Genomic DNA, 144,179 nt, shown 5'->3' with positions numbered 1-144,179 from the left:
ATTATATCATCAAACATATCTTATGCATTCTTACTGTATGTGCATGTACACACAACCCATTACTATAAATCCACATGGCACCAAACACCTTGAGTATTATTTTTTGATAGTCATCAATAGGCTACTGCGGATAGTTTAGTTCCTTTCCTTTTTCTCCTGCCTAGAAGTCTGTCATTGAAGGTAGTATTTGTATTGTTCTGCTCTCTCGATGTCTAGTTATTCAGGCTGTAGCTTGATTGATTATGTCTTCTTGGCTGTATAGTAACAGGTGGCACCTTCACTGTTTCTGTCCAACCTGCTTTAAAGTAAAAGGAGATGTCTGTCTTCCTGATGTTTTGGTCCAACTGGCTATTCAGTAGCATACCTGTACATCAGCTTTCCCATTTTGGTTGCTCATTCAGCAAAAGGCAGTGGCCATCTTGTTGATTTTCAGTTCATAAAGCAATTTTTTTTCTGTGTAACCTGTGTGGAATATAAAGAAAAAAGAAGCTCGACAAAAAACGAACTTTTGGGGACCGTACCCGTATATTGTCCAACGGACAAAAATAAAGCAGCAAAAAATGGTTGAAATAATCAAAAGTACTGTAATGGTAGCAATTGACAAAGTACATGAAACAAAATGGCATTGAAAACAGGAAGTGGTTGGCAGGAAATGACATCGAATTCAGGAGCTGGAAGCAACGTCATTCTGAACGGAACTGGAAGTGAAGTCATCCATAGTAGCTGGAAGTGACATCTTGGTGGCCATTTTGGAACCCGGAAATGGAAGGACTTATATTTCCTCGGTTTTCCTATTGGGAGATTAAGAGATTTGGGTAAATACTACGTGACAACCCTTTGTCTCACGATGTTTCACTCGACTTTAGGCTTTTTGACTGCCTCCTAAATGCACGTGTGTGACACCTGCCATCCTACCAGTCGCAGAACTGAAGTACATATAAGGGTCAGTGTTATAGAGTAAGCAGTCTTATGTATTCACATAACTATTGTTTGTTTTCTTCAAGTCACGGTTTGGTGAAGCCTAATGGAGCCAGGGATTGGTGAGGCGAATGGACCAGCAGGAGAAGACAGAGAGAAGGTCAGCTGCAGGTAGGGTGGCTCCCCTGGAGCATAGCCTGGACGGGAGAAGCAGGGGGAGTCACCAATAGCAGAAAGGCACCGGGCTGATTTGTTTAAAGGGACAGCTTCCAGCCATTGTTATAACCTTGTTGTTTTTCAAAGGATTTTTTTTTTCTAATGGATTTTAACCTCCACTAATTCACTCATTTTAATGGATTATTTATTTAATGACTTCTATGTAAAGCACCGCAGTATTTATTTGAACACTGTTTTGTTTTGTTGGTTTTAAATAAAAGCAGTTTGCATTTTTGCACCATCCCCTTGCTTTGTTGTGCCTCACTGTCTAGCTCATCGGTGACATTACCAATGGTGTCGGGTTCAAGGGCTCCCAGAAGCAAGGTGGAAGCATGGAGCGAACCCGCATTGTCATACTGCTGCCTCTTTGGTAGAAGTGGTTTAACTGGGTGGCAGCTCCCATGATGAAGTGGTTGGATTTCCCTTTGAAGTCTGGTGGCTATAGGTTGTAAAGGATTCACTGTCACAAACCTCTGCTTTGAAATGACTAAGTATTTTTACATGCAAAAAGTAAAATTAGAGCTTGAGTGTGATCATGACAGCAAGAAGGTATAAACAGAAAAGGCAAAGTAAACTAATTACACTAACTTTTGAAAAATTGTATTAAAATCCTGTTCATTAGCTGTTCTTCTCTCAGGTCAATCCAAAACCACACCTCACTTGTGTCTGGGACCAGGTGAGTACAATGAGCAAACATCACAAAAGAAACATCAAACAATGCAAGTTATTTATTTCAGGAAGGGATTATCTTTAGGCCAAGATAATTCAATTTAAAACAGATAAAAGAAAGTTCTTAGTTATGCCATAAATCCAATTAAAATAATTTCTAAAGAGGCTTTAACAACAATCCAAATTTTGAGTTAATAAGTTATTAAAAATAAAGACATTGTATACTTGGAGAAGAACAAAACAACTCAAATTATGCGTTAAATCACAAAGGTAAATCTAAACAATTTACTGCTGCTCAGCCAGTAGAGAAATTTTCTTTCTTCATCAAACTATAACCTCCTAGTCCACATTTATATGGTGTGAAGGTCGCTGTCCAGGAATCTTGCCCAGCTCACCAGGTTGCCCTCAGCCTCAAAGGGCAAGAGGAGACAGCATGCACAAGGCATTGTCTCCCCGGAGTGCTAAATGGCAGCCACCCAGATTCCCACAGGACATCATGGGAACTGGAGTTCTTCAGCTCAGCCTTTGAGTCCTGTAGGCACCGCCAGGGTGTGCAGAGTGAACGGGTGAGCCCTACTTCGTCGAGCTCCAGTTTTACCTGGAAGTGCTCCAGGGCCAAACCTTTGGGACACCAGAAGGACTCCCAGGTTTTATATAAAAGGAGCTGCCTGACACAACTCCAGAAGCCAGAGTCAGGACGAGGATGACGAAACTTGCTGGGTGGAGCAGAGGAGGCAGTGACAGAAAAAGAGTAGGAGACAAAGAATATTGTTAGGTGTTTGTACTTGTGACTGTATGTGAGCCTGTGCTGTGCTGGGTGTCTGGGGAGCTGGACTGCTCCCTGGTGGCCACAATACTATCATGCAGATATGCAGATCCACAGATGGATGGTACTTTATTTCTTCCAAGGGTAGTAGGATGTTGTACCGTGTTAGACTGAAGTTGCCTAAAGAAGGGGCCTAGAAGATGTGAAGGGTGTCACTGTGCCACTGTGTAATGGTCCATGCAGTACTTCCATGTAAATTTCACTTAATAATACTGGAAAATCACTCAGCAGACATTTATACAATACAACTGATTATACTGTGCAATAATATATATAATCACATACGTTAACTTAATATTTATTATACACACAAATAAATATAGTTTAAAATGAACAGGAAATTGAATCAAGAGAACACCTACAGTAATATTTATTTAAAACTAAACACATTGTGTCAAATAAAGTAAACAAGCTGCATAGACAGATTAATAGAGGGGTGGCTTAATGCCATTTTAAAGATTTATTGTGGCCACAAGTACCAACCTTTCATGTTAACTGGCGGTGTGAATCCCACAGACATATGTTGTCTATAATATCTTACATAAGTGTATATATAATTGAGCCTATACCATATTCTTTCTCCCTTATTTTCAAGCCTTATTGCAGTAAAGAGCACTTTGGCAGACTGCCTCTGCACTTATATTATTTTTACTTGAATCTGTATTTTCTGTAGTATTATCTGAGTTGTGCTGATGAAAATGCAATTTAGTTTCATGAAAGTCACAGTGAGGCCTTATGCAGGCATATTGGCTTTAGGTATAAATGAGCCCCAGTAGCGTTTTTTTAACATAATTCCGCTAAATAATTTGGTAGCTGAAAGTACTCAGTCTTAGTGTGTCAGAGAGAGGATGTGCAGCATTGTTCATAATGGCAGTCAGTTTTGTTTTCATTCTCACTTTCACAATTAGCTCCTGGGCGTCCAGAGTGAATCCCATAACTGAACCTTCATCAAAGCATTTGTTACCATAAGCTCTCACTAACTAAATGTCACAACCTGTGCTCATGTCTCAGAGTGTAGTTTATTTTTTTAAGTGTGACCACATGATGAATCTAATACAAAATTATAATTTATTCTGAAAAATACTATGCAGAATTTAATGGCAGTGTTTTTCATTATTTCCTCATATTTTACAGCATTGTGTAGGATCCACAGGAAAAATAAATGTGTGCCTACATGACATAAAGGTACCTGCATTACTCATGTATTGCACTGCACCGTTCTCAAAGATTTTAAACACTTTGTCAGACAGGTTTCATCCCAAAAAAGTGTGCCATGAAACAGGTATGAATAAAGGCCTGCTTTTCAAAATCCTACCACGATTTTACTCCTGTCCCTATCATTCATATTCTATCTGCATTGTACCCAGGTGTAATTTTGTTGGAATAATTATATTCATGCATTTAAATGCGTTTCCAAGGTCAACAAAACGACTGGAGGGAGAGATCACACTGGGATCTCATTGATGGGCTGACCTGCGTGACCTGTGTAAGTTGAAGGATTGTCTGTTGCATTGATTGCTTGGTATAGAGTGCTGCTGTTGTTTCTAACTACCTTGTTTTGTTTTGGTATAGTAAAATTTATTTATATATACAGTACAATTAATTGTCAATTGTCCCTGAAGTTCATCTTTTCAACTGAAATGTTTTGTACTGTGCCTATTTTCCAGTTCATTCATAAACCCATATATAAGTCCAGATAAGGAGTTTTGTGCATTGATACAGAATCAATCAAGAAAGGGAATGATGATACCTCTTCAAGTTGGTTTTCCCCAGACCTCATACAGAAGACTGAACAGGTGGGTTAACAATGCATAATACTAACCCAAAGTGCCCTGCCTGGTAGTGGAAAAGTTTTGATTTGGACACAGGAATTTTCCATGGGTTTTATATCAAAATGCATGAAATGAAAATGGTGAATAAGTCATGAAGATGAAGGCCAATGTCTGAAATAACAGCTAGGAGTTGAAAAAAGATATACAGAAGCTGAAAGAATCAAGGTTAGGGAAGACACTTGGGTCAGAACTAAAGAGTTAGGCAAACATCTAAGTCAAAAAACACAATCCTAACCCCATCTTCCCTATCCAATCACTAAGCAAAAGTTTACATTTTCAAGAATTTTTGCTCAAAGCTTGGACATAAGGGAATAGCACACATCCATCTTAAATAACATTTGTATTTTAATATAAAGTGTAGTGAGACTGGTGATCAGAAACAATGCCATTGCTAAAAAATTAAAATGTTGGTGGAAACATTTCACAAACAAAACAATTAATATTAAGAATAACAAGAAAGCCCCAGTAAGACTGATCAAATTCCAAAACCAAAATTAATAACACATTCAAGGTAATGCCTGCTGCTGCCATCATCAGCAAACATTTTCAAAGTGTATGTTGCCATAATGTGGACATTGTTGCCCTCCATGTTTTCCACTGCTTTATTTGAATATAACTATTGTCTGCAAATGGCTGCAGAGAGGTGGTACAAAGTGAAAAGCACAACATGTTTTTTTTTTTTTAAAGAAACTTTTTAAGTAAACAGTAAAAAAAAAACAAATTTAGTTTTAGTAATTTATTGTCAAACCCAGTACTCTGGACTGTGTAGCAACATCAAGAAACATATTTTAGGAATTTTTAGTTGCATTAGTTCTACCCAAATCCATCTCAGAGTGGTAGCAATATTTGTAAATCCCATCAACTGGCAAGTGACCTCAAACAGCTGTAGCCTGTTTTCAACTTATTGCTCAACAGCTGTCCAGATAATAGCTAATGTTTCCATAGTTGGACATGATTTGGAAAGGCACACACCTGTCTATATAAGGTTTCACCAGTTGACAGTTCATGTCAGAGCACAAACCAAGCATAAAGTCAAAGGAATTGTCTGTAGACCTCCGAGACAGGATTGTCTCGAGGCACAAATCTGGGGAAGGTTACAGAAAAATTTCTGCTGCTTTGAAGGTCCCAATGAGCACAGTGGCCTCCATCATCCGTAAGTGGAAGAAGTTCGAAACCACCAGGACCCTTCCTAGAGCTGGCCGGCCATCTAAACTGAGCGATCGGGGGAGAAGGGCCTTAGTCAGGGAGGTGACCAAGAACCTGATGGTCACTCTGTCATAGCTCCAGAGGTCCTCTGTGGAGAGAGGAGAACCTTCCAGAAGGATAACCATCTCTGCAGCAATCCACCAATCAGGCCTGTATGGTAGAGTGGCCAGACGGAAGCCACTCCTTAGTAAAAGGCACATGGCAGCCTGCCTGGAGTTTGCCAAAAGGCACCTGAAGGACTCTCAGACCATGAGAAAGAAAATTCTCTGCTCTGATGAGACAAAGATTGAACTCTTTGGTGTGAATGCCAGGCGTCACATTTGGAGGAAACCAGGCACCGCTCATCACCAGGCCAATACCATCCCTACAGTGAAGCATGGTGGTGGCAGCATCATGCTGTAGGGATGTTTTTCAGCGGCAGGAACTGGGAGACTAGTCAGGATAAAGGGAAAGATGACTGCAGCAATGTACAAAGACATCCTGGATGAAAACCTGCTCCAGAGCGCTCTTGACCTCAGACTGGAGCGACGGTTCATCTTTCAGCAGGACAACGACCCTAAGCACACAGCCAAGATATCAAAGGAGTGGCTTCAGGACAACTCTGTGAATGTCCTTGAGTGGCCCAGCCAGAGCCCAGACTTGAATCCGATTGAACATCTCTGGAGAGATCTTAAAATGGCTGTGCACTGACGCTTCTCATCCAACCTGATGGAGCTTGAGAGGTGCTGCAAAGAGGAATGGGCGAAACTGGCCAAGGATAGGTGTGCCAAGCTTGTGGCATCATATTCAAAAAGACTTGAGGCTGTAATTGCTGCCAAAGGTGCATCGACAAAGTATTCAGCAAAGGCTGTGAATACTTATGTACATGAGATTTCTCAGTTTTTTTATTTTTAATAAATTTGCAAAATCCTCAAGTAAACTTTTTTCACGTTGTCATTATGGGGTGTTGTGTGTAGAATTCTGAGGAAAAAATTAATTTAATCCATTCTGGAATAAGGCTGTAACATAACAAAATGTGGAAAAAGTGATGCGCTGTGAATACTTTCCGGATGCACTGTATCTCTGTTCATGCAATAGGCGTGACATTTTGACAGAAATAACAGCCACATGTTGTTTTTGTGAAGTTTTGAGATTTGTTTTATTTTTTATTTTTTTTGCTTTTGATGATCTTCTGGATGGCTACAAAGTAGCAAAGTCATGGTGACTATTACTCTATTAAAGTGAACAGGACAAAATTGAATTGTCAGCTTTGGTAGATTTTGTTAGAAGGCAGTTAAATCTCAGTTTGACCTTCTCTTCTGTTTCCATTCATCACTATTAATCATTGTTTACTTGTGAAATGAGCCAAGTCTACCTAAATTGTGTGCTTTCCAGCCTTCATATTTCCTGTTGGTGTAGGCAGGCAGTGACTGTGGGCCATACAAAGCCAGATGAGTGAAGTATCACATACTGTCTTTTAGTTTGTTCTTCCAGTTATTAGCAACACCAAGATATTGTGCCTCTAAAGAGATTTTTTTGTTTTTGTTTTGTAACAAGACAGCTAGGCCATGACACATTGTTTCTATCTGCTTGCTCTTCTTTTTGGGCAACCACTGTTTGTTTAGCCTACAGCAATGATCAATGCACTGCATATAGAGCATTTTTTTAATTCCTGGTTTGACCGTAGTTTTGCCTGACACTGAATTATGCTTTTTTGTTAAACATAAAATGAGTGTGGGGCTGAGGAGAGGTGGATTCTCTGGCTTGACAAGCCCCTTCATTTCTTAATTCTTCACAGTTTTGGAAGGTACATAGGCATCTAAAATCAGTGATATAAAAGCAGCATCATTACCAGGATGGCAAATATGAAAAATAAAATTTACTTTCATATATCCGAGTTTCAGATTAAAACAAAGAATAACTAACAAACAAATAAATAAATAAGCTTCATTTTGGCTTACACAAAAATTTATTATAATAATATCACATTTGTTGTAAAGCCAACAAATGAGACTTAATATTTACAATATTTAGTATGGTGCCTCTCCTAGTAGCTGAAATAGATGACACTATTCTTATCTTTCTTTGAAATGTACAATGCATTATGAAACTAAATACAGATTTTGCAGACCCACTGTCATTATAACATATTCCTTGAGGTACATTCACATATAAAGGTTAATTGCAAGAACCATAAAACCCACACAAATTTGAAATGTTCATTATAGGACATTTAAAAGTGTCAGATGCATCAGCACAGACACACACTTGAATTGTACAGCCAAACTGAGCAATTCTGTGCTAATAAATTTGGTGATAGCATAATTATGCTTAACGGGATAAACATAAATTAAAAGACACAGTGTAATGTTCGGAATGAACACTATGGCAAGAAAGGCAACTTGAATGTGCACTACAAGATAAAACAAAACTGATGTTATGACATGGGATCTTCTTTTGAAATTTACTTTAACATAAAGCTGTCCTCTTAGCCAATTCCTAAAGAAAAGGCTCTCCTCTCAGTCTGGAATTATAACCTTTTTTGACAGGAAAGGTTAAACAGATTTATTTTGCGCTTCACTGACTGATTGACAGATAAATCATTTTTTTGCAAAAATGTTGAACAAGGTTATGAAACATAATAGGTAAGCAAATAATCATTCAAAGCAAAATGAGTCATAACCTGAATCACAAAAAAATGACAATTACCAATACTGCATTAATATACTGTACCTGCTGACACACACCTCTGAAATGCTTCCTTCCTTACTTGCCAAATATAAATTAATATAATTAAAAATGAAAATAGAAATATGCATACAAAATGTATATATTGAATTAAGTTAATATTTGCAAATTCATTAAAATGACAGTTCTGAGGGCGGCACGGTGGCACAGTGGGTAGCGCTGCTGCCTCGCAGTTGGGAGACCTGGGGACCTGGGAAGCGAAGTGTGCATGTGAACTAGGCAATGTTTTTTAACCTGCGGGGAAGTTAAAAGCTGTGATACAGTTGTAACATTTCTTCCCTCCTTACCTATAGAGTGGAAAAAGATGTCACAATGTAACTGGGGGTCTAAGTTAAAATTATATATACAGTATATATACAGTATGGGTGGGTACTCCCTGCGTGGAGTTTGCATGTTCTCCCCGTGTCTGCGTGGGTTTTCTCCGGGCGCTCCGGTTTCCTCCCACAGTCCAAAGACATGCTGGTTAGGTGGATTGGCGATTCTAAATTGGCCCTAGTGTGTGCTTGGTGTGTGGGTGTGTTTGTGTGTGTACCGGGGTGGGTTGGCACCCTGCCTGGGATTGATTCCTGCCTTGTGCCCTGTGTTGGCTGGGATTGGCTCCAGCAGACCCCCGTGACCCTGTGTTCAGATTCAGTGGGTTGGAAAATGGATGGATGGATGGATGACAGTTCTGATTGTGTATGGTAATAAAAAATATGCAGCAAAATGCTTCATGGTCTGAAATTCTCTAAGAAGAAATTGATGAACAGCAATATATTAAAAAATAAATTCTTAAATACCTTAATATTCTCCAACCTACTAAATTTATTTTAAGAATACAAATAGCAAAAGCCTATCTCTTCTGCAGGAGTCATTGGTTGATGGGTCACCCTTACATTACATGGCCCGCTACGTCACACGGCTACAGGTAGATGTACTTGGGTCCAAATGGGAGCCATCTGTCAACTTAACACACACATTTTGAAATGTGAGAGTAACACTGGTGTGCTTATGTTATTGTTCTATGTGCTTTTGTTAAAAATATGAATATAGATTTGTTGGCTGTCAACTTATAGGCTGTATAAGCATTACTGTCAAAAAATTATTTTTAAAAGCTGTTTAAAATGAGGTCATTTTAAAAGTTCAAGTCCAGTGCTCTTTGTGATTATTTTAAAGGGATATAACATTCCTGGCCCCTTGATTGATTGCAACACAAACCTGACAGGTCAAATGTACTAATTTGGCTCAAAAGACTTGACGCTCTGTTTGATCTTGACTAAGAAGATGTGAACATGAAAGGGATAAAGGGATGCTGATAAAGGGAAATGTTTTGCACTCTTTGCTCTTCACATTAATACAGCAGTGTAACACATAGGCTACTGGCACTTATGTAAATACACCTCAAGCACTGTTTTACATTGTCATGCATGTGTGCACTGGGGACAGGTTAAGGGCTCTGGTGATGGTAATCTCCCGCTGTGATATGGGATGGCGCTCGCTACTAACCCCTTTTCTCTTCCTCAATCTGCAGACCTGAAGATTGACGGCTTTACCAACTTTGATGTAATTTCCGGTGTCCATCCGCCTGGACCCATCTGTTCCTGCTGGAAGTCCTCATTACAGGAAGATCCACCATACTGAAGCAGTCAATAATTTTAAAATGTTTTTGTGAAACCACATTTTCTTTTCTGCATGTGCCCCAACACTTAATGCCATGCCTGTGATCTTTCTTACAACATATACTGTACATTCACATTTGCAGACTTTGAAGGGTGACTATGTACAACTGATGAAAAACACAAAAGGAAATACTGTACTTGAGTGAACAATGTAAACAAATGAAAATCGTGAACATCTAATAATGATACTAATGTATACTCAGATTTCACAGCACTTCTACTGATTACCCTGTTTCAATTCAAATGAATACACTTTTCTGTAAAACAGTGTTGTGCAATGACCACCAGCAAATGTCAAGTCACTAGGAAAACCATGCAGGAATAGAACTCATGGAAAAAATGCAGGAATTGGCCTCATGCAGAATGTTTTATTCATGGACTAATGAATAGCATTAGCAGTGTATAGCATTTTCAAGAGTAAGCAGCTCCAGTAACTTAACACTATTATTACTTATTATTTGACTGATGCCTTTATCCACGATGACTCATACCATTTGAGAAACAATTGGTTACATTTCTTTTGTTTTTCCAATTAAATGACAGGCAGGTAAATCAACTTCCTCATGGTCTGACAACTACGATTTGAACCCACAACCTAGGTACAAAGACTTCACCAATACGTCACACTGCCAGCTAACTATATTTAGCCTTTGGTATAAAAAAAAAAAAAAGTATGCAGAAAAGCACTTAATTATTTACATAGTACTTCTGATACACCCGTATAACCTATGGCACTTCTAATGACACCCACTGTGTTATGAAAGTTACATACCTAGTCTTCATATAAAAGTGCAGCTTCCTTATTAGAATATTTTTAATCAGTATGAAAGCACCACCATGTAGAGAAGTGCATAGTAGAAGGCCCGATCAGCATCTGCTACAGGACCAAGTGGAGTATCTTTTAAAGAGATGCCCAAAGCTCCTCCACAGGCTTTGAGAGCTTTTGATGAAGGTGTGGGTAAAAGGTACAATTCCATCATCTGGAAAAGGGCAGAGGGCTGTTTTGTACCAAAGGAAGCTGACTCTTCGGAGATCAGCCTGTTCTGTATCATTTCTGTCCTGAGTGTTGAAGGTAAGATCCTTTTCTGTCCAGGTCAAAAGGTTAACTACGTATGTATATGGGAAAGAACCAGTACATCAACACGTCAATCTAGAACAGTGGCATTCCAGGCTGCGTTGGGCACATGGAACATGTCGGTGTCTTTAACCAGCTTATCTGTGAAGCAAAGGAAAGCAAAGGTAATCTAGCAATAGTCTGGCTTGATTTGGCCAATGCATTTGGATCAGTACCACACAACCTTACTAAAATGGCTATAGAACACTACCATATTCTCAATCATATCAGGGTTATAATCACTAGATACACTGAGAGATTCAAGGTATAATTCAAGACAGCCAACCACATAACCCGGTGTGAGAATCTGGAAAAGGGCATCATAACAGGCTGTACTGTCTCCCTCACCTTATTTATCATGGGAATGAGTTTGCTTATAACAGTGGCAGGGAGGGAATCCAGGGGGCCGATAATGAAATTTGGCACTTGCCAGCCTTTGATAAGAGGCTTTATGGATGGCCTAACTAAAACAACTTCAGCCCATGTACAAGCAAGATAGGTCCTGGATGCACTTGATGACTTGGTGATGTGGGTAAGAATGAAGTTTAAACCCAAGAAGTCAAGAAGCATGGTGATTAGAAATGGGAAACTGACCAGCAAGTTCCAGCTCCATGTCCAGGGGGAGGTTATACCATCAGTCAAGGAGAATCCAAAAAAATGCCCAGGGAAGTGTTATGACACCTTTCTGACAGAACCAATATAACCAGGACTGAGAAACAGGCAGATGAATGGCTATTCCAGAATGATCTGCTACCAATACTGGTTTGGCTCCTGACAATTTATGAAATGCCAATGACAACAGTCAAAAGATTCAAGAGGCAAATGAACAAACATCTTCACAGAACGCTCAGAATTTCATCAAGCTTCAAGTCAGCATGGATATGTATTAGGTCTGGCCAGTTGCAACTACCCCTATCATAAGTGGTCAAGGAGTTAAATGTAGCAAAGTTTAGGGCTGTGTTGATGTATATGCAATCTAATGACAGAAAAGTCAGAGATGAAGGCATCACCACAAGATCTGGATGTAAATGGGCTGCAGACACGACTGTTGCACAGGCTCAAAGTATGCTAAAGCTAAAGGACGTCATTAGAAACCTGTGCTTGGGGAGACTTGGCTTGGAACCACTCATTATCAGCAATGGAGAAAAGCACACCGAAAGCAAATTAGAGGTATGATCCAAGCCAAGGTCTGTTGCCTTGATGAGGAAGGGCAAGGGCTGCAGAACTTGGATCACAAGTAGTCTGGACGAAGTAGGACCTACCAAAACGGAAGATCACATGGACAGAACTTTGGAGGATGGAGCATTTCCATATTTCTTTCCTGCTCCGATCAGTGTATGATACACTGCCAACACTAACTAACATGCACACAGAAGCATGATGATTATGAGCATTATCAAGAATTGGCTGGAGTGTTGAAAAGCATGTCACCATTAGACCCCAGTTTTATTTGAGGAAATATATTATCTGGAGTGATGAATCATGCTTTACTATATGGCAGTCTGATGGACAAATCTGGAATTCGCAGATGACAGGAGTTTGCTACCTGCATAGTGCCTCCTGTAAAGGTTGGTGGAGGAGGGGTAATGGTCTAGTGCTGTTTTTCAGAGTTTGGGCTTGGTCCCTTTGGCTTTATTGAAGAATACTGTTAATGCTGCAGCATGCAATGAAATTTAAGTAACTGTGAACTTCTAAGTTTGAGGCAACATTTTGGGGGAGACCCTTTGCTGATCAAGCATGTCTGTGGCACTGTGAACAAAGCCAGGTTCATAAAGACGTGGCTTGACAAACTTGGTGAATAGGAACTTGAATGTCAGCACAGAACCCTGACCTCAACCCAACTGAACACTTTTGGGATCAATTGGAATGCTGATTATAAGCCAAGTCTTCTCATCCAGCATGACTTCACAAAAGCTCTCTTGCTTGTATGGGCACTAAGTCCCATAGATATACTCCAAACTCTTGTGAAAAACTTTCCCAGAATAGTGAAAGCTGTTATAACCTGAAAGGGTTTTAGCTCCATATTAATACTCATGGTTTTGGAATGGAATGTCCAGCAAGCTCATATGTTTGATGGTCAGGTGTTCATAAACGTCTGGCCATATAGTGTAAAACAGATGTTATGCCTTGCTCACTAATAAAGCTTCCATATATCCCTCAATTCTTAATTTCGTACCTTCTGCATCTCTCTCTCTCTTTCTGCCTCAGTCTCACAACCTTGACCTCTCTTTTACTTCAAGCTTGATTAGTTTTCACTTCAGTTGCCAAACTGACTGTAGACCCAAAAAATTAATCCTCCTTCAGACGTTCTGAAGGAAAAACCTTACTGCATAAATTTGTGCATGTAACTGCCTGCCTCTTAAATTAGGTCATCCTTGTCACAAGCCACCTACAGGGTTAGGTGTCCTGTTAGTAGTTCAGTACCGATTGGAACCAGGAGTTGATGCAGGCAGAGTCAAAAACAAAACATTATGGTAGTGGAAGGTTAAAAGAAAAAAATCAGATGTTTTATTACAACAGTCTGTTGAAAAAAAATAAATTTCTAGCACAAGAATATATTGTATAAAGTACACTAAAAATTAAAAAAAAAATAACACCAAATAGTTCAAGCAAACCAATCGTTCTATATACCAAAATAATGTGAAGAAAACCTAACAAAAGCAAAATACCCAAAAATATGGCTTTATCCCCAAATGAACTAGTCCTAGGGAAATACTGCCTTAGCACTATTTAAAAAATAAACCTCTGATGCATTTTTGAATAATCAAGCTCCTCTAAATCTGGAAAAGTTAGGAGTCTTCACCAATTATTAGGAGTCAATTACACTCCACTGAAGCGGCCAGCCACTGAGCCACTCTCTCACTACTGAGTGCTTAGCACCTCCCTACAGTAAACATTATAAGCCAGGTTAACTGACTTTTAGTGGACGATGTCTTGACCCTTTTAAAGACGATGCCATATCCCTCTTGGACTACCCTACAGCTGGACAAAACTAACTGCATGCCTAAAGGGGAAAACAACCTGTGCAATTCAAAACCAAACTAAACCCAACTCTAGCTAATAGAAACAATAATAGCAAAAACAACCTCTCTTTTGTACATTTATGGACACAATAAAGCAAACTCCAACAAAACGTTAAACCAAAAATAAACTCAATATCCATAAAAAGGCATCTAGCTCCCCTGACTCTTTTTTTCCCCCAGCTGCCTGTACACTGCTTGTGCACCCGCAGTGCCCTTTTAAAAATTATATCTGCACTTGTGCCGGCACCTTTATTTGCAATAAGACAGGAAAAAAATAGGGAACTGTGAACGATCATGCGCAGACGAAATCAGCAATATAAACCTCCCAGTGACAATATTAACACTAGAATTACCAAAGCCTATGAAAAAACTTATAAATCCAGCACACCTTAAATCCCTTTGCACCTTTCCATCAGTGTCTTTTGTCTTGTAAATGTGCCAATCAAGGCAAGCAACAAGCAGCCTACTATTCCATCCCCCCACCGCTGCAGAACGTGCACAAAGTTTTCCCATTTCCAGCCTTGATTATCTGGGAGCGAAGTGCTGGAGTTTTAGAGTGGAAATAATAGATTTTTATTTGGAATACATGCATTTCATGTGTGTTCCCTTCTTACTAAAATAGGCAATGGAAAAAGAAAAGGAGGATGCAACATCGACAAGCTTCTGTTCCAAAACAGCCATTTTCTCCAGGAAGTAAACTGAGTCAGTGTCAGGTCCCCTTTCAATGTAATAGAAACCACAGCATAGAGAGAAGTGTGTACATGCAACAGCTACACATGTCGTAAATGTAGGAAGGTGGTCCTTGCGTGTGTGTGAACTGTTAACATTTGAATTTGATGATTGCATATAGCGCGGAACCGACCTCTCTGTACTATTCTTTCCTCTGCATGTCCTGGAGTACAAAACAAACACCCCATGCACCCAAAAGTGCAGACTTGGAAGATCAAAAAAAAAAAAAACAAAACACGGTCATTAATTACAACCGCAAGATGTTATGCAAATGTATATGAATAAAATGAATAATGTTGCATCCGTGCCACAATGTTTTCCGAAATGTACTATACAGGTCATAAAATGAATAATTCCAAATATCATATATAGCTATGTCTCTGTTTTTTGTTTTTTTTTTTTGTCAGTGCAGCTTTGACATCATGGACTATAAAGTGCATACTACTAATTCAGTGTGAGCAGAAACACTCAATAAAACTGAATGGAAAAAAAAAATCAAGTGACAGTGAGATATGAATAAGGCACATCACCAGCATTTGTGTGTCAGCATTTATCCATCCAGATCAGAAAATGTCCAGTTCCATTGTCTCAAAACACCACTCACATCTACAGTTATTCACAGTTTCAAATAAAAATTAACAGCGTCAGATCCCTGGGGGGGCGGTAGTATGTATCGTGAGCATGACTGAGAGAATAAAAGTGAAAAAAAAATGCTAACTTTTACAAGTACAATAAATGTACATCGGCTGTTACAGACGCAAACCAAATGTATGTATTTATTGTATAATATTAACAATAAGAGCAGCTCACTATTTAAAACAGTAAATATACGAGGCAGTCAGGATCGAACCAGTGGACTCTTGATTACAAGTCAGCAATTCTTACCGCTGCATCACGGAAACTGTTGTATCATCCTTGAACATTTTCTGAAAGTGTTTATTTGATCTTTAGACTTCAGGCTTCACACATTATATAGTTAATGCCTACATTTTGTCATTTATTACTAAAATATGAAAAACGTTTCTGTTTTAACAATGTGTTTACACAGATTATTGTAGAAACAGAACACACATGAAATGCATATACAGTAATCCCTCCTTCACTGCGGGGGTTGCGTTCCAGAACCCCCCGCGAAAGGTGAAAATCCGCGAAGTAGAAACCATATGTTTATATGGTTATTTGTATATTGTCATGCTTGGGTCACAGATATGCACAGAAACACAGGAGGTTGTAGAGAGACAGGAACGTTATTCAAACACTGCAAACAAACATTTGTCTCTTTTTCAAAAGTTTAAACTGTGCTCCATGACAGAGATGACAGTTCCGTCTCACAATTAAAAGAATGCAAACATATCTTCCTCTTCAAAGGAGTGCGCGTCAGGAGCACAGAATGTCAGAAAGAGAGAGAAAAGCAAACAAATCAATAGGGCTGTTTGGCTTTTAAGTATGCGAAGCACCGCCATGGCACAAAGCTGTTGAAGGCGGCAGCTCACACCCCCTCCGTCAGGAGCAGAGAAAGAGAGAGACAGAGAGAGACAGAGAAAAACAAACAATAAAAAATAAATACGTGCCCTTCGAGCTTTTAAGTATGCGAAGCACCGTGCAGCATGTCGCTTCACGAAGCAGCTGCACAGAAGGGAGTAACATGAAGATAATCTTTCAGCATTTTTAGATGAGCGTCTGTATCATCTAGGTGTGTGAACAGCCCCCCTGCTCAATCCCCCTATGTCAGGATCAGAGAATGTCAGCGCAAGACAGAGAGAGAGAAAAGTATGTTGGGTAGCTTCTCAGCCATCTGCCAATAGCGTCCCTTGTATGAAATCAACTGGGCAAACCAACTGAGGAAGCATGTACCAGAAATTAAAAGACCCAACCAGCAAAAAATCCGCGATATATATTTAAATATGCTTACATATAAAATCCGCGATAGAGTGAAGCCGCGAAAGGCGAAGCACAATATAACAAGGGATTACTGTATTCCAAATAACAATCTATTATTTCCACTCTAAAACTCCAGCATTTCACCCCCAGATAATCAAGGCATGAGCTGGTAGAACTTTGTGTACGTTCTGCGGCGGTGGGGGGATAGAATAGTAGGCTGCTTGCCTTGATCAGCACATTTACAAAACAAAAGACACTGACAGAGAGGTGCGAAGGGATTTAAGGTGGGACAGAATTACGAGTTTTTTCGTAAGTTTTGGTAATTCTAGTGTTAACAGTCAGACAGAGACACTGCCTTTAACACTAGAATTACCAGAGTCTACGAAAAAACTCGTAGATCCGGCCCACCTTAAAACCATTCTCACCTCTCTTTTATCTTCTAAATGTGCCGATTAAGACGAGCAGCAAGTAATCGGCTATTCCATCCCCCACCATCGCAGAACGTTCACTAAGTTTTCCCAGCTCATGCCTTGTTTGATTATCTGGGAGTGACTGAAGTGCTGGAGTTTTAGAATGGAAATAATAGATCATTATTTGGAATACACGCATTTCATGCTTGTTCCGTTTCTACAGTAATCTGTGTAAACACATTGTTAAAACAGAAACATTTTCCTATTTTAGTAATAAATGTTACAAAATATAGGCATAAACTGTAGAATGTGTGAAGCCTGAAGTCCAAACATCAAATAAACACTTTCACAAAAGGTTTAAGGATGATACTGATCTTCCGTGGCTTAACGCTAAGATTAGCTGACTTGGAGCACAGCAGCCCTGCCGTGCTACAGAGACCCGAGTTCGAATCCCAGCTTTGGAGAAAGTGTTTTTTTTTCCTCAAACGGACATAAAATTTATAAATTGGTATGCACTGTAAATCGTTAAGTTTAAAATGTCGATCGCGGTTATTTCTGTTGATTAATTCATGCTTTTTTACTTTGAGTCAGAACAGGAGCTTGTTCAGCTTATTCAGCTTCTGATCTGACTCAAACAGCGCCAGTATAACTTCACACCCGATCTGACGCTGTTCGTTTTCAAATAATATTGCATTACTTCGACGATGTTTTCTGATTGGTACTATTCGTGTCATAAAATGATTTCTTCAGAACGTCACATACATTTGTCTCTTTCTTTTTTAAAATGTGCATTGTAGCACAGAGCAACTGGCCTCCTGCATGTTCTTGCGCACACTGAATAAAAAAGTGCTATATGCAATCATCAGATTCAAATGTTAACAGTTATATAGCACGGAATGGAAATCAGCATTTCTTAGCATTGCACCACGCAAACTGTCATATCAACCGCCTACTGTTACTTGCTTTCTTTTGTCTTCGGTTATAGTCTTGAATAAAAGTGCACTTGTTTTGTTATACTTTTACATCAACATATGTTCCTGTGTTTGAGCGACATGGGCATGCTCAAGAAATACACGCGTAATGCCATGAAAAGTGCATGAAGACACTACAGTTCGCAAGCATTGGTACACCAATGCAGTCACAAGTATACTGCAGAGCTTTAGCACGTCTTTGTGTGAAAACAGTAGTGTCAGATGTGGGGATGGGGGGTGGTAGGGAAGGATCCTGAACGCGACAGAGAATGAAAAGTGAATAAAAAAAAAAAAAAAGCTAACCTTTACAAATATCATAAATAACACCGGATGTTACAGACTGAAATTAAATGTATCTTTTTATTCTAAAATAGTAAAAATAAGAACACTTCACTTCTCAAAAGGGAGTCATGCAGGATCAAACTCGTGACCTTCTGATTCCCATTCAGCAACTGACACTGTTGCGCCATGGCGGCAGTCATAGTAAATGAGTGTCAATGTCGCACACTAAGGCGGCTTTTTTTTTTTTTTTTACCTTTTGTGAAAGTGTTTCTTTGATATTTGGACTTCAGGCTTCATACATTATATAGTTTATGCCTACATTTTGTCATTTGCTACTAGAATATAAAAAATATTACTGTTTTAAAAATGTGTTTACACAGATTACTGTAGAAATGCAACACACATGAAATGCATGTGTTCCAAATAATGATTTATTATTTCCACTCTAAAACTCCACTTCACTCCCAGATAATCAATCAAGGCATGAGCTGAGAGAAGTTCGTGCACGTTCTAAGTCGGTGGGGGGATGGAATAGCCGGCTGCTTGCAGCATGTCTTTATCAGTACATTTAGATGACAAAAGACGCTGGCGGAGAGGTGAGAATGGTTTTAAGAAGCGATTTAAGGTGGGCCGGATCTACGAGTTTTTTCGTAGGCTCTGGTAATTCTAGTGTTAAGCTTTCACTTAAAATTTATATTTATTTACATCAAAACCAATAGCAGCAAATAGAGCCATGCACCCTTTATGCAGTTGCATTTGCAACAGGTTGAAAATTCCCAAATGGCCTTAATCTTAAGTTACAGATTTTATATATTCAATTGAAAAATGAAAAGATTTGTTGCTGGAGAGTGATCTCTTTGCAATGTGTCCTGCAGCTGAGAGACAGCTCCATGAAAGTGCCTGTTTCAGTGCTTAGAACCAGCAGGAGATGGGGAGCGGCTCTTTGCAAATGTGTCAGAAAAGCAGCAACTGAAAGAGAGCTCTTTTTGAAAAGTCAGAGGCAGATGCAGTCCCCCTCCTGTTTCCCCAAAATGAGCACATACATGAAATACCTGGCTTACTTGTTTCCATGTCCTTTTGCAGAGGTGCCATGACATTTATGCAGTTTCCTGAAAGCACAGAAAATGTTACAGAATCATTATCACAAGTTCAAGGTTTTTTTCCTATGGGAATCACAAGCAGCAGAATCAAGATGTGAATCCTGCATCAACCTTCAGTGTTCCTCACAATACACAGCACTCCTGTTCAAAAATAAATCAGCAGCAGTGGAAAGGTTCACCTGTGGGAAACCGCATAATGCAAACTTTAAAACATTGAGGGAAAAATACAGCTGCACTAGTGTTATCTGTATGTCTGCCGCATACAAAAAAATAAATGGGACACAGCTGTACGTTCACTAGAAAGTTTTGAAGTGAAAAAATAACATATCATTTGCTGAAAGAAGTGAATACTACCCACTGCTCGTAAGTGCATGTGAAGGACATGAAAACACTTAATGATGGCTAACAGTTTTTAAAAATCATCTAACTTTGATTTGATATGAATTAATTGGATAGGATAATTCAGAGAGGAGCCAAAACCTTTAATGCTGGGTTTCGCTTTAAGAAAAGTTAATTCCAACTGAAAACATTTTGAATGAGAGCTTTTTTAAAATTGATATACTTAAAATTGTAGCATGAACCCAAAGGGAAGAAACAGTAAGAGGCATTTACCAGACAGTGTAAGCTATATGAAATGTCAACAATGATACACTTCCTTGCAAAAGTATTCAGTTACTTGTATAATTTTGTGATTGTATTGAATAACAAATCCTACACAGAAATGTTGTTCTCTGCAATCTTTTTATTTCAGTAAACGTAAAAGTATTTTTCCAATGTAACATAGTTTTATGTTAGAAAAAGAAAGTGTAAGAAGAAAAAAGGAAATATGAAGGAACCATGAAACTAACTGTAAAAGCCAGCTTGGTCATTTTGTGTGTGTGTGTGTGTTATGGATATAACCTGTGGGAAACTGAGTAGGTAACCTCTGGCAATGAGGCATACTTCTACATCACAAATGCAAGTATTTTGGGTTAATCAGTGACTCTGAATTGGACTAGTATTAAAGTGAGCATAAGTATGATAGTTTGGGTACCCTGTAATTATCTAGCATTCCATACATGATCCAATTCTTGATTTGTTCTTGATGCTACCAAGATAGGCTGTAGGTCACTATAACAATTTAATGGGAAATGAAGGTACAGTATATGGATAGATGGATTTTACAAATTTAATTTTTAAGAAAATTGAAAAACAAAATAAAGATGAGAAATGAGTAAATTGGAAAGTATAAAAACCACATCCTCCCCAATTGAATTAGTTTTACATTGTTAAAAGAAGGAAATAGCCTAAATTAAATAATTGTTCTATAAAAACAAATGGCCTTTAGTACCATAAACATATTTTAGAAAGTGTACATGTTAAGAAATTAATAAATGTTATCCACAACTGCAGTCTCTGGTTATGCTACTGAAGAAGAGGATATTTTAAATGGGCATGAATGAATATTTACAATAATAGGCAAATAATATTTTATAATAGAGCAGAACCTTTGAGTTTATTATTGATAACAGAAAACAGCAAAAATCATAATCTTACACATGTGGTATTGTCAGTCTCATTTAAACTGGCAATTCCTGCTGATGTAAAACTATATTTAGCTACAGTAAATGTTTTGGAGATAATGAGCAAGCAGTCGCAGCTTTAACAATAACTGCCTGTATATTCAATATAAAAGTGCTGCATTAGTGGAGGAAAAAATAACTCAATTCATTGTTCTGCCTTCCAACAAGTTTACGTGGATCAAATTGTGATTATTAGTGGATGTATGATATTTCGATTTAAAAAGCAGAACCTTAAAAGTAAATATGTAAAAGGAGAGGTAAAAACTGGTTGACCAAATACCACATTATTCAATTGAGAATAAGATTGTATTTGTGGGGTTCATGAAACTGGGTTTTGTGTCCTATTTTTACCAGATAAAAATCTGCTTCAAAGCTTGATGGTTTTGAACTTTTCATTTTAAAAGGTCACATTTTACTTTGTAAAGCTGCCATTCTATTCCTGTCCAAAATAATGTGTGACAGTACTATAGATCTGCCCAAAGCTTGGAAAGATGGGAATTCTCGAATCTTAATTTTCATATGAATTTGCCTAATATCTCTTTGGGATTTAAGTACAACTATTTAAATATTACCAGCTTAGCTTTAATTAAAGTAATAAGCAGTTAAAATTTAATAGTAATAACTTCTGCCAATAACTTCAATAGCTTTTAACAATGCATTTAGACTCTGAAAAGATTTCAAGAGAGATCAGAAAGAAACATTCAGGTTGTGAAGATACAAAGGTTAGAGCTGCAATATTACAGTGCTTTTAGATACAACGGTTCGATTCCTGACTGCATTGCTTTCTAAGTTGCATTGTGTGATCTCTCTCTGTTTCAGCTGGTTTCATCTTAGTCCAATATGAGAGACTGAACACTATTGTATGTACAGTATAAATGTGCTCTGCTATATATAGCATTGTTGTCAGAGAGGGTTTTGGTTGTTTTTATCCAGGACTGCTAGGGCTTGGTTCAGGCTGCCTGATTCTATCAACAGTTAAAACAGGTTAAAAATGAATGGATGTATTTAGTCGGTTTGCAACATTTTCTGCATTTACAGTGTACACATGCATACAATATATCTTGAAAGTAATGTTGATGCCTCGAAAATGGTGAGCCTCGGTTTGACTGTCAGCAGGGGTATGTACTACCAGAGCTGGAAATTGGAAGGCGTCAAGGTCAAGAATTAAAGAAAGATAAGTAGATTGAATTAAAAATCATTGTTCGCTAAATGGCCAGTGGTTATAAGGCTACAGTATCACTTTCATACCATTTAATCATAGCAAAACAGGAATACCAAAAATCAAAGTCAAAAATCATGCAAATGTTCTACATCCCTAAATAATTAAATCAGTAGCTACTGAGCTTTCTAGCTGCTGAAGTTATCTATTAAAATTCCAAAAGCTGGGACAATGCCATTCCTAAATATTGTTAGGTTGATGATGTCAAATGCATTGACTTCTGGCCATCATTTGATAGCAGTGGGAAGTCATTATCTGCATCATGGCTGTGAATTCTCAAAAATATGCAAAATAGTATGACCATGACAAGAAACAAGACACAAATTAGTGACTCAAAAATAATAAAAAATAACAAAGAATAATCACATGGTCAAAATGAAAATAAAGCTACAAAATATATACAGAGATCCATTCAGCTCACTCCAAAAACAGAGAAACATAGCAGGATACCTTTGATGTAGAGTTTGCCTGACCTCCCATATTTCTATGAGTTTGTTTCCCAAGCCCAAAACAGTTTTTACAACATCACTAGGATGTAAATGAGTGAGTAAGTCAGTGATTTCATGAAAACCTCTGTACAACTCTGACCAGAGAACAGCATGCATCAGAAATGGAAAGATCAAATGGGGTTAGCGTATTTATTACACTTTCAGGTGACCTACTCTGTCCATCTGTTTCTTTTCTTCTCTTAGGTTTTTCAGATGTCTTTGTTACAACCACCGTAAAAGCCAGCTTCTTCTGCTGCCTAAATAAATAGGCTTTAAACCTCACTTTGGTATAAACTGCCTATTAGTAACAGTGCCAAATGACAATTTTACTCTGTGCAGAACATAACAGAAGAGAAACATTAACTGTTATTGATAGGATCATTTACTTTCCTGTAACATCTAACTACTGTCAATGTCTTCACCTCACCTTATGCTTCTTCACTCAAGAAAGAAGCTGCCAGCAATCCGTTTACATGGTCTAACAGATGAGTTTAGTTAAACTAATAACTATTTTGGTCTACCTTTAGGCTTTAAAAAACAATGTATATATCTTTAGAAATGGTCTCTGTGGTTCACCTTTTTAACCTTCAGAGGAGCCAATCAATAAATCATTATTTTATATAGTGCTCTTCATAGAGTAAACCTTCACAAGTTGGTTTATGAAGTAAAGAAGAGCATCTTTTAAAGAAACATGACACATTCTAATTGTACATACATTCAGTAAAAGACAAACTGTAAGTAAACATGAACTGACTAGCAGCATGACAGAATCTTCATCAATACAGTAGGTATAAAAAAGTTAGCATGGCTGATAAAATTTAAGAAAAAAGTGATTTGGTTGTGACCAGTGACATAAATACACAGATTGTCCAAAAGCTGTAAAAACTGGTGAGGAAGATGGTATTAGAAGGTCACAAGTGTCTTTAAGGTTTATATGAAGCACATAAGAAGTACAAGTACAGTAATCTTTTGGAATGATCAATTTTGTAAGTCAGTTAGGAGCAAAGTGGTAAAATTCATATAATTTGTAGGTCAATATGTCAGGACAAGCTGGTGTGTAAAATAAAAAATCTTCTTAAGCAGAAAACATGACACTGACTCACCAAGAGATCTCACAGTGAGACATAGGCAGACAAAGGAATCATTATGTAGTTGTGAGACTTCACAGCTGGCAGTGTTTCCAGGGTTCTTTATTTTATTATTATTATTTTATTGCTTATGCTACACTGCCAGTGCATACCTGCTGAATTCTCCACTTCCTTATTTGGAACAATGTCATTATAATGAATTTTGGGTTTGTGCCTACATCCATAAACATTCTCTTGGGCCTTCCTCTTTTCATTTTGCCTGGCAGCTCTATCCTTAAAATCCTTCTCACAATATACTCAGCATCTCTCCTCTGCACATGTCCAAACCAATGCAATCTCACCTCTCTGACTTTGTCTCCAAATCGTCCAACCTGAGCTGACCCTCTAATGTACTCTTTTCTAATCCTATCCATTCTCGTCACACTGAATGCAAATCTTAGCATCTTTAACTCTGCCACCTTCAGCTCTGTCTCCTGTTTTTTCCTCAGTGCCACCATCTCCAACCCCTATAACATAGCTGGTCTCACTACCGTCCTGTAGACCTTCCCTTTCACTCTTGCTGATACCCATCTGTCACAAATTACTCCTACACTCTTCTCCACCCATTCCACTCTGCCTGTACTCTCTTTTTCACCACTCTCCCACAATCCCTGTTACTCTGTACTGTTGATCACAAGTATTTAAATTCATCCACCTTCACCAACTCTACTCCCTGCATCCTCAGCAAAAAAAAGAAGGTCTGCTATGATGGATGCATGGTCAGGTGTTCCACCTTAGCTTGGAATGTGACTTTTCTGCAATGAGTTTTGAAATGGGGCTGAGCTGAAGAAAGTCAGCTGGTTTTTCCCAGATATTTTCTTGGAAGTGCTAGGTTATTCTTTCATGATGTACTTTGCTGTTTGCTCCTCCTGCTAGTCTTTTATTTACTACAAGCAGAACACACATACCTCCTGTCTTCAAATAAAAGGGAACTGAAAGGGGTTAAGTTCACCAATATAATGATCAACTTGATTATAAATTCTGAATATGTAGGCACCATGTACTGGGGGATTAACCAGTGAGGGTGTCATGGATGAGAAAGAGAAAGAGCCTGTGCTACTATGTACGTGTTCTTCCAATCCTAAAAGAAAAGGAAATGAAAACTGCAAGCAGATGTGGTTCAAAGCAAAAGAAATGTTTATTTGAAAAAATGAAAACAGCATGGAAAACACCAAAATGAACCAATGCAAATACATTGCCAGTGCATTGGTCCTGTGTAAATGTGGTGAGGAAGTACTTTGTAAATTGTTGAAGGAGAATGACATTTGTCTGTATTGGGAGATTTTGATATATGTTATACAAAGGGAAATTGTTGTTGTTTATCTTACAATCTGTTTGAAAAGGATTGGGTGTAAGCAATGGTAGCATTAACACTACAAATCCCTGAAACCTACGAAAAAACTCATAATCCCACGCCACCTTAAATTCCTTTGCACCGCTCCTTCAGTATCTTTTGTTTTGCAAATGTGTCAATCAGCACAAGCAGCAAGTAGCCTGCTATCCCATCCACCACCCACACAGCTGAAGTTCTGCCAGCTCAAGTCTCTTTATCTGGGTGTGAGGTGCATGGAGTTGTATAGGGTGAATAATATATCATTATTTGGAATACATACATTTCGTATGTGTTCCGTGTCTACAGCGATCTGGGTAAATGTAGGATGACAGGAACGCATACCTATAACAGAAACTTTTTCCATGTTATAGTAATAATGATGTGAAGTGTATAATGTGTGAAGACTTTAGTCCAAATATCAAATAAACATGTGCGCTTTAATTCTAGAATATAACCCAAAAAAATTTTACATGTTGCTGTCAATGAGTTAAAAACCCAAGCTCAAATGTTAATCCACAGAAAGTTAACATGTCTTCTTGGATGGTGCAGAGGTAAGAACTGCTGCCTTATAACCAAAAGATTGCGGGTTTGAGTCTGCGTCCTCCTCATTTTGAGTATTGAGCTGCTATTATTATTACTATAATAATAATAATTACTAAAAGAGAAGAAGCCTTTGAATTGAATCAGACTTGGACATAAGGGCTGTTTGCATTAATGAAATCCTGTACTTCTGTAAGGAAATGATGGCAGAAGTGTTTAGTTAGGCATTTCATGTGAATGGGTATGTACATGATAAGTTAAGTATCTTTGGGTGGTGGTCAATTTTTTTCATCCTCAACCTATTTGATAACATTTGCACCTCATGGAGGTAAAACATATGGAGCTGGTGATACTGTTTATGTGTTGTAATTTCCTTGCACTTCCAGTGTAGGTTCAGCCTGAACGTTCGATCTGGTATGTGGGGCAAAGTTTTGCAGTGTCTCCATGGATAATGCTGAGTTGAAGTTATTTTAGCAAGTGGAGTGTAATGTTTATGCAAATAGCCATTTTTTTTTCTTTTTTGTGCCTGCATTTTTTGCCCTGAAGTTGATATGCATGTTATTGCCAAGTGTAATGTGCTTCACTATCAGTGGTGATCATGAGTATAGTTTATCTTGAACTTGAGCCATGTCTCCATACATTTCCAAAAGAGGGTTATTAAATGTCTTTCTTGTGCTTGTGTTCAAATATATGGCGCCCTGATAGTTTCTGAATCAGCTATGCCGCAGGCATGCCTATAAATTTCCTGTAAGGGAATGTGTGTTTCAGCACTAGAAGTTACATTTCTGAACTGACATGATTCAAATCATTGGTTGTGTTGTGCATGTCACAGTATAAGCTGTTGATTGACACCAAGAACAAGCTTCAAGGCCAGTAATATGCATGTTTTTGCGTGACAGACAGACAACCCTTACAATTTTAAATATATATATTAGGGCTGTCAAGCGGTCAAAAAGTTTAATTGTGATTAATCGCATGACTTTGTGTAATTAATCGTGATTAATCTCAAATGTATATTTTTTTAATGTTTAAATTTTACCACAAACATTTATAAGCGCAATCAGACCATATTAAGAAGAATGGACACAACATAATGGCATATAAATGTACTTCACGCGTTCAGGTAACTGGAACAAGAGGAAATAAAGACAAAACTTCAACTGTGAGGAGGCTTTATTCACTCAAACTCTAGGGCTGTGCAATGCTGAACATAGAAAACAAACAATTGGACTTATATTGTAAAACAGATGACATATATTTAAGACATGTAGTCTCATACTGCGGTCTCCATGCATTTCTCAATAATGCTTAATAAATCTCACTCAAAAGCAATACAAAAACTCCAGAAACAGGATTTTATGAACAGAATACAATTCAAAATTGTTAAACTAGCTAGCCAAGTTAATTTCTCAGCAGAGACAGTAGGTTGGCCTTTTGGATTATTATGAATAATACACTATTTCTATTTTACTAAACCAAGCCAGTTGCTTAAACATAAAAGTTTGGTCACATTTCCAGAGGACAAGGCAACTCGCTTTTTCTGCACAATATGCCCAGAGAGTGAAAACAACCTCTCGCAAGGCATTGTTGTGGCAGGTGTTGCCAAGTGCTTGCGAGCAAGGCAAGCTAGCTCTTTGTATACCAGAGCATGTGTGGACCACCACTTTAGGGGCAAACCTCCATGCTGATGACAGGCTCTGCTTTATAGCGCTCCAGACATTTTTGAATACAGTCCTCCACCTCATCAGATTCGACTCTGAAGCCACTAAGGGAGATGCTTTCTTATTTGAGGGTTCTGATGTTGCGGCTTGCACTGGTTGCTGTCTCTCTTCTTTGAGGATGCCAGCAAACAATTACCATACCTCAGCTCTGTTTGTTTATGTTTTATCGAATTTGCAATTAAAAACATTCTTTGTGGATGTACTGTAATGTAATATCACAACATTCACAGGAGAGAATAGGCAACGAGTAGAGAATGGCAAGCCCCCCTCCCAGTCCAACTTAAACTCAGCGCTACTACTGTTGCGTCATGTGAGGAGGCAGCCCCTGCCACTAAATGTTTCATTATCTGACACAAAAAACATACCAGTTTAATGCACGTGGCTGAAAGATTTCCCAGTCTTTTTTATGATCAATGTTTTGCAGGTACTGATAAGCATTGGGAGAAATGTTGGCAGGCACAATGCCGTACATTACTGGAAACCTGATTTTAAAACGGAATAACATATAAGCATAGCTTTTCAGAAAACTAACTAAATTAAAATAAAACACATGGCATGTAGTCATCTGTGACCGCTGCTAATGACACACAAAAATATAAAAGTTAATGAGGAGGTTCTTAAAATCAAAGTGAACATTGTGTACTGTATCGCAAAAGACGAACATCCCTTCGCAAAATTTGGCCCACTCATATTTACTACATAAAAAATGGTATAAACATCAATCCGACTTATGACAACCATATGCTAAAGGACTGGCCAAATAGCCGACAGTATTAAAAAAGAACTTGCCGCTAAAGTAAGAGACTCCACACTCCCACTATGTGTATTTAATGATCGATGGAGGCGCAGATATTTCAATAACAATTGCGAGATTGCTAGAAGATAAAAAAATGTGCGTATTACCTTCAGGGCTCCAGCAAAGCCTCCAGCTTCTGAAGTTTCTCCAGCTCTGAATTTGTTGGCATGACCACGTTAGTTTTATGTAGGGCTAGTGAATCTCTTAGTGGTTGTTCGTTTCTTCGCACATGCTTCACCATCTCCAGAGTGGAGCTCCATCTAGTCGGCACTTCATGTACGAGTGTCTCAGTATTCAGGCCATGCGCGACTTGCTGTTTCTTAAGTTCTGTAGTATTTGATGGACTGTGCTTGAAGTGCCCCACCACCTTTCGGCATCTGGAAAGTGCACCGTCAAATGCACTATTCTGCAGAGACACTGTGATAGAATGTTGAATGCTGTGCACGATGCATGGCAAGTGTTCGAAAGGCAGCTGTTTTGCCACTGAAATTAAATTTCGTGCACTATCTGTAGTGAGTGTGCTTACTTTATTCTCAACGTTCCAATGCTTTGCTACATCCATAAAATGTTCGGCGCATGTCTCAGCATGATGTCTCTCTGATGTTTTCATGACCGTCAAAGCATGTGAATGCAGTTTCCACTGTTCATCGACATAGCTGGTTGTAACCCCGAGGTAGCTATGAGTTCCAAGTGATGTCCAGTAGTCACCAGTAAGGGTGACCATCTCCGTGAACTCCAACTCCTTAGCTAGTTTTACCCTCTCTGAATCATACAGCTCGTGTATGCTAGTTACAACTGTGGCTCTCGAGGGTAACTCATAAGTTGGGTCGTTGGACGCGATCCGAATTATGTCGTGCAGACCTTCATCCACCACTATGGAAATCGGCCTGCATGTTGTGGCTATCCATTTAGCAATTGCTACCGTTAATTTACTGGAGGTTGATGCATCCATTGGTTTCTGCCAAACACTGTCAAGCATGGTCTGTTGCATATTACCCGGACTAATGCTATTAGTGTAAAATGGATGCTTGGATTGCATATGATATTGTAGGCTGCTTGTACTTCAGTGATAACTAAATTCGGCTTTACAGTAACTACACACAACCTTATTTTTATCAAGTGAGCCATCAGGCAAAGTTTTGAAACTGAACTTCCCATTTAATGGACCTTTTTCCATTGTTCAACAATTAGGAATATGGAGTGACTTCTACGAGAAATAACTTGAAGGCTAGAGTGGCAAGCATTCACTTTGCAGGCTCAGCTTGGTCTATGGGAATGTCATAGGGTCAAAAAGAACCTGCGTTAACGGCACTAATTTTTTTAACAGCGTTAAAGTTAGAGTGTGTTAACGCGTTATTAATGCGTTAACATTGACAGCCCTAATAGATAGATAGATAGATAGATAGATAGATAGATAGATAGATAGATAGATAGATAGATAGATAGATAGATAGATAGATAGATAGATAGATTTACCCTGCATTTACTTTTTCTTTCTTGATTTTTATTGGTATTTTTTCTCTTCCTTAGAGCAAGTTATTGTTAGGCATCAGTATAGCTTTCATTGCTAGAGGAATGAAGAAGATCCTTACTGGTCACCTTGAAGGGCCCCTCTTAGCTTTTCTCTGATAAGGGTTAGAGTCAGAGCTTTCTATGATAAAACTATGATTACCATTTGACTCTACCTCTCATTTAAACAAACAAGCTGCAGCAGCATACAACTTGTTGGCGCATAGCATTAAGCAGTTAATATTTAAAATCACTGAGGATCACTCATGGTTCCTCAACATGATCTATATCTTGTTAAAATGGCTCTGCAGTGCATTCAGCTTTTAAAGAGGTTAAGGAAAAATTTCCTTGGATCCTCACTAATTTCTACAAATGCACAATGTAGAGCATAATGATTAGCTGTTCACAATCTGGTATGGCAACTGTGCTGTGCCAAATGCCATATATTGCAGTACATATTTGAAATCAGTTAGTTCAACTTCTAAATCCATATAGAATATTATCATGAGAGATGTCTGAAGAAAGCACTTTCTATGATATCAAGGTGTGACAGCATATTTTCTGAAACAGAGAAAGGAGTGGTTGAGTACTGCCAAAATGTCATAAAATTAAATTCTACTGTAGCGAAGATATGATTTTCAAAATTCAGAGATGTTTTAGTATACTTTCAGGGTTGATGACAGTAGAAAAGGAAAATTGTCTGTGGAAACCTAGGTTTAACTAGAAGGAGTACAGGGGCTGATCATTTTGGATGCACGCCCAGGGTCTTGTGATGGTAAAGGGCCTTTTCACCAATGAACTGATCGAGTCTCATACCGAAATCAAGAGTGAGGAATACTGTGCTGCATTGTCTGTGCACTGCATTGTTAAAAGTATGATCAACTGACTGTCAAGAAGCTAAGTCAACCGAGGGTTCTGTGGGTGCCTAAATTGGGCCTTGAAGGAGTCGATCAGGTTCAGTAGATAACTGAATGCACTTTGCACTTTTTTGTGAATGTTTAACACTAGAATCCCTGAAGATAACGATTTCTTTTGATGTCCCTGACCTCCTTAAACTTACAGACATACACCAAGAAGCTCATAGCTCCTTATCACTGAGCTAATAGCCAGCTTTTGTTTTGCAAATGTGTGTTTTAGCAAAACACAGCCTGCTAAGCCCCCCCCCCCCCCACACATTTAGTCAAATGAAGGGATCACCGTGCTGCAATCCTCACAGTTCAAGTCTGTGATAAAGTATTTATCTTGCGATGCATTTGTAAGGATTTATATAGGTAATGAAATATCATAATTTGAAATACATACATTTCATGTGTGTTCCATATCTGAAAAGATCTGTGTAAATACAGAATGACAGAGGAAATGCGAGGCAGGAAATGTTAAACACATGGCTAAAACAGAAGATATTTTCATATGTTATAGTAATAACGACATAATTTTGACGAGAAGTGTATGATGTGTGAAGCCCAAATACCCAAGAAACACTTTCACAAAAGGTATAACTAAACAAGTATGCTTTTATTCAAGAATAAAACCGAAAAAAAAGTAATTGCTCAATTGACATGTTGCTGAAGCCCAACTATTAGACGGTACACAATAAAAGATGTTCACATATATGTGTATTTCCGCATTTCTTTTTCAACCAGTTGTCACAGTGGTAACGCCTCTCCATCATGGATCTGCGCAGATGACACAGTGGATAAGCTACCGTTTAGCAGTGGTGAGGTAAAAGTTTCAAATCCTGTGTCTTCTCTGTATTTAGTGCTTTGAGTAATGAGCAGCTATTATTATTATTATCATATAACAAAAACATACTTGTAAAAGATGTCACTTTCCCTTTGTCATGAACATCCATATTAACATGTCATTTGAATGATTTTTGTTAATTCAGTTTTAGTCTTGAATAAAACTTAATTTGAATGATTTTTTATTCAGTTTTATTTTTGAATTATTGAATAAAAAAATCATTCAAATAACATGTTGATGTGAATGTCTGTGTGGAAGGAAAAGTGACATCCACCATAGACACTGCTGTGTCTGTTTGCTCAACAAGACACCAAGAAGAAATGATTGAGCTAAGTTTGTGTGTCTGCTTTTACCCCTTCAGTGCTTTTACAAGTACCATAAATTTGCACCAGCTGTTACAGACTCAAATCAAATGTATGTTTTTATTATATACTGTGTGCACTGTCTAATCCCCTCGCGGTTACTAATACAGGAGTGGTGTTATTGAATGGACAGTCGGTGGTGGCGATGTTTGACTCCGGGAGTAACATTACCATTGTTGCTTGCCGTTATCTTTTACCGCAACAGTGGCTAGCCCAACATTTGGGGGTCGGAAATTTTTAGTTGTTGAAACTATTTTTTTGACCAAGTATTTACTTTACAGTATACGGGGCGTCAAAAACCCCAAACCCTTAATCTGTATTTTGTCCTTATTTCACAACTGTAAAAGTAGCAATAATAGCAGCTCACTACTCAAAATGGTAAATGCGAGGAGGACCTGAATTCGAACTTGCAACATCTTCATTATGAGTCAACAGTCCTTACCTCTGCTCCAGCCAAGCGGACAGATCTATGTCGTATCGATTGATAGTTGGACTTTAGTTTTTACACACTGCCAGTACCATGTAAATTGAACACTTGATTTTTTGCAGTTATATTCTTGAATAAAAGCCCACTTGTTTTGTTATACCTTTTGTGAAAGTGTTTATTTGATATTTGGACTTCAGTCTTCACACACTATATACTTCACGTCAATAATTATTACTATAACATGAAAAAAGTTTCTGTAAACAAAAGATCGTTGTAAACACACATGAGATGTATGTATTCCAAATAATAAACAGATCTTTATTGTCATTGTCACTTTTACAAGTGACTTTGTAAAAGTAACAATGACAATAAAGATCTATCTATCTATCTACCTATAATGATATATTATTTACCCTGTGTGATTCCAGACACCTTACTCCCAGATAAACAGACTTTAGCTCTGAGAATTATGCGTCTGACTTCAGCTGCTTTAGTGGGTTTGATGAGTGAGCAGGCTGCTTGCTGCTTATGCTGTTCGACACATTTGCAAAGCAAAGACGGTGATGACGAGTTGAAAGGGAATTTAAGGTGGCCCGGCATTATGGATATTTTACTGTTAACACGTATTTCTTGTTGGCTTGTTTGGCTGGTGATCTACAGTAGAATTGTTTTCAAATTCAGCATGCTGTTGCTTTGTCCTATAAAAGGTGTGTTGACTTTTATCAAGAGGAATTGCTACATGCACCTGGTATGTGATTTCAATGAGGCCTTGGAAGAACTTGGAAGTTGGGTGAAGTGATTTTGACAAAAAGGCAAACCTCTGTAATTTTGATGTTTCAGTTTGTTTTTAAACTAATGTTATAATCTTTTTTCTGCACATTAGCGTGTTGTGTTTCTGAATTTGTAGAGGTTTTCTTTTGAACTTTACTTTGATTCCCTTTTATGGCACTGTTTTAATAGAAACTAGTTAATGTAAATAGGTACACATTATAGCCAATAGTCTGTGGACATCTGATATGAGCTTGTTTGACATCTCATTCCTAAACTATTGACATTAATATGAAGTTTGCCTCTCCTGTGGCCGTGACAGCCTCCATTCTTCTCGGAAGACTTTATGTAAGATTTTGGAGGTTGTCTGTGGGAATTTGTGCTCTTTCAGTCAAAACAGAATTTGTCAGGTCAGCTACTGATGTTGGGTGTGAGTACACGTTGGACCTGGCATGCAATCGGCATTTCAACTCATCCCAATGGCCATCAGTAAGGTTGAGGACAAGGCTTTGTACAGTTGTCAAACAATGTCAGTATGGACCTGTCATTGTGCAAAAAGGCACAGTGATGCTGAAACAGAAAAGTGCTTTCCCCAAACTGTTGCCACATAGTTGGAAGCACACAGTTGTTTAAAATGTCTTTGTATGCTATAGCATTTATACTCCCCTTCATTGGACCCAAGGGGCCTAGCCTAAACACTCAAAAAACAACCCCAGATCATTATTCATCCTCTAACAAACTTTACAGTAGGCACTATGTAGGTAGTGATCTCCCGGCATATGCCAATCCCAGGTTTGTCCATTATTTTGTCAGATAGTGAAGTGAGATTTATCATTTCAGAGAACACTTTTTTAACTGCTGCAGAGTCCAATGGCGGTGTGCTTTACACCACTCCAGCTGACACCTAGCATTATACATAGTGATCTTAGGCTTGTGTTCAGCTGCTCAGCCATTTTATGAAGCTCATGGCTCACTGTTCTACAATTGATGCGCTTCAGTCCTCATTGAACTGGCTGAGCTGTTGTCACTCCACTTCACAACAATAGCACTTACAGATGATCACAGCAGAATTAACAGAGTGCAAATTTCATATATTGGTTGTGGCAAAGGTGGTATCCTATGACAGGGCCACATTTAAAGTAACTGCACTCTTCAATATGACCGATTCTCATGCCAATGTTTGTAAATGGAGATTACATGCCTGTGTACTTGATTTTATGCACGTATTAACAACGGATGTGGCTCAGACACATGAACTCAATGAATTGGAGAGGCATCCACATAATTTAGGCCATATTGTGTATTTCTGTTTAGCCACTTATAGATAGGTAAGGTAAGACCCTGCAGACTCTACCCTAAGACCTCCATTTTATTTGGTTAGTAGGATGGTTAGTGTTATATCTTTCAGTGCCTGAGTCAGATTTACTTTTTTGCCTCCCTGTTGTAATTAAAACAAAGGTGCCTTGTTTATTTGATTTTTATGTCCATTGAGTCTTTGCAGAGTGAATCTTTCTTAATTGAGAAGGGAATACTACAAGAAACATTTCATTTTTGGTGATGCACAGTTTTATGTTAAAACATATTTCAAAAATTGTCATCTCTATTAACAGAAAACATTTTTAAGCAATTAGCTTTTAAATTTGTTATTCTCCTTCCAGTTCTCTGAATGCTGCTGGTTTTAAATAGTCATACACATTTTTTTCATTGCAATTTTTTCATTAATTCCCCCCCCCGAGTATTATAAAATTACATAAAATCACTTTCATCAATTATTGCCTATGGCAATCTAATGGTAGTGTCTTTGATCACTGCACCTGACAAACAGGTGCTTCAATTTTTTATTTATTTATTTTTTGTTAAAACCACTGGGAATAGTGTATTGTGAACCTCAGGAATTATTCTGTCATGTATTGAGAAGATGATTTACCATTACCAGACTGTCAGAAACATGGATTTTTTTTCAGTAGCTGGCAGCCAGTAGTCTATCTAAGGTAAAAGTAAACTGATTTGTTGGTTTTTGACTCAAAAAACACTGCTCAGTGGCAGAAACTATCCAGATTTTTATGTTTAACTATACTATGTTTGTGCTTTGGTTTTATGACATAAAATATCTATGTAAATTCACACTATTAACACTATTATCTAAGTCAGTGTAACTGCAAGCAATATACAAAGAATATTTTCAGGTTCACAACTCAATCATTTAATTGTGATCATACAACCTGAAGCAGCTTATCAGTTTGAACAAATAGTTCAATATAGTAGAGAAATATGATAACTGTTGTCAGAACAGCTGTCCTGAAACAAAAAAAAAAAACATGGGTGATTTTTAAGGATCAGATAACTAAATACTAGACTAACTTACACATACCCCCACAGGTCAGTGCACTTTGATTAGCTATACCATGCACTCTCGGCAAGAACACCCTCATGGTGCTCACATTTTTCAGTGGATGTGTGTTTTTGAGTCTGGCAACACCTCACAGGCTCTCAACAAACACTCTTTTCTTTTATGCCAGCTGGATTAATGATGTTGTATTTTAGGTTAGTTATTCAAGTGTAGATATGTTATTGCTTCAATAACGGAATCACAATTCATGGCCAATACTTGTAATTGTTTCAGAAACAGCATTAATTGGCGAACAAGCAGAATATAGAGTCAGCAAAAATATTGTTTAAAATCATCACTGATTCATTTAAGGGAAGGCAGAGTCAGACTTGGAGAAAACCAGAATATAATATACGGGGAATGTGCTTGGGTTAAAACCAATAATTCAGCATTTCAATGTCCTCCTTGCTAGAATATTGGCTTAAAAGAAGAACTAATGCTGCTGATCCTTAGGTAAACGTAGTAGCACATTGGAAATCTTTCAGTTTTGATTAGACAATATTCTGGAAATAGGCAAATAGAAAATGATGAATTCTCTAGGGGCTTTACACTTAAAAACTTTTTTTCCGGGCTCCAACATAAACCTTACATCCTTGGCTTACTGGATAATGTTTTGTGATTTTTAATCTTGCACAAGTAAATTGTAATTAAAACCCTAATACTATAATATATGTTCTACTATTTTTCTATACTATTTTATTATTATGCTCACCAGTTTCTACAGGTGCAAAGTTGGATTGTGTTATAGCACTATTGTGATTGACATTTTTTAAACATTTTTTCTTGAATTCACGGTGTGTTTGTAAATTATGTTATAAATGTTTTGGGGCATATGTCAGAGGAAGAACATTTTTTGTACAATAGGTGGTTTTCTTTTTCTCCAAATAGTGAATGTAAAAATGAAAGACAGTAGATAAAGAGGCAATAGGCACCCTTTTTGAGACTAGGGTGATAAGTGAAAGGGCAAATTTCCTGTATAATCCTGTTACTGGTTATTGTTGATGTCAGTCTATAGAACGTAGATATGTACTTGTCTTGCAAAAGTGTCACTTGCTTTGATTGGTATTTCATTAACATATAATATTGTGATACATGACTTCCAGTTTCCTTTCAAAATTCTAATGACATTGGTTTCTCAACAGCATACAGTGGTATACATACATCCTGATAGCTGAAAACAATACTCTTTTTTTAACCAATGAAAATGTGTTGACACTATTGATAACATAAGGAAACTGTTATGTATTTCTGGGCAGTGGGTGATGCAGGGGGAGATGGTCCACCAAGAAGTTAAGATAACTTGCGCTAAGCACAGGGACTCGCAGGCAGATGAGGGTACGTGGCTGACAGGCCGCAAGGCACATGGATGGTGACAGCTACCTCCAGGAAGAAAGAGACAGTTTCACCAGAGAGGTGCCAGGTCCAGCGAAAGAGGGAAGACTCACGAGAGGACCATGTGAAACTGGTGGACACGAAACAAGACTTCTGTTGGAAAACAAGCATTCAACAAACAGAGTGCTCCTTTGAAATAGTTTGAAGATTAATTGTTCTGGTAACACAGTACCCAACTTGGACTTTGTATCCTCTATTGTTCTGTTTTAATTGACTTTTAGAGTGTAGAGGTTTTTGATCCTGATTTTTTTTTGATTAAACCTACTTTTATCTTCTTGGTGTATTTTATATTGTCTTGTGTAATACAAGTTACTATTGTTTCTCTTGAAATTGCTGCCATGTCTTTCATTGTGTATTTACTCACTGCCCAATTTAAAGGAACTTGTGAACTATTTCTTTAAAATTCAAGAGTTCCCACACTGCTTAATAAAACTGGGTGGCGTAGTCAAATATTTATCTGTGTTTAGGCTGGAATACCTATAAGTGTGACCAGACACCAGTCACGCATATGCCTACACATAGAGTTAATTTCTATTGTTAGTATCTTGATTGTAAATGTTACTGATTATGAGGAAATGTTACAGTTTATGATCTTTTTAGCATCAGTCTCCATATTGTTTTGTTTTATCATTTGTTGCTGTTGTTTTGGGGTATTTGATTTTAGGCATATTCATACACAGAAAATTGTATCACTGTAAACAATATGACTTCATTTGATTGTAAAAGTAAAATCTACTTTTGTCTTTTAGTGAAACACCAACAAAGAATAATGTAGATTTCAAATATAGCATTTCTTGTAAAAACACACAAAAGAAACGAGAAAACAATCTTTAAATAATTAATTTTAATTATGTTAATATAGTGTACAGTCTGCGGTGGGCTGGCGCCCTGCCCGGGGTTTGTTTCCTGCCTTGCGCCCTGTGTTGGCTAGGACTGGCTCCAGCAGACCCCCGTGACCCTGTAGTTAGGATGTAGCGGAATGGATAATGGATGGATGGATAGTGTACAGTAATAAGAACACTAAACTGTTTTTTAGGAAATCTTGCCTGCAAACTTATATTGACAGGTTCTATTGCCAAGTGAACAAGTGTTTACTGCTATTGGCTCCTGAGTACACACACCTGACTTAACCTGACTGAAACAAAAAGGTCAATCAATCACTGACTTCTTTAAACTTAATAGGACACACTTAACATTATTTAGCAAGAGCTAAATTATCTAAATGAACACAACCCCAGCAGAAAATTAACCAACAAAATTAAACTACACTTTAAAAATATAAAGAATGATAATAATAAAAAATTGTATTTTGCACACTTAAACACAACAGTAAACACAACATTGACTAGAACTCATACAAGAATTGAATAACTCACAAAAGATAAAGAACACAAGAAACTAAGAGGGAAGAAGATAAGGAAGGAAGTTTCAACTGAACAAAACTAAAATTAACCAAAACAGAAAACAAAAGAACCCATGAAAGAATTAAAGTTTTAGACTAAAAACCCAAAAACATTACTAAAAAATAAACTAATAATGATATTGTTAAATCCAAAACATCAAAGATAACCTCAAACCTAGAATAGTATCTGAACATGTAAAAGCATTGTTTGAAAATCACTTGATAACCAAATAATAAATAGCAAAAGTTAAAAATCAGGGGCCTCATGCATAATGCTGTGCATAGAATTCACACTAAAACATGGTGTAACCACAAAAGTGGAAATGTTCATATGCACAAAAAAATCCCGATGCATAAATCTGTGTGAACGTCAACTTCTACATTCTTCCGCTACATAAATCACGCTCAGCGTGGAAATAAATGCACGTGCATGTGCCTGCTGTCCTGCCCCAATTCCTCCCAGAGTTACGCCTCTTTGAATATGCAAATCAATATAAATAGCCCTTAAGCCCAGCCTTCTGTGAAAAGACAATGGGAAAAGCACGAGGGAAAATAGAAGAATCTCAGCGAATACCAAGTGGAGGCAAGGAAAACATACTATTTGTTGGTTTAAACAGTGGTATAAACAACAAAAGGAAACTGATCGAGTAATATAGCATGTCGGAGAAACTCGAAAGCTCAAGTTCACAAAGTCGCACAGTGCCCGAAATAAAAAAAAGTTGTCACATATCAAAGTTGCCGTGAAAGGTGAGTCGTAGCCCAATGTCTGAATGTCATATGAAAACTTATTAGGGTACAGAGAAAAAAAAAGCACACAGTGGGGAAAAAGGACGAAATGTCAACTTTAATCTCAAAATTTCCACTTTAATCATGTAGATTACTTTGTCATTAAAGTAGAACATCACAAACTTCATCCTAAATCGTTTAATGTTTAGTTTCTCTAATTCCATTGTAACTAAAGTAACACGTTAAATACAGAGATGTATACGTGATATCATTTTCATGATGATGGGAGTTAAAGCATGTTATTAAACATGGGAACACGCTGACGTAGTGATTGTTCATGTCTCACACAAGATGCTTGCTGCGCCATGCTTGACCTTCGATGAAATACTTTATTGTAGCACTACTGTCTTTTTCAAACGTACTAACTCCCAATTCCTGTCCTTACTTTTCTTTCTCCAAATACCCAATCGCCACACAATCAGCTCTGTAATAAACATTAAACCATCTATAAGCTTAGAATGCCGATTCTTCAAAACTTTTAAGGAACATTGAAATATCTTCATAGTACGTGTTTAATTATTCTATCCATCTATCCTTCCAGTGTCGTGCCAGCACCAGCAAGAATACAGTACGAGGCAGGAACAATCCGTGAACGGAGCACCAGCTCCTCAATAGCGCTGCGGCACTGTGTCCTCACATGTTTAATTATTAACAATATAGATTATTTAAATGAAGTTAAAGTTTTATCTGTATAGTAAATATATTTTGCTGCATTTCATCTCCGTGCTTTATAAAGTGCCTCGGGTTGTGCAATATTATACTGTAACTGTAGTGCAAGTTTACAGTGAGGTAATTGTACTTATAAGTACAAACAGTTCTACAAGGAGCACTTGATGGACTGATTGAGTGTGTTTATAGTTCTTGGGATGAAACTGTTTCTGAACCGTGAGGTCCGTACAGGAAAGGCTTTGAAGCATTTGCTGTGTGAGAGCAGTTCAATAGACAACATGGCTGAAGCAGCGTGTGCTTGATGTTGTATACCAATAATTCTCTTTCCAATCAGCTGCTGTAGATCTGTGATTCCTCACTCAGATACAGTGATATAAATACATCGAGTGGTGCATTGAGAGTAATATGGAAAAAGATGATATGCTGTGGCAGCCTCTAATGGAAGCAACTGAAAGAAGAAGAAGGTGCAGTGAGAGTAATAACACTAAAGCAGTTATGGTATTTGGAATACTTTGGCTATTCCCTGGACCATTATATTGTTACAGGTTAATTACAATCAGATGCCTTAAACTAATAAACAATATGCAGTTAGTTTCAGTGTATATGATAAAGTCATGTCAGGGATGTGGATCTAAAAAGGAAAGGGTAACCACACAGGAACAGTAGCACTGCTTTGACGCTGGGTGCTGCCAGTTTGCAAAACAGAGCAGAGAACTTGCGTATGCCAGGGTTGGAGCTACCATGAAAATGTGTTTGGCTTTACGCCAAGTTTAGGTTTTATACATTGTGATTTGAACGTGGAAGTGTTTGTATGCAACATTTTTGTGCGTACGCACCATTTATACATGATGCCCCAGATCCTTCACTTCTTCAAAAACATCTTTGCAGTTTAAAAATGCTGTTTGCTAAACATTCATTCACTAGAAATAAAACTGCTTTGGTAAATGAAATTAGGTTTAATCAAAAATTTCATTTGTATCTTCTTACTGAAACCTGACATAGTAAATCTGACTATACCATATGTTGAGGCAGCACCTCATCTATAAATATGGTATAAACCAAATGATTATACTTTCCTTCATAAATCAGTAGATACTAGTCAAGGAAGCTGCCTTGGGATAATTCTGTATAATGAACTGTAAACTGGTTATAAAAATTTAGGCAAATTTATATACTTTGAAACACTCATTTTAGATATAAAAACAGATACCAGCACAAGAGTAGTACTAGTAAACAATTTTTGTGCCCTTACATTGCAATATCTGGATTGCATCTCTGGAACAAAATTTGAAGATTTTTCAGAAACATAAACATTATTATGGGAAACAATATAGATTAACTAACATCTAATTATAATGTTACTTAGAAAGAGAATACAGTGGCTTCTTCTCTTAAAGCAAAAGTGATTAAAATACATAGAAGCTCTCCCCGGTTAAAGAGCATACACTGTTAAACTAGAGTGCAGAAAACTTAACCAGACGAAACCAGATACTTCACACCCAGATAAACAGACTTGAGCTGGGAGAACTTTGTGTCCGACTTCAGCTGCGTAGGTGGAGGATGGGATAGCAGGCTGTTTGCTGCTTGTGCTGATTTGCACATTTGCAAAACAAAGACACTGATGAAGACGTGCAAAGAAATTTAAGGTGGCCTGGAATTACAACTTTTTTCTTAGGCTTCAGGGATTCTAGTGTTAATTAGGTACTTAAATGGATGGCATAGGAGCAGGTGATGAGGGTTATTACAAAACATTTCACATTAGGAATCAGCATAGATTCCTGTCATTCTTTTTGTTGTACATACACTGTCTCACCTGGCACTGCAACTGCACTTTCTCGTGTTGATTCATGGCAGTAGGCAACTCCCTTCTTGTAGATTTCAGGTATTCTAGTGTTAAGCAGATCTGAACATCTCCTCCCAGCTTGTTCACACTTTATGCGCTTGCTCGCGCTTACTTGTTCTCCTTTTCTCTCACCTTTACTGGGAACCTGTGTCAAGCTCTAGTCATCCTTCTCAGCTCTTGCCTTTCTGAAACTCAGCCTCACTCACTCACTTCTCAATCCCAATTTATTTTTCTCCTTTCTCACCTGCCCTTCTCCCATTCATCAGAATGGTTAACCTGAGCTGATGATGTGAATTTTAAGATGGGTGCACATGCAAGCCAGCACAAAAAAAAAAAAAAAAAAACAATTACTAAAATCAACCACAAAAATGTCCCGCTGTCCTTTGCCCCAGCACAATTACAGAAGTCCAAATATTATTAGTGAATTTTCACGCCAGCGGCTCTACTTCCTGAGGAGGCTGAGGAAGTTTGGCATGAATGCCAACATCACCTCAAACTTTTACAGGAGTGTGGTCGAGAGTCTGCTGACGGGCTGCATTACCGTCTGGTATGGGAGCTGCTCTGCCAGCAGCCGGAAATCACTACAGAGAGTGGTGAAGGCAGCAGAGCACATCACGGGCAAGAGTCTTCCTGCCATTGAAGACATTTACCTCCATCGGTGCTTGCGTAAGACAAGCAGCATCATAAAGGACCACAGCCATCCAGCACGCCAGCTATTCTCCTTGTTACCGTCTGGCAGACGATACAGGAGTCTGGCTGCTCGGACTACAAGACTTAAGAACAGCTTTTACCACCAGGCCATTCGACTCCTCAACAGCAACACCTGAACACTTACATACACTTACATTACATCTACATTGCACTACATCTACATTGCACTACTCACACACAAACTGTACCTGCACACACTCAGAATACTGACTGGAACATGCATCTGCACTTTATGGAATATGCATCTGTACTTATAAAACATCTGTGCAATAACTGTCATTTGTACTTGCTGCTCATTCAACTCATATTGCTCTATAACTTCTTTTAAAACATACACATTTTATTTTATATGGCTTGTCTGTTTTTAACTTGTAATCTTTTTTTAAGCTTTATTGGATCTAGGCTGAGTGACTTGTTTTTCTCGTCATACACATTTCATTGTATGTTGACCCTGTGTTAACCTATATATGACAAATTAACCTAAACCTAAACATGAGTAGGCGTCTAGTGCCCCTAACTCTCATGAATGTGAAGGGGTGGCTGTAATTGCTTTTCAGCACCCTATGGTGTTTTTCTTCTTTCTTTGCTGCACTCGGTTTGCTGTCTTATTGTTTAGTAAATGGTAAGTATAAATCAGAAAAAAACATTTTTCATAACAGGACATACCAAGAAGCTGTTTGATGCATTAACTTAAACACCTCAATCTTAAGAGCTCTTAGCTCTTAATTTGTTCAATAGATTGCAGTGTGTTTTTGTCAATTTTTTGTTTGGATGCTGCTTGGCAATGGTGTTTACAATTTTTCTTATGTGTGTTTATACTTCTACTTAATGTCGGTTAAATATTCATTAAATGTATTTAAAAAGAAAAAGAGTTTTCAATGCATTCTTAATTGATTTATTTATTTATTGAAAGGGACATCTTTGTGCATTATTAAATCACTGTTAAAATAAATCTTTTTTCCGAAGGCCATGTAGGCCATTGTAGAGTTGGGTGCTTAAATAGTTGACTTCTTTTAGAATCATCAACTATATTATAAACCACTTCAATGCATTCATATCTAAATTGCTTTTGCCTTCTTTTAAAACATAAAATTTTAAATCTGCTTTATTCTGAGGCCTATTGTTGGTTGTCCTGTATGTGCGGCTAAGCTGCATATTAGTATGCAAATGTTTTGTATTACCATGGAGTTGCAGAAAGTTACAAAGTGAGAGTGTCATTTTAAGTCATCTATTAAGACATACTTAATTTAAACTGAACAAAACAGATTGAATTCCAAATAGAATTTTGAAAACACATTGTCAGCACATATGTGCAAGAACCAGAGAAATGACCATTATGAAAATGAGTATACTACAATACCTGTTTTGTTTTTTTTGTATCTCTATAGTGCGGTCTTCCTTTGTTTTCTGTATATGCGATTTAACATTTTCAACAAAGTTAGTCTTTTTTGGAAAGAAATTAAAACAAAATCTCATTTATACAGAGGAAATAAAGGCCCAGTAAGGCAGTCAAGGGAATTCTTTGTTTTTAGATTTAAAAGAGGTAGAAAGGGCACAAAAGTAATTTGAAAGGGAAAAGGAACAATGGACCTTATAGTTTGCTGTGTGGAACTACAGTGCATGTAATATATAGCATGATTAATGCACTTAGAAGACTGCTTAGAATATTGGATCTGGGTTTGGACTGCTTATTGCAAAGAAAAATTAAGAACCATGTTTCAAAGACCAGATTAAAGCTACAAAGTTTATGAGCTATAAGAAAAGACCAATTTAGCTGAATGAAAGAAAAGGGAAGATATTATAGGAATATTCAAAGTTACTGAATATAGGACATAATTAAAGTTAATAGCAACTGTTAATTTAAAATATGTTTTTAAACTCTGATCCAGAAGTTAGATTTGAATTTATATTTAAATTATAAACCAAGGAAATGTACATTTATGAACCATAAATCCAGTTTCCTAACAGTCATTTTGCATGCACCACTTCAAGGACCATCAATTTTCAAATACATACTAAAGGAGTTAATAAGCATAGGCTAATGGATAAAAATGGCTTATGAAAAGACACATATTGGCAAACATATGCCTTTATATTCAGAACAATATTTATTTGACTATTTTCTTTTCCTAATGAGATGCATGATGTTTCACAAACTGATGAACTATAATGCATGGGCTGAATACCCTGTCTGTGTCAAAAACTATTCATGTATCCATTTACCAAATCAATTTTATGGCAACAGTTGCATACCAGGGTAATTTTGAATAGCAAATTAGCAAAGATCACATTGTGAATTTGAAAACACATGGTGATACGAATTTACACCAAATTTTCTGGAGCTTTGCAGGAGCAGTGTGTATCTACGCACCACTGTTCTGCCTAACAAGAAATGTAGTTTAATACTAAACTTAGCTTTAAATTAAATAAGCTTGAGTAAACCTTTTCTGCAAACAAGCTGATTGAGATATCCATGTAGGGATTAGGGATCTTTTAAGTAATATGGAAGCAAACAGGTATTTTATGAAAAAGCTGGCAGGTAGGTTTTCAGTAATCTATCTGGTTACTGTTCTGGTTACTGTTCATTCTGCTTACATTTTCTTAGGTAGTACCCATGGTGCTGGGCATTACACAAGGCAACCTTTTGGATATTTCCATATATTTAAAGAGATAAAGACACTGTGATGTTACACTTTGTTGTTCATGCAGGCAAAATGTAACAGCAGGCCAACCATTGGTAAATAAACAGACATCAATTTTAAGATCAATTTCAAGCAAATTATTATACTTTAAAGTAAAAGGAAATTAAAATGTAGCTGGGAATGTTGCTTATTATTTCTAAAGTCAACTCCTGTGTGTCATGTTCACATTGACTGACTGCTCCTCTGAGGTGTAATGCATGCTTATCTGACGGCTTCATCCCAGCAGGATTCCATCATGCAGCTCATAGTTTTTCAGCAGTGGCTGTTCTTAACCCATGTTATAGACCCCCAGAGGAAAACAATACTGCTCACTGATATCCTGTTTGGTGCTCAGGAGACAAAGTTTTGATTTTCATTACTGAATCATTTAGGTTTAATTTTTCACTCATGTATTTCTCCTAAATGCCTCAGCAGCAACTATCAATAAAATAGCGAGAGATAAATAAGAAACTAAGGCTGAGATAAAATTCAGATATAAGCCTGAGAAACTGAAGAAAGTACAGAGATCTTAGCAGCGTATCATCCAAGCGATATTAATAACTTAATTGTTTCACCCTGTACTAAATAAAAGCATCCCTGGAGCCTTACTAGAGCAAATGTATCCATCCATCTGATATGTCAATAGAAATGTGGATATAATAAATAACAGAATTTGAAAAATACAATAATAATTCAACTCAAAATAGGACATTTATTGTAAATTCAAATTACATTAATCAAGTAGTAGAAAATAATAGATTATTAATAATTAGATTAGATAAACTTTATTAATCCCATGAGGAAATTCAAATGCATACAGCAGCAAAAAAATAAAAAACAAGGATACAGGCTCACTTGACAAATAATTCAGCAAATCAATCAGTTGATAAGTAAATAAATAAATAAAAATACATTTAACAAGTACATCAGGTCGAAGCATTGAATTGCTTGATAGCTGTGGGCAAAAGAAAGCCCCAGAGTCACTTCTTAGCACACAATTGTTGGAAAGAGGCTGGGGCTAAAAGCACGCCAAGAGAGCACCTCCTGGAGGGGATGGAGGGTTTTTTTTTTTTATGATGGCATCCAATTTTGCCATCTGCCTCTTTTCCACTATAGCTTCCAGTGTGTCCAGGTTTTGCCCTGTGATGGAGCAGGCTTTCCTGACATGTTTCTTAAGGCATTGTGCTTCTTTTGAACTCAAGTTGCTTTCCAAGGAAACTGCAGTATAGAACACCACACTGTCTAATATGAAGTGGTAGAACATTTCCAGCAGCTTGCTGCACACATTAAAAGACCTGAATCTACAGTCTGCTCTGGTCCTTCTTGTACAGTACCACTGTGTTGTCATACCAGTCCAGTTTGTTGTTTAAGTGAACCCACAGGTACTTGTAGCTCTCCACCACTTCCATGTCCTCTCCTTCCTGGTGTCTGGTCACAACTACCAGTTTTTTGCTTTGCTGATGTTGAGTTGCAGGGTGTCCCTGCCAAGGTTATTATAGTTAACAAAAACTAAAATAAAAACTGAAACTATTATTTAAAAAAAATTTCTTAACTGAAATAAAATAACCAAACCAAAATGAAAAACTAAAACTAAACAAACTATTAAAGTAGCTGGAAAGACTAACTGAAATAAAATAATCATTTACTAAAATATTTTCAATTTTCATGTTTGAATAAATAATCTTGATGCTAGTCTTTAATCCTTGTAACTTTTAACTCTAAAACAGAAAGTCATCCCTCATGAGCCACCCACGTCTATTCATCCAGTGATTGGTGGCTGGTGACGGAGGGCGGGTGTTAAGACAACATTTGCGGTGTCAGAGTAAGCTGAATACGGGCACAAAGAGCGTCTGAAATAGAAAGTTATTTACTGTGTGATAAAAGTGACAGTTCTTCAGGAGCTGATTGTGGCAGCATGATAGGGTCTGGTTCAAGTGTTAGTGAAGCATACCGAGGTGATGATTTTGTTTTGAATGTGCTTGTGGTAATGTGCCATACTGGCATTACCTGTAAGCAAGTAAAATTTGTCAAGTGTCCTCTGCAGTGTTGAGAGGCATTTGTTTGGGAAAAAAAAGTTAAAGTATAAAGAAAGGAAAACTTGTCTTTTTTCCTTTTTATAGAATGCAGATAGACATCTTCACTGATCTTATTAGCGCCTTTTGGAGAGTGTTGCGGTAGGTCTCGGGTAGAGTGGAGATACAGCCTTGCCATTAACCGGCCGGGATGGCATTGTCTGTCCTCCACTCCTGCGTGTGCCTCATGCGACCCCATAACTCTAAAGGAGTAAAAGAAAGGGTGAAGCATCGTAGTTTTAGTTTACCGCGGTTTAGAAAAGGGATCCCATGTCTGTAGTTGTCTTGGCAGTAGCTCAGGGGAAGGACGTGGCAATTTAAAAGTGCTTACGGTAATTTAAGGCAGAAGCGCAGTTGCGTCTCAAAAGCCGGCACAGCTATGCGCGCGCGCGCCGGCTGCTTGAACTATTATAGTATTCTCGCAGACGCGTTCTCGTCATCGCGTGGTTGTAGAGAGATGACATAGGACAGCTTAATTGGTCGGCACAAGGGCGCCGAATATAAAAAGGACTCGTGGCCCCTAGAGGTTGGTTCTTTCTGATTAGATCTTCTTGGAGAAAGGTACCGGTAGAACAGCTTGAATTTACCAAACATTACGGCTTGTGCCTTGTTTTTGTAAATATTTGTTCATGTATAAATATCTCTGGAGTAATTTTGCTGGAGGTATTTATTTGGGTTATGGGTTTTGGTGCACTGCTTATTTTTGTATATAGTCACTATTTTTGAGCTTCGTTTACTTATTGTTTTTGTGTGTCTTTTGCGGTATTGGACTGTGTATTAATATTTAAATTCTGCAGGACATTATTTTTATTAAGTGCACCTGTAAATAAAACCTAATTTATTTTTCAAAAACCCAACCTTTTTGTGTCCGCGTCTCCCTGTCTTACACTATCATTCTGGTCACGCTCGGTCCCACATACTAGACACCTAGAGTGTAGGCTGGTGTCCCTAATTCCCACTACACGGGGTGTCACATTTTGGTGGCAGCGGTGGGATCCGATCAGGTGTGGTAAAAGTGAGACAGTATTTTTGATTTTGGAGTACGGACGAAGACAGTTTTTGGCAGAATGGTTCCAAAGAAGCTTCAAGGAGTTGGTACTCCAGACCACAATACAGGAGTGGTCTCTGGAGCAGCCCAGGCAGGGGAAGAAGTTCAAGCCACTGGGGATATCCGTGCGGTGGAGGCGCTTTTGCGACAATTCATCGCTGTGCAGGAAGACAAAGACCAACGATTGGAACAGTGATTCAAAGGTCTGCAGCACCAGTTCAATCAGCTACAGGGACAGGTGAATTTGGTGCAACAGTCACAGTCCTCCAACCCGAATGAATCTGTTGAAAGAAGTAGAGGAGCCTCAGTAAGAACATGGGAATACCCTCGTCTGATGCCCTTCCAGGAGCCCGAGGACATAGAACATTACCTTTCAACATTCGAAAGGGTGGCTACTGTGTGTGACTGGCCAAGAGCAGATTGGGCAATCTGTCTTGTTCCCTTGCTTACAGGAGGGGCCAGGGCAGCATTTTTGGCCATGCCAGTAGAGGAGTCCCTGATCTACGACTCATTAAAAGCTGCCATCCTTGAGAATTACGAGATCAGCACCGAAACGTACAGGGTGAGGTTCCGTTCTCTGGAATGGGAGGAAGGTCAGTCTCCTAAGGAACTTCTGACACTATTGAAGGAATTATGCACTAAATGGTTACAACCCCAGAAACACTCAATAGACCAGATAATTGACTTTATTTTGTTAGAACAACTTTTGCAGGTATTTGGCATTAAAATCCGTACATGGGTAGAGGAGTATCGGCCAAATACTTCCAAAGAAGCAACGGAGCTGGCTGAGGTGTTCTTGGCTGCCCATCATCCAAGGAACCTGCGGAAGGAAGATAAAGTCATCCAGAGGCCCAGAACTACAGCTAAGCCCACAGGTATGTCTTGGGGTGAAATGGGTCGTGGTCCTATGAGTTTAGTCAACCCATCTACAAAATCAGATTATAGGGGAGGTTGGTTGTGTCATGGTTGTGGACAGAAAGGCCATCTAATTAAGTTTTGTCCAAACAAACGAAAGGAGACAAAACTTTGTTTTGTCCATGCCCCCTACCCGAAAAGAAGACACCTTTTAAGAACAGGGAGAAGATTCTAAGGGTTTCTATGGCAGGTAAACTGTACCCTGCATTAATAGACACAGGAAGCACCCAGTCTCTGGTGAGAAAAGACTATTTGGTCGACCAAGTGATACAGTCAGGTCAGCAGGTAGTATTGAGGTGTGTCCATGGTGCAGAAGTCACCTATCCTCTGGTCCGGGTGAACCTGGAGATTCAAGGTTTGGTTATGAGTTACCCATGGGCGTATTAGACAACATGCCTTACCCAATTCTACTAGGGTTGGACGTGCTGGGGATCGAAGATCTCTTACAGGGTACTCTGCAGGCGGAAACTCTGATGGTCACAAGGGCCCAGGCGGCAAGGCAAAAACAAAATGCCCAGGATGGCTGGGATGTGCTGCTGTTTAGGGAAGCTGACAAGACAGACACTGTCCGTAAAGCCCGTAGTCAGAGAAGGTGTAAGAAGCTCTGGGGCGTTCCCCAGAAGCAGGGTGAGCTCATATTGCCTTTGGATCTCATAGGAAACGGTAGCGACTTACCGAGTGATGTGGCTTCCGCTCAGCGGGACGACCCCAGTCTGCGTGTCTGCTTTGACAAGGCCGCAAGGGGTTCGCAGTCTAAGACGGGAGAGAAATGTATTATTATAGATGACCTCCTGTATCATCAAGATGACTATGAGCAGAGACTGGTGTTGCCATCTAGTCTGAAGGACAAAGTGTTACAGATTAGCCATAGCATTCCCTGGTCAGGTCATTTGGGGCAAGTAAAGGCATCTGATAGATAGATAGATACTTTATTAATTCCAATGGGAAATTCACATTTTCCAGCAGCAGCATACTGATACAATAAATAATATTAAATTAAAGAATGATAATAATGCAGGTGAAAAAAAGACAATAACTTTGTATAATGTTAAATGTTAACGTTTACCCCCCCCGGGTGGAATTGAAGAGTCGCATAGTTTGGGGGAGGAACGATCTCCTCAATCTGTCAGTGGAGTAGGACAGTGACAGCAGTCTGTCGCTGAAGCTGCTCTTCTGTCTGGAGATTTTATTGGCCTGGATGGTCTAAAGATGTAACAAATTATATAAAAGCATGTGCAGAATGTCAGAAAGTTGGACCAGTGAAGAGAGGAGACAAAGTTCCACTAATACCTTTGCCTGTAGTGGAAGAGACTTTTTCCAGGATAGCGGTTGACATTGTGGGTCCTGTTGAACGTAGCCGCGCTGGACATAAATATATTTTAGTGGTGTGCGACTACGCAACCCGGTTTCCAGAAGCCTTTCCCCTGAAAAAAAACAAATGCAAGTAACATTGTGAGGGCTTTAATACAGCTATTTGCCAGAGTGGGGATCCCAAGAGAAATGCTAACTGACCAGGGGTCCAACCTAACAGCAAAATTGATAAGACAGGTGAATAGTTTGTTAGGAATTCGGGGGTTAAGGACCACACCCTATCACCCGCAGACGGATGGGCTAGTGGAGCGATTTAATGCCACTCTAAAACAGATGTTGAGGAAATTTGTTAGCGTGACTGGATCAGATTGGGACCAATGGCTACCATACCTGTTGTTCACTTACTGGGAGGTTCTGCAGGCATCTACAGGATTCTCTCCGCTTGAGCTGTTGTATGGTCGTCATGTGCGAGGACCCCTTTCTGTGCTAAAGGAAACCGTAGAGGGAGATAGAGACAGAACTGAATCACAAAATGTGCTAACATTTGTCCTTAAGTTGCAGGAAAAATTTGCCAACCTGTCGCAGTTTGTAAAGGTAAACATGGAAAACGCACAAGCCAAGCAGAAAGTGTGGTATGACAAGGCAGTCAGAGACCGAAAACTTACAGTTGTACAGAAGGTACTATTATTATTGCCTACTTCAGAGAGCAGTCTTTTAGCCAAGTGGCAAGGGCCTTACACTGTAGTTGCGCAAAAAGGTTCTGTCACTTATGAAATTGATATGCCTGATCATCCTAGGAAATTAAGGCAGACTTTTCATATTAATATGCTGAAACCGTGGCAAGAATATACTAACCCTTCCAGTCAGCTATTAATTCGTAGCGTTCCGGAGGAAGAGGAATTGGAGGAGCAGTACTTGCCATCATGCAGAGAATTCCAAGTGGGACCATCATTGGAGCATCTAGAAGAGACAAAAAGTGCAGAAGTACAACAGTTGATTCCAGAGGGTCTTTTTGGATCTTTGCCTGGTAAGACTCCTCTAATACATCATGATATTCGCCTTACCTCCCAGGTCCTGTGAGAACATCATATTGTAGGATCCCTGCACGCCTACAAGAGGTTTTAAGAGAAGAACTGGAGCAGATGAAAGATTTAGGCATCATCGAACCTTCAGTGAGTGACTGGTGTAGTCCTGTGGTACTCGTTCCTAAAAAGAATGGACAGATGAGGTTCTGTGTGTACTACAGTAAACTTAACGCCATCTCCGCTTTCGATACCTACCCAATGCCTAGAGTGGATGAGCTAGTAGAGCAGCTAGGTCCTGCAAAATATTTAACAACAATTGATCTTTACAAAGGTTATAGGCAGGTCCCACTCACAGAAGAGGCAAAACCACTTACTGCTTTCAGGGCTCCCGGAGGTTTGTACCAGTTCACGGTCATGCCATTTGGGTTGCATGGAGCTGCAGCGAACTTCCAGTGCCTCATGGACAAAGTGTTGCAAGGAGCAGAGATGTACGCTAGAGCTTACGTACTGTAGATAACATTGTTGTGTACAGTAAGTCCTGGGAGGAACATCTACAGCACCTGGTGGATGTGTTTGATAGGTTAAAAACAGCTGGACTTGTGGTTAACCCTGAAAAAACAGTCATTGCTAAAGAAGAAGTGCAATACCTTGGATACACCATAGGGGGCAGTTTGATCCGACCCCAAATTGACAAAATGGCCACTATAAAGGATCGTCCACATCCTGGAACCAAGAAGCAGGTACGGTCATTCCTTGGTTTGGTGGGGTGGTACAGAAGATTTATTCCCAATTTTTCTAAGATTGCAGCGCCCCTCACTGACCTGCTTAAAGGATCTGCACCACGAAACATCCATTGGACAGAGTCATGTGAAAATGCCTTTCAATCTTTGAAGAAGATATTTTGTAAAAATGTTGTACTGCATTGTCCTGACTTTGCGAAACCTTTTGTTTTACAGGTTGATGCCTCTGGGGAAGGTTTAGGAGCAGCCTTGATGCAGGGGGAGGGTGAAGAGAAGAGGCCAACTTTGTTTATTAGTAGGAAGCTGTTTGACAAAGAGAAAAAGTACACTACCTTAGAGAAGGAAGGATTAGCAATAAAATGGGCTGTAGACAGCTTAAAGTACTATCTTCTTTCCAACGAATTCATTGTGGAGAGCGACCACCGAGCGTTGCAGTGGATCCAAAAGATGAGGCATTCTAATGCTCGGGTGGCCCGCTGGTAGTTGGCACTCCAGCCATACAGGTTTCAGGTACGTTATGTTGCTGGGAAAAAGAATCTAGTGGCAGATTATTTATCCCGCACATACGACCTGAAGTCTTGAGGGGGAGGGTGTGTGGTAATGTGCCTTACTGGCATTACCTGTAAGCAAGTAAAATTTGTCAAGTGTCCTCTGCAGTGTTGAGAGGCATTTGTTTGGGAAAAAAAAGTTAAAGTATAAAGAAAGGAAAACTTGCCTTTTTTCCTTTTTATAGAATGCAGATAGACATCTTCACTGACCTTATTAGCGCCTTTTGGAGAGTGTTGCGGCAGGTCTCGGGTAGAGTGGAGATACAGCCTTGCCATTAACCGGCCGGGATGGCATTGTCGGTACTCCACTCCTGCGTGTGCTTCATGCGACCCCATAACTCTAAAGGAGTAAAAGAAAGGGTGAAGCATCGTAGTTTTAGGTTTACCGCGGTTTAGAAAAGGGATCCCATGTCTGTAGTTGTCTGGGCAGTAGCTCAGGGGAAGGACGTGGCAATTTAAAAATGCTTACGGTAACTTAAGGCAGAAGCGCAATTGCGTCTCAAAAGTCGGCACAGCTATGCGTGCGCCGGTTGCTTGAACTATTACAGTATTTTTGCAGGGCAGGAGACGCCACTTCTCGCAGACGTGTTCTCGTCATCGCGTGGTTATAGAGAGATGACATAGGACAGTTTAATTGGTTGGCACAAGGGCGCCAAATATAAAAAGGACTCGTGGCCCCTAGAGGTTAGTTCTTTCTTATTAGATCTTCTTGGAGAAAGGTACTCGGTAGAACAGCTTGAATTTACCAAACATTACGGCTTGTGCCTTGTTTTTGTAAATATTTGTTCATGTATAAATATCTCTGGAGTAATTTTGGTGGAGGTATTTATTTGGGTTATGGGTTTTGGTGCACTGCTTATTTTTGTATATAGTCACTATTTTTGAGCTTCATTTACTTATTGTTTTTGTGTGTCTTTTGCGGTATTGGACTGTGTATTAATATATAAATTCTGCAGGACATTATTTTTGCTAAGTGCACCTGTAAATAAAACCTCACATATTTTTCAAAAACCCAACCTTTTTGTGTCCGTGTCTCCCTGTCTTACACTATCATCCTGGTCACGCTTGGCCCCACATACTAGACACCTAGAGTGTAGGCTGGTGTCCCTAATTCCCACTACATGGGGTGTCACAGTGCTTGGCAACTTTCTAAGCTGTCATTCGCTGGAGAAAAGAATTAGATACAGATAAGTCCTTACAGAATTTCAGTCTGTTCATTAATAATGGCATGTTAGCTGTAATTCTGACTGAGCCCAAGATACAGTATGTACAAAGCAACCATTTAACAGCAGTACACACTTAACCAGATTCCAGGCTTCATGAGTCTGACGTACATTATGATGAGTTGCCGCGTTTCTTTGCGCTTCTTGTATAGCAATATGTAATTCAAACACCTGAAGTCGGAATGTGCTGCTCAACAAAACCTTTACCGTATGGACAGAAAAATCTCGAGCGAGTTCAGTTTATTTCTCAGGTGTTTGTATTTTCTTGACAACAATTCACCTGCCACTGCACAGGAGAAATCCTTTTTCAAAATAAAACAGCACTGATCGAGAGACTGATGGTCAACATACAAGCTCAGCATATTGTTGCTGACCAATCACTTATACTTTAAAAGACTGTTTAAAAATGAAGCGATACAGACCTTGTAAAATTCCTGAGTTGATAACGTCTCTACTGAACTACAGGTAGGTAGATGAAGAGAGTCTGCCTACTGCTGAAAAACTAAACATACTAATAAGTTTTTGTATTTATTCTGTATTTATCATCTTTTAATTTTACATTCACAGCTCAAAAAAACCTGATATTGTAAAAATAATCCAGTAGCAAAATTATGTTTTAAAATATTTAACCCCCTTTCTTCAATTTTTCTCCCTCTCTTAGAATGGATAGTTGAAATATCATGCTCTATATCTAGCCATATCATACTTATTGCATACCAGGGATTTTTCCTGTCTTGCATCCAAAGCTGCTGGGATAATCTCCAGGTTTCCTGCAATCCTACTCTGGAGAAAATGTATATATTAGTCCTAATCTCAGATGCTGTCTCTGTCATTTTGTGGCTGTCTATACTTCTATTACCTGCTCATTATGGGTTTACTCTTCTTATGCATGGACTATTCAAGTCTGACTGCTGCTACCTTTGACACTACGCACTTGTTTTCCTTTGCTTCCCTCAGTAGAGACAGGTGGGATCTGCACACTAATTCAAGCCTAAGAGCCCTGTTCTTCCTAAGCCCCCATGATTTTCATGATCACACCTGTCAGAACACAGTAGGATCTATTTTTGATTTTTGATATCTTTTCGGGCTTGCAGGTGGCAAAATTCTGTCTATGAATTTTATGTGCCTGAGATGGAATCAGAGATCAATATGGCTATAACAAAGCCCAGTATATGAGATTTTTGAATAGAATTTTGAAGGCATTCATTTTAAGCACATTGTCTTGGAGTGAAATATATTGTGTGCTGTAGACATTTAGAATAAAAAACACTCAAACCTTAAAATTCACCTATATTTCATTACAAATTGGCCCATTTTGGACAATAAAGGAAAAGATGAAAAGTGCCAACAGTCAGCGGACATTTGTTTAGCACAAATGACACAGAAAATATTTTAAAAATTATAAAATTATATAAAATTGTTCATATTCAGTATCTGGTTTTGATTATTCTTGTTTTATCAGGCAAAACCAACACCAGATAGTAAACCGTGCAATGTAGTGCAGTAAGTTTCCACTAACATTAAATTCATATCATATCCAAACCTGTCAAGTGTATAGTTCTGTTTAGTAACCATAATTACTAAAACTGAAACTAGATATAAAAACGAAAAAAAAAAACTAAATTAAAACTAAAACTGAACAATGAAAGAAAACTAAAACTAAACTGAATTTCCAAGTAAGGTCAGAAGAAATATAGAAATAAAAACTCATATAAAAAGGCAAAACTAGAATAATCTTTGTCCCTGTGTCACAAGACAAAGTCCTTCACAAATTTCCTGTGCTCTGACTCATTTCCTTTATTAATGCAGCCTATGATGGACAAGGCATTTGAAAATTTCTGTGTATGGCAAGCACTGGTGTTATGCTGGTGTGTAGAGTAAACGGAAAGGGAAATAGGACAGTTCCTTGAGGTGCTCCTCTGTTACACATCACCATTTCTGACACGCAGTCTTTTCAGCCTTACAAACTACTGTCTGTTGATCAGTGTCCATGATCCAGGAGATTATAGTGTTCACCATTAATCATGTTGAAATCAACTTATAGTCAAACGTGAAACATATTCCCCTTATGTCTGTGAAGATTCTCAGTCATCCAGGTGAAATTATCTGGTAGTTGAGGCATGGCAACTGGACTTCTTTCTTGTTAGGTAGATACGTTTCACTGCTCATCCAAGCAGCTTCTTCAGTCTGAGGAATGTTGTTAGAGACCACAATTTTATCCTTCAGGTTAGTTTCACTTCACACCTGCCCTGAATAGGCTCGTTGAGTAAAACAAAGGAAAGGGGAGGTGTGGGTAGATATAACCGTCACACTTTTTAACAGCCCCTCCTACCCCCATAGAGTGGGTTGTTAAGAGTGTTCCCCTTATGTGGTTTCAAAAACATCTATTTCTACATCAACTGGTCAAATTTAAGCAGTAGTCACTATTTAAACCAATGTTACACCTTTAAAACAGACATGAACTGTTAAACAGATATGAACAGTCATTCATCAGTGTTTGTATTTAATATAATATAAAAATTAATTATTTGAACTATTAAACAGTATCTTTCTAATGTTAAGAACATTAAAACCTCTTAAAAGCAACTCAAGTAAAAAGGTAGTATTGGTCTTAATCTTTCCCAAAATAATAGTAGTAATAATAATAAAAACACAACTCATTTCAATATATGTGTTCTACTTTGTGACTGCTTTACATCAAAACATGTTTATATTACCTAGTTCTGCAGTGTTGGAAAAAAGGAGAAGAAAAAATTATGGCGATAAAGAAAATCAATAACAGAGCGTGTAAGTCTCCTCAGGGTTAATTGTTGCAGCCTTATTAAGAAAAATGACTTGAGCGGTCAGATGAACAAAAACATGAAACAGAAACTAAGATGGAATACCAGGAGATCAAAAAACAGTAAATATGATTATGATTTGTAAGGTACAACTTTAAGTATAGGAACTGTGAAGGTTTAGGTAAATTCCAAGAAAGAATGAAGAACAAATTGTAATATCATGGCCAACTAATAAAATCCATAAATTGTCAAAAAACATCTACCCATCCATTTACTGAAAAAATACATTTACTTTTATAGTATATTTTCATGCACAGAATGTAGCTAAAAGTTATTTTATAAGATGTTAAAGTGAGAAGTCAAGCAAAATGACACCTATTGGCTAACTAAACAGATTACAATATGCAAACTTTCATCTCACCTGAAGAAGGGGCCTGAGTTGCCTCAAAAGCTTGCATATTGTAATCTCTTTAGTTAGCCAATAAAAGCTGTCATTTTGCTTGAATTCTCACCACATTCATAATGGCTAACACAGTAAAACACCCTAGTACTTAAGATGTTAAAGAAATTGTTGCAAGAAAAGAGAAACAAATTAAATTAGAAGGAATAGTAATGAATAAATAACAAAAAAAATAGTGTGGGCTTACATAATATACATATGTACATAATTAGTTGGAAAGTATATTCCTTTATGTAGTATTGTATTCTAACTCTAAAGATAAGTCAGAAGACAAGGTCAGAAGGCCTTGAGGACAGAAAAAATAAAGCTTAATTTTAAGCTGGAGAAAAAAACAAAATCTGCAGGGGTCCCAAGGCCAAAAGCCAACCCAGCCCCAACTGGGTATTTTACTTAACATAAATGTTTTTAAAGCATTACTCTTTGTATCCAGGCTTTGCCTCAGAGGATTTGATGCAGTGGGCCTTATGGACAACTGGGGCACCTACCTTCATTTGAGCATTACAGGTGGCTGCACAGTATCTCAGTCAGGCAGTGGTGGCATTTTAAACTAGAAAAGAAAACTGAGAAGAGTAGGGATTAGTAAAGATGGTAGATCGCTAAAGAAAATTATAATTGTACACATGTATAGTCTATTAGGAATACAACTAAAATGTAGCTACAACAAAGCCAAATTAAAAAGGTGGATTTTAGGAGTTTTTTAAAGTGATCTATGGTGTTAGCCTGGCATATCTCTGTTGGTAATGTATTCCAGAGTTTTGGCACATAACAGCAAAAGGCCACACTATGACTTATGCTTAGGTCTTTGAAAAATTAAGCGGACCACTATTACAAGATCTAAGGTTATGACTTGAAATGTGGGGAGATGGGTATTCCAAAACACAGAAAGGAGCCAGATTGGTAAAGCTTTATATATCATTAGAAGTATTTTAAAGTCAATTCTAAAGGTCACTGGAAGCCAATGTAATGATGCTAAAACTGCATTAGTTTTTTTTTCTGGTTAAGATTCTTGCTGATGCATTCTGAACTAACTGCAACTGATTGATGTCTTTCTTAGAAAGCCCTGTTAGGAGTGCGGTACAGTAATCTAGTTGACTAAATATGAGTGTAAAATAACTTCTTATAATTTTCCAGCGTTATAAGAGACAATCTGGCCTAATGTGAGATTGGATATTGAAAATAACAGCGGGCCCAGAATAGATCCTTGTGGTACACCATATACAATATTATGGATTCTCAAACTACAATCACCACAACTAACAAAGAATTTTCTACCTATTAAATAAGACTGAAATCAATTTAAGACACTACCTGAGAGCCCCACCCATTATCTAAGACTATTCATAAGAATACTGTCGTCTATGGTGTCAGATGCTGCGCTCAAGTCTAACAGAACAAGAACAGATATTTCTTCTTTTTCTTCTTCTTCTTCATCTTCATCCTTTTTGACTTCTATGTGTGGTTGATATTTTATAGGTTTCAGCATGATTTTTATAGCCGGCTGCCTTTCCTGACGCCAACCCTCTGCATTTATATGGTCTTTTTTAGTCTGAAAAGGTAAAAGAGAAATGTTGTTTTCTTAGTTTCTGATTCAGTTCTTCATCTTGCCTCAAGCATAACAAACTAATAACTGCCATATCTTGTTAGTCTGCACACCACTCAGTTGTGCTCCTGGTTTATGTCTCACTCATGTCATTGCTCAATAATTCCCAATCAGTCAATGGCTGTCTCTTTTTTGTAAATCTACGCAGCTGGCCAATCCGAAGAAATCAGCTATCCGATTCTTCTCACATTGAAAGCTTAACGGCTTACACAGCTTTCTAATTTGGTCTAAAGATGATGACTTTGTTTTTGATTGTGCCCATGAGAGTTCCTTTGATCATTGCTGTCATTTTTTTCTCATTACAGGCTTCAATCTGATTTATTATTCCTGGTTTTGAAACACAATTTCTCTAATCCCAAATTCTGGTCCTTTCTTTGAAAACAAATTTATTATGTATTTTGGACTTCATTGGTCATGACCACAGACTTTGTTTCTGAATATGATTTAGTCTAGTCTAGTTTTTTTTAGTTATCTGTTTGTAAAGTGCTTTGGTTTCGTGTCTGTGGTGACATTTTGATTTGGCAGCATTTATTAGCACTGGCCTTGGCTTGTCCTTGATTTAGCATTTTGGATGCATCTACAAATAGAGCTATATGTGTTTAAGGATTTTCCGATTATGTCTTGGACAGCACGGTGATTCAGTTGTTAGTGCTAATTTCTCATATTGGTATCCCTACCACTTTCTATAGAAATGGTCTGCTTTTTCAGTCCATGATGTTAACATCCCAGTAAGCTTACATTACCATCGACTTCCCAATAAAATGCTACTGACTGCTGGATAAACAAGAATGCTTTACTTGTCATTTGTGGTTTTTCAAGCTTAGGTAACAATTATAATAAATAAGGAGAAATCTTCAGTGAGAAAAAATGCAGCCTTTTTCAAACCATTATCATTAATAACAAAATATTTTTGACTCATTCATTTTTTAAGTCTGCTGATTTCAATCCAGTGTTACAGAATCAACACATTACAAAATAATATATTATTGACTCTTAAAAAAGTAAATTTGGAGTTACAAACAAAAAGAAAATAACAGATACAGTATATGTCATAATTATCTATCTTTGGTTTTTCTTATTTGCAAGATGGAACAGTAGTAAGAATGAACCCATAACCTTTCACTCAATCCCGGTTTTATTGAGTAACTACTCTGAAAATGTTTTTTCACAGTAGGAAAATAAAAACTGAACTATCAGTAATAGATATTGGTTTTATGGTTCAGATATTTCATCTGTGGATAACAAAATTGATAATAATTGTATATCATTCAGCCATACGAAAGTCTATCTTTTTTCTTTTTTGCTCTTTACACCATGTTAAGAATTTGGGAAAGCAAATAAACATTATTTTAAGGATTTGTATTACATATACAGCATTTCTAGAAAGCCATAAATAATGTATTTTTATAGTTTTAGGATGTACAAGATTCTTTTATGCACCCTTGTTAGGAAAGATTCTGTAGTGAGTCAGGTCCAAATACTTGTCTGAAAAATGTATATTAATATTAATGCTGACTTTTACAACAAATTTCAACTGACAAGAAACAACAAGAAGTTTTCAAATCAAACTCCCTTCCCCAGTTAATCTCTTTCTACCATATTCTGCAAGAGTCACTCAGCATACAGTATGCAATAAAAACTAAATAACTGATCTGTGGGGTTTCATTTTGCTGCATTGTGGCTTTTCTCTGATAGAATCTGGCTTTTTTTTACCGTTCATGCACACAACATGCCACGTAAAGCATATAATGTTGAGTGATGACTGGTATTGTGAACACAGGAAAGACATGCAGGTAAGACAATAGCAGTGGCTTTTTATAGAAAATGTAATGTAGTGTAATTAGTATAGATTTATATACAAGTACAATTAAACTCTTAATTGCTCACTTGACCAAAGCATACCCAGTGTTGTATAATTACCATGTTAAAATACTACGTTACTGTACATGAGCATGTTTTGAGAATAATTCTGCTTTAATTGAGAATAAAATGTTCAGTCTACTTTCACTTTACTACATTTTCAAATGCCCATGGCTACTTATGGCTACATATTTACTTAGACACAACCGTTACTGCAATATTAAACCAGAAAACAAAATAACAACACAAATGTACATTATGTTTTACACAGTTATCTAAAATATAAGCCTTTCCTGCTATAGCAAGAATCTCGGCCAGTTATTAAATGTGTGCCAATGGCACTAAAATCTGATTGTCTATACAGCCTTTCCATATACACCTTTTTGTAATACATTTTTGAAAGGGTATAAAGCAATTAAGAGATAAGGAAAGTTAACTAGTCGAAAATGTGAATCAGAGATATTTATAATGTATATAGAGTGTGACAGTGTGGGTCCACTTCATGCTACTGGGTGCCTCCAGGAGCTTCTTGAACAAGCCACCATTGATAAGCAAGCAAATGAGCACACTCACACAAAGCAAGCGGAAGGTGTAAAGTGCTCAGTGCTTTTATTAAAAGAAGTCCAAACAAACCGTGTTCAGAAAGTGCAGTACTTAGTTACATAAATAATCCTTAAAAGCTAAAGTCGAGGTTAAAATCAATCCATAAATAATCTATTAAAAACAAGGTTAAAACACAGGCAGGAAATTGTCCTTAAAGGACTGCACCAGGGCTCATGGTTTTAATACTTGATGTCTCATTGGCTTAACTCAATACAGACTCTTGTGCCTATCCAGCAGTCCAACCCACAATCAGTGCTGCTCCTGAGCTCAGACCCCTTGTAGCCTTCTCTGGCTCCAGACAGGGCACCCCATTGAGCCTCTGACTCCAATAGACAGGCTTGCATCCCTGTGGACCATGGCACCACCCGCAGAACGCCTTGCTCAGCCTCTCACTCCCCTGCAGCTGTGCTGCCTCTGTCTGGTGAGTCGCTACAGCTGAGCAGCGGTTCTGCCTCTCCAATTCCCAGGTCACTCAGCTAGAGTGGCTGTCAACCCTGAGTGTTGTCTGCCTTCTGTGCCTCTCATCCTCTCACTTCCACAGTATCTCTCCGCCTTCTGTCTTTTTTCCCTATCTATCTATCTATCTATCTATCTATCTATCTATCTATCTATCTATCTATCTATCTATCTATCTATCTATCTATCTATCTATCTATCTAAGACCACACCTTCATGTGCAGGTGCATCTTGTCCCCATTACTCCACCAACTCCTCACAGCTGCATGAGTGTGCACACTCACAGAGAATAACCTGGCCAATTAATTCTTTATCTTTAAAAACGGCTCTCTTTTCTGAGCCGTGGACCTGCTATACCACAAAAATGGAGCAAAAATTCTAGAACTTCAGTTTTTTTAATTGAATTTTAGGCATCTTTAATTCAGAAGTATTAAATAGAACTCTAATTCTTACTTTGACAGGTCAAAGGTAATTGTTGATATATAAAATACAATGTAGCATGAGACATTAAATATTAAGTCTTTATGAAATACTGTACGAAAGACAACTGGTCAAAGTGTAATTTTGTAATGTAGTTATCTAAAATAATTTATCATGAGGTACTAAATGCTAATTTGTTATGTCATAGTGAACAAAAGACTCAGTAGTCAAAAGTCTTCTCATTTCTTTCCTGTTCATCACACTCACAAAGACAGGAACAGGACAACAAGTAGACAGATGGCTGGGTAGGAAGAAAATGACAGTTATCACTTATCCATGAAATATTTTACTGAATAATTTTAAAACATATAATGATTTTACAGTCATAGTGTGCGACTCTGTCCACCCCATGCAAGGCTAAATGCCATATTTGCAGTCTGCAGAACTACTGCACATTTGTCAAGTGTGACATGCAAGCGCTTATTGTATTAAAATCAACTGTCAAGATAGGTTCTTAAATGTTCAAAGGTTCTATTCATGTTATAAAAAAAAACATTTTTTCAACATTTTAAATCAGTTCATCGTTGCAGATGGCAAGTGGATAAGGTAAGTCAAAACAATTTGGAAATACACACAGAAACTTGTCTTTATGTTTCTTTTTCAAAAAGATTTAAAACTGTATAGCTTTAATTAAGTCTACTCTAACAATTTTTATTTTTTGCTGGCATCCAAAGTGCTAGTTCCTACTCTTCCACTCTTTTAAAATCTACTCTCGGGCATAGAACTCCTTACTTGTGTGATATCAGCTGAACCAATATTTTCACTGAGAATAAAGTAAATAAGTTTTCTACATGTTCTGACTGGCAAACCAAGTTGATAGGAATAGACAATATCTTTTTGATTTCAAAGCTGATAATTAATGCACTAACCTAGTATGGATTAATAAATGTGAGCTAATATGGATGAGACTTGTTTAAATATAATACAGTAAACTGCACACACATTAATTGTGTTATTTTTATTTTTCCCCACATTAGACAAGAAATAATTACTTCACATTTTAGCACTAAAATGTGAAGTAGGGACTAAAATAATGTCTAACAGGGTGTCATACAAAACATTGGATTAAATTCAAGATTAGAGATCTTTATTGTGGTGTTTGATTGTGTGATCTTTATTGCAAGAGCATAGTGAAATTCTCGGGGAAAAGGGATAGGGCAGTGAAGTATTTAAAGGCAATAATGTACAATAAGACAATAAGATATTGATACTGTATATAAATAAATGCAGTAAATAACGGCAAAAAATGCAGATGGCAATACACATATAACATATAGGTGGATACAGTACATGGCGTGTACGGTCTGGGTAAAGAAGCTGACCTGGAAGAGGGTGGAGTGAGTTGTGAGGCTCCAGTGGTGCTTTTTAGAAGGCAGACGTTACAACAAGGGATGAGCTGGGTGGCTGTCATCATAGATGGTGGATTCACGTCTCCTCTGAAATCTGGTTAAGAAGATAGAATGACGCTAATATGGTCAACCCCAATCATTTTTGAAGTTGTATGGACACAACGTGATGTTCCTGGTCAGGATAGTTTCAAAAGTGCAGCAGTATAAGTTTGCTAGTATTTTAGTTCTCACCCCAAAACTCTTTAGCTTCCTCAGAAAAAATCTTTTGCTGAGCCTTTTTGATGATGCAGATGGTGTTGACACAGAACAAAAATCAGTCAGTAAAATAGAACCTGAAGCTGATACAAGTGTGCACAGGGAAGCTGTTGATGTGGAGTGGACCATGCCTGCCTTTCTTGTTTGTGATGTCATCCTTTGTTTTGCCCACATTCAGAAAGAGGTTGTTATTATGGCACCATACAGTCAGGTCTTTTATCCTTGTCACCGATAAGGCCATTCATAGTGGTACCATCCAAAAACCTGTTGAAGCTGTTGCCCTCATGCTTTGCTACATATAACAAAACAATTTATGTAAGGAACTTTATCTTTAAAATTGATAGCTCATTACTATAATAGTTTTCTTTCAAAAAAACAACTATTACAGAGTTTCTATGACCCAATCTGATTCAGTAAAACTTTTATAACTAAGAACACAGTATGTGTATATTAAGTATTACTATAAGGCAACATGCTTTGTCTGCCATCTCTTCTGATTGCTGTGCTGTTTGCTGATGTCATCTCCTTTATGATTAGCTACTTTGCCACTTTGCTGTTTACATATACATATATTTTTAAATATGTATGTCTGTGGTGAGAAGTTAAGCAAAATGACACCTTTTATTGGCTAACTAGAAAGATTACAATATGCAAGCTTTCGAGGCAACTCAGACCCCTTCTTCAGGCAAGATGTAATACAGAGACTGGAATTCCCTGTGCTTAAATAGACACTAGGACAGATACAACATTGGAAAACCTTTAAATCAAACATCTTACAGTAGATGTAAAAAATTAATAGATCTCTTCATTCATTTAGCAAGAGAGGAGAACAATGTATAGTCAAGATCTTTTGATAAGATTACTGTCCAACAAAGTCTTTTGATGTTTATGATGTGGATCTGTAGTCAGGTTGTCTGTGTCAGTCCAAGAGATGCAAACAATCCTCATATCTGGCCATAAAACACTTGTCTCTATTCAAATCATGTTGTAATGTGTTAAATTTTAGCATGAGTTTGACTTCCCATTCTTTTCTCTCTTGCTGTGCTCTGAAGTTGGCCATAGGCACTGTGACTTTAAAGTCAGTCTCACAGTGTCCATGATTGTTAAAGTGAGCTGCTACAGGAACATCTCTGTTGCCATGTTTAATGTGGAAACATTTACCCCATTCCTGTCAAACCTGTTTATTTTTTCTGCTTACTCCATTTTAGAATATACCCAACTAAATCATAAGAGTCTAATCGTTTTTCTTTTTTTTCTGGACTCTCTACACAATCCAGATTTTAGTCCCTACTCTCCAATAAAATAAAATATAAAACAATAGGCTAAAACATATTTGAGAGGATTTTACTTTCAGGAACTACTTATAAGATGGAATTTGTTATTTACTGTATAAACACCTACTAGCACAGAGTTCTGATGATACTTAATACACAATGTGTCAAGACCAACGTAGAACCTAAATAAAAGAAAAAATTGATCCACAAGCTCAAACAAAGCCAAAACATTAAAGAAAAGTTGAAATATTAAATAATACAGCAAGCACCCATAACATCCTTACCATTCTGAGGAGCTAGCAAATACTCTTTTATTTCAGTCTAAGTAACTAATAGACTACTGATGAGGTAACTCTGGATACTTGAGTCTAAATAGACTTATTTGCTGTATAAAAATGGATTCCTGATTTTTCTTTAATAAAAAATTGCAAAATCTTGCAATGTTATTAGTAAAATTAGGCTACCTGAAACTACTTATAACATAGAAATGAGGATCGGAGTTCCACATTTGTGTATGTTAAGATTAAACACATTTTAGGAGTGTATTGTAAATATTGTAATATTATATAAACTTGAAATGTGTTTTAAACTGTGCAATTACAGTGTTATTAGACAAACAGTAACTTAGAATATAACCAGAAAGGGTTACATCTCTTGAATGATTCCTATATTGTTGTTCACTTTTCTCCCTACACATGCTGCTACCATTACCTCCTTTAAAACTGACTATATTAATATATGCATTGGATTAAGAAATTTTAAACCATTGGACTCAAGGGAACTCATTAATTTCAAATCCTTTGGGATTATCAAAGTGTATGCAGATTACAATCATCTTCTTCTTTAGACATTGAGGATGCTGACACTTGTTTCTTCTTATCTTTTTATTGCATGAATTTAGCATTTTCAACATGGCCTTGACACAAGGGCTTAAAAAAGACGGGTGCATTCTTTAAATCAGAAATTCTTAAAACTTTATGCTGGAGATCTGTGTGTTTCATTTTTTTTTATTATTATTTCTCATTTTCTTTCAATAAGCCAACATCTGAATGGTTGGTTAGTTTTGATCTTTCTTTATTTAAAATAATATCAATAAACAAACTAGTTAATACCTTATGTATGCTATAACAAGTGTTACCATGAAGCAGTGTTCAAAACAACAAAAGGTCCATACTAAATAATTAATAGATTACTGTCATATAAAGCAAATTAAAATCCATAATTAATAGAGTCTGCTGTTAAACAGATACTGAAGCCTAGTTGAGACAATTTCCACCCATTGTCTTGGCTGTTGCTCTTTTATGTTTTATATTTCTGACCAGTAACCTTGCTTTGACACCATAGTTTTGACAAGTGTGATCAAACTTTTTATGCTGAAAATGAATGCATGTATTCATCCATTCATCAAACGTCCTACCAGCATATCCAAGCCTTAGGCTCAAGGCATGAATAAACTCAAAGTGGCACACATTCTAAATACATACATTTATAATTTCATATAATGTGACCAGTTGCTTTAACCTGGAAGGTAAGGGATAAATACCTGCCTCAAATAAAGGGGTTTAAATACCTTAAAGTCTAGTTCACAGTTGTGAGTCGAGGTAATCATGAAACTGACAGTTGAATTGGTGAGCAGCCAGAATTTTTCAGACATTGTACAAAACTGAGGTGGCACAGAAGAATATGCTATGTTCTCGGACAAATCTTTTGATTCACCAATTAGTATATATGTTCTCCCTCCAAATGGCAATATCACTTTTAGCTGTGACAAAACGAGTGATATGAGGAGTTCAACAATATAGTGGGACCCTTCAGTAGATGGTTGCTTTTGCAAATGATTATGAGCTATAGATCAGTTCATCTGAACATTGTAAGCAGGTAAGCATGCCCTTGGGAAACTCCTATAGATATCTCACTGAGAGAACACCCTGTACTTTAAGGAGAGATTATTCCTCTCAACTGCCATGGGAACATCTTAGAATTCCCAGGAAGAAGCTGGCAATGTTGCTGAAAACAGAGTGACCTGTGGCCTCATGCATAACACCGTGCGTAGAATTCACACTATAACATGACGTACGGACAAAAATGGAAATGTGCGTACACACAAAAAAAATCCAGATGCATAAATCTGTGCTTTCTCCAACTTCCACATTCTTCCGCTACATAAATCCCAGTCAGTGTGAAAAGTAACGCACGTGCCTGCTGCCACTCCCCAACTCCTCCCAGAATTACACCTCTTTGAATATGCAAATCAATATAAATAGCCGTTAAGCTCAGCGTTCTGTGAAAAGGCAATGGCAAAAGCACAAGGGAAAATAGAATTTCAACGAATACCAAGTGGAGGCAAGAAAAAATGTACTATTTGTTGGTTTAAACAGTGATATAAACAACAAAAGGAAGTTGATCGAGTGACACAGAGTGTCAGAATAACTCGAAATCTCAAGTTCATAAAGTCACAGTGCCCGAAATAAAAAAGAAGTTGTAAGATATCAAAGTCACCGTGAAAAGGCGAGTTGTAGCCCACCATCTGAGTGTCATATGAAAGCGTATTAGGGTACAGAGAAAAGAAAAACAAAAAAAGGGACACAGTGAGAAAAAATCTCAAAATGTCAACTTTAATCTCGAAATTTCCACTTTAATCATGTAGTTTATTTTGTCATTTAAGTAGAACATCATAAATATCATCTTAAAATTGTTTAATTTACTAGTTTCTCAAATCCCATCGTAACTAAAGTAGCACATTAAATGCTTTGTTTTGTATGTGTTCTTCTATGTGCTCTATGTGTGTGAATCAATATGTGCTTCTTAAATGGGCTTTCTCTTCCTCTGACAGGACACAGAATCCATTACATTCGTTATATTACAGTTCTCTGAATAATTTAAATACTGAGATGTATACTTGATATCATTTCAGTATTCATATCATATCAAGCCACGTCAGGGATGTGGATCTATAAAAGAAAGGGAAACCACACTGGAACAAAAGCACTGCTTTGATGCTGGGTGCCGCCAGTTTGCAAAACCAAGCGGAGAACTTGCGTACACCAAGCATTTAACTGGCATGAAAATGTGCGTGGCTTATGCCAACTTTAGGTTTTATACATCGTGATGTGAGCGTGGAAACGGGCTTATGTAACATTTTTGTGCATATGCACTATTTATACATGAGGCACCTGATCTTTTCATATTGCAACTGTGACCCGAACAAAGGAAGCAAAGTTAATTAATATTATGTTGAAGAAGAAACTGGCAGGTCAAATAACCCTAAATACCTGTATAATTAACAGGATGGGTAGAAGATGAAATAAAGGACTTTTATGGGGAAAAAAACAAACAATAGAGGGTCAGGTGCTATATAGCTTCGATTACCAAAACTAAAGCATCAACCAAGATTCATAATAAAAAATAAATAAATAAAGCAAAACAAGGTATCACTAGTCCAGACCATTACTAAGATTTCCTTTCTTGTTACCATAAATATAATGGTCCTAGCTATAAAAAATTGTAAATGCTGAAAAAGTGATAGCAAAAATATATTTAAAATTAAAAAAATAAGAACAATTGCAAAATTGAAACAATAAATAGCCAAATAGTTGAAAATTTTTCAAACATTTCTAGAATTTACATACAACTAAATTGAAAATCAAGACTTGCCTTTCAGTTTAGCACCAGAAAGTGGGAATATGCTTCATGTGTCTCCTTGTCTGATTATTTTTGTCTGTTTCATTTTGTAGTTTTTTTTTCATGAAATGTGTCTTTTTTTGAGTACCTATAACTCAGAAGTGTTTGCTTAATGTCTTCGATTTAAAAACAGATCTATCTAACCTGGATCTGAATCAGCTATCTTTGGCATCATTGTACAATGGACCTGGAAATGTGTTAAACAGAGAGAACTTTAAATGAGAGTGAAGCACCATTGGCTGATGGAATCCATTCCAAGTGTTCTCCTTGCCAATGTGCAGTCTCTGGAATAGAAGATGGATAAGCCAAGTGGAAGGTCACCCCACCAGTGAAAATCAATGAATGTTGCATTTTCTGTATTCTTGAAAACAGACTAAACTCCCGTACACCCTCTGCATATTTGGTACGAAAAAATTTTGTTTGTCTAATGATAAGAATTTCCCAGTGTTCAAATGCTGATATAGCCCATATGTATCATAGTATTCAGACAGTAAAAGCTATAAAGCAAAAATAAGCAATGTTACATCAACAAGAAGAGATTTCTCTCTCCCAGTTGAACATCTGTTATACTCACTTTAAGATGGGAATTATGATGCAACTGGTGATTCTGGTCTGTGGTGATCCATCTATGTCTGTCATGGAGTTTGAAGTCAGGGTAGCCTTCAATCAAATTAAAATACAGAAAGGTAAGCATCTCAGATGAGTGGATGGATCCTTAAGTCATGTACTGAGTGTTTCTCACATTTCCATGTGTTTTAAGACAACAACTAAATGCAATGACATCCGCCATAATGACATGCTTTAAAAAGCTTATCATGAAGCCCATTAACACTTCATAACAGAGGTTTAAGACCACCTGCAATTCCACTGAAACTGCTGTTTCCCTGGTTCTGCAAAACACAATTAATTATATGGAGGACAAAGACACATAACATCAGAAGTGCAGGTTGTGGCCAAACATAGTTCTAATTCCCTCTACAAAAAAGGAACACATTTCCATTTTTGGAGCACAACCATCATTGGCAGATCACTGCTAATAATGAGGCAGATATAAGGGATTGGGTTAGTGTCTTGGTGGAAGAATGCATTGATGATAATATCTCCCTCAATATCAAAAAATTAAATATCACTAAATTTAGAAAACAGAAAGGGGACTGCACACTCATTTGTGATAATTAACAATCCTGGGGTTATGAAGAAGACAAAACATCCACTTTACTTCCTTAGGCCATCAAAAATTTTGATTGCATCATATTTTATAGGTGAGTATTTCAGTGTGGTTAGGCAACAGTTCATTCCCTTACTGGAACATATTTCAAGTACACCCAGTCTGTCTATTTCTGACATTTCACTGCTTCCTCCCTCAGTCATCCTGGTTTCTGTCTTTTTTAACCCTTATTGCTGAAAAGTCTTACAGGAATAAAAGCATGAATACCTAGACTCACAGACAGTTTCTTCCCACAAGCTAAACTTTTCCCATGGAAAAGTTTAAGTTGCCTGACCATCCAGAAAAGAATAAGAGCACACCACAGGTAGGCATGTCTCAGGGCTGCGTTTAACGCTCTCACTGCTTAAAAGTGTTGTGCTTTTGATTTTTTTCTGTTATTTTTGCCCCATTATGAAATGAAAAGTGTTTTTCAAAGAAAGTGGACAAGAAGAACATAACTGCCTCTCCACCATCCCCTCACCTTGCTATCCAAACATAGTTCCGTTTTTCAGTTAATAAGTACCCATTCTTTTAAAATTTTATTTTGCTAAGCATTATATCCATGCATGATATCATTTAAATGTTTATTTATATCACAATACATACCTTTTAAATTAAAAAAGGAAACGTAATTGGCTTCTGAAAGTGAATAAAGTTGTGTTTACTTTTGAACTGCAACTAACATAAACACTATGAAGTGTTAAACAAGTAGGTCATTAGTGTTTTGGATACTTTATATTATGTAGAAATCCTTGATGGACTGTGATACAGGGGTTTCCATTTGTGTGGATTTTTTTTAACCTGGTCAATAACTGGCTTTCAAAAGGGCACTGAACTTTCTTGAAGTTAATATAGGCAAAATTAAATCACAACTGCAGTCTTCAACTGGTTTTGACCCCTTTTTGACATGGCAATGTCAGATTTTGGACTTGGCAAAGTGCATCAATTTTCCCTTATATTTGACAAGCTATTCTTATTGCTTTAACTTTACATGTAATAGATTGCAGAGTGGTAAATCTTGGCCAAGGGCAAACTACATTACTTACATGTTTATCTATGCATACATAATGTGTTCATAGACGTAATATTCTTGAGCATAAGTGCTAACTGTGAAATGTATTAATAAGTTTGGACAAAATAAGTGGTTACTATATGTGTTCAAGCAACATTGATTTCTAATGTCATATAATCAAGGGGGAATTAAGACTCCAACCTCACTACCACTACTGAAGTTACCCCCACCAAACACATGTATATACTCATAAATTCTGAACATCACATATGCAAATAATAAATCAGGTACAGGAATTAAAGTAGAAAAAGGTCTAAAACATTAAATTGGGTCAACTTCACCTTCTTTTTTTTGTCTGTTGTGTGTTGCAGTGAATGTAACAAGATGATGAGTGCAACACCACATCTGCTGGAAATTACATTTTATTCTGATATAGCAGTTAACAGATGTTGATTAAACATTTTTAAAGGCTTATACTAATTTGTGGTAAAAAGGTGATATGTAACTGAGTGTTTTGGGGCCAAATCAAGTAAAAGACCCAAAAGAAGTCTTTTGTTTGGTTTGGCTTTATTTTGTGCATCTTATCCCCTGCAGTTGCCTTGTTGTCTGCCACATTGTTGGCTGTGCACATCTGTGTAGGCAACTCCACAGAAATGGACTTAGCACTGATGCCGAAACTGCTATAAGCAGTGATATCAGGCCTCTCATTTGTGGCTTGTTTAAAGTGCTTATGCAAATCATGGTTTTGTTCACTTTTTTAAATGTCTGGTATAGTTTTAAGCACAACAGGATGTTTTGTTTCTGTCTGTGTTTTCTTTTCGCTGCACCACTGCACTCTTGTTTTGAAGAAAAATAAAATATCGAATGTATGATATCATAAGATTGACATATGAGACACCTGCACTGATCTTGTCCCCTCATGTCAACCAACCAGGACTCATAATTTTCTTTTGAAAATTTTAAAATTATGTCTGATTGGATAACTTTATAATTGTGAGGATCGAAGTAGGGCAGGGGAACATGGGAACATGTACTGTCTGTAAGAATATGAACTTTTCTTGTTATTAGGCATTTTGTCTTTCGCATATGCTAAGGCTGCTTTGTGAGTAGGGTCCCAGTGTGTGCACCCGAGTCACCCTTTTGGTAGACCTGGCCATGCGTATTATTGTCTTCTCTAGCTACCCTCACAATCTTAGACTTTGCTTGTTTATTAGAATATAATATTACTAGCTGAAATGCTTATTGTAAAAAATGCCCTTTAAAATAAGATGTTAGATGTTTCTTGAGGTTATTTTTCCAATTTTGCTGTATAATGTCAACTAAACTTACTCTTTTAGTGCACATAAAATTAGGACAAAAAAAAAAATCAAAATTTGAAGCCACAAACTGAAATTTTTAAAGTCCAATTTGTGACTCTCAAGGAAACATTGACAATCCTTTTACCCTCTCCTCCTATCCTAAAAGAAAAAACTTAAGTTTTTAAACAAGTCTTTCTTTCTTTACCTTGCCACATGAAACAATGCCAAGACAGGAGGTGTCACTGTGTACTAACGACCTCTCTTCATACCCTTCAGTAGAAAGGATGATCGGCACCGTTCCATCTAACGTTACCTCAGGGGGTTCATACACTTTTCCTCCCAGAATGCCTTAAATTCAGAGAAGCCATCATCCTAGTCAGTCTACCTAAGACAGACATTAGGTGACTTGCTGTTTGCATAATAACACACATGGTTTCTTTCAGTTTATTGCTTACAGTTAAACAGTGTTGGCCACAAGGTGCCCCAAAATCTAGTCTTGTCCTGTTACTTTTTTCACAACCTCTTTTTTTTGCAAATTAAAGTTCTGCAGGGAAGCATAACCTTCTATCATCAAAGGAAGGAATCCTAAGTCTGTCACATGTATTTTTTTCTTACAATGCAGGTGATGTTGACATACACATATGGCAGCAGTGCAGACAGAAAAATGCACTTTTCATGTCACAAAGCAGCTAGTGCCAAAAAGTGTCTTTGGTTTCTTTACATTTTTCAAAAAAAAAATTTCTCTTCCTGCTTTCTTATATATAATGATGTACTGGAGAGATACAGTAGTTCTCCTCCTGACATCAAAGGTCCAGCAAAAAATGTTTGCATTATGTATATTTCCTTATGACACTGCTGATGTTCCATGGCAAAGAAGTGCATGTTCTGCAGTGCACCTACCGGTGTCATCAATATGCACACCATAAGTGGCAAAACACAAATGAACCAAACTAAAGAGATTAATCATAGGCCTTGAGTGATAACAAATAAAAAGAAAAACAAATATGCATCCAGAACTATTAAAATCCTTCTAATGAATATATGGAGTGTTTCTCTTAATAAACATACATACGGTCTGGTTCTGGTTGTGTACTTATCAACAGTTTATCTCCATGAATATGATGAACATCTGATCTGACAATACAGATTGAAAACATTTCAATTCATCTCAAAACTCCTTTAGATTGACACAGATATTCCTCTTCTATTTCTGATATAAAATATTTTCTAAATGTAACTTTACGTTCTCTTACTACTCTTTCATGTTGGTAGTATGAGCTATAGGTACAGAAGGGAATTTATTTCTGTTATGGAGGAGGACAGTTTTCAAGCTGACTTTTGAATAGTCAATGAACAAGCACTTCCCAGCTACTTTGTGTTCATGGCCAAGAGTCTCAATAATTGAATTTAAAATATTAATGCAATAGTGATTCATGTTTAAAAAATATACTGGATATTTATGTATTAATGTTTTTATCCTGTGATGACACTAAATGTTGAAGATATGAAGTTGCCATCAAAAAATATATATATATATCCATTACAATTCCTTGGGACAAAAGTAATTTTATACTCTGGAAGAAGTTTTTTTTTTTTTTTTTACAAATATTGGGAAACTGTGTCAGGAATCATGTACAGTTGTATACATTACCTGGTGAACAGGCTGCCTACTTGTAAGAGCAAGCAAAAACTATTATGTGTAGGACTTCTTCAATGCATATTTCATTGCAGTTGAATACAAGCTTTAAAAAAGACCAGACCAGTGGTTTTGTTTGATATCTACATCACACCGGAGGTTGAAATTAACTTTCAGCATCATATCACTGAATACAAAATGTGCCTGAACATATGGTATGAAGAAAAGGGGTGTTTGTTTCAGCATCCTTAAACACTAACCCAACTAATAAGATTTATGAATCTGGTTAATTCTATAATCTTCTTAGAACACCGATGTATAGATAATGTTCAAGCAAGAAAAAAAGAACATTCTATTGACAAAATGACCAAAAAACACATTAGTAAAATGTTAAATGGCTACTTTTAAATATTAGGTGCACTACAGTAAATATTCTTGAGGTGTCATGAATGAAACAGGCATTAATCCAATTCAAGTCTTTTGCTTTTTGCATTAAATTGCTTGGAATTTGTCATCGAAATAGGTTAATTTCAGGTTGTAATAAATGATAGGCAATCCATAGTAAAAATGACAATACTTACAGTGCCAAGCTGCTAGGAGTACCTAAAAGATTATCTAGCTGACTAATAGGTTTATTTGAGTCAGCATGAATTACCAACTCACCCAAATTGCTTTCACATTAGGAAGACATATTTAATGCAGTAAGTTCTTCATGAGATGTTACATCAAGTGCGATTTGCAGTTTATTATTAATTCAATCATATCATATGAAGAATTTTTTTTAGCTTGCTGCTACTTCTTCATTTAGTGATGCCATGTTTAGTGCAAATACAGTTTACTTATGCTGTCTTTATATAATTCTAACATACAGCAATATATAGTGAGTATGAAATTACTTTATATTAGTACACAGCACATAAAAAAACATGTTGTAATACTAACAGCATGTTGTCATCTTTCAAAATATTACTAGATCTATTCAATATATATATATATATATATATATATATATATATATATATATATATATATATACTCATATATATATATATATACTCATATATATGTATTTAAGTGCTTTTTCACAGCTGCTGAATATTTCAATGATTAAATGGAGAGCCATGAAATATAAAAATGTCTTTCCTTTACACTGAAGAACTTCTCAACTAATTTTTGAGTGAAAAAGACTGTGCTGGGATCCAACAGAAAAGAATTGCATAAATTGTTTTAAAACACAAGATCAAAAGGAATAGGGAGGCAAGAATAACATATATGGATCTGTGACCATTTCAGTGAGTTTGTGCAATTTATTCTTTTCCTTCATGATTTTTCATGTTTATTTTTGTTCTTTCATTTTTCCCTTTATGCCTCCTGGTGTCTGTGTCGTCATTAACCGTAGGGGGCAATAAACGTGTCAGTATGAATTGTCTGCTGTTGCACTGCACATGAGTCAGACTGTGATGTCGTGAATGTCATTCTCTATAAAAGCTGACACCTCGCTTTTTCTCTTTCTTAGTCAAAAGGAAGAAACATGAGCCCCTTAAACTAATTACAATGGTCAAATAACATGAAAAAGAAAGATTTTATGTTTTTAGTTTAGTTATTTTGGGTATTCACCTCTTATCAAGTGTTTAATTCATTTAATCAATAAAAAGAGTTGGAGATACATCATTATTCTGAGCAAGAAACATAGTTGAGTATCCTCCAGATCTCTTACTATACTAGTGAAACTAAACATATTTTGGAGCTGTAGTTCTAGGGTGTTGTACCATGTTAGCCATTATGGATGTAGTGAGAAGTTAAGCTAAATGACACCTTCTAAATATTTATGGTAGCATATGAAGTGAAAACAGTTGGGTTCATTTTTGTTTTTTGTTCCTCCACAAGCAGTAAGCATCTTGTTATGTGGGTGTGTTGTATGGCGTGTAAGAGTGTCCCTGGCAGATTATAGCAGGTGCAGGGTTTTGTTTTAAGGTAGTGTGGCTTGGACATGTGAGTTTAGATATATGCAGAATAGACATACTGCCACAGAGTGCTAATTGGGAAATGGATTAATTAATTTTGATATGTGTGGGAGAGTGATTTGCACACCCAGCCGTCATTAGTGGTTCCATGGGTCAGTAAGCACAGGTCCTACAATTGGAGGGATATAACAGGTCTGAATAGTTTGAAAGGGGAGGAAATGAAAGAAGAAGGGAAGAAGGATAAAATCAAGGGAAAAGAGAAACTCGAAAGAAAGAAAAAGGTGGTGGTGGCAGGACAGTAGTGCTGGACTCAGAGTGTCCCAGTGAATATTGGAGGAGGTGGCTGGGATATAGTCAGGTTTGCCAGCATCTTAGCCCTGTTGTGTAACCTGCGAGACTGAGTAAGAGAGATAAGAGACTAGAGTGAAATAATGATAGAGTGCACTGGGGAAGACAAAATGGAGGAAACATTCCTCTCTTTAGTTTTAAATAATCTTTTTATCTATTATTGATGTTATTTATTGATTTTATCTACACTGCACTGTTTTAAGGATTATTTATTTATGACTTTCTGCACTGCATTTTGTACAAGGTTTGCTTTTAATTAAAGCACTTTTGCACTGTTTGCACTGCTGTGTGCCCTCATTTGGCCTAGTCCATCATGGTTCATGACCATCAATGGTCCATAGAGATGGAATATGCCAGGACTACAGGCACCCAGGGCAGCAAAGGAAGCCGTACTGATAGGAACAATGCCTTTCTGGTCTCTTTTAGACCATTCAGTAACAGTCATTCACTTTTTTTGTCTGTTCAATGACCATTTTTGTGGCATGTTACTTGTATAATTGTTCACTTTGCAAAGTCACATTCATCCTGTATTTGTTCTTTTTCACTCCCTGTTTTTTTCTCAGAGTAGTTACTGAGCAGCCTTGATTTCTGTTGTTATTTACACTGCCCCTCTGTTTGTCTGTTCTGCTGGTCTGAACCGTACATGTTAACTGCTTTGTTTGTCTTAGTCTGCATGCTTTCAGGCTGTGTGCAACCAGTCGATTAAAGACTTAGGGACTCTTTGGTGGTTACCCAGTCTTACAGAAGATTGTCTTGTAATTCCTAGAAAAGAAGAACTGAATCTCTCAAAAAAAATCGTAAATCTATATCAACAATAATTAATATAATTGAGGAATAATGAGAGTAAATTGTGCTAGGAAAATCATACTATTTAACAAGAACAGTTTCAAAGTTGTAAGACAGGGCACTTTTGAAAATATAAACATCAATAAAAAACTGTGTTGATACTAAGGCAGAAGATTCTTTCATATGGCAGAATGTTATGGTTACTGAGACAAATAGGCAGGAGGGACATAGATAACTGCATTGTTGATTGGGTTATTGCTGTAAATAACTTTTGGATAAGATGACAAGAAGAACACCTATCAAATTCTGTTGTTTGCTATCAGTCTGTCTTTCATAATGGCTAATATTTGAGTGTTGTATTGTTTGAATTTGTTGAGCAGTCCAGCAACTTTTCTCTGAACTCTATCACTTGGAAACAGCAGAAGAGACAAGAACTCAGTCTAAGCCTAGAAATCTTTTCATAATCCTGCTGTACCCGAGACTCTTGTTCTGGTAATGTGCTCCACTTTTGTGACCTGACAGCTGTTTCTTTCAAGAAGTTAAAATAATATTAAATGTCAAATTGTGTGTATGTTTCTATATAATGATCAAGTGTTTTATCTTTTGTCACTAGTTCTGAGATGTATGTTTTCCGAGCTTTACATTGGTTTTGAAATAAAAGAACCTGTATTCCAAGAAGTGTGATACTTAAGACAGTAAATCTGCTTCTTGTTCTCTAGAAGGTATTCTCATGCCAGCACATTCTTTTCCTATTATAGAAATCCCAACTTTTCAAGTTTTCTTTTAACAAATCTTAAGCAGACATTGCTTGATGGAAGGAAGATGTACTTCCATACAGCAACAGCTGAACAAAGCAAAGGAGTATATGTATCCACGTAATAAACCTATTTCACCATTTTACATTCTAGCAGCATAATTCAGGTAATAAGGACAATGGATGTAGGGGCCTCCTTGGGATAAAATGTTTATTTTACAATATTTGTTTGGGGATTTTAGTATTATTCCACATACAATATTTTGTTTTGTATATTTATTTTAATTTATACAAATTACTTTTAATATTAAAAGTGGACTAGACAAAATCAGCAAAATAAGAGATAGGTAAAAAGCCACAAACATTTTAATAATAACTAAGCTTTAACAATGAAAATGAAACAGCAAGACTTGTTTTGGGAAACTTTCTTGTTTAAGATTATTATCTAAATCCTGTGTTCTTTCTCTGTTTTCTAGTTTCTAGTTTTGTTAGCTAATGTTAATAATCCACCCCCGTAAATTAAAATGTAGATGAGTAAGCCTTTAATTACAGGAAATATTGTAATTGGATAAAACATAATTAAATGCTAGGCAACAAGAGAGTCATAGCGAAGACTTTTTTTTCAGTTATATATCTGGGTTGCAGCATGTTGTCATAACATTAATTTATACTGTTAGTACAGTAAGTGGCAGGCAGTAATGACACTAAATGCAATGAACTCAGACAAAAACCCACACTCTGCATTTTGCAACAGTTAGAAGGGATACTTGCAACTGCAAATAGTTCCCTGGCAAAATATAAATGTTGTATAGTGCATCAAGTTATTTGTGATGTATATTAAAATGATTAAGCTATGAATATGTTACAAGGGCTTCTAATATTTTGGTGGCATACATGGACAATTGTGTGGAATGAACCTCTAGGGGCTTCATGTCAGTACATGAAAAAATGTTATATTATGTCCAACAGTCAAATTGTAGTAGACCTTTTGAGGTACTTTTAGGGTGAGCCATTGCATTTTAGATAAATTGTAACTTAGAAGTGACTACCCTCATGAGTATAATGTTAAGATGCTCTTAAGTGCTCCCCCAAAGCGGCTGGAGGGAAGACAACCCAAATAATGGCAATGGTTTCTAAACCTCCAACAATTTAAGGAACAATAGAGGGGGTTGCCAAATTTCTAGAAATTTGGGGTCTTTTTTTTGTTTTTGAAATTTTCTATGCATATAGAAAAAAATAGTTACAAAAATTGCCTAAACTGGTTAATCATACTTAATCTATGAAACTGTACTTTGTACTTATCAGGCCATTCAGTAAGTGTAAACTTTTTATTGGACAGTTTTTTACTTTACCATTTTGCCTGAACAGTGAAAAATAAATTTGACTAATCAAGTGATCTTTTACTGTCTACTGATTAGTTTGCACACTGTCCAATGCATCAAGTAGGAACTAATTTTATATTTAAATTATACTATCTTCTGAATGAGAAAATTCATCTTAAAATGAATAATTCTAACTTTCTGGAATAAGAAATTGCAAAACCAAAAGTTACAAAATCAGATGAATCAAATTAAATACTGCATGCAATAAATGAAGATAAATAGTTCAATTTCCATTTTAGGACATCATCATTTTTCAATTCTCCAGTCATCAAACATCAGTTTTGCTCCTTATCATGTATCAGTAGTCACTTACTACTCGGTGCACATCACTACTCAGTAGCCGCTCATCAGGCATCACTCGTCACTACTCAGAAGTCGCTTATCATGCATTACAACTCACTTATTGTTTGTCACACCATCACTCAGTACTCAGTTTTTTCTTATCAGGCATCAGCCATCACTTTTCCTTTTCCGTCTTTTTTGTCAGAGCCAATCAGTGGGGTGAGTGAAAACAGGGGGTATGTGGATTGTAGGTTAATAACATATAACAGAGCCCATTGACTTATTAAAATAATCAATCAAATTCTTTCTGTTTGTTGCTGTTGCTGTACCCAGATGATGTGGATGAAAGGAAGCACAACAGTTGTGAGGTTAAAATCAGCTTCTTATGAAATAAGTACACTATAATACCCTGTACACAGAACACAATTTTTCATATGTATGAGTTACTAAAAAAAACATGAAAAATGAAAAGTGATGACTGATGCCTGATGAGTGAAAACTGAGTACTGATGAGTGATGGAGTGACAAATGAGAAGTGAATAATGATGATTATCGACTCCTGAGTGCTGATGAGTGAGGTCTGATGGATGACTACTAAATAGTGATGTGTGACTAGTGATGAGTGAGTACTGATACTTGATACGGAGTAATACTGATATTCAATGACTGGAGAAGTGAAAAATTATGGTGTCCTAAATGACTACTGATACATGCTATGGAATAATACTGCCGTTTGATGACTGGAAATGTGAAAAATAACGATCTCCTAAAATGGACCCCATAAAATATGACTTAAATTATTAATTATGAATTATAACATTTGAAATGTAATGGAACATACATTAGAAGAATGAGGTGGAGCCTGCACCAGCACCTTTGTGATCAATGCAGGAACCAGTACAGGAGGGGGTGCCAGTGCATTGAAAGATGTACTTGAGAACGCATCCACAATCAAACACAACAGAACAATTAGCCCAGTCTATATGTCTTTGGGTGCTCAAAATTTCATCACACATTCCAGAGAAAACCCCACAAAAATGTTGCGACAGTGATTGGGCCTGGTTAATAGCCCAGTCTCTTGGGCTTTGAAAATTTTGAGCATAAATAAAATTTCACAATTGGTCAATATCACCTTGCAGCAGCACAAGAAGTCTTCCTGAATTTAGCATGCTATTTTCTGCAAAGCATTATCACAACTTTAAAATGCTTAAATGTGTGTTTTGCCATTAAGTGATTTTTTTTTTTGAGATTCTCGATAATTTTCGGAGGGGTCTATGCAAAATGAATATGAATATGAACACTGGTAGAGTCACTGAGGGTTAGTCACTTCATCAAAGAAACCAGAGGTAGATCTTGGGGACTAGCACCCCTCTTACTAAGGTGATGGTGGCTACTAATTCCTTCCTGTGCAGGAGGGGTGAGGCTGTCTCCAAAATTAAGCTGTTCAGCATCTCCAAACAACACCTCTGCAGGAGTAGCTGCAGTGCTGCTCTCCATTCTGTCTTGAGGAGTTTTAAATGATACACACATTCCCGATGACACTGGCTTGAGAGACACTGACTTTAGTCTACCAGCCTCTTTCATTTTCAGATCTCATCCAATAACAACAACATTTACTTATATAGCACATTTTCATACAAATGGTGTAGCTCAAAGTGCTTTACAAGATTAAGAAAGAAAAGTTTATATGAAACAAAAAAAAAAAAGATTAGGCAAAACTAAGTAACAAAGAATAAAGTAAGGTCACATGGCTAGGACGACAGAAAAAAATAAAACAAACAAAAACATAACTCCAGATAGGATGGAGAAAAAAGCAAAATCTGCAGGGGTTCCAAGGCCAAGATACCGCCCAGACCCCATTCTACCTAACATAAATGATCGCAATCAATCCTCATGGTTTTCAGGCTTCACATGAAAGAATTTGATGATGATGGTCATGTGGACATCTGGGGTACTGCCTTCAATAGATCAATGTTGGGACTGCATGGTGCCTTGATCATGTAGTGGTGGTGCACCACAGAAAAGCCAGAAAAACAACAGCAGAGAATAGTATGGATAAGTATGGATTGTGGAGCCTTGATGAAAATGATAATTCAATGCACATATAGTTTAACAGGGATACACTAAAATGTAGCTATGTGAAAGCCATGTTAAAATAACCTGGTGAATTTCTGTTGTTAAAATATTCCAGATTTCAGGTGCATAACAGCAGAAGGCTGTCTCGCCACTTCTTCAGCTCTTGGAATTATAAGCAGACACTCATTCGAAGATCTAAGATTACGACTTGGAGTGTAAGGTGACAGGCATTCCAAAATATAGTACTTAGCAAGTACCAGAGTCAATAATTACCCCTAGATTCTTTACCTCCATCTTGACTTTTAAGCTAAATGGATCAAGGCTATTTCTTATACCCTTGCTTTATCCATGATTGCCAATAACTAGATTTCTGATTTCTCCTTATTTAGTTTGAGAAAATTACTACTCATCCATTCTGAAACACAATGTCAGTGAACCAAAAAAGTCAGGGTCATCAGGCGTTATCACCGATATCCATGATGTGCCCCAAATCAACTTTTAATCCTATAATAATTACTAAAACCAATGTGTGTCCCCCCCATGTGTGGGCTAACTAACTTGCTAGCTAAGATCAAAAAACTGCAGGCAGTTATTCAGTTCTTTTGCTGTTGGTTCATACTGGTTATCAGTAAGAAAATTAAAGTCCCCAACAATTAGGAACCTGTCATAGTTAGTTATTATAATTGACACTAAGTCTGAGAATTCCTCAATGAAAGATGCATTATATTTATGAGGCCGATACATGGACAATACTAGAGACTGAGAATTTGCTTGAATAACAATGACAAGATACTTAAAAGACACAAACGTACCAAAGCCGACATCTTTACACTTTAATGCTAGAATTACCAAAGCCTATGAAAAAACTCGTAAATCCGGCCAACCTTAAATCCCTTCACACCTCTCCGTCAGTGTCTTTTGTCTTGTAAATATGCCGATTAAGACAAGCAGCAAGCAGCCTACTATTCCATCCCCCACTGCCGCAGAACGGGCACAAAGTTCTCCCAGTTCCAGCCTTGATTATCTGGGAGTCAGGTACCTAGAGTTGTATAGGGAAATAATAGATCATTATTTGGAACACATGCATTTCATGTGTGTTCCGTTTCTACAACAATCTGTGTACACACATTGTTAAAACAGAAACATTTTTCGTATTTTAGTAATAAATGACAACATATAGACATAAACTATATACAGTGGAACCTTGGGTCACGACCATAATTCATTCCAAAACTCTGGTCGCAGCCCAATTTGGTCGTGACCTGAAGTGATTTCCCCCATAGGATTGTATGTAAATACAATTAATCCGTTCTGGACTGTACAAACTGTATGTAAAAATAGTTTTTTTTTAAGATTTTTAAGCACAAAAATAGTTAATTATACCATAGAATGCACAGTGTAATAGTAAACTAAATGTAAAAACATTGAATAACACTGAGAAAACCTTGAACAGAGAAAGCTAACATTGCAAGAGTTCACGCTACAGTCTTACGAACCGCTCGCTGTAAACACTTTTTTTAATGAATTTTAAGCACAGGGAAAAAATGAACATTTGTAAAATCCTTAATTTATACAAAAACTAATCATAAACAACCAAGAAAACTAACCTTGCATGAGTCGAGTTCTGGCATGAAGGAAGTGAGGAGGAACTGGGTGGAGAGGAGATTAGAGTTTTTAGGTAAAGTCTGTGATGATGCGGGTTCGCTGCATGTTCCCATCTCGCTTCCAGGAGCCCTTAAACCCGTCAACGTCGGTAATGTTACCGATGAGCACGACAGTGAGGCACTACAATGGAGCAAGGGGATGGTGCAAAAAGTGCCAAGTGCTTTTATCAAAAACAACAATCAAAAACAAAGTGCAGTGCTTTCAGAATCCTTCAATAAATAATCCCATTAAAACATAAGTGAAGTGAAGGTTAAAATCCAATAGAAAAGAGTCTTCATTAAATACAACGACGTTAAAACAATGCTGGAAGCAGTCTCTTTAAAAACAAGCCCGGTGCATTCTTTAACTGGTGACGCCCCTGATTCTCCCTATCCAGGCTTCGCAACAGGGGAGCCACTCTACCTGCAGCTGTCCTTCCTTCTTCCTTCTGGTCTGGAGGCCTCCCAATCCCTGGCTTCGGCCGCACATTCTCCAGACCGAGACTTGGCTTCCCTGGCGACCAGGACGCCCACATCAGGGAATTCACTGCCCAAGCCTCACGACTCCCGCTGCCTTCTCGGCCTTACGTGGCCAGCTGTCCTTCTTCTGGTCACTCCAGCTCCTTGATTGCTCAACTGGAGCGACCGCTTCCTTCTGCCCCACCGAGTGTCGGCCAAACACCCCTGCTTGGGCTTACTGTCCAGCTGTCTGCCTGCGAGCACGCGCTTGCTTGCTCACACTGGTTCTTTCCACACTGCTTCCTGCTTACTTCCTCATTCCGCAACCTCTGTCTTTCTTTTCTTTTTCCTCCCTTTAGCCGCCTTGTGCTTCTATTTATGAAGAGGACGTGGCAGCTGTAGCAACCAGCAGCCCTGGGACCAATTACAGATGTGGTTGATTTCCCACCTGTGCACTTCGGTGAGAAATGCCCACACCACGAATTCCCCTGGAACTGCTTCAGCCACTCAACCACCACGCCCCCTCGCAAGCACGGTGATTATTTATTTAAAACTGGCCTCTTGACATGAGCTGTGGACCAGCTATACCACAACGTCACTCTGTGCGATGCACGTCTGACCGAGAACAATGTACTGTACAGGGAGAGACTGAACACGTGCGTAAGTCACTGGTGTGTACGGACCGGAAGGGAAACGGAATAGAGCACAAAGAGTTCACAGCGAATGCACAAGGAGAGACTGAACACGTGCGGAAATCATCAGCGCATACAAACCGGAAGGGAAACTGGCTTGTTCGTCACCTGAGTGTGTGGTTGTGAACAGATGCAAAAGTTTGGCGAACTTTTTGGTCTTAACTCGATTTGTATGTGTTCAGAGAGACGTTCATGACCCGAGGTTCCACTGTAATGTGTGAAGCCTGAAGTCCAAAGATCAAATAAACACTTTCACAAAAGGTTCAAGGATGATACAACAGTTTGTGTGGTGCAGCAGTAAGAATTGTTGACTTGTAATCAAGAGTCTCCTGGTTCGATCCTGACTGCCTCGTATATTTACTGTTTTGAGTAGTCAGCTGCTCTTATTGTTAATATTATACAGTAAACACATAAAGTGGAACCTCAGTTTGTGAGTAACTTGGTTTACGAGTGTTTTGCAAGACGAGCAAAAATTTTTAATAAATTTTGACTTGATAAACAAGCAAGGTCTTGCAGTACGAGTAGTATGTATACTCTTTGTCTGCTGAGCGTCATGTGATCACAACTGAGCTGATGGTTCTTCTCTCTCTCGCTGTGGGATTGTGGGCAATTGTCTCCTATTCTCCATCTGAGTCAGCATGCCTCACTCATAGTAAACATCCGTACGAGCGTATACTGTTTACTACAGCATTAGCATTGTGACTGTGTGTGCGCGCGCGCTTTTGTGTGTATGTGTGTGTGCTCGCTCGCGCATGTGCCTGTGTGTGCACGCGTGCGCTCGTGTGTGTGTATGTATGTGTGTGTGCTCGCGCGTGCGTGTGTGCTGTGACGTGCGAGTCACCGTCTTGCACACTCAAACACAAAGCTGAGTCTCAGTACTTTAGCAACACCAGCTTTATTCAGCTTGAAACAGACACAGCAGTCAGGCAGGGCCCTGCGCATTTATAATGTTCCTTGTATCACCCATCGATGGCAGGCGCTTATAGCATGTCTGCGATCTTTTCGGATTCGCTTTTACGGCGAACTGCTAGAGCACTGGGAGACTGCGATTGCTTTGGGATGCTCTTCCGCATTTCGTCCCGTTGGGTGGAATCCCACAAGAGTTTAGAAACTCACTCACACCAGCCATGATTCTTTTCAAAGGTAAAGTGCAGGTTAATTTGTTTTATGTATTTTTACTTTAGATTTTGTATTAATCATTTCTATATGAATAGTTTTGGGTTGTGGAACAAATCATCTGAGTTTCCATTATTTCTTATGGGGAAATTCACTTTGATATACGAGTGCTTTGGACTACGAGCACATTACCGGAATGAATTAAGCTCGCAAACCGAGGTACCACTGTACATTTGGTTTGCATCTGTAAAAGCTGGTGTAAATTTATAGTATTTGTAAAAGTTTGCGTTTTTTTTTTTCACTTTTATTCTCTCAGTCATGATCACGATACATACTATCCCACCTAGGGATCTGACGGTGTTAGTTTTAATTTGAAACTGGGAATAACTGTAGATGTGAGTGGTGTTTTGAGACAATGGAACTAGAAATTCTCTGATCTGGATGGATAAAAGCTGACACACAAATGCTGGTGAATCTGCCTTCTTCCTATCTCATTGTCACTTGATTTTTTTTATTCAGTTTTATTGAGTGTTCCTGCTTATGCTGAATTAGTATGCACCTTATGGTCCATGATGTCAAAACTGCACTGACAAAAAAAACTGAGATATAGATATATATGATATTTGGAATTATTCATTTTATGACTTGTATAGTACATTTTGGAAAACATTATGGCACGGATACAAAATTATTCATATTATTCATATTTATTCGTGTACCATCTTGTCGTTGTAATCAGCGACCGTGTGTTTTTTTTTTTTTTTATCTTGGCTAGTCTCCACATTTTGGTGCATGGTGGTGTTTCTCTTGTACTCCAGGACATGCAGAGGAAAGAATAGTAGAGAGAGGTCAGTTCCACGCTATATGCATAATCAATCATATTCATCTGATCTTCTATCCAGAGGTAGGGGACCCAAAATGGTGTCCTCTCCTTTGTGGCATTAATATGTGCTGCGAAATCTGCTTTGTGATCCTCCGAATGTCTGGTTCTTGAGGTCCTGGAGTTCTTCAACAACAAGGTGCATCTCACCATTGGCCATTGTCAACTTCCAGTTCTGCTTTGTGTCCTAGGAAAGAAAGGGGACTTGCCAATGTGCCAGGAACTTTGAGTATGATGTAGGGCCAAATAACATTACTCTGTTGGCCTGGCAGAACTCATGGAGGTGGGGACCCATAACCCAGCTTGGGTGCGCTGCGCCAACTAAAAGTGGTTGCACAAGCTTGAAACATAATCGAGAATGTCGTGGGTAGAGGGCATTGTTTCCTTCTCCCAGCTCTCCTGGTTTAGATTAAGCAAATCATGGGAATATCTCCCATACGGGAACTCAAAGAGGGAGAAGCCCATTGAGGCCTGATGCACATTCCGAAAGGCAAACAAGACAAGGGGTAGGATCTGGGCCTAGTCTAGCTCATCTGTTTCCACTGCCTTCCTCAGCATCTGTTTGAGCATCTGGTTAAAATGCTCAACCAGATAGTCTGCTTGGTGGTGGTAAATAGATGTGTTGAGGTGGTGTCATGATCAGGTTTAATTTTTCAGGCTGTGCTCACTTCTAATTAAAGCTGATTTATTTTACTGTCTTTGCTGCTGAAATGTTGAATTTGTTGTTAGAGTTGTGTAACACATATCCAGGGGATGGAGTTCAAAGGTTGTGATCTCCATTTCACCGGTGCAACGGGATAGAAGATCAGCTAGTAGCTAATGTCTTTAGCGATCTGCAGATACATTACCTTTAAAAAATGCTCTAGTTGCTACTCTCTTCTATGTGACTTTCTTGGTTTTGACTTCTTGCATGGTTTTTGAATTAGATTTTTGCCTTTCATTTCGGTTTTGGACGTTATTTTTATTCCTTTTGTTTTGCTTTTATGCATATCTCCCAGTTCTTCTCTACAAAGGTTCACCTATCATTTCTGAGCCAGGGCTTTTAACTAATTTAATGCTCATGGTAAATGCCTCCTCATCTAACCTGGCTCCTGGAACAAGTTACAGAAAATAGGCACTGCCACCACCTTTTAAACCAATTTGGCTTCTCAGAACTATATAGCTCTCATGAGCTGATTTGTGTCAGGAGGTTCCTGCATAGAGTTGTTCTAATCCCAAATGAGAAACCTTCTTCTGGGGATGTCGGTTCTAATAGGAGTCTGACCAGAATGGACAATGTGGGAGATGATACTGTTAATGACATTATTCCCTCGTCGCAGAATGGTATTGCATACCTTAGCTGAGTCCAAAAGGTGATCCTCAGATGCCAATGCATAACAACAGCTAAAGTCGTACCTTTCTTATTTAAAATTACTCTGTTATACCACCCAACCTACATCTAACCTCATTCCATCCTAAGGTGTACTTCAGTGTGCATGACTGCTGGTGTTTCAGTATTTTGTCAGGAGTGGCTGTTGAGTGAGTAAAAGAACAAAAATATTTTTAAAATATTCAAGTGGAAGTAACTGCTCTCAAGGTAATGTTGAAACTGAACAAGTTTGTTATTAAATAGACACTGAATGTTTCTGTGTTTTAAAGTAGACAGGTTTGCAAATTTTCCAATGCTCGTCAATGGGAGAATTTGTAATTTAAAAAATGTGCACAATGCACTGTATTCAAGATATTTCAACAAAAATGAACTTCCTTGACAATGTCCTTTATGAATAAGTGTGCAAGGTTTAAACAACGTTTGATCATTGGGAGGTGAGTTGTTTCATACAGACAGACAGACAGCCAAGGTACTTTTTGCATTATGCACAAATGCGGCTAAAAATTAAATAATACCATTGTGTAATTTATGATTTGATGCAAAACATGTAGTTAATTCTATAAGAGGAAAAGAATGTAATTCAATTTTAGAAAAATACCTCTTTTCATTTTTATTGGTATGATTGTGGCTGCCCTTATGATTTTTATTAAATTTCAAACAATAGTGTTCAGTTAGGCATGAATTGATTCTCTGAAATACAAATACTAAACTACCATTCCAAACTTAAAAATATATTCTCTGCAAAGAACCACAAATTCACATTTTTCACATTTTTAAATGAATCCCTGCTAAGAGCACCCATAAACTATTGTGCATTCAAAACTGTGTTGCCAGGATATTGATGACTTGTATTTTCATTTCTACACTGGCTTCCAAGCATACTGCAAATAAACTGTTAAATCCTTATGTTAATTTGTAAGTGTTTTAATGGGCTTGTTCCTCCGTGCCTGGTAGAGCTGTTACACAGAATGTTACCCACTGTTTGCTTCAAGTCTTGTATTTGTGCTTGCTTTCAAGAGAACATACCATCTGCATTCTGCAAGAGATCTTCCTCTGGGCTTTTTAGTGATTTTAACAAGACTAAAGTGATCATGTCTATCATATGTTCTGTTATTAGTAATTGAATAGTTAAGTTTTAATATTGTTTTATAAGGCAACCACATTAAATTTGTAATTTGCATTCCAGAGTGCTGATGAGTATGATGTTACAGATGGTGTTGTAAATCCTGACACAGGCATTTGCAATATTGATATTGTCAGTGATAAGATTAGCAATAATAGGAATTCAAATCTGTGACCCCCCATTGTTGGATCACTAAGCATACAATCTGGCAATTATATACAGTAATCCCTCACCTATCGCGGGGGTTACGTTCCAGAGCCCCCCGCGATAGGTGAAAATCCGCGAGGTAGCGACCTATATTTATTTTATTATTTATACATATTTTAAGGCTTTATAAACCCTTCCCACACTCTTATAAACCTTTCTCACTCTCTTGTTAACCTTTCCCACGCTCTTATAAACACTTCCTATGCTCTTAAACACTTTCACATTCTTAAACACCTCAGACCAACACTGCACACTGCCTGCACGCAGCGATCAGACGTCAATGTGTCTGCACTCGCTTTGTGAAGGGGGGCAGCTGAACTCACGCTGAGCAGAAATGGATTTTGTGCTGCTTCTGCCAAAATGCCTGCTTGTCGCTCTGCGCGTTCGGAAGGAGGAGTGTGTGTGTGTGTGTGGGTGGGTGTGTGAGAGCTGAACGCACCTTCGCTCAAACCCCCCCTCCCCGGAAGCGCAGTACGCTCCTGCCACTTCGCATTGTCAAGGGGGTGGGGAGCTGAATGAACGCTAAGGAGAAGTGGACTTTGTGCTGGCTTTGTGCTGCTTGTCGCTCTGCGTGTCAATAATTTTAAGCCTGTACATCACCAATTTTCCTGTCTCACTGTCTTGTCTTGCGTGAAGTTAAAATGTTTTATAATAGTGAGATGTTACTCATATCCTTAGCCCGACATCCACATATCATATGTGTTAACAAAGTGTGTTTTATAAGTTTACATGTGTTTAAAGCATGTGGGATGGGTATTTTAAGGCTTAAACTATAAAAATGTTTATTTATATGGTCTTTCTATATCGCGGATTTTCTCCTGTTGCTGATGGGTCTGGAACATAACTTCCGCGATAGGCGGGCAATCACTTGTATTTAAAAACCCGCGAAGTCGTGAATCCGCGAAAAGTGAACCGCGAGGGATTACTGTATATGTATTTTCTTACATTTTAAAAAATTGCATTGTGATGTAGTTATGATAGAAAGAATAAAAGTTGTATAAAGAATGCTATCTAATGTGCAAAGAAAATATAAGATAATATTCCTTTTGTTGTCATTGCATAACACATACAATGAGATTCCGTTACACCACCTGAAACAATGCTCAAAAACTATATTTTTGAAAACCACAAACCTAATATTCTCACATATATAGCTTACAGATTACACAATTGTCAGCATATGCAAAAAATAAGTTTTTAAAAAATATTTCACAAACAAATAATAATGATGGATATGATATCTCACAATTATGTCTTTAAGGTATGTGTGATTTCAGTACAGAATTTACTGTAGTAATCGTTTTGGGGTAGAAACTGTTTATCAGTCTTGTGTTGTGTGCTCTGATGGACAAACATCTCTTCCCTGAGAGGAGAAGTTCAAATAGTTTGTGTGCTGAGTAATACAAGATCTTTATGATGTTGGATGTCTTCTGCAGACATTGAGAAGTGTAGATGACTTCCACAGTAGGCAAAGGTGTGTTGGTAATTTTGTTGTTATGTGACTCTGTTGAAAATACAGTTAAATTCTGTCATGTAAATTATCTTCAGCAGTCTTGTAATGTGATAAATTACAATGATATAGTGCCAGGATATTTAATCTGTTTTATCATTATTAATGAAGGGCAAACTCTTGCTTCTATTACATTTGTGACATTGAAAACAGGTGTTTCTTCCTTTACGTGCTTCCAGATGGGTTTTCCATGCAATCACACTGAAATAGCAAAGTAGCATATTCTTTGACAATTAATGTGAAATACAGAGTTTGTTTAAATATTCAAATACTAATTAGAGCACAAAATTGCATAAAAAAATTATATTGCATCTACTGCAGTATGATTAAAGACTGAAACAGAAACTGTACTCAAGAAAATAAATACTCAAAACATAGCATATTGATACTTTCAAATTAAAACACTAATGCATGCATTTTTAATTACAGTTCATTTAACATTGTATCAACCAGCTAATTCAGTCAATAAATACTGTAACAACCTGACAAGTTAGCAAATAAGTGTCATAAAATCTATAATAAAAAACTAAAATCATGTTGTTTTCATTTTTGGAAAGTTAATACAGCCTGAATGTTTTTTTTGTCTATGTTTATAGGGAGAGCTCCAAAACAAGAATGCAGGAACATCCTTCTTGTCCTTCACTATATTCCATTATTGTTTGTTTCACTCACCTGCTACCTCCCCCTTTTGCAAATCTTAACTGTAAAGTATAATGACATACTGTGATGGACTTGTGTCCTATCCAGGGTGTGTTCCTCCCTTGTGCCCCATGCTGGCTGGGACAGGCTCCAGCACCCCCTGCAACAGCAGTTTAGAAAATGACATAAGGACATATTTAAATTAAATAAACCAACTCAGTGGAACAAAATACTTGTTAGTACTTCCCTTGATGGACTCAGTATCATCCTCTATTCATATATCATATTACATTTTGAATTTCTGCTGTGAATAAAAGATTAAAGATATTGCTAATGTTCACAACACATTTCCTTAATGAAGGTGTGAAAATTCTACCTACTTAAGATTTATCTGCAGAGCTGGTGTATCTGTAGACGTATGCCATGCTGAGCAAAGGAGGGGGACTGGAATCACAGTGGATGGGGTTTTGTCGTAGGAGCGGAGGCGGCAGGGATTAATGGTGAGATGGTGAAAATGACCTGCATTGTTACTGCTTTTGCCACTGATACCTTCAGATGTCTCGCAAGCTTCCTGGATGTTGAGATCACCACCTGCGCCATTTTTGTATGCTTTTTACACTAAACCTTTCAAAAGCTACTGTAAGTGTCACATCTTCATCCTTCCTCTTTTGCTCCCCTTTTTTGTCTTACCCCTATACTGTAGTCATTTGTCCATTTTTCTGCTTGTGTTGGCAATTTTCCCATCAGCTAACATTTTTTGTCCAAGAGAGTTTAGTTATAGATCATTCTACAATACCTTTGAACTTTGTATCATAGTTTGTGAAGGACAAACATACAGTACTGTATCTCTAGTTCCAAATAAATCACATTCCCTCCCCTAATTCTAGATTTCATCTTGAGAAAAATAGGTTTTGTAAGTCATTTTAGGAAGTTATTGATTAGGTGGGGCCACATACTTGTGTTGTTTACTGCTGTGGAGAACACTTACACACAAAGTGGGGGCAGCTGTATGATTGAAAATGAAATCCTTAGAAGAATTCTGTCTGCCCCACTTGTTAGGGAGTGCTATTCAGGGGCTAGGATTTTTGGCATGGTGTGGATTATTTTAATTATTTGAAGACTGTCATCACTGACAGCAAAAGATGAACACCAGAAGCAATTTGTGTAAGGAAAACCTCTTAGGTGGATGAAAGGAGTTGAATAGAGCCAAAATACTACATGTAGTGTAGCAAACAGGGAGGCAGAACTCGGGAGCCCTGAGGATTCATGTTGTAGAAAACACATTGAGCTGGCCATAGGTCACCAGGTGTGCAACGGAATTTGTCCCGTGATCATACCTCCCAAGTACACACAGAGAGAGGACAAAGCGAAGTAACAACTTATCTTGGTGTTTAATAGTGTACCTGTTGTTTTAGTAGTGTTTCACACGGCTTGTAACAATAGGGAAGTTATCATTGGTGTGCTAGAGTTTAGTGATTTGCCTGTTTTGTGAAGTAAAACAATAAATATACTGAGTTGTCAAAGGGCTCAAACCTACTCATTCCCATGTGGTGGCTCGGTGTGTGGGTGTTGTGGTGGTATCTATCTTTTGAAAGTGTTACCAGTACATAGGTTAGTACAGTAATGATGCATGTTATCACTAAAGGGCTGTAGCGTTCCTGAAAGAAAGTATTATAAATAGTGCTTCACAAGTTGCATGTATGCCTGAGGCTAAATATACTTACTTTACTTAGGCTAAATATACTTACTTTACTTTGTTCAGGTTACCTCACAATGGTGAATCCTTTAAAATACTATCATGACATGGTGTCAGAAGTACTGTGACGGTAAACTTTTCAGATATTCAGTAAACTTGTCAGTTAAATTAAGCTCTTGGTAACTTGTGGCTTCACTATGGAGGAGCTTGCTGCAAGATATGAGAAACGCACCGCCAAAGCACCACGTTTACTATCCAGCCTCTGGAACTGTTCACCTTTTGACAGCTGCAGGAATGGGAAAAATAGGATATAGAGATTTGAAAGACTCCGATTGGCCAGTGGTCTGCACATTTCCTCAAAGGCTAACCAGGTGAATACATTAATCTACTGTATGGGGAATTAAGCGAACGACATCTGACCACAGCAGAATTTAGATGAAGCCAAAAGACTTGATTATGAAACAGTAAAAGAAACACTGGCAAACATTTTATTTTGAGAAAGAAAGTGATATACAAGAGGGCAAAATTCAATCAAAGAGTGCAGCTAGTTACGGAAACAGTTGATTCTTTAATTACTGCTTTAAATGCATTTGGAAAAAATTGTAATTATGTAGCACTCTAAGATGAAGTGATTCATGATAGAATTGTAGTCAGCCTCAAAGACGCATCTTTAGCGGAAAGGATGCAGCTCGATAAAGATCACACGTTAGAGAAAGCCATCAATATGGCCAAACAGTCGGAGGCAGTGAAGAAGCAACAAACACATTTAAGAGGTATTGCTAGAACTGTTCAAAATGCTTTATAAGTGGATGTTGTTCCATTTAAAGCTAGGAAGCATTCGTCTGTAAAACAAAAAATTTGTTCACGGCAAAAAACCACTGCAAAAGAAGTGCAGAGACAGATACAACAGCAAGTGTACTACAAATGTTGAAGGTCAGGCCATGAGAAATGGCAGGGCCCTGCTAGGAATGCCCAGTGTCGCACATGTAAGAGAAAGGACACTACAGTAAAGGCTGTACATGCTGTAGAAGCAGACACTGGGGGATTGTTCCTCGGCACAATTGACACTGGAGAAGAACCATAGACAACTGAGATGTACATCTGGAACCAGAAAATTTAATTTAAGTTTGACTCTAGGGCTGATGTTACTGCTATAGCATATTACATATTACTGTTATAACATATTTATGAAGAAATCATTAACCAAAAAGAAGAAGCCTTTGATTTGTCTGTAACAGCTGGTGTATTTTTTGGGCGCATACACCGTCAGCACAGCGCTGTCAGAGCTAAACACTAGTGTGGTGAATTGCTCACGTACTAAAGTGACTTTAGCTACAGGTGGAAGTCCCATTTTACTTATGGTGCCAAGCAGAGTTGCGTTGCGTTACAGCAGTCTATTAGCCAGCGAAAGCTCAGTGAAGAGGCTGTCTGTTGCTATGGTCCTGCCTTTGTCCAGTCTGATAGTGGTCACTGGACATTGTATCTTTGATTGCAAGTACAACAAACAGTTCTGAGCAGGCATCAGCCACACATCAACTCAAAGAGGGAGAGGCAAGTTCGTTGTACCACGTGAACTTCACTGACAGAATAAAACAGAATAATAAAAAAACAAGCACTAACTTTTACAAGTAGCCAAAATTTATACCAGGTGTTACATACTCAAACCAAATGTATGTTTTTATTATATTGTAGAAATAATAATAATAGCAGCTCACTATTCAAAACACAGAGCGCCCGGTCTTCAACCCAGGACTTTCGAGTTATAAGGCAGCAATTCTTACCTGTGCACCATTCAAGAATATGTGTAAATTCCCTGTCGATTGACTTTTGAGCTTGAATTTTTAACTCATTGACCATCACATGTAAATCAAATGCTTTTTTTCCTTTGGTTATATTCTTGAATAAAAGCGCACATGTTTATTTGACATTTGGACTAAAGTCTTCAAACATTATACACTTTTCGTCATTATTAATATATCATGGAAAAAAGTTTCTGCTTTAGGATGTTTTCAGCATTTCTTGCATTTCTCACATTTCCTTTCATCCTATACTTACCCAGATCTTTGTAGACACGGAACACACATGAAATGCATGTATTCCAAATAACAATATACTGTATTATTTACCCTATACAACTCCAGGAACCTCACATGCACAAATGGAGCCTTGGCTTGAACTGGGAGAGTTGAGCTCTGTCAAGGTGGAGGATGTCAATGTCAATGTCAATTTATTTATATAGCACATTTAAAACAATACAGTAATCCCTCACTTATCGCGGGAGATAGGTTCCAAGGCCAACCGCGATAACTGAATTTCCGCGAAGTAGGGACACCATATTTATTTAATTATTGAACGTGTATTTGGACGTTTTTAAACCCTCCCTATATTGTTTACAACCCACCCTTTATTAATAACAGGGACAACTGCTAAGCAATATGAAATTGGTAGATAAGTTTACACTTACTGTATAGCGAAGTACACGTAGCTATATATGACATGATAATGGTGATGAATATGCTGCGCAGTAAAAACATTGTGATCGGCAGTTGCTGCCGCTGCTTCTTTTTCACACACAGCACAGTGTAAAGTAAACCGCTTTTATTAAAAGAATCAAAACAGTTGTCCAAAGTGCAGTAGAGCATTCAATAAATCTTTAAATAAATAATACTTAAAACAGTTGTGAAGTGGAGGTTTAAAATACACAAGAATAACAATCCTTTAACACGAGGTTAAAACGTCAACAGAAAGCAGTCTTTAAAAACAGCAGTAGCGTCTGACCTGCTTCTCCCATGCGGGCTCTGCAACAGGCGAGACGCTCTTAATGCAGCTGACCTTCTCTACACTGTCCTGCTACAGCTGTTTGGCTCGCCTCACCGGTCATCCACCTTCCGGTCACTCTTGCCCTTCAGAATATTCTGCGAGAGCGACCACTGCTGCTACTCCTCGGGTGTTGGCCATACACCCAAGCTACCTGTACAGCTGCACACGAGCCTGCACTCACTCACTCGCTCGCACCGACTTTCTCTTTCTTTCTCTCTCTCTCTCTCTCTCTCTCTCTCTCTCCACTGCTTCCTGCCTCCTCCTGCAACCTCCGTTTCATCTTTCCTTTTCCTCTTTTACTTCTCCTCTCCCCTTAACCGGCTCGCGCTTCTCTATATATGCGGGGAGGACATGGCAGCTGCAGCCCATTAGCCACAGGAACAATCATGGATGTGGGCAGATTCCCACCTGTGCACTTAGGTGAGAAACACCCACACTGCAGATCGCCCTGCGGCTCGCTACAGCTACCACGCCCCCTCGCTAAGCCGCGAGCGCGGCGATTATTTATTTAAAACAAAACGGCCTTTGCTGGAAGAGCTGTGGACCCATAACACCACAGAGATACTGTGGGATCTAGGCATCAGTCAAAGCACCAATCACAGGCCCGATTAGAAAGCGGGAAGCTGTGATTTGTCGTCTCCCTCCCATGTAACAATCACAGCCCGTGTTACAACGCACTTAGTCACCGAACTTGTTTTGTTGTTCTTAGACTAGGAAATACTACTACATGTACTATGTTTAAAAAACCGCGAAGTCGTGAATCCGCGAAAAGTGAACCGCGAAGTAGCGAGGGATTACTGTATAGGAATGCTGTGGCCAAAGTGTTTTACAATAATAGAATAAAAGAAAAACAAACAACATAAATAGAAATAAAAAAATATATGAACATAAATAAAAATAAAATAAATAATAAATAGAAGTGATGTTATATAATCACAATGAGGAAACCATCAGTATTACTGAAGGTCACGAAATGCAAGTGAATAGAAATGATTCTTTAATCTTGTTTTGAACAGTTCAGTTGTAGACGACTCCTTTATGTAATGAGGTAAACAGTTCCACAGGCGAGGAGCAGCAGCTGCAAAAGCCTTGTCCCCCTTGGTTTTACACTTGGTACGAGGGACAACAAGAGACAACTGACCAGAAGATCTAAGCACTCTGGGTGGCTGGTGTAAAACACACAATTCGGATAAATAGGCAGGAGTAAGCCCATGTAAAGATTTAAAAACTAGCAACAAGATTTTAAAATCAATTTGAAAACTGACGGGCAGCCAGTGTAAAGAAACTAAAATAGGAGAAACAGAGTCATACTTTCTTGCCCCAACCAGAAAGCGAGTGGCAGCATTCTGGACCGACTGTAACCTGTGTATCAGGGATTTGCTAATCCCAGAATACAGCGAGTTGCAGTAATCAAGGCGATAAAAAATAAAAGCATGAGTAGCTTTCTCAAGATCTCTAGAAGATAAAAAAGGCTTGATCTTACCTAATAGATGAAGCTGGAAAAAGGCAACTCTTGACTACAGAATTTACTTGTTTCTCAAAAGAGAGGTCAAAGATTACACCAAGATTGCGGACTTAAGGTTTGCAAAAGACAGAGAAAGAGGCGAGAAGTCCAAGACCAATTTGGGCTTTAGCTGATGGACCCACTATAAGCACCTCCATTTTATTTTGATTCAGATCAAGAAAATTATTAGCCATCCAGCATCTTAGTTCAGAAAGACAGTTGTGGAGTTGATTCATTTCAGAGTTGCAGACGGAAATATAAACCTGTGTATCATCCGCATAGCAGTGAAAAGAAATGTTAAATTTCTTAAAAATAGCTCCAATAGGATGAAGGTATATAGAGAATAAAATAGGACCCAAAATGGATCCCTGAGGAACACCATATTTAAGAGGAGCAGTAGACAAAAAAGAGGAATTTAAAGTCACTGAAAAGTGTCTACCAGTTAAATATGAGCAGCCCAACAAGATGTTCAAGCCGCATCAGCAATATCTCATGATCAATAGTGTCAAAGGCAGCTTACAGGTCAAGGAGGAGAAGGACTGCCGCGTCACCTGAGTCCGTAATAATAGAGATGTCATTGAATACTTTCAGGGGGGCCGTCTCAACACCATGAAAATGCCTAAAGCCAGATTGGTAGATCTCAAATAAATTATTGGAGTTAAGGTGATCGATGGGATGGGACAACAGGCTGCTTGCTGCCTGTGTTGATCGACGCATTTACAAAACAAAAGATGCTGATGGTAGAGGTGCGAAAGGATTTAATGTGGGCCAGGATTACAAGTTTTTTTGTAGGCTTCAGGAATTCTACTGTTAAGAAAAACAGCCCATGCAGACTAACTAAACCCCTGTTCTTGGGGGTGACACCCACTCAGTAAGGGTGATTTTGAAGTTCAGGAGGATGTTTATGTAGTTAAAGGCCTACACACTTCTTTACTGGGTAGACCAGTAATAGTTAAGCTGAACCTTATGTCCAGACTGGATATCATTGATGTTAAACTGCAAAATAAAACTTACTCTTAGCTGTGCAATGGTTTAGGAATGGTGTATCAGCTGTATACCATAAAGCTGAGACCAAAGGCAACCCCCCTCACCCTTACTACACCAAGACAAATCGCAGTTCCAGTGCTGGGAAAAGTTAAAAAGGAACTTGCACAAATGGAGTGCCTAGGCATCATAAACAAAGTGGAGGAGCCAACAGATTGTTGCATGGGTATGGTGCCAATACCCAAGAAGATCCTTATTTGATACTCCTTGTACACAGAGCAACACCACTAGCCAATGACTAAAGCCCTGCATAACTACTGATGGGGTGTAGACTTTGCACTCTGGTGCTGGAGGTTCCTTCCATGTTAGTTCCAGAACTACCAGATCTATCTGTTGTAGTCATGAAAGAGAGGTGAAGAGGGAAGATAAGGATGTGGTGAACTTCGACAAGAGACACCATGCAAGAAGTCAGTGTTAACTTTGCCTAGGACAGGAGGTGAGGGTCAGTGATACTGAGTCCCAAGGGACCCTGTTATCAGCACATCCTTGTCCACGTTCCTACTCGGTTAACACTAGAATTACCAGAGTCTATGAAAAAACTCGTAGATCCGGCCCACCTTAAATCGCTTCTTAAATCCGTTCACACCTCTCCGCCAGTGTCTTTTGTCCTCTAAATGTGCTGATAAAAGACAAGCTGCCAGCAGCCGGCTATTCCATCCCCCCTCCGACTTAGAACGTGAACGCACTTTTCCCAGCTCATGCCTTGATTGATTATCTGGGAGTGAAGTGGAGTTTTAGAGTGGAAATAATAGATCGTTATTTGGAACACACGCATTTCATGTGTGTACCGTTTCTACAGTAATCTGTTTAAACACATTGTTAAAACAGAAACTGTTTCATATTTTAGTAATAAATGTTACAAAATGTAGGCATAAACTATAGAATGTGTAAAGCCCGAGTTCCAAAGATCAAATAAACACTTTCACAAAAGCTTCACACCTCATGCAATAGTTTCAGTGGCGTAGCGTGCTAAAATTTGCCTCTCAGAGCAAGTAGCTTTGCTGTGCCTCACAGACATGAGTTCAATTCCCCGATGGGGATAAAGTGTTACTTCTTTTTTTCTTTTTAACCTCAAACGGACATTAAATTTGTAAATTGGTATGCACTGTCAGTTAATGAGATCGTTATATTTTCATGTGGGATGCTCCTTTTAAAATATTTTTTTAACAATTGAGACTGCAATTAACATGAACAACTGTCCTTATAACTTATTTTTTCAAGATCCATAACACACACACAGACAGAGCACTGCGTAATAGAGAGACAGACAGGCAGAGATATACAACTAAACAGGGAAGCCACATGTACTGAAAGAAAAAAAAAAGATCAACGTGTGCGTTGTTCCTGCTGCACTGAATAAGCTCACGTGCTCTAACATCATCCCTCCCCCCGATCTGACTCTCTAAGTAACAGCACAAGTACAGATGCAAACCAAGTGTAATCAGGAGTGCCGGTTCGATCCCCACTCACTCCTATATTTGCCGTTTTCAGTAGTAAGCTGCTCTTTTTGTTAATATTATACAGTAAACACATGCACTTGGTTTGCGTCTGTAGAAAATTGTTACTGATGGGGAGTAGGAGATGTGGTGGTATGTTTCTTTTGAAAGTGTTATCAGTATATAGGTTAGTACAGTAATGATGCAAGTTATTACTAATGGGGTGGAGCACTCCTGAAAGGATGTAATATAGAAAGGATTGGGGACCACTAAAAAGTGCTTATAAGTTGCATGTATGCCTGAAGCTAATGAAACATTCTTTACTTTCTTCAGTTTACCTTGCAGCGGTGAATCCTTTAAAACACTACCATAACAGCTGTGTGAGTGGCTGTCCAGCCTCAGACCCTGTTTAAAAATTTTTATGCATGTGTGAAGAGGGATTACAGATGGTAGAAATGTATTACAGATGATGGGATTACAGATATTAGAGTGTTTGTGTTTATTTGTGTATGATTTAACCAGCATGGGGCCCTCAAAGCATATGTGCAGAGCCATTGGCAGCCAAATGCTCCCACCATCTCCTAGGCTCTGACCCATGCTTATAAATTCATAAAATCTTCAGAATCCTATCATGTTTGGCCCAGTGTATTTCTTTATTATTATTTTTTTGTAAATTTCATTGTGTGAGGCCATCTAATGAACTGTTAAGTCTGATTTTAAATTTTACCATTCACCATTAAAAATGTTGCTTTCTAGTTTTATCATTACTGAAGGAGGAACTTGTACACTTGCCTCGCTAGTATAGAGGCTGAGTCCATGTGTTGCCGGAGTTGCTAGTGCAATCATTTTGGTTATCCACTAGCTGTGTTGCTAGGAGTCGCACTGATTCGCTGATGCTGCACATTACTAGTGTGTGTTTCAGAAAAAAAATGGTTCACTTTCATTTTGAAGTGTTGTTATGTTTTCTGTTTCAGATTGTATTCTCTTTTAGCTACATTGTAGGCAGATGTGCACAGTTCATACATCCTCCTTACCAATAAGAGAAATATTAGGGTGGAACAGCAAAGGGAAAATAATAATAATAATAATTCATTACATTTATATAGCTCTTTTCTCAGTACTCAAAGCGCCATCCACACAGGGAGGAACCGCGAAGCGAACCCACAATCTTCCACAGTCTCCTTACTGCAAAAGTGAATGGAAGAAATGCAAGCACACTTCCTTAATTTACTGCACCCCATGTGATGAAGTTTTTGCAAAGATGGATTACTGCATGGTGTATTTTACCTCTTTTGCTAGACAGAGAAGGATCAAAACAGTTTTTAGGACATCATGACAAGCTGACAAGTGCAAGTCTGCAAGAAAGAGCCATGGTACTCTGAAGAGCAAAACACAGTAGTGCCAGTACTGCATACTGGAGACTACCTGCACAATTCAAACACTGAACTGACTACATTAAATGAATTTAATACATTTTAACATCACACTTATTTGATCTAAATACACATACACAATTAAGTAGAGGCAAAACATGTTATATTTTTATGTAATGCTGCAAACATGCTAATATGACCTATAAACTGTACAGGAAGCTCTAGTTATAAGGTGAAAAAATGTGAAAATAGAAACGGTATTTTCTGTAAAAATAAGTACAAAGGAGTATAGAAAGTACAAAATAAATATAAAAAATACCAGTCATTTTAGACCTCCTAGGATCTTCTAGCCCTACCTATGTAGAGTTCATCATAGAGATTCTTGCTAACTACAAAGTACTGTAAAAACATTTCTCCCATCTCTCTCTCTGATGCTGGCTTTTGGAGTGCTCAATTCATTGCTCGCCACAACACCTAGAAAGTGCAGTGGCGTAGGAAGGCGGGTACGGTGGGTGAGGCCCGCACCAGGTACCAGCTCTGAGGGGGTGACAAAAAATTGCCGGTTTTGTATTAATGCACCTTTTTGTTACATAAAATAACATGTCAAATAATTTACATGGGCTTTAACAATCCCTAATTGCAGCAAATTGCGGGTGATGCTGTAATGATTTAGTATTATTGTGTGGTGCGTGGGGGAAGGGGGTGTTCTGTCTCATTTCTTTTGAACTGTCCTGGTGCTCAAGTAATGTTGTCATTGTTATAAGTGTTGCTGTCATATATATATACATATACACATACACATATCTATATATATATATATATATATATATATATGACAGCAACACTCATATATATATATATATATCTGTATGTGTATATATATATATGTGTGTGTATATATATATATATATGTGTGTGTGTATATATATATATATATATATATATGTCTGTATATATATATATATATATATATCTGTATGTGTATATATATATATATATATATATATGTGTGTATATATATATATGTTGATATGTGTATATATATATATATGTATATATATGTGGATGTGTATATGTATATATATATGTAGATATGTATATATATGTTTATATGTGTGTGTGTGTATATTATATATATAAAAGACAGCAACACTCATAACAATGACAACACAATTACATTGACAATCATGTTCGTTATTTTTAAAATGTTTCCTTTACTTTTTCATAACCTCTTTAACACACTACTTCTCCGCTGCGAAGCGCGGGTATTTTGCTAGTATATATATATATATATATATATATATATATATATATATACATACATATACACACATACATGCAGTTTCAATAACATAGAAATCAATATAAACAACATTAACATCATTATCATATGAGAATATGAAGTAATATATAAGAAGCACATTTCATATAAATATAAATTATTAAACAGTAAAATCTTCTTCTGTAATTTGCTACCGTGGCTATTCGTTTGTCTCTCCAGGATTGTAAATCACCTGTAGCTCGCAAACCGTTTCACCTATTGACTTGAAATCTGGTACACATATAGAACGTCACGTCTACTATCCGCTTTATGGGTGATGATTGTATTACTCTTTTTATACATCCATCCATCCATTTTCCAACCTGCTGAATCCGAACACAGGGTCACGGGGGTCTGCTGGAGCCAATCCCAGCGAACACAGGGCACAAGGCAGGAAACAATCCTGGGTTTTTATCTTTATTTTATTTTATTGTAGAATCAACTCCTATCTGTGCACACCAGGGCGGCTGTGGGCGGATGCGTATGGTGTATTCACTCCATGTTATCGTGCATTGCGCTGTCACTGGTATTTTGATAAAAGAATTTGAACAACATATAAGAAGCGTATAAATTATTAAACAGTAAAACATTAAGATTTAAGAAGTAAAGTTACATTAAGTACTACTGCAGTGCCTTCGGGTATACCTCATTTTTTGTTTGCCCATTACATGCTTAAATGTATACATTTTTTGGTGCACCTACCCGAGAACACGCGACATATAACCGAGCGTGGGAGAAGCATGGATTTTAAACACGCGTTGAGTTCATCTGCTGGTCTCCCTCGTGGAATAACTGGTAATGTTTGACTAAAATCTACAGCGAGTAAAACGACATTACCTCCTATTTTTTTTTTACGATCTCTGAGATCTTGCTTTTTTCGGTTCAAGGCTTCATAAGCTCTTTTATGTTCTATGGTGTACTTATCCCAACCCATCATCTTTGAATGTTGCAAGACTTTCGCCTTGTATGTAGATCGGGGTAATTACATTCATTGCATTCCTAGTCTGAATCACAATCTGATTGTATGGGTGGTTACCTGGCACTGTAGGGTTGCCACCCGTCCTTTAAAATACGGAATCGTCCCGTATTAGAGAATGAAATTGCGCGTCCCGTTTTGAATCAATACGGGATGGGACTTGTCCCGTATTTTTTTTATCATTTTTTTTAAAGCAGCGTCTCATGCAAATCATCCCACACGCATTTTATGAAGATGCCTCCTTTCCTACTTTTGATTGGGTAATACTTGATGTCATCGTTAGTTTGATTGGTCTTTTTAACTGTCCAGTGAGGAGGGCGGGTCTTTTAAGTAGAGTCTGCAAACTGTTGGCACTGGGATGTGGCACCCGCTGCAGTATGCGTCCCTTATTATTTTGTATTAAAAGTGGTAACCCTACCTGGCAGGTAACACTTATGTTTGGTCATGAAGTCGTCTAAAATCCGCCACGTGCCCTCTTTTAATTGTGAGAAGCAGATATATATAGCCAAATTCTCGCGCTTCGTTGCGGCGAAGTACTGCTTTTAATTTTTTAAGAAGAAAATAAAACCTTTTTAAACGGATCAAAAATATACCAATAACAATTTGTTAAGGATCTGTTTTTTTGTGAACCTCGCTTTTCACAGCTGTCCCGCTACGGCGTGTGTTTCGTTTATTTGACAGTATGTAGATCGTGGTAATTAAATTCATGGCATTCGTTTTCTGAATCACAATCTGACTGTATGGATGGTTACCTGCCAGGTTACGCTTGTGGTTGGTCAGGAAGTCGCCTTACATCCGCCACGTGCCCTCTTTCTGTTCCCAGAAGCTGATCATAGAATGGTTTTAATAGTTTACTTTCAAATAATGCAAAGAGTATGCGACACGTGTTTCTCCTTAATTCTGGGCTCATCAGGCATACACACTCACTGCATCCCCTCTCGAGAATCGAATATCGTCAGCGCCAGAGTTGAAGCCCCTAACGTTGCGGTCAGCAAGTGGGCTAACATCCGCCATGTGCCGTCTTTCAGTTGCAAGAAGCAGATCATAGAATGGTTGAAACTGTTGCCCCTAACGTTGCGCTACGGCGTGTGGTTCGTTTATACCTCGTGTCTTCTCATTAAACTTTTATCTCGCGAATATGTTATTGCAATCCGCAGCGGGAGCGTTTCTATAAACTTAATTTAAACGTTTTACACCGTGCTTTGTTTCTCTTATGAACATGCTTGTATGCTTCACTCGCTCCCTTCTCAATTGTTTAATGAATTTTTTGTTTTTCGCTGTTTGCGGCTCCTCCTTCATTTGTCCCTACTGCATTCACAGTCTTTTCACGTTATTGCAATCCGCAGCGGGAGCGTTTCTATAAACTTAATTTAAACTTACGTTTTACACCGTGCTTTGTTTCCCTTATGAACATGCTTGTATGCTTCACTCGCTCCCTTCTCAATTGTTTAATGAATTTTTTGTTCTTCGTTGTTTGCGGCTCCTCCTTCATTTGTCCCTACTACGTTCACAGTCTTTTCACGTGATTACGTGGGAGGCGTGATGACGTGACACTCAACTCCTCCTCCCACGGCCATCGAGCTGCTGTCCATTACAGTATATTGTGAAAAAAGAGGTTCCAGTTATGACCGTTACGCTTTGAATTTCGAAATGAAACCTGCCTAACTTTTGTAAGTAAGCTGTAAGGAATGAGCCTGCCAAATTTCAGCCTTCCACCTACACGGGAAGTTGGAGAATTAATGATGAGTGAGTCAGTCAGTCAGTGAGTGAGTGAATCAGTCAGTGAGGGCTTTGCCTTTTATTATTATATATATATATATATATATATATATATATATATCTGCGGTGGGTTGGCACCCTGCCCAGGATTGGTTCCCTGCCTTGTGCCCTGTGTTGGCTGGGATTGGCTCCAGCAGACCCCCGTGACCCTGTGTTCGGATTCAGCGGGTTGGAAAATGGATGGATGGATATATATATATATATATATATATATATATATATATCCATCCATCCATTTTCCAACCCGCTGATTCCGAACACATATATATATATATATATATCCATCCATCCATTTTCCAACCCGCTGAATCCGAACACAGGGTCACGGGGGTCTGCTGGAGCCAATCCCAGCCAACACAGGGCACAAGGCAGGGAACCAATCCTGGGCAGGGTGCCAACCCACCGCAGTATATATATATAGTACTATGCAAAAGCTTTAGGCAAGTGTGAAAAAAATGCTATAAAGTAGGAATACTTTCAGGTCAGGTCAGGGAGTATGCACAGGTACAATGTGTTGCTGCACCCACCTCATGACGAAACAGCTTGGTATCCTGGTTGGCAACCCCCCAGGCAGGCACACAGTCCAGAAATTGCCATCTGTCTGCTGCAGCCAGGCGTTATCTGGGAAAAACGCAGAGCACTCCCAGTATCAGTGTACAGGCTGGCCAAGATATCCAGCAACCTTGAGGGGATCCCGCGAAGTCTCAGGATGTCCCACAGGGCAGCTCGATCCACTGAGTTGAACGCCTTATGAAAATTGACAAAGGCTGCAAAGAAACCCTGCCGATATTCAATGTCTGGATTCCATGAGAACTCTCAGTGCCAGGATGTGGTTGATGGGAGACTTCGTAGGCGTAAAATCAGATTGTTCCGGATGCTGCTAGGTGAGCAAATGATTGTGCATCCTATTGAGGATAACCCTAGCAAGGACCTTACCTGACACAATGAACAGTGTTATCCCCCTGTAGTTGCTGAAATCCAGGCAATCACCCTTCCCATTTTCCAGTCAGTTGGGATGAAGCCTGTCTGCCAAATGCCAGGAGGACAGTCTTACCACAAGCCTGGAGAAGTTCAACCTGGATAACACAGATCCCTGCAGCCTTTCCTACGCTCAGCTGGTTCACCACCTGTGCAATCTCAGTGAGATCATCCTCAAAAGCCGTGGACCCAGAGATATCCAACATCCTAGCTGGAAGATCAGCTTCAAACAGCTGCTCATAGTAGCCATTCCAGTGGGTCACAACTGCAGTGTCATCCGTAAGGACTGTTCCATCAGCCGCTCTGACTGCAACTCTCTGAGGAACAAATTCAGATGTGCATAATGCTTCAATTCCTGTGTAAGCAGGACGTGGGTTACTAGACCATAGATGGTGTGTCACTTGCTCACAGATTCCTCTAACAAACACCTCCTTATCTGCCCTCAGAGCCCTCGCAGCCACCCTTCTCAGTTCCGGGTACAGACCAGAGTTGCCATCAAGCCATGTGCTGCGACTTCTCTGAATTATATCCAGAGTGCCCTGCGAGATGAAACGTCTCCTTCTGGGAACACTGACAACACCAATACAACCCTCAGCAACCTTCAGGATCTTGTCACGGAAGGTCTCCAACATTGCATTAGGATTGGCAGATAAACCCAAGTCCATAAGTTCCTCACACAAGCTGCATGCAGACTAGTGAGAAATAGCATGATCTTGGAGTCTGGCCAGGTCCTAGCCTAATTTTCCTAGTAAGTGGTATCCTACTGGACCTAAGCTGGACCTTCAGAGTAGTAACAAGAAGTCTGTGGTCAGAATTCACAAACTGGGAACTTCTGTAGACCCTGCAGTTTTGTAAGAGCCTCTATCATCTGCCCATGATTGATCTCCTTCACTGCACCACCAGTACCAAGTGAAACGATGTGGAGTTTACGCAGCTCCTCCGACAGCAGATGACGGTGATCATCATGCCAAAGAGACAAGACATTCCACATGCCTACCAGGATGGGCCGCATCAAATTGGAACCCAAGTGCTGCTGTGCAGCAGGCGATACCTCAGCACCACACCTGTTCTGATCCCCAACAGGCCTGACCCCATTTGCTTTCTGAAGGTTTTGACTCTTCCATCCCCATCATAATGCGAGCAGCCTTCCTTTGGATGGCTGCAGCAGAGTTACTCCCTCAGAGAGCAGAATGGAGTCCTGTCTGTCGTCTCAGAGCTGTATTTATATACATATAGAGAGAGTAAAATACTGTATATATAATTCATACCATAGTGTACAATTTCGTATTTTCTATTGATGTTTATGCCATGGACGATTTCACCATGGACATGAACAATATCCTGGTGTGGGATTCAAACCCAGAATTAATTTTTTATGAAACATTTTCATCTATACTAGTCAAAAGTTCTACAGCCATGATATCACACACTAATGTATACAAAATGTGCAAAGCAATGACAATCACTTCAAATGATGTAAAATGATGTCCGTAGTTAATGTTACAAGTTTATAGCACAGCGAGTGGTAGGAAGCAAATGAGAAAATTAAGGTTATCAACAAATATAAAAACAGTAATCAGGCAATTCAAAAGAGTATGAAAATTGCTCAAACTGCTACAGCAGTTTTACAGCCATCATCAGGGATGAGTAAATTTAAAGCACAAAGGTAGGTTTGAAAACTCAGAAGAGTGTTGGCAACAGCAGAGAAGAGGTCACCTAATTTTTCAAAATGTAATTTATAGAAAACACACAAATAATGCTTTTAACTACTACGCACAGGGACTGCTGCTGGGATAAATGATAAAATTAAAAAAAAATGTATGAGTATTAGAGTCATATTCAGGTGATATGACTCGGTATGGTTTAAAAGATACCCAAGCATTGTATCATGGAAGGTTTTTTTTTGACCCTATTGTAACTTTGTAATGTAGATCCACAGATATGTTCTGTACTCTAACTCTTACCTTCATATCCTTGCACTAACCTGGCTGTGAAGGAGTTGACTTACTCCTGGGAATGCGAGTAAAGAGCAGAACCAACAATGTATTTTATATGAGAGTAAACAGCTTTCTTTGGCTTTGGTACGTGACGATGCTGGCACACATCTAGGACTGAACTGTGGTGAAGATGGAAGGGCCAGTGGAATTTGTGATTTCACCTTGAATGATACAACATTTTTACCTTTCCTTCTATATTAGACACTTGGCAGACTTTGTGCAGAACTATATCATGTGTTATATGCTGATGCTCATTCACTCAGTTCAGGTCAAGCAACACCAAAAAGTCTGGCATCAAATTTTAGATAGCCGTTGAGGTAAATAACAAATTTACACTAAACACAACTCCATCTTCGGAGAAAGATTCCATTTAAACACCAGGGAAAGAGAGTCTGTGACCTTTTTACAGGGAATGGGAGAAATGTCACTGACAATATTTTCATGTCACTTTACATGGCAAACAAGCTTCTTGCTTAAAAGACAGGCCTGCTCAGTTCAGTGAGCAAAATAAGCAGGGAGTTGCCTCCCACCATGGAAAGCAACATGTACTTTCTGTACAGTTGCATTGCCAGGTGGGACAGTGTACAAACAACAAAAACAACTGCATAAATAAGCAAATTAGCTACTTGCTACTTATGGAACTGTGCATCAAATGAGATGAGAAATGCTACCTCACAAGAGATGATCAAGGAGGCAGACACCAATAAAGTGCAGAGACAGTGTCAGGTGAAAGGATACACATGCTTAAAAAGTAAAAGTGAATGAAGGGTGGCTGTTTTGTGTGCAGGACCTGCTCACAGACTCCAAAAATATATAATTTTTTATTATTTGTGTTGTTTATTATAATGTATTATTTTATGTTTCCAACTGATTAAAAAGTGTTGTTTTGCTATTTACAACTAATTACTGAAGCGGATTTATATCGAGCAGCAGCATGACTTTAGAAAGCCGCATGTGTCATAAAATTCCTTGAGGTCTCTCTTGGTCGAAATAGAAAAAAGCAGCACAAGGTGGAAAGATGCATTCTCAATAAAATAAAATAAAACTTTGGAAAATATTATTAAATGTTGTTTTGCATGGAAGATGACAGGAATATATGCTGATTGCTAATGTGAAATATTTTGTAATAACCCTCATCACCTGATCATATGCCATTCATTTAAGTGCCTGATTAACACTAGAATCCCCGAAACCTATAAAAAAACTCATAATTCCAGGCCACCTTAAATTTCTTTGCACCTCTTCATCAGTGTCTTTGTTTTACAAATGTGTCAGTCAGCACAAGCAGCAAAGCAGTCTGCTATCCCACCCACCACCATTGCAGCTGAAGTTCTCCCAGTTCAAGTTCATTTATCTGTTCATATATTTCATGTGTGTTCCATGCCTACAACGATCTGGGTAAATGAAAGGTGACAGGAAATGAGAGGCAAGAAATGTTGAACACATAACTAAAACAGAAACTTTTTTAGTTTATAGTAATAATGACAAAATGCTGCCGTGAAGTGTATAATGTGTGAAGACTGAAGTCCAAATATCAAATAAACACTTTTACAAAAGGTATAACAAAACAACTGTGCTTTTATTCAAGAAAATTGCCAAAGAAAAATAAATCATTCAATTTACATGTTGCTGTCAATAAGTAAAAACCGAAGTCCAAATATCAATCAACAAAAAGTCAATACGTCTGTTTGGCTGGTGTAGAGGTAAGAACTGCTGGCTCGTAATCAAGAGGCTGTTACTTTGAGCCCAGGTCCTCCCCGTTTTGAGTAGTGAGCTGCTATTATTATTACTATTATATAATAAAAACATACATTTGATGTGAAGTGTTAAACTGTGTAACTGTTATAATACACAGTGAACCAATATGCTGTAATAAGAAAACAAACCCGAGCATAAAGGAAAATCACTAAAATGGTACAAGCAATAATAGACCATGTTGGAGTCTAGCTTTTCAAAATGTATTAGAAGAACTTTTCTTCTGAACCATATCTCAAAGCAAGATTTTTACTAGGGTTAATGATCACAATCAATGTGATATCCCAATATTGTTGTTATCCTTAGTTTCTAAGAGACAATCTAAGAATGGCAGCCAAACAATAAGCCTACAAAATAAAAAACAAGATAAATGAAAACAATATGAACTGAGTGTAGAATGTGCTCAAAAAGCTGTAAATCTTGACCCACCTGGGCCAAGCACAACTGACGAGGGGTTAATCTTAAATAGTGTAATACACTTATTGAGGCACAGCTGGAACAATGTGTATAGTCTTGGTCTCTCTATTATTAAAACAACCTAATAGCATTAGATGAGGTCCAGGTAACGAGTTTATATTACAGATTGGTGGGCAAGCAAGAGTTGGTTGAAGCTGTTACCTTTATATCCATTGTTCAGTGAGGACAGGTGGAAACACATTAGGGTAACTTTCACACATATTGAAAGGATTTCTTCACAAAGAGAACAGTTGATGTAAGGTAAATATAGCATATTTGACAGTAGGTTTTAAAATTCAGATGAGGCAATATTTTGGAAATATGAGTAGGAAAGGAGGCTGTAAATAGCTTGTTCTTGTAAGCAATCTTGTGAGATTATTATAGATCTAATAAAAAAAAAATTATGTTCCACATCTAGCTAATTTAAAGAGTTCAAACTTTGGCAGTTGAAACCTGACATATTTTTTATGACTTAGAGTTTTCTTTTTTCTTTTTCAGGTCTCAGGACCTCATATTCTGGCTCCTTTACTAATTGCAAGCAGTAAAATAATTGTAACACCCACACTCTTCTGCTTTAAGTGAAACACTGAGATAAATATTCTTGTATTGTCAATAATCACCTTGGAAACATCTTAGTCAATAACTGTATAAAGCGCTTAATGAGTTTTTGCGTAGGTGACTTAATTGAGAGGTATACATGTGTTTGCTTGTATCTTATGTAAAACAGTGACTATCAAGGGCTTTTCTTGAATTAGATTAGTCAACAATAGCTTCTGCCAGTTTTTTCATTTCAGTTTGATCATATGCTGACTTTTATATAGCATACAGGCTATACATCAATAAAACAAGTAACCACAATATAAGAGACTAAGTCAGGTGGGATAAGTTTGAGTCAAGATAATGAGCAAATTGACCGCTTATTCACAGGCTTCCTGATGTTTGAGGGAATATTACCTCACAGATACATTCAATTGTTCATTTGATTTAGTAATACAATAAATGTATAAAAAACTTACAATCTGAATATGTGCATGCCCTAGGACAGGGCAGTGCTCTACTTGTGTTTCTGTAAGTAAAAGCTAAACATACAAATTATGGATAGAACCTAACGCTGGGTTCTTTCATTTTTGAATGCTCTGTTGTTACACTTTTGTTTTCTCTAATGCATTTGCCAGTTATATGTATTTGTTAATTTGTCGGATTAACCATGTGATCTGTAATTTCATGTATCAAAACAAAAATTTTGAACTCCAAATCCAAGCTGAAATTTTGCAATGAAAAGGTTCTTATATTTAATCTCTTAGATTTTTTTGTGGAATTTCTGGCTCTATACCCTGCTATAGGATGGATCAACATGATCCTAATGAGGAAAAAGCAGGTGTAGAAAATGGATGGATTGCTGAATCTTTACCATACTGTGTTAACTTGTTTACATATTTTTCTATTTATACAGTTTATAAGAGATTTAATTCCCTTTAGTGATATCTGTAAAAGAAAATCAGTATTTCATGAATATGTAACTGTGATTTGAGTATATATTATTTTAATAACTAATCAGAAGGAATGCAATTTAATGATGTATTATGTTCATGCATTCATTTACAGTACTTATTTTAATAAGAAGAAGCCAGAGCCTTTTCCAACAATATACTGTATTTTAATTTATTGCCATAACAACACTGGTTATATAGAATTTTAGTTGGTGAAGCTTATGCAAATTAAGCAGTAATTTAAGCACATAACATAAGGAAACATTAATTATTATTCCACAATAGTTCCCATACAGCCAAATTCACAAAGCAGACCTATCTATCAAGTGGATAATATTGCACATGCATACCGATATTTACTCTTCCTCTCCCATTGATAATAAACAATTGGCCAATTTCTTTGGAGACCTTTGAGAACTTTGAAGCATCCAAGTGTTTTTGTCAATAATTCAAATAAACCTTGAGATTTTAAAACCAAATTGGAAAAGCTATGCTGTTTATTAATAGGAAGCCACTGGATATGGTTTCAATGACCACTACACAATACTACATACCCTTTTTTTGCTGTAATACCTATAGAAGGTATATTCCTTTTATTGAATCAACTAGAAAAATAAGGAATTTGAATCTTGGTAAAACGGGTCCCTCTTTATAAAGTTTTTGGTAATAGTAGTTCAAAGGAAAATCTTTCAAAGGAAAATTCTAATTTTCAGGATGTCTTTTGCAAATACTACCTCATCTTCAGCCATATGACTTGTCTAGTGATTGTGGCCTAGTGCCATTTTGGACAGCACGTCTGATAAACAGATGTGCAGTTAGTTGATGGCGTTACTTTCTACAGAGAAAAAAGATCTTGCTGCCTCACTGAATAAGCGAGCAATCAAAAACAAACTGTAACTGGGAAACCCCCTACCCCCATCTAAGAAATGAACAGTCACTATTCATTAAGGCATATGGCATAGAGCTTTTCAGGTGATGTCTCTCTGGGCTCCTGCTCATTCCTGACTCCAGAGCAAAATAAAACAAAACAATAAAAACCTAATTTAAAAAAAATTCAAATTAGTCAAAAAAGAAAGCTCTTTTTTCACCCAATAAAATGTCAATTTGTTTCTCATTTATACTGTATTTTTTTAACAAGAAAAATGTTTTTTTTTTTTTTTTTTTGAGGAACCTCCTACTGCAAAGGTTGTGCTGACCATGTGATTTTAACACAAGACATGCATGAATGTATGTTTTGAAAATGCCCATGCCATGGTAATGCACAATTCTAAAGCATACTGGAGGACTGAAGCAAAGAAGTTACATAACAAAAGAAAAAACAGCTGTACAAGGCTCATAGGACAAATAACTGCAGTGGTAACCTTAAGGCAGATGAGGGTATGCGAGCAACTGATAAAAATGGTATTAGAAACGCTAAAATCTGTTGGAAAGAAATTGTGGAGAAAAGGTGAAAGATGACCCAAAAAGATTATTTCAGTATTTTAGTAGTAAAAGAACAGTCAAGGAGGAGGTAAGGAGTATTAGGAACAGTAGATAAAATAGATCTAGCAACATTCTTTCTGCTTAAGGGTGAATCATGTATTTGAGAAAATCAGTGGAAATTAAGGGGAAGTGCTTCTAAAACTGCAACTAGGAAGCAGGAAGCACTTCCTTATGCAAACAGTTGTGGGACTCTGGAACAAACTACCGGGACATGTAGTTGAAGCATTAACCTTGACAACCTTTAAGAAAATCTGGGGGAGATACTGGAATAGCTTAGCTATTAGCTAAACAAATGGGCTTGATGGACTGAATGGTTTCCTCTTGTTTGTCAAATTTCTCATGTTCTTATGTTCAGTAAAGGTGAGCTAGAATAAGGGTTCCCAACTTTTTTCATGACAGTGCTACCCTGAGAGACTTACCTTAAGCTGAGAGTGCCCTACCTATCACCATCCAAAAAATGGCATATCACACATGTCTGTAATAAACTACTATACATACCTATTACTTGTTAAGTGCATGTGACAAAACTATATAAAACAAGGCACTTTTACTTTTGAAAAATAGGCTATTCATAATAATAAATTAATTAAAGTCTAGAGCTAGTGAGACTTTGGGCTTGAATGTTCTTGCACAGTTTGTCCATTCTGGGTTGCAGCTGTCTTAGAGACACTTTTCCTGACACAGGTGCAGTATGTTGGTGTAAATGGTAAGAGGCATCAGCTAGCTTTTTCGCTCAACACTGGGTATTTGTTTCTGAGATTCTTAAAAATTTTGATAGGGGAATGGCAGAGAATTACATTTTCAAGCTTCCACTGGTTCAATTAATTTCTCTTGTGACCTCAAATCAAGACAATCTTCTTCAGTTCTGGACTCAAATGGATTTCTGATCCAGTTTAAATAAATGTTCCTTCATGTGTGTCAGATGTGACAATATTATAGGCAGGATTATGTCTGCAGGCTCATTGGATGTTCCTAGCTCCTGGTTAAGGAGCAGGAACATTACAGTATTTCCTTTGTTTAGTTTTTTCTCCCAAAGTCCGATTTTTGTTTAAATCCACAGACTTTATCTTGCAAAGTATTATTTGTGATAGCAGCCCTGTATGCTCTGATTCAAGGCATTTAAAATAAATATGTTGGCCAAATATGCAAGCTTCAGAACCCACAACTGGTTGTCAAAGCAGCTAGCAAACTGGGAGTTCCCCATGAGAGAAATTCATGCAGCTCTTTGCGCAGATCAAACACTCATTGTAAAATTGTCCCGCGAGACAGACACTTGACCTCAGAATACAGCAGAAGGCTTTCAAAACTTGCTCCTGTGTCACTGCACAGATTGACAAACAGCCTATGCTTAAGGGGACGTGCTTTGATATTTTTTACAACTTTAACAACATCTTGAAGCACTTGTTGCAATTCCTCCTTCAACCTTTTAGCAACAAGTGATTCTCTGTGAAGCATGCAGTGCATATCCACGGCATCTGGAGCTCAGGCCTTTATTAACGCAATGACTCCACTATGCTTTCCTGTCATGGCAGTGGCGCCATCCGTACAGATGCCTTTGCAATAAGACCAGTCAATTAAATTTTCCTGTATGAATTTGTCCAAAATTTGAAAAATGTCCTGACCTGTTGTTTTCCCCTGAAGTTCTTTACAGAATAAAAGCTCATCAACAAACTTTGCAAATCCAATTGTAAATCTGACATAGACAATAAGCTGTGCTGTGTTAGCTATACCTGTGCTTTCATCCCAGTGCAGCACAAACCAAGGGCAGTTTTTTTTTTTCTGTTCTAGTAATTAGTCTGTTACATCCACAGCCATGTCAGATATCTGTCTACACACAGTGTTGTCCGACAAAGGGACAGTGGCAGTTTTATGGGCAGCTGCCTCACCAATCATTTCCAGAACTATGTCTTTGGTCACCACTAATATCAGATCTTCTCCAAATGTGTGAGCTTTCTTCTCATGGGCAACAAGATACGACAATGCACTCTCTGAAACTGTTGCTTGCTGTGTGAAAGTGTTCACTTGTTTCACAAGCAGTGTTTCTTTCCTTTGGAAAAGGTCAACATGTTTTACAGCATCAGCTGGATGGTTTTGTTATAGATGGCTTTTTAATTTAAACAGCTTTAGACATTCGTTTGATAGAATTTCCTGACAAAGAGTGCATTTGGGGTAATAATGTCTGACTTTTTTTTAGCTAGCACAAATGTGAACACTATGTATGAAGCCAGGGGCGGCCTTAGGCATGTGCAAACTGTGCACCTGCACAGGGCTGCCAAATCCCAGGGGCCGCCACGCCAATATATATTGAATATAAAACAGAAAGAGAAAATAACGACACAGCTGAAGGCAATGTGGCCGAAAAACATTGTGTTTCTTGTTAATTAGTACGCTGTATTTACTAATGTTGCTAGAGTCGGAGCAGTAAGCTACAGTATATGTAGTATTATAACGTTCTGCCATAATGAGAATATCATGGGCCGCCACTTGGTTTTCAAGTTACTGACACGCGCATATAGAAGCGAAGTTAGTACAAGTGGGCGATTCATCTTACAAGTTAATGTTTCACCTAGTTTTAATAAAGTATTAGTATTAGCACAATAGTCATAGTGAATATCTAGTCGGAAAGGGGACACAAGACTTTGGAAGCATTACAATTCATTTATGAAAAGAAACTGAACACTGCAGTTCTAAATCTTGCAGTGGCTTTAGGCATTGCGTTGACAATCCCAGTTACAGTGGCCTCAGGGGAAAGAAGTTTTTCAAAACTTAAGTTGATTAAAAATTACTTGAGGACATCAATGATTCAAGAGAGACTGAATCATTTGGCCCTGTTATCAATTGAACACGTTGCTAGATATCTGGATTACGGACAGCTTATCAGGGAATTTGCAGCACAGAAGGCTCACAAAGTTCACTTCCTCTCATAAACACGTACACAAGATGTTTTCCATGGTTTCAATTAGACTCGCTATGTTGCTACTCCCTAAGTATGCAGAAATAGGTTTGTATAAAATAAGCTCAAACACAGAAAGCAAAGAGTTATGGTAAAAGGATCTTTTCAAAATTACAGTAGAGGATGGTAAAAGTGGCGTCCCTTAGGTATTAGCGCTGAAGCCACTGCTAGTTTTAATACACATAAACAATCTGGACAAGAATATAAACAACAAGCAGGTTAAGTATGCAGATGATACCAAACCAAAATCAGGTCAGATGTTGCAGTGGAACTTAGTTTTGACTTTCTGTTTCTTTGATTTGGTGCAATCTTTCAACAGAGGTAATTTTCTCTATTGGAATGTAAGTGTTATATGAAATAGAAAGCTAAAGGCTAAACCAGCTCTTTAGCTTTTCTGATCTATATACATAATACTGGTTACACATCTCATCACCACCAGAGTTAAAGTTAATTTTGAATCATGAATTGTATCACATCACTTAAACTAGTCGGAGTGATGGCTGTTCTCTTCAGTAATACTGAAACCAGTAAAATATCCTTGCTGTGTCTTTACTTGTTGTGTGCAACTTTGCATATGACTAAAATTAATCTATTTTTCAAAGATAAAGGATGTGCCTTATCTACTAAATTTGGTTTGGTGTTGTTAGCGATTGATTTTATAGATTGAAGCTCCAAAACCTGTGCATATCACATGTGAAAAGAAAACATATGTCAGAAACAATGTTTGATATGAAATCTTCTTGTATAAAACTTATCCTGTAGAAAAACAAGTTCATTTTCTATATGAGGCAACATAGTTGATTATTTCAATCTTTTTTTAAAATAATATAAGTGAAAAAAATCCTGACTCAGTGCTGTAATGAGAGAATTCTTATTAAGATTTATGCCCCACTTCCTAATGGGAGTAGATAAACAGAAACCAGCAAACCATAACTAGTCATTGTGTCTATACCTAATGGGTTTGTGTTATTTCAACCTCTATCCACTGCCATTAAATTTCAATTAAATCTATTTATGGATCCTCTGGGAAAAGCAAAGACTTAGAATGATATTAAATGCATATTAAACTGATGTTAGCAGCCTGTAAAAAGTTTTCTGGTTGATATAGATATATACAGCATATAAAATGACATACTTTTTCAAAAATAGGATCAGTTAGAGAACTAGACACTTCAAACCTTTGCTTTTGATGCTTCTTGTTTGTAAAACCAAATCCATATAGTCAATATTCCTGAAGTTACTTATTATTTTTAACCACTTGAAATTTCGGTGTGACAGCTGGGAATGGACATTCATGGGTTAGTGAGATGTCTTTCTAGTTGAGCTGAGTATGGATCCACTTGAGGATAGAAGCATGAAAGTCAATTTCGTAAAGTAACATTTGTTAAATGAACTGTGAGTAGATATAATAACTAGCACACAGTCAGTCATGGCACTAAAAAATGGTATTTTAAGAAATCAACTAGTTTCCCAACCTTGGCAGCTGCATAGCGAGGGATAGTTATGTTAATGATGACATTAACACAAGACTGAGCAAGGCAGCTGGCATTTTTAGGCACTTGAAAAACATCTGGAAATCAAAGACCTTATGTCTAAGTATAAGGATGAAGCCATACACAACAATTGTACTGCCTGCAGTAACATACACCAGTGAGGAATGGAAGATAAGAATGATATCAGCACATCATTTGGAGGAGTTCCATCAGCGATGCTTGCGAAGAATTCTTAAAGTAACCTGAAGAGATCATGTAACAAATAGTGATATACTAAAACAATCAGGACAAAAGAGGCTACAGGACACCATTGCTGAGCATAGAATAAAGTTCCCAGGAAACATCTTCAGACTCGGTTTCACACATCCAGCATATATAGCCATGGTCTGGAAACCATCATTTGGGAAAAAGAGGTGTGGGCAACCAAGGAAGTCATGGAGAGCTACAATATAGGAAGACCTCAGAGCTTGTGGTATAAAATGGGATAATGCGCCACAGCTGGCCGCTAGCAGGATGCCCCATTAGGGACAAGAGAAATGAAAACTTAAAAATTCACAAAAAAGGTAGCAGTTACAGCAGCCATATTACAAGATAAATATACATTTTTCAGCATATTTGATGTATCATTTAGTCCATTAATGGAAGTTATACTCGTTTGGCAGCAATGTAAACTAAATGCAGTTAGCAAGCCAGCCCCCATTACAAACGGTGTTAAGTAGTTGCAAGCTTTACACATTTAAACACACAACTCACCTTAAAGTCAAAGCATCCTGTACAATGCAGAAAAAAAATTAAGTAAAAGCAGCAATAATATGTTAAAAAGAAGATGCAAAATATGAAGAGACAGCTAAACATTTGTTTCCAATATATAAATATGATAACTTCACAGAGCATTTTTAATAAAGTTACTGTTTATTCACTGTACAGATACAGCCCATTAATTCAGCTAATGTGCTGATTGAGCTCTCACAGCAGTAATGTGATTATTCATGATATGGTAAGTGAAGTAAACCCCCAACACCTTCAAATAGACAAGATAGTTTCCTGGAAAAGTATTACTAATATCTATCTATCTATCTATCTATCTATCTATCTATCTATCTATCTATCTATCTATCTATCTATCTATCTATCTATCTATCTATCTATCTATCTATCTATCTATCTATCTATCTATCTATCTGTCCATATATGTACACAATATATTGGTATGTAGTAATCCACAAAGGGAGAAAAGATATCTCACATATCTTAAAATATTTTTTTATTCCTAAATTTTCAACAATCTACCAGGTGTCATCATCAGAGGAAAATGATTAGACAAACGGGAATCAAAAGCTACATATAGTAAATGAAGGGGTAAGGGAGCAAGGGGGGGGTCAATAAGGTGGTGGAGTTTGAAAGGTGTTGGTCATAAAGTCTTTTTTTATTATTTAGGTGTTCTTTTTAAGACTGCATATGCTGAGTTCATGTCCAAATGTCTTTTAATGGTTTTATCGTTTGAGAGCCATGATTCAGCCAGCTCTCTCGTACTTTTAATATTAGCTCTGAATTTTACTTGCGCCATGTCTCAGTTAAACGTGTATCCAGTTGAACTTATATGTGCGTATATCAGAGACCATGGTGGCTTCCTTCTGACAGCATTGGGATGTCCTTTTATGTGTGTTGCGAGTGTTTTAGATGTTTGTCCCACATATGCTGCCAGGCATGCACTGCATAATATTCTGTATACTGTGTTCCATCTCTCTGATGCAGATTTCTTGCTTTTGGTTTTTAAAAGGACTGTCTGTAGAGTGTTTGCAGGTTTATGTGCTATTTTCATGCCTGATTTGGAGATGATGTATGCTGTACTTTCCGATACACCACTGTGATACGGAAGAGTGTGCCAAGTAGGACGTGAGATCAGGTTAGAGTCGATTCCTGAGATCAGTAGCACCTCCTCTGTAAGCATTGTTTGATAAACGTTTTGGAGCAGCTGTTTGATATGAATAGATGGAATAGATAGTGTCTTTCATTCTTTTTAGTATTCTTTGTATTACAGTGGCTATGAATCCTTCTGAATAGAGTCTTAACACAACTCCATTTATGCGATGGGAGTGATTGCTAGAAAAGTGTAATATTTTGTCCACATAACATTCCTTGCGATAAACACTCATAATTAAGGCAGCATTATTATTTCTTTCAATGGAGATGTCTAAGAAATTCATGTGTTGGTTCATTTCTCTTTCCATGGTGAACTGAATTGCAGGGAATACTGAGTTGATGTGGCTGTGGAATTCATTCAGCTGGTTACTTTTTAGTATGATGAATGTGTCGTCAACATAGCAAATCCAAAGTTTAGGTGTGAACTGAGTTAGAGCTTCACTTTCAAATTGCTGCATAATCAGTTCAACTAAGAGCCCCGATAATGGAGATCCCATTGGCATGCCCTCTTTCTATGTATAGTATTTTCCATTAAAATGGAAGTGATGTTTCTGGCACAGTGATATTAAATGCATTATGTGCTGTGTGTTCAGCTTCATAAGTGTTGTTATAGTGGGGTTGTTGTTTAGTTTTGTCAGTAAATTCAAGGCTCATGATTCACTCACTTCATTAAATGTAACAGCAGTTATTTGAAATGAAGGGGAAAAAACACATAAAGAAAATGTTGTAATATTGTCTTGTGTACAGTCACATTCTGAATGCTCAACAAAGATTCAAAATATAATCACTTTCAGGTGCCATAACAAGCAAGATTATATTAAATTCAGAACTCTATTGTATCTCCAAAATGGTTTTAAAGGTTCTAAATGCTGAAAGGTGGCTAAATTTCCTTCTCCATCAATGTCCTACCAAAATCCTATTTAATAAGGAATAAATTCAACAATAAATAAATATGAATAGAAGGAATTTCCCAACATACAGGATGAAGCCTGCACTATGACTCTGTACAAAAGTTAATTTAAGTAAAATCAAGCTGTCTATTGAAGCAAGCTGAGAAATAATGAGATCATTAAGCAAACGACAGTAAATTTCAGTGAAAACAGTTAGCTTGTTGTCTTTTTATTTAATGTACCTGTTTAATTTTGATATGCTATGGGATATAATGTAGATGGCTACTAAACAAGCTTTTCGGGCATATTTTTACTATTTATATACCCATTGAGCTAGGTTACTTTTTAAAAAAAGCTATGGTAATGTGATAAAGACATATGAATGTGGCAGTATTAAATATAATATTACAACAGGAGTCAAAATAATTTACAAAATAGCAGTGATGTAGCAATAATAACTGTGATGTAGCAAGAACTTGTCCTTGGACAAAGGATTTGGTTTACCAATCAATTTGCATTCTCATCATCTCCTGTGTTCATGAGCTCTGAATGAAAAATAAAAGAATGATACTGGAGGATCACTGCATAGGATTACTGGGGTCCTTTTCTATGATGGGGTGATGAACAAAGCCATACGGGAAGACGCTGTAGTTGAACTGCAGCTTTTCTGTGTAGGCAAGAGCCATGTGGTAATTTGGGAAAACTGTTAAAATGCTACTTGGTAACCTTCCACAGTAGATGTAGCAAGCATGGCTCACTATGAGAGCAGTTGGTGTAATTTTATTTTTGGATTCAACTGGGATCTTTTGGTTATTTATAAAAAAAATAGAGAAAGCTGTTTGGGTAGCATGGTCAGTTGTACTAAGAAATCTACCACCACAGTTCTCACCAGAAAAAACTGAATGAAAAAATAATGATGTTCATGACATTAGTTTCATCAATCAGTTTTCTGAACTCACAATTTGTAGTACATGATCACTTCTAGCCTGGTTGGGATATTAGTTCATCACAGGACACACAGTCATTCACGCAGATTAAGTTTGACATATATTGCCTTTTTATATGGGAGTGGACCAGAATACCTTGAGCTTCACACAGACATTTGCTAGAAGTGAGGTTTAATCCAGGTATCTGGAGCTATGAAGCAGTAATAGTAAACATTCAGACATTTTTGTTCATTCATTTATTCATTTTTAGCCATCACCCGCGGCTCCGCCTGCATAATAGTGAAACAGGACCGTGAGGAGGGCCCTGCTCGGCTCCCCACTTCTGTCATCACGCTTCTTCCTCCCCTCAGTCCACAGCTTCTATCTCGGATTAGCGTAAATATATCGCTCCTGCATGCGAACTATGATTCCTAGAGCGATGAGAGAAGTCGCAAAATCAACTGGAATGCTCCAGCAAATTATAGAAAAAAACCCAATCTAAGCCCGTTAAGTAGTTCTCTCACAAGCTAAGTGTAGGTAAGGAATGCCCCGTGGCTGGCACGTGAGTGAGAAGGGCCCCATCCACCTCCCCTTGGCCCGCTGGGTGTTTCTCGGATTTGCGTAAATAAATCGGTACCACAAGCGAACCATGATACTTAGCGCAATGAGAGAAGTCGCAAAATCTACTGGAATATTCAAGCAAATTATAGAAAAAAACCCAATCTAAATCCGTTAAACAGTTCTCTCGTGAAAAACAGACAGACATACAGACAGGCAGACATTGGATTTTATATATATAGAGATGATCTTCTCAAGATATATTGAAGAGATTCATTTTCTTCACCTCTCTGTCAATTTTAGGTCTACATATTATTTTTTTAAAACATCCTCTTGGATTTTCTTATCCTTATAAAAATCTCTTCCTCTAATCTTCCCTTAAGTACTTCCATCCCTAAACATTTGGATTAAAAGGTACAGTAATTTCAAGTAATGTATTCTTACCATCTGTAATTCATCAAAACATTAATGTATTCAAACATTTGCAAGACATACTTACAGTGGGTAATCTTATCTTACGTGAAGTGGCAATATTTTAAACAATGCAGTTCTTGCAACATGCTGCTGTCTTTTTCTTTTTGTTGTCCCTAATCTATGTTCTCATTCAGCACTTTGGTTTGTGAGATTCTGGTGCTAATGCTGCTTTCACACATTCTGTTTTTTCAAGTGAGTGAGGGTGGCTTAATAAAATATGTTACCTGATCAATGTTGTCTTAATTTTTTGTAATGTCAGCTAATTTCCACCTTCCTTTTTGCTTTACTTTCCAATAATCAAAATTAAATGGTCTTCTTTTTCTTCGTCCTTCCTGCAATGCCTTCAGTGTTGGCTATGTTCATTAGTTTTGTTATGCACCGCAGCTTGCTTAAATGTGACTTGCAAAACTATTCAGCTGAATAACTTTAACAAATAAATCCTATGTCAAAATTTTGTTCTCTGTGATATTTTCATTTTAAACGACAGAAAATTAAAATTAGTTATTTTAATATGACATTGTTTAATATTAAAAGAAGAAGAAATGTGCTGTTTGCATGTTTGTGAAGACTTTACATTTACATGCTTAACAAATAATTGCATACTGAGGACTTAATAACTAAATTCCAGCAGTGAGTCATTAAATGTTCTGCCAGATTTTCTGAATAAATCTCCAAAATTAATAGATCATAATTCAGGTTGTGAATCTGAAGGACAGCTGTGAAAAGAAAGACTAAAGAGAATTACAGTGACATTAGAAATAAAATAATGCAAATGCATTTTTCAAAAAAATGTCCTTGTGGGCACTGGTGTGTAATTTATCAGAAAACAAGCTATGTTAAGCCTCCTGAACACTGCCTAGCAAAAGTCTGTCAGTCATTTTCTAATCCTCTTAGTCCTGAACAGTGTTGCAGGGGTGCAGGATTCTATCCCAGCTAGCAAAGGACATAAGGCAGGAACTAACTCTCATCAGTCCGCCAGTCTATCACAGGGTGAACACATACACAAAGCCATACACACCCCAACCACACACTAGGGGCAATTTAGGGTCGTCACATCTCCTAACCTGCAGGTCTTTGGCTGTGGGAGGAAACCGGAGCATCTGGAGAAAACCCACACAGACATGTGGAGAACATGCAGACTCTATGCAGGAAAATCCGGGACATGAACTCTTGTCTCCTTATTGTGAGACAGGAATGCTACCACTGAACCACTGTTCTGCCCCTGCCTAGAAAAAGTTATCTCTAGAAATTTAGAAAAAGGGGGAGACTTGTGAGAGAGAAGCCAGGGAAGAAGTTATGAAGTTAAGTAACTGAGATTGGAAGTAAAAGTACATCATTCTGCCATATCAAGAGGTCTAAATGGCTTGTAGATGAGGTGTGAATAAAGAAGCCATTACTCAAAAAGAACAAAGTAAAACAATGTCTGGATTCTTCTAAAAAGTAGGAGTGGGACCCAGTTGAAATGTGGGAAGTTTTTTTGTGGGACTGCTTTAAATCAGCAGGAACTGGGTATCTGGTTCAAATAGAATGAAGAAGATACGATGGACAATACAGGGAATACTGCAAGATAATCTGTTTCACTCTACTAGAGAACTGAATCTTGGAGAAAATACATTTATTGTGGGTTAGGACAAGGAAGTGACTATTCTACATTGGCCCTAAACTAAATCCTATTGAGAATCTGTGGCATTATTTCATAAATTGTGGTCAGCATGTGTCATCCAACTAACCTGAACAACTTGGAGCAAATTTACCTGGAAGAATAAGAAGAAATCATTCCAGATGAGTCTGACTAACTGGTAACTACTAATCAAACTTGTGCAATGCAGTGATTTGGAGCAAACTAGCCTGGAAGAATGAACCACTATCATTCCAGGTGATTCTAACTAACTAAACTTACACAATGGTTACAAACAATTGTAGACCATCCATCATCTCCAAAACTATTTTAGATCATTGATATTCTGGAATTTCTTGTGAGAACAGCTGTCTTCAAGTCATTCCACAGCTCACAAATTGGTTTGAGGTCTGGGTTTTGACTTAAACATTCCAAAACACACTTTGCATTCTGTTTCTTTCAGTTTATGTCATTCAATGGTTGATTTACTTCTTCATTGTTCCCTTTATGATTAACAAATTATCCAGGCCCTGAGGCAACAAAGTAGCCCCAAACCATGATGTTCCTTGAAACATGCTTCATGGTTGGAATGAGGAATCTGATGCTGGACTACCCTACTTTTTCTGCCAAAACCGAACTGCATGTTAATGCCAAAAAGTTCATTCTGAAATATTCAGGTGGTCTTGTGTAGACTTTAACAGCAATGCAAAGACAAAAATTAAGTTGAACTTTGGTATGTCAAATTTTGACGAGATGCGACAAAGTCTAAGTAGGATACACTGGGAGAAGCTTTTAAGTGTGGAGACAGTCAAGGAGTAGTGGAACAGGTTTAAAAATGTTTTACATGTAATGCAGAACAAATACATACCTAAATTTGGAATTAATAGGAAATTTTAAAAAACTCCACAGTGGATTAATAAAGATTTTAAAAAGAAGATGCAAAGGAAAAAACTGCTTTATAAGGCATATAAGACTAATGACTGCAAAGTGAATTGTAGAGCATATGAGAACATGAGGGCAATCATTAAGAAGGATATCAGGGAGACTAAAAGACAGTTGGAGAGGAATATAGCAGATAAGTTGAAAGAAGACCCTAAGAGATTCTTTCAGTATTTTAGTAGTAAAAGAACAGTCAAGGAGGAGGTGAAATGCATCAGAAATAGTAAAGGGGAATTAAAAGATACAGACAGTGAAATAGTGGATGCCCTAAACTTACATTTTTCTGAGGTGTTTACAAGTGAGCAAGTGGATAACCTCCCCGAGGTAACAGGGACTACTAAGGAGGTACTGAGGGATTTGGAAATTGTAGAGGGAGAAGTGCTGCTCAGATTAAATAAACTGAAATCAAACAAATCACCAGGACCAGATAATATTTACCCTCAAGTTCTTAAGGAGGCTAGTGAGTACATATATAAACCCTTCACACATATTTTGAGGAAGGCAGACTGGAGAGATTCCAAAGGACTGGAAAATCGCAAATATCATCCCATTATATAAAAAGGGTGACAGGGCAGATCCAAACAACCATAGGCCAGTAAGCTTAACATACATCACAGGAAAATTAATGGAAGGAATTATTAAGGTTAGGATTGAGCAACACCTGGCAAGGACAGGATTTATTCTGAACAGTCAGCATGAGTTCTGAAGAGGGAGGTTGTGTTTTACTAACATACTGGAATTCTATGAGGAGGCAACACAAGGATACGATCAAAATGGAGGATATGATATTATTGGACTTTCAGAAAATAGAGCATATGATTATTATCTGGACTTTCAGAAAGCATTTGATAAGGTACCATATGAGAGGTTGGGTGTCAAATTAAAAGAAGTGGGAGTTCAGGGTGATCTTTTTAGATGGGTGCAGAATTGGCTCAGACACAGGAAGCAGAGGGTGATGGTGCGAGGAACCTTTTCAGAATTGGCTGATATTAAGAGTGGTGTTCCACAGAGGTCAGTGCTAGGGCCACTGCTATTTTTAATACATATAAATGATTTAGATAGGAATATAAGTAACAAGCTGGTTAAGTTTGCAGATGATACCAAGATAGGTGGATTAGCAGATAATTTGGAATCTGTTATATCATTACAGAGGCAGATGAAATTTAATGTCTGTAAATGTAAAGTATTACACATAGGAAGTAAAAATGTTAGGTTTGAATATACAATGGGTGGTTGGAAAATCAAGAGTACACCTTATGAGAAGGATTTAGGAGTCATAGTGGACTCTAATCTATCAACTTCCTGACAGTTTCAGAAGCCATTAAGAAGGCTAACAGAATGTTAGGTTATATAGCATGATGTGTGGAGTACAAGTCCAAGGAGGCTATGCTCAGCCTTTATAATGCACTGGTGAGGCCTCCTCTGGAGTACTGTGTGCAGCTTTGGTCTCCAGGATACAAAAAGGACATAGCAGCACTAGAAAAGGTTCATAGAAGAGTGAATAGGCTGATTCCAGGGTTACAGGGGTTGAATTATGAGGAAATATCAAAAAAGCTGAGCCTATACAGTTTAAGCAAAAGAAGATTAAGAGGTGACATGATTGAAGTGTTTAAAATTATGAAGGGAATTAACACAGTGGATCGAGACTGTTATTTTAAAATGAGTTCATCAAGAACACGGGGACACAGTTGGAAACTTGTTAATGGTAAATTTCACACAAACATTAGGAAGTTTTTCTTTACACAAAGAATGATAGACACTTGGAATAAGCTACCAAGTAGTGTGGTAGACAGTAAGACTTTAGGGACTTTCAAGACTCGACTTAAATAAGTGGATAGGACTGGCGAGCTTTGTTGGGCTGGATGGTCTGTTCTCGTCTAGAGTGTTCTGATGTTCTAATGTTTCTTGTGGAAAGCACTAGTTTTCTCCATGGTGTCCATTCTTGAACAATGTTCTTCTTCAGTGTTTTTTATAAAAAAAAGAGTACAATTGTTTGTGTGTTATTAGTTTAAGCAGATTATTCTTATCTATTATTTTGGGTCAGTTCAAGAATAAGTAATCAGTAATTAATGCAGAAATCCAGGTAATTCCAAAATGTTTCAAATTGTATTGCAACTGTATTCATTGCATTTTAGCATGCCAGGAACAGTGCAAGTGAAGTCAAGCATCTTTGTCTCAAAATTATTTTAAACTTCACATGACAGACCACTACGCCGACAATTTTGAATTCATTCTACTCTTAGTGATAACAAACTCCTCTGTCTCTTAGATAGCAAAGCAGCCCCAGACCATTATGCTCCCTGAACCATACTTCATAGATGAGGTGAAGTTTTGGTATTGATCCATATCAGATTTTTCTTCTTTTTCTCTAAAATTATCTTCTTCTTTCGGCTGCTCCCACAGTGGATCATCCATCTCCATCTAACTCTGTTTTTTACATAATTTTCTGCCACATCAACTGCCTTCATGTCCTCCATCGCTACATCCATAACCCTCATCAGTGACCTCTCTTTGCTCAATGTTCCCCTCATCTCTCTTCTGCATATGCCCAAACCATGTCAATCTAGCCTCTCTCACTCAGCCACCAAACTGTTCTTCCTGTCTTGTTCCTCTAATGTACTCATTTCTAATCATGTCTAACCTTGTTACTCCAAGTGAAAATCATAATATCTTCAATTCTGCCATTTCCATCTCTGCCTCCTGTCTTTTCACCAGTGCCACTATCTCCAAACCATACAACAACATACCAGGTCTCACTACTGTTTTATAGAACTTTCACTTTTGCAGTTACTCTTCTATCGCAAATCACTCCTGTCACTCTTCTCCACCAAGTCCACCCTGCCTGCACTCTCTTTATCACCTCTCTGCTACACTCTCCGTTGCTTTGGACTGTTGAACCCAAGTATTTAAATTTGTCTACCTTCACCACCTCTACTCCTAGCAATCACACCCTTCCACCACCTGCCCTGTCATGTACTCCGTCTTAATCCTTCTGACTCTCATTAACTTCTCTCCGGTGCATACCTCCACCTCTCCAGGTTTGCCTCAACTTACTCTCTACTCTTACTACAGATCACAATGTCATCTGCTAACATCATAGTCAATGGAGACTCCTGTCTGACCTCCATGTCTGACCTTATCTGCAAACTAATCCAACACTATTGTAAACAGGAAAGGACTCAGTGCCGATCCTTAATGCAATCCCACTCTCACTTTGAACCAAGCTGTCATTCCAACCATACACCTCACTGCAGTCACACTGTCCTCATATATATCCTGTACCACCCTCACATACTTTTCTGCTGCTACCAACTTGCTCCTATAGTACCATAAATCCTCTCTTGGCACCTGGTCATATGCTTTGTCTAAGTCCACAAACATGCAATGCAATTCCTTCTAACCTTCTCTATACTTCTTCATCAACACTCTTAAAGCAAACATTGCATTTATAGTACTCTTTCCTGGCATGAAACCATATTGCTGCTCACAGAACGCTAACTCTTCTCCTCTCAGCATAGTATCCATTACTCTTTCCCATAATCTTCATGATGTGGCTAAACAAATTTATACCCCTGTAGTCACTGCAGCTCTCTTCTTCTTGAAAACTGGTACTAATATACTTCTTCTCCTCTCTTCAGGCATCTTCTCGTCTTTCAAGATTTTGTTAAACAATCTATTTAGAAACTCAATTGCCATCTCACCTAAACATCTCCATCACTGGTATATTGTTTGGATCAACTGCTTTTCCACTTTTCACGCTCTTCAAAGCTTCCCTCACTTCATCCTTGCTGATTCCTGGTACTTCGTGATTTACTATCTTCACTTCATCCAACCTACATTCTTTTTCATTTTCTATATTCATAAGTCCTTCAAAGTACTCCTTCCACTTTTTCAATGCATTCTCCCTGCTTGTCAGGAAATTTACATTTGCATCCTTTATCACTCTGACCTGCAGCATGTTCTTCTCCACTCGGCTCCTCTGTCTGGCCAATCAGTACAAGTGCTTCTCTCCTTCCTTTGTGTCTAGCTTCTCTTATAGCTCACATACGCCTTTTACATTTTTATTTAAAAAATTATTTGTAAAAAATGTCCATTGAGAGTTCACAGATTGATATTCTATTGGCACCACTATGCAAGGAAAATTTCGTATGTCACAGGTTGGCTTCGAAGAAGGGAAAATTCAAATCATTTAAGTCTCCAGATGAACTGATTTCATTGAATTACACTGAAAACATTCAATTTAGTCTTCATTTTGTCTTGTATGAGAGGAGAAATGTTTTACTATGTAGATTTAATCACTATCAAAATATGAAGCAGATTTACAGGAGAAGGCCCGATTTTACTCTAGGGAGGATATTTTCTGCCCCAAATACAGCTAGCAGTAATGGCAATAGCTTTGCTATTAATTTGAGAACATTAACATGCATGCATGACTGATGGCTGCTTGAAAGAAACACTCGTCAATGTATAGTTGGGAACTACTTTCCTTTCCTTGCAAAACAGATGAAAACATAGTCTGTATGCTATAAAATGTTTTGCTTAAATTGATGAAGAACAGAAGGATTTGATTCTATGTAAGTTACATTTATGCTTAGTATATTTCTGTTACTGCCTGCCTGTTCTCTCTTTTCTGTTCTGATCTTGCTATGTTCCCTTGTTGGAAGCAGCTGGCAGCTTTTCTCTCTGTCATAGTTCACTCACTGTATTTTATCAAACTTGCCTGATCCACACTGCACTAGTTCTTTGAGTTATCTTCAAGTCTCATATCCTTGTTTTTTCTTTGTGTTGGATTACATTTTGCTTTGAAATTCTCTATTAATTAACTCCTCTGAAGTGGGTTTCCTGCTGCTCCTCTACCAACTCATGTTCTGACAAAGCCACACTTTCACTTTCTCTGTGAAAGTGTAGCACTTATGTAGTACTTATAGTAATGTACTGGGGAAAAATGTATAACATTGACAGCAAAGAGATTTAAAGCATTGGGTGTGTTTTATGCTCCCAAAGTATAACATAATACTGCATTTTTATGGCTGCTAGTCCATAGTATGTTTTACACCTCCTCCTACATAAAATTAAATTTCTGTCTTTCTCTGTGGAGACTTAAACTTAAAGAGGCAGGAATAGATTTACCTAAGACAGCGTACATTGAGAATAATCTGATGTTCATTTGTGACATTACTTTTGTTTAATCAGTTAGTATGTTACAAAGGGAATCTTCGTTTTTAATTATTTTTAAATAACCAAAGACATGCAACAAGCTATTGAACTGTTTGCATTCAAAGATAATAGAACAGAGACAATGCAGCATTATAGAAATGGTGTAATCTTCCAGAAAATTTATCAAATACTATGTTAGCAAGTTTACCAGTGTTAAAACAACAAAAGACATTACATCAATCTAAAGTTATTACTTAAATGGGAAAGGCACTATATACATAAATGTATATTATTATTATTATTATTATTATTATTATTATTATTATTATTAGATACAGTGTCTTACAGGTAAGAGTTGCATTTGAAGGCAATATCAAAACATATCACTGGCCAATAAGAAGTGGAGAGGAGGAAGATCTTGAGCCAGCGATATTCAATCCTGAATATGCTCCAACCTTCAAGTGTTGATATAAGACAGAATATGAATATATATGCTGATGTAGGCGCTGTTCATTCACCTGTCATAAGGAAAATATAAGAGATAAGTTTGCCTAACCATTACATGCATTTAAAGACGATAATAATTAATACAGATGACGGGTTTCGTGTATACTTTATAAATGTCCTTGAAATCATCTGCTTTAACTTTTCATTTCATTCTGCTATTTATTTAAATTATAATTATTCTTTTAGTTATGTGTTTAACATTATTACATTTAGGTCTACAGGTAGGTAAGATACTTAACAGTATCTTTTGTAATTATTTGATTTTATCAGTGGCCTCCATTTTTTCATTTAAAAATGGTGGGGGATATCATTTGAATGTTTAAAGATGAAATCATAAATGAAAGAACTGAGGGGATTGCTGGGCCCTGCTTGGGCTATGTTTAGTCTATTATTAGTGAGAAGCCAGCAATCTGAGCAAAATTAAATTTGTTTCACTTCATAACAACTGAAAAACTGTTTTTTCCATTGAGTTAGGAAAATGGTGTTTAATGTTTATATTTTATATTGTGGCAGATGGCCGGGACGCCTCTTCTTTATATGGTCCGGGGGAACAAGCAGGGACTGAACAGTACCTCCCACAGGAAGCTAGACGGCAGCCCCCCTGGGTGGCAGTGGTACCTCCGATTCCCGCAGGGCTCCATGGGTAATGGAGTTCTCTACAACCCTGTTGGGATCTGGGGGTGCCGCCAGGGGGCACTGCAGTGGTTCCTGAGCCCGTGTGGGCAGCTCTTAAGTGCAACTGGAAATAGGTCGTCAAATACCTGGAGCACATCTGATTGGGCTATAAAAGGAGTCAGCAGTCACCACTCCGGGAGCAAGAGTCGGTAGGAGGGAGACAAAGCTTTCCGGAGAGGAGTAGTGGAGAAAGAGAAGAACAATAGTGTGGGCTTATGCTTATTTGGACTGTGTTGTGCCTGTGGGAATGGGGAAGGCGTTGCCCACAGGCAAAGAAAATAAAATAAAAATATTTATTTGTTTTATCAGTGTGCCTCCTGCATCTGTCTGTGCCAGTGTTGAGCGCTGGTATAGCAGCCTTTGTTACTATATATATATATATATATATATATATATATATATATATATATATATATATATATATATATATATATATATATATATATATATATTGTGATGGATGGCCAGGGCCCATGCCTGGCCGGGACGCCCCTTCACCACATCTGCCAGGGGGACAAGGATGGGAAGCCCAGTATCTCCCCCTGGATGCTAGATGGAAGCCTCCCTGGGTTGCAGCGGTGCCTCGGACACCCCCAGGGCTTCCTGGGGATTGGAGCTCTGTGCAGCTCTGTGGGGTTCCGCAGGTGCCGCCAGGGGGTGCTGCAACAGGGGCGGCTGGGCCCTTTTGGGCACTGGTTTCGCCTTACCCGGAAGTGCAGCCGGATGTCGATAATCAACCACTTGGAGCACTTCCGGGAACCCAATAAAAGGGAGCCAGCGACCATCACTCATCGGCCAGAGTCGGGTGGAAGTAGGACAAAGCTGTGGAGGAGTGGTGGTGAAAGTGAGAGGAGTGTGGTGACTCAGTGCTTAGCGCTTGGGACTGTGTTGTGGCTGGAAGGATTACGGGGAAGACGTGCCCACCAGCTGAAGAAAAATAAAAGTCTTTTTATTTTATACGTGCCTCCTATGTCAAGTCTGCGCTGGGTTGGGCGCAATATATACAATATATATATTTGTATATATATGGTGTTTATATATATATAAACTTTATTCCCTCCCTATATTTTCATCTTATTTGCCGCCCTTGTAGTAGTACCATGTTTCCCTAAAAATAAGACTGGATCTTATATTAATTTTTGCTCCAAAAGATGCACTAGGCCTTATTTTCAGGGGATATCTTATATATTTATTCATGTACAACAACATACATTTATCCAAATAGTCATATCATCTTCTTCTGGAATATTGTCATAACTCTCCACATTCAAACCCTGAATTCCAGCCTGAATTTCTTGCTACTCCAAGCCGCTTTTAGGATCCTACAGGGTCGAAGTGCGTGCTTCAGTGTTTGATGAATGGTTCGATGTGGTGAAGCAAAATGCTGACATACAGATGCATTCATGTTGCCTTTATATTCAAGCATCGCATATTCCCCAAAGTAATGACACAAAATATTTTAAAAGTCTCACATACCATCTTCTGTGCCGTCTTTTTTTTTTTGTACCTTACAATACCATCAGAATGTACGCTGGCGTATTTGAGCCACAGAGAAAAAAAATAAGGACATAATGAAAATGTCTATTTTGTGATTAAAGTGGAAATTTTGGCTTTACAGTAAACTCGAATTGTCCACTTTATCCTGTAGTTTAAAATAGACCGTCGTAAATGTCATTTTCAAACTGACATAGTTGTTAATTGCAACGCACTTCTGGGGTTTCCTCCTGACCTGACAGCAGCGGCATGCAGCAATAGATCGCCACACAGAACAAATTAAATTTATAATATTCCAGCTCTCTGCACATTTAGAATTCTTAGATTTACACTTGATATCACTTTCATGATGAAATGCATTAAAACATGTATGGTACATTTACAGATAAATTGTAAACTTCATTTAAATAATGAATACTGTTAAAAGTTACACATATGGGGTGGCACAGTGGCAGAGTGGTAGCGCTGCTGTTTCGCAGGGAGTCACGTCCCTTGTGATCCCTGCCTGGAGTTTGTATGTTTTCCTGGTGGGTTTCCACAGTGGGCTCAGTTTTCCATCCAAAGACATGAAGGTTTGGGGATTTGGTGAAGCTACAATAACACTAGTGTATGCGAGTGCTTGCGTTCACCTTGCAATGAGCTGATGCCTCGTCCAGGGATTTTGTTTCTGTCTTGCGCCAATGCTGCTGGAATGGGCGTATCTCCGAATTGATGGATGTAATCATTAAACATCCTTTTCAGAGATATTGTGGCAAGGTGTCCTCAAAATTTAATGAATGTTTCGGGCACATGTGTCACATCGCATGAAGTATAAACCCGGCCTTAGGTGCCTTACTTTTCAGCTGACGATCTTGATGAGGGCTTATATTACAGAGCAGTCTGAAAATCGTGCTAGGGCTTATTTTGGGAGTAGGTCTTATTTTCAGGAAGACATGGTACCATTTGCAGGCTGATCAGTGCACCATCCTCAAATTTTGAATAGGAAGAGCACAACTGCAGCATTTTTACTCGACTATTTTGCATAACAATTTCATTACCTCACTGAATTACAAGTTTTGTTTAACGGTACATATTTTTGTCTCATTGTGGATTGTCTTTACCCATGATGCATTTCCAAAAAATTCTAATTCCCCTGTTTTATTTTCATTTAGACCTTTTCTGGGAAACTGATGACACCAAAAGGAGTGTGTGACATTGCTAAACCATTAAGAGACAATATTTGTTTTTTCACCGCCTCCCACCCCCCTACGCAAAAGCCTTAATCTTTCTTTTTAATTTGTTTTGCAATTGCAAAATGACATGTAAAACAAATTTTAGCATCAGTTTTGTAAAACTGTATGTAAAGGGAAACTCAGATATTTTGCTCATCACTCCCTATCATATTTTCTAATGTTTAATTTTGCATAACCTATGGAACAAGATTTGGGAGCTGGACAATGACAATGGTGGTATGATGCTGGTTGGTTTAGCAGGCAAATAGGAATTACATTGTTCTGTGTAAATGTGAGAATAAATCTGAAGTGAACTGATAACCTTTCTTTCTTTAAAAAGAGACCACTGTTATGCGTAAATGTGAGAATAAATCTGAAATGAACTGATAACCCTTCATTATTTAAAAAGAGAATGCTGTTGTACATGTGTACATCATTATTAAGCTCAAAGTTCCAATCAATATTCAACATTATGTGGTTTTGAGACTTATCATTTGCACTTATGTTAAGAAAACTACTGGTGAATTGGAAAATAAATGCAAAATATGAAAAATAGCCAAGTTTCAATTAAACATAACCACTACTACTACTATATTTTGCTTAATGTTTACAAGTAAGGTGTGTCAATCTATTTTTATTATTGACTCTAACTTTTGTTAGTATTCTTTTTCAAATACTAACCCTAAGCAATATGGTTCAGTGTTGTCACTCTTGATACAGGAAGATTTTAAATATTTAAATAATGTAATATCCTTACTACTGTATTTCTTACAGTATATAATCTTACATTTGTTCTAAATTTTGCAGTGTTAATATACATATTAAATACAATTTCACCCACAAACCCCAAAATGTACTGTAAGTAAGCATAAGCTTTTAAGGTTTGTAATGGTTGTGACTAGGGCTGAAATGATTATTTGACACTATTTATAATGTTGACAATAAAAATTTGTCCACAGAAATTTCCTGTGTCAATTATTCATATAAATTTTTAAGGAAGAACCTAATCTTTTAATGTCGCTCCAGCTTTCTTAATCTTCTCGCCCCTTTTTTCAACTGCCCCTACAAAAAAGCGAACCTCAGGTGCAACTGCAGTACAGAATAATAAAAAAAAACAGTGAACTAATAAGAAGATTAAATGCTTAGAATCACAATGCTTGTATTTTAAGGTCTGTTCTCACTGTTTTAGAGCAGCCAAGGAATGTCTGAAACAGAGAGAGGACTGTCAACAGAAATTAAAGCTCTACAAACATATTTTGCAGAAATACACCCATGGAATTAATTCATGAAGTAAGCCTTGCACATGCAAATTACGTCAATGTGTAATGGATCTCTATTCATCTTTGGTTATTGCGCTGTTTGCTTTGCTAACAGAAGCCAATACTGGCTTGTAGTGCAAATTTTAGCGCCCCAAGAAAAGTGCTCAAAGTACAAGGGACTCTGACTTTTCAGAGAGTGCTGAATTTAGCAACACCAAGTGCAAAATGGGAAACAGTCACAGACAAGTTGGCAGTCTGTTACAGAGCACTTGGTAACATACATCAGCAAAATCAGAAAAATATCAGAAAATCAGAAATAGCCTATGGGTTCAAAGTGTGACATATACCGGTATATATGTATGTGTGTGTGTATACATGCACTTGGGAGTCAACTTCACGACACATATTAATATAATTACACTCCCAACCAGGGGTTGGCATTGTTGCATAATGACTCATTTCCTACTCCCTCTGCAGAAGCAGTGATTGACGGCCTAAACACCCATGATGTCACTTCCGGTTCCTAATTGCCAGGACCCTCCTCTTCCTGTTCTACATAGTGAAAACCGGTGCTGACACCATTTTTCAGGAGTTCGAAAGAAGTCCTGCATCTGAAAAGATAATTTGCCCTAACTATATATATAGCAAAGCTGACTGACTCATTTACTCATTAATCAATAAAAATGCTATTTTCTGTTTAGTTAAAAAGTTGATATTTGTCAGAATGATTCGTGTAGTTTAGTAGGTATCTGCTAAGAAAGTAGATTTTGATATATCAATATTTAGGGGTAACTCCCCCCCCAAGTAAAAAAACCAAATGCTCCAAGATGGGTAGCACAGCTAGTTTTGGATAACCTTGGACAACCTTGACAGAGAGAGAAATATGTAAGAGACATAAAAATAAAAATTATTTTTTTAAATTTCTGACTCAATTAAGAAAGAACTAATGATGTTAATTCTTACATTTTCATCTATTTTGCCCCAAGACTTGCTTTTTTCTAACAAGAGCACTTAGACTACCAGTATTCAATGAGTGCTCTACTGAATAAAAATCATGCAATCTGCCTTACAGATGTACTATATATATTGCCTGCAACTTTAGGAGCATCAGAAACTGTGAAAAGCTAAGAAACACTTAAAATGAAAAATAAGCATGCAGTTCCTTGCATTGTTATAAACACATATTATGCATGTATTAAATGGTTTGTAATTGATGGATAGTAAATAAAATGTATTATTATTAAATCACAGTAGTTGTAAATATTAAACGATCTGAACTATCCATCTGGCCGGTAGGTCCAGTATTTGATAAGAAAACTCATGCTCTGAGGCCTTTATAGGGTCATATCACGACTCATCATTAGCCTTTTTTTAAAGCATATTCAATGAACTGGGTAACTCTATGCACCTCATCAGACTCTTTTAAACACTACCATTTAACAGTGCTCTTAAACTACTGTACAACTGAGTTTTTTAGGATTACCAATCACAAATTTTGAGTTGCACCAAACTGCAGCAGTAAGCCATCTAGAAAAGAAAGACAAAGCAAAGGATTTGCTAACATCTGGCCATCACATCACATCTGGCAATGTGATGGCAATAGTGATATTCTATATAAAATACTTTTTATAATGTAACATGAACAGACAGTACCAGCAACTTTAAAAAACTGTTCTGTCCAAAAATAATTGGTATACAGCATTGAATTAAATCTTGAGACAGATGGGACATCCTTTATATTGACCACCAGATATGCTGAGAACCAAAATACTGCACACACTTAAAAAAATCTTTCTAAAAATTTGGCAAGGTATGCAGTAATTCTTTTAACATCAAGAAAAATGAAGGTTTAAGTTTCTGACCAGGCAGTGCATTAATCAGTTTGATTAATTTTGTCATGAATACTGCAAAGTACAGTCTGTACATAAGCATGTATCTTTTATTCAAAGCAAATGTTATCTTTATAGCAAATGAATCTCTCCTTAGGAGATCTTGAACTGTCTTATTTTATACTAGCAATAGAAATACAATTATTTCCACTCTGTACATAACATGATTGCCATTCTTTCTATTCAAATAAATCATTGTTTAGATTAGACTTTCTGCACAGTCATGTCAGAAGACATGAGGTTTATAGTTAAAACTAGATGAAAAAGTATAAAACCTGTGTTGCATAATCAATGCATTGTATTAAAAGAAGAACATATTATAATAACATTACAACCTAATTAAATAAGTTTTTTGGCCGTAAAAATTACAACTTACAGCAAAAGTTATTTTATTATAGCACAGGATGAAATGTATATTTCCATTATTTGTATTTTTAAAGATGTTTTTTTTACTTTAATGAATTTTGTAATAAAATAAACTTTTAGTCCTTTAGACTTGCACATTGTAGACAAACAGTGTGCCTCCTGTTAAACCATCTCATAGAATTTATGAAACTGTTCATATAAACAAGAGATAAGTAGATTTTGCGACTCAGAAAATACAGAGTTCAAGGGAAGTTTATGTCAGATGATTGTAAGTAAACACCAACAGTTGCTATTAATTATTGATTGAGACAGACCTAAGTAATCATATATTCATGAAAGTAGTTCAAAGTCACATGCAATGAAGTGTGATTAAAGGTTTTCTCTGAAAGCCTTTATGCATTGTGAATACACTGCTAACTATTGAACCTTGCTGAAGTAATTTGGAACATTTTTTTCCTCCTTACAAGGGAAAGCTGGTCAGCTAAAACTTGCAAAAGAAAAAGTATAAACAGAAAGATTTTTAAAACAATTGCACTATGGCATATCTTCTAATATTTCTGCCTTTAGCATAGCATAATATTTATAGCATGGTCCTCAATTTCCGTCAACCATTTTCTTAATCTGAACCCATTTATTTGCTGATTAACCAATATATATACTTGTCACGATTCAGAACCGTTCATTACTTATTGTAGTTTTTAAACAGCAGCATTTAGGTTTTACTTGTTCTTAAAAAGTCAGCAGTTAGTAATGAGACACAAATAAGAAAAGGGGCCACCAGCTCTCCAGCTAACTCTGACTCATTTAAACTTGTGTGCAGCCCATTTAAACATGTATGTGCATCATGAAGTGGTAGTAACATTTTAGAAATAAATGAGAAAAAAAAACAAAAGAAAGGGGCAAAAAATACAAACATGTTCCTGTCTATACCATATATGGATAATATTCTCAGAAAAGGTCAATCTAAAATTTGATAAAGATTTTATTTTGATTTTCAGAGAGCTTTTGGTAATGCTACCTAACACATGACAGACTAGGCATCAAACTAAAAGATGTGGAATTCCGTGTGCTGTCTGTAGATGAGTGCAGAATTGGCTGAAGCACAGGAAGTAAAGAATTAGGTGTTGTCAAAAGTGCTTTCTCTCAGTGTTGGGGCCACTGATATTTTTAAAACACAGTATATAAATGATCTGGCCAGGAACAGAAATAGCAAGCTGGTTAAGTTTGCAGCAGACATCAAACTAGGTTTAATGCTGGATAATGTAGAATCAGCCGACTCATTACAGAGGGATTTAAAGGAGAATGCAGGCACGATCAAATCTGTGTCAGGTGAAATGTATTGTAAGCAAATGTACGATATTACACATAAGAAATGGAAATGTTAGATTTGACTACACAAGGAGGTCTGAAACTTGAAAGTATCGTTTATGAGCACGTAGCAGTCACAGTGGACCCATTACTATCTGCATCTAAGAAGGCTAACAGAATGTTAGGTTATAAAGCAAATTGTATGAAGAATAAAAAATGAAGCAATGCTTAAGCTGTATAGCCTAATCTGGAGTACTGTGTACAGTTTTATAAAAACAACATAGCAGCATTACAGAAAGTCCAAGTAAGAGCTACTAGGCTGACTCCTGAATTGAAAGGTATAAGTTATGAGGAGAGATTGAAGGTTTTTGAGCCTGTCCAGTTAAAGCAAATGGAGATTAAGAGGTAACACAATTGATGTTCTCAAAACTATAAAAGGAATTAGTACAATGGAAAAGAATGAGTTCATAGGGATATGATTAGAAAATGTTTAAGGACACATTTGCAGAAACAGAAAGATTTTATTCACACAGAGAACCACAGACACATGGAATAAATTACCATGAAGTGTGCATAGAGAGTAAGACTTTAAGGACCTTTAAATCTCGAGTTGAAGTTATTTTAAGAGGAATTACGTGGATATGAATGACAAGTTGTTTTTTGGGCTGAATGGCCTGTTCTAACCAAACAATATCCAATGTTTTAATGTTCTATAGATTTATCTTAGAAGAATTAAAGCACAACAAGCAACATAATTAATCAAGTTTCATTATCAGTGTACTGCTCTCTGCCACCATGGTAAGCAAGAATGTTTTAGACCCATTTAATCAAAAACAGAAATCAGCTTACCCATTCTTATTCCTGATTTAGTATACGTTTGGGCAACATTTCAGTTTAGTATTTACTAATAAACATACTACAAACTTCAGGCTGTTTACCTGTATTCCTTGTGTATAAATACATTCCTGCTTGTGGCGCTCATGGAGGGTTTTTCTTGTAAAAAAACAAATAAGCACATTATAAATTTATTTTTCTAATATAATTTTTCAAAAATAACAATATGGGCATTTCTTGTTCAGGTACGTAGGAAAAGTCAAGAAAAGATAGAAGCATGCTGTGCACACTAATGAAATTATTAAAAATTGAAAAACACAATGCCCTTTGGCATGGAATATATTCTGTATATTCAATTAATTATCATAACTATTCATGGTGGCTCTAAAATCCATACGAACCCCTACTCTCTCTTCTGTTTTTTTCCCGGTTTTCTGTGGTGGTGACCTGTGCCACCACCACCTAATCAAAGCACCATGATGTCCCTACTTTGATGGATTAAAGACCAGAAGTCTACATGACCATCATCATCAAGTCCTTCCGTGAGAACCCTAAATACAAAGAGGACTACTTCATTTATGTTAGGTAGAATGCCCAGAGGGGGCTGGGCGGTCTCATGGTCTGGAACCCCTGCAGATTTTATTTTTTTTCTTCAGCCATCTGGAGTTTTTTTGTTTTTTCAGTCTTCCCTTGCCATCGGACCTTACTCTTATTCTATGTTAATTAGTGTTGTCTTATTTTAATTCTTATTTTGTCTTTTTTCCCTTTTCTTCATCATGTAAAGCACTTTGAGCTATATTATTTGTATGAAAATGTGCTATATAAATAAATATTGTTGTTGTTGGAAAATAGCACTTATGGTGTTAAAAGTTAAAATTAGATGAATTTCACAAAAGCACATACTGAAGTACAATTTACCAAAAAATTACCATAAAAAGCTCTTTATACTCAATTCTACCAATTGTTTACCACTGTTAATTATTGGGTGACAAGATCTCTAATCTTTCAAAGTCCTCTTTAACATCCCAGATGTGCTCCAACTGCCATGGACTGCTTATAATCAATTCTCTTGTGAATGAACATAGAGCTGATTACTTTTTCTCATGTCACTTTAACATTTGCAGTGTTATTATTTAATGATGTTGCCAGTTCTGAAGACTTACTTTCAAATGTCATCAGTGCATTGCTGTGACATGGAGGCAATTTCTTTCTTTTTCAATGCTGTGAATGCACTATCAGTCGTGAACACTCTGATACTATTGGAAGCACATAAAACGCAAGGGAATCTGATTTTCACGAGGCACTGAATGTTTCACTACACAGTCCCTTCAAGGATTTTTCTGTCAACGTTTGCCTGCCCAGTATAACCAAAGGTCTTTGTCATATACATTTTCAGGCATTTAAGTGTGGACAAAGATACTTTTGTGAACAGTATAAATACTCTAGTATAGAAGGATGACTGTTTTAATCAAAAAACAATGTTTATAACTGAAAACATAGTAGAGCGGAAGTAGCGTAATTGGCATACTTAACTATTTAACGTTCTCAGTCCAGAAATATTTTGAACCAGCTAGACTGCATCTTTTGATTTTACTTTTTCACACATCTCCAGCTCTTTTTGTATAGTAGCTTGGTATTAAGTGCCTGGTGGAATCACTAGGAATTCAAAGGACTATATCATCTGTATCTTTTCTCCAATGATGCTGAGAGGTAAATTCTCTCCCAAAAGGCAATACAAAAGGAAGTGATGGTGTGTTGCTTAGGAAGAATAGGGATCACTAAGACTCTAGAAAATGGCCGACTAGGAATTCAGCAGGGCAGTTCAGGTAAGCCCATATTAAATTTAGACTGTGAGGTTGTTTTGTTTGATGTTTTCTACATTTTTTATCAATGTAATATGCTGCTAAAGTAGCTACTTGAAAAAAATTTAGAAATATGAGAAAGAAGCAAGAAAAACATCAACAAGGATTGTCAAAAGGGGTCATACTAAGTGCATATTTTGTGACTTCATAAAACAGACTTGTAGATTTGTCTGAATGAAAATATTGCTAGATATGAAAAAAGACACGTCATTTTGATTAGCCTAGAATGTTAAATGATGCTCTGCCTTAGGAAGAAAAGTACTTTTAATCTCATATTAAATGTGATGATTGCTACCTTATTTAAAACTACCTTTCTTGGCTTTCTGCTGTGTATTTGATAATTTTCCCACTAATTATAGGTTATCTGTTGCTATCCTCCCTAATTATAGGATATGTCTGAACGAAAAATTGTACAATAGAATGATTTCATTTAATTTCTGCATCGCTCAGTGTGAAACCGTATTAAAGTAAGAGCATATCTTTCACTGTGCTGGATTTTAGAAAATTTTACTTCATATTAAAAAATACCCAGTGAATGATATCTCAATGTAGTTTAATAACATTTTCCACACAAATCACAATCTCATAATGTGAATTGAGCGCACTTTGAGTAGTAATAACCATAACGTTTTCATTGAAGAATTTTCTAAAATATAAGAAATGAACTGTGAAAGAAATAGGAATTTAATGTGAACATATTCCTAAATTTTAAGGCTTTACAAGAAAATAATTATCTTCTTTACAATGAAATCAAAAATAAAGCTGGTTAAAGGGTTAATATTTTTAATATTCCAGATATTTCAATTTTGTCACATCTATACTATTACCAACATTAAAATGCCACAATTCCAAAAAAGGGCGGTAAATTGATTACAGATGTACTCTAATTAGAGTTATTTTATAACTTTGCAAAATCATTTTGCAGTGGTATCCTCTAGCAATGTCCTCTCACCAAAAATGTTTAAGAATAACCTGTAAACATTCAACACCTATGAACACCTATTTCAATAATGAAACAATAAAGAATTTGAATACATTATTACAAAGTAGATAAAAGTTGCCATTGGATTTAATGCTAAACAGGGCCTTTCATACAAAAGATATGTGAAACACACTGAGAACTTGCAGCACCATAAAAGCATCACACTACTTTCTTGTTTTTACAAACCTCTAAAACACTTTGAAGTTATTTTGGAGTTGTTGGGCAGCTAAAGCCATCCGCAGCAGGGTGCTCATTCCCAGTTCTAGAAGATCACAGTGTCAAGTATTCTTTTTTAAAAGAACTTTAATTCTAAATAAGCATTGAGTTGCTACATTGTTGTATTCCTACATCATGCCAATTTTGACATGATGAGGGTTTATTAATTTTATGCAAATACTGACAATAAACAAAGTGCTGGCACACAGGCGAATTATATCAAATACTCTAGATCACCTGAAGGTCATAGCAAAGGAGAGAATTCAAACAAAACTGTGTACCATTATGAACAACGCTGTACATCTGCTCTTTGACACTAATATTTATTCTTATTCAAAGTTATTGTCTGTTTTTACCTACATTTTTATTACTCTTTAATTTAATATTGTTTTTTTGTATCAGTATGCTGCTGCTGGAGTATGTGAATTTCCCCTTGGGATTAATAAAGTATCTATCTATCTATCTATCTATCTATCTATCTATCTATCTATCTATCTATCTATCTATCTATCTATCTATCTATCTATCTATCTATCTATCTATCTATCTATCTATCTATCTATCTATCTATCTATCTATCTATCTATCTAATACTGATGACTTTCAGCCAACAAATTATTCAGCAGAAGTGTGTAAAGAAACACTGCTGAGGCTCCATTTATACTAACAACAATACGCCTGGATACTGCATCATTGTGACTGTGAATGCCAAATCAGACGTTATCTTTTTAATTTTCTTCCTTTTGAGTCATTCTGGTGTGTATTCATTAAATTCATACTTGTTAAATTCCTAAAAGTCAAACTTTAGTACTAGCAAAATAAAGGTATATACTGTGTCATAACAGCATGAGAAAAAATTCAATTAAATGCAAAATTGTTCTGAAACGAACATTTACAAACCCTGCGGTCCTTGATGGTCAGGACCGAACAAAATTCTCTTGAGCTTAGTATAGCCTGTTTGAATGTGCTCAAATAACTTTCTGATTTTCATCCTATGAAGAGTTCTTAAACTGATCATTTCACTCATATTTTGCCTTTCCTAAAATTGTGGGAAAGCCAGAACATAAGTTAGTCCAAAGTGGTTTTTGGTATGAGATGCAAATCTGTTGTCATTGAACCCTTTCATCTCTGATGGTCACATTCCAATAGCTTTAAAGAGACAGGTTTGGAGAGGATAAAAAATACAAATTCATCATTTATATAGTTTATTTTCTTTGGATTCTTTTGTTTTTGTTATGTTTGACTGGTAATCTCCCATTGCTTCGCAGATTCTTAAACATTCACCATGTGTATTACTGCGCCTTATGACAGACTAATACACCAAATAGTTTTTATTGCTGGCTTGCTGGGATAGACTTCAGCAAGTTTAAAGAGGGGTAGATGGATCCTTCCCTGTCTTAAAAATAGCACATTTACCACACTTAAAAGCCTTTAAAACAAATATT

Source organism: Erpetoichthys calabaricus, chromosome 1 (assembly GCF_900747795.2).
Source record: "Erpetoichthys calabaricus chromosome 1, fErpCal1.3, whole genome shotgun sequence".
NCBI lineage: Eukaryota > Metazoa > Chordata > Cladistia > Polypteriformes > Polypteridae > Erpetoichthys > Erpetoichthys calabaricus.
This window is presented reverse-complemented; position numbering follows the sequence as displayed.